This window comes from Panthera onca, chromosome B3, assembly GCF_046562875.1.
Source record: "Panthera onca isolate mPanOnc1 chromosome B3, mPanOnc1 haplotype 2, whole genome shotgun sequence".
In the NCBI taxonomy this organism is placed as follows: domain Eukaryota; kingdom Metazoa; phylum Chordata; class Mammalia; order Carnivora; family Felidae; genus Panthera; species Panthera onca.
The window spans coordinates 145364004-145496640 of NC_138344.1; the positions used below are offsets into that span (position 1 = coordinate 145364004).

The 132637-nt window shown below is 65.4% G+C and overlaps 5 protein-coding genes across 11 annotated transcripts; 4 read left to right on the forward strand and 1 right to left on the reverse strand.

The window, feature by feature from the left end:
* Positions 1–13734: 13734 nt before the first annotated feature.
* Positions 13735–40884, forward strand: INF2 (inverted formin 2). 5 transcript variants are annotated; one of them, XM_078447781.2, is made up of 23 exons: positions 13766–13881; positions 25269–25668; positions 27210–27325; positions 27394–27553; positions 27889–27922; positions 28509–28650; positions 29347–29488; positions 29696–30454; positions 30994–31139; positions 31217–31278; positions 31709–31811; positions 32042–32127; positions 32457–32557; positions 33160–33230; positions 33301–33408; positions 33498–33568; positions 34249–34369; positions 34724–34888; positions 34972–35074; positions 35257–35418; positions 35972–36580; positions 37018–37074; positions 39903–40884. In XM_078447781.2, the coding sequence occupies exons 2-22, from the start codon at positions 25278–25280 to the stop codon at positions 37071–37073; spliced, it is 3708 nt and encodes a 1235-aa protein (XP_078303907.1). In that variant the 5' UTR covers positions 13766–13881; positions 25269–25277; the 3' UTR covers position 37074; positions 39903–40884. The 5 variants fall into 5 exon arrangements, with proteins under 5 accessions (XP_060476930.1, XP_078303907.1, XP_078303904.1 ...); XM_078447778.2 differs by lacking the exon at positions 13766–13881 and adding an exon at positions 19759–19856; XM_078447780.2 differs by lacking the exon at positions 13766–13881 and adding an exon at positions 23420–23629.
* Positions 40885–43741: 2857 nt separating this feature from the next.
* ADSS1 (adenylosuccinate synthase 1) lies at positions 43742–61457 on the forward strand. Its single transcript, XM_060620942.3, has 13 exons — positions 43742–44004; positions 51174–51276; positions 53472–53534; positions 54261–54311; positions 54626–54692; positions 55446–55553; positions 55655–55736; positions 56496–56622; positions 57195–57349; positions 58708–58832; positions 59627–59724; positions 60829–60978; positions 61060–61457. Exons 1-13 carry the CDS (start codon positions 43810–43812, stop codon positions 61110–61112), a joined length of 1377 nt encoding a protein of 458 aa, XP_060476925.1. The 5' UTR covers positions 43742–43809; the 3' UTR covers positions 61113–61457.
* Positions 61458–66030: 4573 nt separating this feature from the next.
* On the forward strand, positions 66031–72408 carry SIVA1 (SIVA1 apoptosis inducing factor). 3 transcript variants are annotated; one of them, XM_078447784.1, is made up of 5 exons: positions 66036–66218; positions 68103–68297; positions 69023–69179; positions 69437–69499; positions 71099–71287. In XM_078447784.1, exons 1-5 carry the CDS (start codon positions 66101–66103, stop codon positions 71154–71156), a joined length of 591 nt encoding a protein of 196 aa, XP_078303910.1. In that variant the 5' UTR covers positions 66036–66100; the 3' UTR covers positions 71157–71287. The 3 variants fall into 3 exon arrangements, with proteins under 3 accessions (XP_078303909.1, XP_078303910.1, XP_078303911.1); XM_078447785.2 differs by lacking the exon at positions 69437–69499 and having other exon boundaries at positions 66039–66218; XM_078447783.2 differs by lacking the exons at positions 69023–69179; positions 69437–69499 and having other exon boundaries at positions 66031–66218; positions 71099–72408.
* A 3572-nt stretch (positions 72409–75980) lies between these two features.
* Positions 75981–97607, reverse strand: AKT1 (AKT serine/threonine kinase 1). The gene is made up of 14 exons (XM_078447782.2): positions 97329–97607; positions 94672–94811; positions 85019–85147; positions 82379–82490; positions 82101–82248; positions 81842–81973; positions 81707–81772; positions 80189–80257; positions 79869–79994; positions 79670–79798; positions 79370–79584; positions 78720–78807; positions 77129–77231; positions 75981–76881 (listed from the first exon to the last, which is right to left on the reverse strand). The coding sequence occupies exons 2-14, from the start codon at positions 94715–94717 to the stop codon at positions 76802–76804; spliced, it is 1443 nt and encodes a 480-aa protein (XP_078303908.1). The 5' UTR covers positions 94718–94811; positions 97329–97607; the 3' UTR covers positions 75981–76801.
* Positions 97608–103360: 5753 nt separating this feature from the next.
* On the forward strand, positions 103361–107087 carry ZBTB42 (zinc finger and BTB domain containing 42). Its single transcript, XM_060620950.3, has one exon. The coding sequence runs from the start codon at positions 103376–103378 to the stop codon at positions 104864–104866; it is 1491 nt and encodes a 496-aa protein (XP_060476933.2). The 5' UTR covers positions 103361–103375; the 3' UTR covers positions 104867–107087.
* The last annotated feature ends 25550 nt before the right edge of the window (positions 107088–132637 follow it).

Consider the following 132637-nt stretch of genomic DNA (forward strand, 5'->3'; position numbering starts at 1 on the left):
CCATACTCAACGGTGTTGCTGTGCCTTTGTTTACCTGGTTTAACAAGTGCCAAACTTGTGCTCAGCATATGGCAGGCTTCCAATAAACATCGGATGGATAGATGGATGGATGGATGGATGGATGGATGGATGGACGGATGGGTAGACAGGTGGATGGATGGATGGATGGATGGGTGGATGGATGGGTGGATGGATGGACAGATGGATGGATGGATGGATGGATGGATGGATGGATGGACGGACAGATGGATGGGTAGACGGGTGGATGGGTGGATAGATGGGTGGATGGATGGATGGATGGGTAGACGGGTGGATGGATGGATGGATTGGTGGTTGGATGGGTGGATGGATGGGTGGATGGATGGACGGATGGGTGGATGGATGGACGGATGGATGGGTAGACGGGTGGATGGGTGGATGGATGGGTGGATGGATGGACGGATGGGTAGACGGGTGGATGGGTGGATGGATGGGTGGATGGATGGGTGGATGGATGGGTGGATGGATGGACGGATGGGTGGATGGATGGACGGATGGATGGGTAGACGGGTGGATGGGTGGATGGATGGGTGGATGGATGGACGGATGGGTAGACGGGTGGATGGGTGGATGGATGGGTGGATGGATGGGTGGATGGATGGGTGGATGGATGGACGGATGGGTGGATGGATGGACGGATGGATGGGTAGACGGGTGGATGGGTGGATGGATGGATGGATGGATGGATGGATGGACGGATGGATGGACGGATGGACGGATGGATGGATGGACGGACGGATGGGTAGATGGGTGAATGGATGGATGGATGGGTGGATGGATGGGTGGATGGATGGATGGATGGACGGATGGGTAGACGGGTGGATGGATGGACGGATGGATGGATGGGTAGACGGGTGGATGGGTGGATGGATGGACGGATGGGTAGATGGGTGGATGGATGGATGGATGGGTGGATGGATGGATGGATGGATGGACGGATGGATGGACGGATGGGTAGACGGGTGGATGGATGGAAGGATAGGTGGATGGATGGGTGGATGGATGGACGGATGGATGGATGGATGGATGGACGGACAGATGGGTAGACGAGTGGATGGATGGATGGGTGGATGGATGGATGGACGGATGGGTAGACGGGTGGATGGATGGATGGATGGGTGGATGGATGGACGGATGGATGGACGGATGGATGGATGGATGGATGGATGGACGGACAGATGGGTAGATGAGTGGATGGATGGATGGATGGATGGATGGATGGATGGACAGATGGATGGACGGATGGGTAGACGGGTGGATGGATGGACAGATGGGTGGATGGATGGGTGGATGGATGGACGGATGGATGGACGGATGGGTGGATGGATGGACGGATGGATGGGTAGACGGGTGGATGGGTGGATGGATGGGTGGATGGATGGACGGATGGGTAGACGGGTGGATGGGTGGATGGATGGGTGGATGGATGGGTGGATGGATGGGTGGATGGATGGACGGATGGGTGGATGGATGGACGGATGGATGGGTAGAGGGGTGGATGGGTGGATGGATGGATGGATGGATGGATGGATGGATGGATGGACGGATGGGTAGACGGGTGGATGGGTGGATGGATGGGTGGATGGATGGGTGGATGGATGGATGGACGGATGGATGGACGGACGGATGGACGGATGGATGGATGGACGGACGGATGGGTAGATGGGTGAATGGATGGATGGATGGGTGGATGGATGGGTGGATGGATGGATGGATGGACGGATGGGTACACGGGTGGATGGATGGACGGATGGATGGACGGGTAGACGGGTGGATGGGTGGATGGATGGACGGATGGGTAGATGGATGGACGGACGGATGGGTAGATGGGTGGATGGATGGGTGGATGGGTGGATGGATGAGTGGGTGGATGGACAGATGGACATTGGATACTGTAATGGTTTTAACACTAAGCAGCCTCAAGTATCCCACGACAGAGCCAGGGTAGAAGCAAAGGAAGTGCCTGCTGATGGGAAGAACCTCGGCTCTGACACCCCTTACCACCTCTGGGCTCACTCTTCTCAGGCTCTGAATCTGTAACATGGAAATGCTCTGCTGTGCCCCAGGCTGCAGGAAGCCCAGTGTGCCGGGGCATGCCCCATGTGTCCTTGACGTAGGAAGGAGGGGACTTGCCTACAGGCTTCAAAGCCTGCCCACCCCCCCACCCCCGATTTCACATGAAAGGTGACCCAGCACCTTTCCCAGCACCAAGGGGTCGCTCCCAGACAGCTGACCATTCCCATGGCCACGGCCAAGCTCGCCAGCCTCTCCAGGCAGCCCTCCAGAGGCCTCTTCAGTGCTGGTGAACCTCAGATACACCCCTCCCACCTGGGGGTCCTGAGCCCTGGGAACCACATCTTTCCAGAGAGGTCCACCTCTGTCTGTAGGGAAGGGGCTCCCACCAGGCGGGCCCAGGGCACCTGTGGACGTCTTTCAAACCAGCCCCCCTCTTTTGGAGAGCTGCCCCCTTGTTGAACCAAGGCCTTGTGGGAAGCAGCCCACAGTCCTGGCCCCACCCTGTCCCCTGCCACAGAGGCTGCAGGAGGGTGGGAGTCCCCAGAACTCTCTCCGGGGTGGGGTGCCTCATTACCAACATCCCCTTCCTCCAAGGGCCCCAGGCCAGGAGTGCTACAGGCGCCAGCATGGGGGAGGGGTGGAGACAAGGCTGATGGGGCAGAGCTGAGACCAGCAGGGAGCAGGAGAGGGAAAGGGGCCTTCTCCTACTTCCTGGGACTTCGGTGGGGCAATCCCTCTCGGTCTCCTTTCCTCCACCAGGTCGGGTTTCTGGCTCTTGCACCTAAAATGCTCCTGACTACTTCTGTGCCCTGAACAAGAACCACACGGGGCCAGGTCGCAGGGTCAGGCCGAGCCCCATGGGCACCTACCTCCACCAGCGTTCAGGGGCCAGGGCGCCATCCTGCCAGCGGGGACCTTCCTGCTGGCTCTGACCCGTGTCAGGTGCACTGCACCATCACCCTGAATATCCTCTAGCAGCCTGAACCCAGAGAGGCAGATAACACATCTAGGGAGCCGGGCAATGGGCCCCCCACATTGCTCAAGGGGGGCATGTGGGCAGGGGGAGGGCAGGCTGCAGTCCGCCCTCACTGCTTCCTGCCCCCACCTATGCCTCCTATCCCATACCCTGGAACTCTCAGATCCAGCCTGCTCCCTGGTTTGCAGCTGAGGGGGAGGGGTCTTGGGGAGACTAGGGGTCTGGGATCCCCTTTCTCTCGGGCCTCAGTTGCCCATCTGCATGTGACATGACGGGGAAATATCATTCCAGAGGAGTGAGAAGGCAACAGCCTAGGGGCTTGCCCAGAGAGGACACCCCCTCCCAAGGGCCGGCAGGGTGACACAGGGGCAAGGGGAGGGGCTGGAGCCCCCTCAGAGCCGGCAAGAGTCCTCCTGGGGGCGGGTCTTCAGCGACACTTGGCCCAGCCCCTCCCACAGCTGCCGGAGGGGGAAGGGGCGAGGCGTGAGGGGGGTTCTCAGGGATTTGCTGAGCCAAGGTTCCCACAGCCGCAGGGGACAGGGGACGTCTGGGTCACCACTGCACTCGGGGCGAATGGTTGGTACTTGACTCCCCCCCCCACCCCCCCCACCCCCCCCCACCCTCACCCCCCCCCCCCCCGCCACCGCCTGCTAACCTCAGGACAGATGTGCAGGTTCTGAGGTTCCTAAGCTGGGGGCGGGGGAGCCCCCAAGTTGCCCCTTGGTCAGAGCCCCTGTGAGGCCGGCTTGCTGTGCGGAGCACCAGACAACACCCCCTCGGATTAGAGAGCCCCCCCCACCGAATTGGAGGGCCCCGTGGGGGCTGAGGTGAGAGCTGCTTTGGGAAAGACCCCCACCCCCACCCTCGTCAGGCCCAGGGACGGCGTGCCCCCTCCCCCGCCCTCTCCTCCTCCTCCTCTTCCCAAGGAGACAGATGGTGATGGAAACGGCCTCCCTCGTTTTCCGGAGCGTGACTCAGTCCGCAGCTGCTTCCTCAGCCCCACACAGCAGCCTGCCCTCCCCCGCCGCCCCCCCCCCCCACCACTCCCCCTGCAGAACTTGGACGAGGGGCTGGGAGGTCTCTGCCGGACCTCCCCTCCCCAGGCCCGGGGTGGTGGGGGCGGGGAGAGTTGCGGATCCAGGGCCAGGGCCTGGGATCTGCGCTCCCGGGCTGGGGGGACCCCAGCGAGGCCTCTGGCTTCCTGCCCACCTGATGTCACACCCCTGGGCGGCAGCGGGGACGACCCTGTGTTCTGGGTTCCTCAGGTGTCCCAGGGTGTGGAGAGATGTGGGGAGTAGGGCAGGGGAGGGGCACTGCCCGGGGGTGTGGGGGGGTGGGGGGCGCTGAGCCCTGGTTCTCAGGAACACTGACTTCCACCCGCCTGGGAGAGGGCTGAGTACAGGAGGGGGGAAGGGCTAGGAGGGAGCCCCGAGGGAGAAGAAGCAGAGAAATTTCCAGAAGCAAGTCCAGAGGTCAGTGTGGAATGCTGCAGGAACCGGACAGACCAGCCCTTCCCCGGGGCGGGGGGGGGGGGGGGGGGGGGGGGGAATGAGTCTGAGCCAGAGCCCAGCAGGGCGGATCCACCCAGGGATCGCCCCTGGGGAATCCCGGACCCCTCAACTCAGAACAGCTCTCCCCCGCACCTGCAAGCCCTCCTTCTGGAAGCCTCCCAAGGACAGTTTGCGGGACCCCCTCCAGTTCCTCCCCACCGTGTCTTTCTCTCTCTCCGCCGCCCGGCCAGGCCACAGAGCCGCCCCCCAGGACAGGGGCACGGGCGCAGACGCACACAGGCACGCACAGCCGTCTGACCTGCCAGGGCGCTGAGATCTGAAGGCTGTGGTTAGAGCCCCTCTTCCGTGCCCCTGCCAGAGAGAGCCTTGTTCACACACCCCGACACCCCTCTCATCCCACCCCGACCCCCAGCGCCCTGTGGGGAGGGGGGTGGGGGTTGCAGAAACTGAGCTCAAGGAACTTCAGTCCCTCTGCCCAGGGCCACAGACTGGGGGAGGTCCAGGACCCTAGACCTCAGGCCACAGCACGTGGCTCCCTCCACCTGTGGGGCTTGTGCAGGTGGCCAGGCCAGAAGGGGCCTCCTGCTGGCTGACCTGAGGGCCACCTTTCAGCCGGGGACCCCAGTGCTCCCAGTCAGTAGGTCCCTGGGTCCCCTGGGGCTCCCGCAGGGGGTCCCCAGACAGCCCTGCAGGCTCTCCCACCCTCGGGGTGCTCCTGCCTGCCTGTGAGCTGCTCCCACTCTGAATGTCAGGCTCCCTAAGTTGGGAACAACAGCCCCCTCGCCCCCTGACCAGGTCGGTGGGAGGAGGGGTGGGGTCGTGGGCGGGAAGGGCCAGTGTGCTGGTGGGAGGGGCGGGGTGGGAGGGGCCCGAGTACTGAACAGCTGTTTTTCTCCAGGTGGAGCCTGTGGAGACTTGTTCTGGTGGGGAGACTCCCCGATGTGAGCTGCCTGCCCTCCGTGCAGCCCTGAGTGAGCTCCTAGCCCCTTGGGCCCTGGGTACCCGTCTTTGACAGGTGGTGACACCTGCCGGGCCTGGCTGCATGACTTGGACTGGCTGAGCCTGGCGGGTGCCCCGGGTCACGTGCTGGGCGCCCACCGTGGGCATGTGCCACACTGGGTGGCCTTCCGGGCCAGGGCCTGAGGCTCCCTCCCACGCTCTGTCCCCACGGAGCTCCCCACGGCACGTTCCGGAGCCACGGGCACTGCCCCACATCCACATGATGAGGCGAAGCACAAGGCCGGGGCCTGGAGACACCGTGGGGTCATGGCTGAGCAGGACCGCAGCCCCAGAGGAAGTCAGCACACGCTGGTCAAGACAAGCTGCCGAGTGTCCCCAATCTTTGTAAATGGCCACCTGCCTCCGGAAGCCTAAGCTGAGCGCATCCTCAGCAAATACTGGGGGGGCCTGGCTGCCTTCGACTGCTCAGCACCCCTGTCTCCCAGGTCTTCCCGACAGACCAGGTTTCTGCCCTGCGGCAGAAACCAGAAGCTGACCTCTGACACACACACACGCACACACACGTGCACTCATGTCTTACCCCACCAGCTCCAGCCAGCTTGGCCCACACATCACAGCCAGCCTGGCCCTGCCCCCCTGCCTCCCTCCCTGCACCCAGGATCCTTCCTGATAGGTCAGCGTCTCTCTCCCCCATCGCTGCCCCGCCCTTTCTACCCCTTCCCCTGCTCTCCCTGCCCTGCTCCGAGGCTTGTCCAGAGAGCCTCCCCAGACTTCTCACCCCCCCAGCCCCTGGTCCACAGTGGCCGGCTGGTCCCCACCGGGTCACCCCTGGGCCTGGTCCCCTACGCCCACCTCCACAACATCGCTCTCCTTATCACAGAGAGAGGAGGGCGCTGCTCAGAGGGTTTCACGCAACTCACACCGTTGAACCCCCCAGAAGAGCTGGGTGGGACCGGTGTTTCCACCCTCCCTCCAAGGGGCCCCAGATCCAAGCAGCCGGGGTGCCTGGCAGCATATACGCACAGAACAAGCAACTGGGCCCCCGGGGCCAATGGCTACGGTGCTCCTGGGCTGGACCACCGGGCCACACTGCCCACTGTCCACAGGGTGTAACCAGCCTCCAGGGGGGCCCTCCCCAGGCAGGTCAGGCCCACCCAGGCCCACTTCTGGAATGCAGCCCATGCCGCTCGCTCCCTGACCGCTCAAGGCCACGCGGGTGGTAGTCAGACGGCACCTACCCCCGCCCCCCTTGCCCAGCCTGCCCAGCCCCCACCTCGCCACTGCCCCCACCAGCAGCCACTCCCGGGTGTCGGGAAGCAGGCCATGATTCAGGCCTGAGTCAGCAGCTTTGGGAGAAGGACTTGGCCGCTTCTGCCAGCACGGGGAGGCGGGGGGAGCGGGGAGAAGAGTCTAGGCTCTGTTGGCTGGGGTCCGCGGGGTCCCCTGGCCAGGGCACACCTGATGGAGCCCCGGAGCCCTCTTCTGGGGGAAGTTTACACACACACAGCCTGTCATCTGGGGGTCGGGTCTGGAGCAGTGGGAGCCAGTGGAGGAGAGACCGCGCGCAGTGAGGTGGGGTCTCGGCCAGAGGGGCTGCTCTCTGGGCTCGCTCAGGCTGCAGCCCACCCATGTGCCCCCTCCCAAGAGGAAACGGAGCTACAGGCTGACACAGTCACTCAGCAAACACCACTAGGCGCCTCCCCAGCCAGGCCCTGTGCCGGAAAAGCAAACACAGGGGTGGGGGGTGGGGGGGCGGGACACCCAGCGATGGGGCAATTCACTGACTGGAATGTGCAGAGAAACAGCTTTGGCTCCCGGGGGGTGGGGGTGGGGGGCGGGAGTGTGTCAAGGGCTCCTGAGAAGCTAAAGCAGGGAGGGGCCTCCCACTGTCCCCCTCCCGCAGGCTTTGAATCTGGATCTTGCGAATGCGTCTGTGCTCAGTGAGTACGTGGGACACGGTTAAAAATGGGAATAAGAGAAGTCATCCTCAGGACAGCCATCAGCAGAAAGCCTGGCGCCACACTTGTCCGTCGCCTTCAGGGACGAGACGCTGTGTTGGCTGAGCCCGGCTGGGGACACGTCCGGAAGGGCGCTCTCACCCTGTGAGCCGCCCCCAACTTGGCAAAGGGCGGGGCTGCACCCGCGGGGCCGAGAGACCAGGGGCCGAGCGACCAGGGGCCGAGCCCAGTCACCGCTCGTCAAATTGACAAATTAGCACCTGACTTCTGGTTAGTCTAAAAAATATGACCCAAGTAACCGGAGTCGACGGGTAGAGGAAACGGTGCCTGGGGCGGCCCCAAAGGGCTTTGCCCGGGAGCCGGGGAGAGCCTGGCGGGTCCTGAGCTGCCCACGTGGCGGGGACAGTCCAGGGTTCGTTCTGTGGCAGAGCGGGGAAGGTGGGGGGAACCACTCCGACCCCCACCCCGGCACCCCCTGCCACACCTGGTCTGGAAACAGGCTAATCAGGCAGACAAACGACACACAGGCCTGTGCGGAGAGAGGTCAAAGTTCGGTGGAGACAAGGGACAACAGGTGCCTGGTGCCCAGAGGCAGAGAGTCGCCGTGGAGGGAGGCATCACCCCTGCAGCGCCCGTGCAGAGGTGTGGGAGAGAGCCTTCGCGGCCAGTGTGGGCAGAAGAACCACCTTGGGGTCATAGCTTTTTGGTTATTTTTAACCCTTAAGCCTCCGGCTGCTGTTCGGGAGACAAGCCCACAAGCCGGGCCCTGAATGGCGCTCGGGAAGGTGGGCCGGCGGGTGTGGGAGCAGAGACCTGGCGGGGGGGGGGAGGGGGGTGTCGGGCAGGGAGCAGGCCAGCTGGGGCACCAGGGGCCCCTCCCCCACCTGCGACTGACTCTCCAGTCTAGTCCGGCCATGGGACAGCTCAGGTGCACTGAAGCTGACGACACTCAGCACCCAGTTCAGGGATGGCTGGGCAGACTGGGGGCCAGGCCTGAAGGTGGGGTGTGCTGGGACCACAGGGGGCTGCGGTGTTGGGGACCCCGGGGCAGGGCTGGAGGTCCAGGGGTGGGTCGGAGTGAGGCAGGCCCCTGGCCGGAAGGGTCACGGCCACCCGCAGGGATCCCATTCATAAATTCTTGGGTAACAGGCTCCTTCCCCAAAATGAAGTCTTCATGGACCTGCGATGCCCAGGCTGGGCACCGTGTCTCTAAGAAACACGGTCCAGGAGCCAAAACCACCGGCAAGCATTCCAGACTGGGTTCCATCTCTTCAAGAACACCGGGGAGAATCCGACTCACCAGCCTAAATGCCCCTGTTCCCCACCCCCCACCGCTTCGCTGCCCTAAGCCCCGATCCCCTTCTCCCCCTGCCCCCCAACTGCTTCCCTCTCTAGAGGGTAGAGAAGACCCACCGTTGAATCTGCAGCTTCAAGGCCAAGGGCAGGGTGAGGCAGAAAAGACCTGTGCAGGCACTGAGTTTGGGGCGCCGTGGGGCCCGGGGGCCCCCTCACCCTCGAAGTCCCCCAGGGACTCCCTCCCCCCAGTTCCCAGAAGCAAGGCCGCTGGTCCCAGCGGCTTCCACCTGGTTAACTGCAGGATCCTTTCTTTGGGCACAGGTGACGCAGCCCCCAGTATATAAACCAGTCAGAGCTCAGCTGCTCTCTGCCCCCATCACACTGAGTTATCTGTGCAGAACCCCACTTGTCCGTCTAGACCTTCCCTGGGCAGCTGTGGTCACCAGAGGAGGCCGGGGAGGGGAGGGGCAGCCTGTCTCACCCGGGGTCTGCAGGAGTCCCAGAGCCCCTCTCTGCTCTGCAGGCCGCATCTCCAGCCATGGCCCCGAGCACCCCCCAGGGAGTCAGGGACCACTGGCCACCCCCCAGCTCAGACAGGTGCCTGAGGGAAGCAGGCCGCAGACAGAGGGACTGCAGACCTGGAGACTGGCCACCCCTGCCAACACCCCAGCCTCTGTGCAGGCAGTGCCCCTGGCCTGGGGTGCGGAGGACAGTGAAGGAGCAGGTGCCCCTGTGCCCTGCACTTGGCGGTGGGGTCCTCACGGTCTCGGCAGCCCCGGGGGCCTGGCGGTTGTGGTCTAGGGTCACCACGAACGGCGAATTGGCGTCCAGGGGACACAGGGTTAGAGGCTGCTAGCCTCCGGCCAACGTTTCCCCGGCTGATCAACACATGACCTGGTTCTGTGCGTGTTTCTGTTTAGAAATGCTTTCTTTAGTGTAGACTTCATCCTTGAACCACAGCGAGGCTAAGAGCACTGACCGCCGCACCGTCGAACATCCACGTATGACTTTTAACTCCCCCAAGACTTTACTCATAGCCCACGGTTGACCAGAAGCCTTACTGGTAACGTAAGCCGTCGTTTGATACGTATTTGTATGTTATATGTATCCTATGCTGTACTCTTACAATGAAGTGAGCTAGAGAAAAGAGCGTTACCAAGAAAATCATAAGGAAGATACGTTTACAGCACCAGACTGTATTTATTGAGAAATGATCTCCGTCTAAGTGGACCCACGCAGTTCAGACCTGTGGTGTTCACGGCCAACTGCACACTACAGACTCACTCTCCCTGAGCTCAGGGCCAGCGGCTTTGTAACCAGCACCTGAAGGAAGTTTCCTGACCCAGGCGTGTCCTTCGGGAGGCATGTCCCGGCACAGGATAGCCATTTCAACAGGGAAATCTCCACCAAAGGGACAAAAATGTGGAAAACAGTCCTGAACAGGCAGGAGAAGGAAGCTTGTTTGTGGCGCAGAATGAAATCGGGAGGCAGGACACCCCCCTCCTCCGACCTCAGCGGGGGGCCTGATCATCGGGGGACTCCGTTTTTGCCACCCCGGGCACGTTCCCGAATGCCTGCGATTTTAGGGTCACGAACGCGAGTTGAACAGAAGGCGAGCTGGCAAATACAGAGTCCACAAGTGATGGCGGGCTCCTGTGAGTGTGTGTGGGTGTTCAGACGAAGGGGGTGGAGGTCGCTCCCGGACCCAAGCCTCTACTGACCGACCGGGCCACTGTGCTCGTGAAAGCAGCTGCTGGTTCTGGGGCCCGGGGGCAGCTCCTAGAGCAGGGCAGGCCCCTGCTGCCTGCAGCCGTGCACAGACAGGTTGGGGGGGGGGGGTTGGCACCCCCTCACTGACTTCATTCTGTATCAGCATCAGAAGTCATGTCAGGGCACCCCAGTAGGGAAACAGAAGGAAAGATGTTTCAAAATGAGAGCAATAAAAAGCATTCTGGGTGCCTGTCAGGGGAAACGAAACCTTGGTTTCATCTGGTGGCCTTAGAGCCCCCCTCTGGGCCCGCGAGTGCCCACCCACCACACTCAGGGTGTCCTGGCCTTCACCTCCGCCCCCCACGTCAGGCAGGGAGGCTGCTCTCTGAGAAGTGCCCACGCCAGCCTTCCCACGCCGGCAGGGCTCACGCGGGCAGAACCAAATCCCCATCTTCTGCTTCCTGATGAGAAGCGGTGGCCAGCTCTGTGCGGGTCGGTGCCGGAGGACGTGGTCCCCCAGTGCCGGTGCCGGGAGGCACGCCGTCTCCGGCTGGTGTGCTGGCCGCGGCTGGCCGTGTGTCCGAGCTGCAGCGGGTTTCTGGTGCTCAGGCATGAGGGCATGGGCACGGGCACACCCCCAGCTCTGAAAACAGACCCAGGCCCCGGGATGGGACCTGCCGGACGGACCCGGCTTCCAGAAAGAACATCCCTCATCAGACGGGCTGAGTGTGCTGGGGAGTGTTTGCAGAAGGTTTCTGAGGTCTCCCCCTCAGGGACGGGAAACCGTGTCGGAATGGGGCCTGGGTCGAGGGGGGCCTGGGGGTGTGGAGCAAGATGAGCCCACAAACTGAGGCCTGGCGGGGCAGAGCTCCAGGCTGGAGAGAAAGTCACTCCGAGACCAGTGTCCGCACCCACAGCCTGCCGCACCTCTGACCTCAGCCACGCACTGCACTGGACACGTGCTCACACGCTCCCCGCCTTCCTCCTCCCGCGTCACCGTCACCCGTTACCTGTTCCTGCGGTGAACTCGGCCCTCGGGGTGCAGCACAGAACTGCCTCCCCCCGGGTGCCTCACCACCACCAGGGCCTGGCCCGGGGACCCCGTCCTGGGTCCCACCCGCCCCAGGCAGGGACACAAGGGAGCCAGCCCTGGGGGTGCCAGCCCCCCGGCAGCCTCCCTTTCCTCCATCCGGGCAGGGGGCCTCACAGCCGAGGGGGCCACAGAGGGTCTGGCAAGCTGGATCCGGACCCCCGCCCATGCCAGGCCTCTGCTCCAGTCTCTGGGTGCCACTCAGGATCCTGCCCACTCCGCAAGGCCCGTGGGAGGGGTGAGAGAAGGTGTGGGGCGGGCACAGAGACCCTGCTCAGCACGGGGCTCCCAGCTGGACCTCCCCCACGCGCCCCCTCCCAGCCCAGTCCTTGGGCTAGAAGATCCTCCCACCTGTCTCCACCGCATTCTCGCATCCATGAGGTCAGCAAACACACCCACTAACACAGCCGGCAGCAGCCAGGCGCCAGCTCAGGACAGCAGAGTCAGCCAGGCCCACGTCTCCTACCCGCCTCCAGGGGCACCAGCTTCTGGAGTCAGGAGAGTGTGGAGAGGCCTGGAACCCAGCTCCAGGGAGGGCAGGAAGGCTTCCCGGAGGGGGCCCCGAAGCTCCGCGGGTCAAGGAGAGGGGAGGGGGTCGGGTGGGGGAGGGCTGGCCCCCCTTCCAGGCTGAGGGACACTTGCCCAGGCCGGGACTGGGTGCATTCCAGGAACTGTTGAGTCCCCGCCCAGGAGTGGCCGTCCGGCTCCGAGTCTCCAGGTTGGAGCACGTCCAAGAGTCGGCAAGCGCCTCTCCTGGCGGCTCTCATGGGTGCGCAGGGGCCCTCCTGCAGTACTGGCCGGCTGCCCTGGGGCGGACGCTCGAAGAACCTGCGGCTGCGGGGCCGGGGAGGGGCCGCACTCGCCCTGGGAGTGGCCATTGACAGGCCGGGAGCTCCGGGCCTTATCCCGACCTGACAGAGGGGCAGAGGGGCAGCACCATGAGCACCGAGAGGACGAAGGGCTGCCCCCAGGGCAGGAGCTGGATCAGGGCTGGGACACCAACAGGCCTGGCCCCCCCCCCCCACCCAGCACCTGCGTCCACCTGGCCCCGCCCACCTGGCCGCCTCCCCACCGATCGATCGGCCTTGTCAGACAAGTCTGTGGAGCGATGCTCCCGAGGTACACGCTTTAGAGGTTCCTGGCGTTCTTCTGCACGGGTGGGGAAACTGAGGCATGTGCAAGCCTGACTCACGGAGTGCTGGAGCAGGGCCCCAGGGCAGGGACTGTGTCTCCTGTCAGACTGGGGGCAGCACAGAGGCCTGCCTGCTTGCCTCCCCCCACCCCACCCCCCACCCCCATCCCCCGTGCACCCGTGGCCCCCCCGGGCCCTCAGGCCTGGTGCACTCCAAGCCCGGGGACCTCCAACTGAGGGTTAGATGTGGGAAGGGACTTCCAGAGCTGGGGGCCGCCTCTCCCTAGCCAGTCAGCCAGGCTTTCTGAGCCTGCTATGAACAGGCCACCCTGGCCAATGTGGGGGTCAGGGACCAGGTCCGGCAGTCTGGCAGGATTGATTGGGCCGGGCAAGAAGAGGGGGTGACAGAGGGCACGGGCACAGCAGTCCCGGATGCCGGGAGCCCGGCAGAGTGGGGGCAGCCTGGAGACCACTCAGACCCCATGTGGGAGCTGTTTCCGGAGGCCTGCCCGGAGGAGGCTGCAGGGGCCGGCCCGGAATGCTGGGGGCCCGGAATGCTGGGGGCATTCTCCATCGCAGAGCACCGGAAAGAGCAGTCTCCCACGGGGAACCCTGGGACTTGGAATCCAGCTGCCAGAGTAGGGGTCCCATGTAGAGGGCAGAGGCACTTGAGCGACACCAAGGAGGCGGCTCACCCGCCCCTGGGGCTGGACCTGGAGGAGGGGCCGGGGGTGACAAGATGCGGCGCGGTGCAGCCCGAGGAAGGGGCCCGCCCCGCAGCGAGGTCTGAGGTGGGGGGGAACGGCTTCCAGGCGTTTCCCAGGGCCACCCCCACCCGCTCCTCGTGTTCCGCACCCACCGCCACCCCCGGCCGCCAGGAGCGAGGCCGGCAGGGCGGGGAAGGGGCGACTTCGGGGAATTTCCAGGCGCGAGGAGATCCCCAGAAAGCGCGCGGGCCGCGGGCGGGGTGGGCGGGGCCTCCCGGCGACCCCTCCCCGACTCCGCCCCCGGGCGCGCCCGGTCCCCACGTGGCCGCATGCCGGCGGGGCGGGGCGGCACCTCCTCTTCCGCGCGCCCCGCGGAGCGGGAGCCCGAGCCCAGCCCAACCCGGCGCGAGCCGTGCGGAGCCCGCGGTGGGCGGCCTGGCGCGGCCCCTGGCCCGACCCGAGTGAGCGCCGCTGCACCCCAGCCCGGTAAGTCCGCGCCTCTGGGCCCCCCGCCCCAGGAGCCGCAGGGAAACTGAGTCCGAGCGAGGGGGCTCTTGGGGTTGGGGAGGGGGGCTGGGGCAGCGCGGCGTGCGCCCCGGGTGGCGGCACAAGGCGGCGGCCTCCCGGCTCCCTGCCCCCGGGCGGGGCCCCAGGAGTCCCCCCCCCCCCCCCCCCGCTGACCCCGGGGCTCATCCCACCCCTGACTGCCGACCCCCCGCGCGGAGACGCAGCTGGAACGCACTGGCCGCGGTGGTGGCCGGGGGTCAGCCGGGCCAGCGCCCCGCCCGGTGCCAGCAGAATTTCCCCTTCCCGCGGCTGCCACATCCTGACCATGAATCAGCCACAGTTGGGAAAATAAACTTCAACTTCGGGTCGGCAGTCCGGTGGCCCCACGAGGTGCGCACGGGCCGGGGGTCCCGCGAGTGCTGCTGTGTCTGTAGCTGCAGCGGAGCAGCTGGGCGCACCCGGGGCCTTGGCACCCCGCAGGCAGGCCTTGGGGGAGCGAGAGCCCCCATCACTGCGCTGGGTTCCTCCCGGTGGGAGGCCGGTTCTGTGTTCCCCCACTGTTCCTCCAGTCCCGGCCCTGGACCCCCTTCCTGGGGAGGGACCTGAGGCGCCATCAGCCTGCAGCCGCTCCCGTGGCGTTCAGGCTGGGGTCTGACTGCCTAGCCTCCTGAGGTTCTGTAACCCAGGGCCCCAGGCTGCATGGGGGCCGGAGCTGTGACCGCAGCGTTAGTGCCCCACTGTGACACACGGAGACCCCGACTGGCTGGCGAAGATGGCCACGACCCTGCCCGGGGTCAGGCACACCCACAGGGGAGCTGTACTGGGGAAACTCCTTTCCCACCAGCCTGCTCCCTCTGGCAGTGGGACCTGGCAGTGGGACCTGGGCAGGACGCTTGCCTTCTCTGGGCCTCAGTTTCTCCATCTGTACCCTGACGGTGGGGACGGTGGCTCAGGTGTGGACCTCTTCCCTGGACCCAGAGCAAATGCCCTAACCCCCTTCACCGTGCTGTCCAGGGCAGGGAGCGCTGGGGGAGAGGGTGCCGCCGTCCCAGCGTGTCCAGTATCGGCTCTTGGTTCCGGCTCTGGGGCCTCACACTGTCCCCATCCCTCACCAGGAGAGCATCGACTCTCAATTTAAAAAGCCAAGTTGGGGTAGCAGCCCCAAGCTGTCCCCTGTCCCCTGTCCCCCGTCCCGGCCCCACGCAGTGGCTCAGGGACGATGGACAGGTCATCGGGGCCAGCAGACAGGCAGAGGGGCCCTGCAGAGCAGAGGACCCAGAGGATCGAGTGATCAGGTGGGGCTGCCCTCCTGGGACCCAGCCATTTACAGCAAAGAGTTAACCATCAGGTGAGGGCCCCCCACTTTGTGGAGGTGCTGACGGCTGTCGGAGCTAATTGCGAACACCTCACCTTCCGGGACCGCGAGCTCCTCACCTTAAATAGACTCCGTTCGCCTTTCCTCAAAGCGCAGTTGATTCCAGGTTGGAAAAGTTAGCAGGTTCGGAAGGGCGGGGGAGGGGTGGATGGTAGCTGGATAACCTCGGGCGGGCACTGCCTGCGGGTGCAGGGCACGCCGCCGCCGGCCTGGCTCCGGCCTGGGGTGTGGGCACTCTCTGAGGCACCCAGAGGAGGAACCAGGAGGCAGAGTGCCCCCACAGTTGGAGGGGTGAGGCCTGACTCAGCTGCCTGGCCCCCTCCCCCCTGCACCCCAGCAGGGGTCTAGCAGTTGCTTGGCTCAAGGCCCAGTGGACACAGTGGCTTGGGAAAGGCAGTGGACAGAAGTGGGTCCAGGGGACCTGGGCCCGGCACGGAAGGTTGAGGCCAGGCAGGAGCCAGGCCTGGGGGACCCTGTGTGTCCAAGATGAGAAAGTGGCTTCAACCCATTATAAAGGAAGGAGTGCCTGTGCTGGGGCAAGCGCCTGGTCCCTGGACGTGTGAGAGAGGATCTGACCATGAGGCCCCACCCCCCCCCCCCAGCAGCCTCACCCCTAGCAAGGAGGGTCTTGCCGGGCCCACCTCTCAACACCAGACAGCCTGAGTCCTGAGCTGGCGTGGAGTCTCTTCACCAGCTGCCCACCTACCCAGTGCGCAGAGAAAGCTCCAGACCGAGGGAGGCTCTCGCTCCGGGACCGCCAGCCTCCTCCTCCTCCTGGGCCAGGCAGCAAGACAGGGGGCAGGGTGGGCCCGTCCCCCCAGCAGGGGCCACCGCTGCTTGTCCGCTGGACAGCACCTTCCCCAGGTGTGACTGAGGAAGCTGTGCGGCTGCTCGGGGCCTCCCCTCTGCCGGGTGCACTGCCAGAACCTCCTGAGAGCGAGTCCCGAGTCTGGCCTGTGCACTGCAGCAGTCCCAGGGTCCTGAGTGGAGTCTGTGTGCAGAACGGGTGAATGCACGAAGGAGTGAATGGACCCACCCCACGGCCTCCAAGTCTCACGCCTAACCAGTGAGGCACGGGTACTGTGATTATCATCTGTTTCACGGAAGAGGAAACTGAGGCACAGGGTTGTTGGCTTGTAGAATCTGTGGTGTCACTCTGGCAAGATGCATTTATAAAGCCCCTACTGTGTGCCCCGGGCTTCTGGGCTCACCTCACTGCTCCAGTGGGCCAGAGCAGGCGTACGGAAAGTGCTTTCCTGGGGTCAGGGTGAGGACTGGCTGGCCCCGGTGAGCACCTGGAGGCCAAGGCTATCCCCCGTCCCGCGTCACCACCACTCTGGGAATAGGAGAGCCTCGTGCTGGCCCAGCAGCACCCTCTGGCCTCCCAACAAGGGACGGGGCAGGCCCCGGGGCACCCACCTGGGTGACTCCCTAGCAGCGCACGTGGGCAGGCAGCTGCTGTGGGGCAGGAGGGGGGTGGTGACAGCACTGGGAGGACTAGGCCACCGAGCTACCTGAGGACAGCGTGCGCTCTCTGCCCGGCCAGGCCACCCTCCCCGCCGTGTGCTGCTGGGGCACCCTCCACCACGCCCCTGCCTGTGAGCTGGGCCCACGTGGGAAAGGAGACGCTGGAAGGTGGGAAGGTGGACCCAGGGCCACCTGCTCGCATGAGGCTGGCCTGGGCCGACCCCACAGGGAAGGCAGGGGCCGACGTGAGCAAGGAGTCGTGTGCAGTGCTGCTGAGGGCCATCATGTGGGGCCCTCCGTGGGTGAGAGACCAGCCAGGAGATACACTTGGGGAGGTGGAGGCAGGCCGTGCCTCCCATTTAGCAGATGGTGCCACTGAGGCCGAACCTCCAAGCCTAGCCTTGTGGCTAGCCCAGGGCGTGCTGGGTCAGGGAGGAGGAGGCCAGTTCCAGACACACATGCAGCCCCGGGTGGTGGCTTCCCTGCACTGCCCCAGTCCCCACCATGCCCGGGCCAGCCAGTGCCCACCCCTACGTGCACACACACGCACACACACAGCCCGTGGGGCAGGGCTTTCTGTCTCTGAGCTCGATCTTGGCCTTGCGGAGCACTGGTGGACGTGGGTGTGGACACCAGCAGGGGCCCTGGCCAGCTGTGTCAGAGGGCATCAGTCTCTCCACTGTGCCTGGCCCTGGGTGTGACCTCAGTGTGCGGCCTGCTTCTGCCGCCATCCGGGTCCCTGTGCCCGGGTGCCCGGTTCCGCTCCAAGTACAGCCTGACACCGCCGTCCTCGAACAGCCGCAGGGAGGTCAACTGTCCGCTCTTGGCCCGGCCGGCGGCGGGGAGGGGGCGCGGCCTGTCCCCCCTCCCACCCGCACTGACGGGAGTGCCGGGGCGGGACCCCGCCCTGCTGGAGGCCCCCACTGCCCCTGCCTGGTGCCAGCCGGCTGCCGTGGAGGTGGGGGCGGGGGAGTGGGGGGCCGCCCCCCGGAGGTGGCAGAGTGATAGGAGGGACGCCCAGAGGTGGGACCCGGGAGATCACCTGTAAGAGGAGGTGGGGGGTCCCGCCCAGGAGGGGCCTCGCAGGCCAGGCAGACAGTGCTGGCTCAGCCAAACCAGCATCCCCGGAGAAAATCCCGGCCCTTTTACAGATGAGGAAACCAAGCCCACGATGGGCCTGGCCCTGCGCAACTGGCAAGAAATACCTGGGGGGGGGGGGGGGGGGCGTCTTGTGGTGGACACTGGGTCTCGCTCACCGGCGCGGGCCAGGCTGCTGGCACTGGCTGCCTGAGCCAGGCGGCCCGGGGCTGCCGAGTGGGGGGCTGCATCTCAGCTCGTGTCGGCCGCTGGTAGCCTGGCTGAGGAGGAGCAGGCGGGGGGCGCAGTGGATGGGTGGGCAGCTGGGCACGGTGCTTTCCGGCGCATTCCCGGGACTTACGGATGGTGCCTGTTGATCTGTCAGCAGGCCCAGGGGTTGGCATTGACCCGCGCATCCCCATTCGAGGACTGCGGCCAGAGCTCTGGGAGGTCCTGTGGCTGGTCCAAGGGACACAGCCAGCCAGCGGCGGAGCCTGATCCCAGCCAGAGTCTGAGCCGTCCTCTGCCCTCAGGGCCCTGGTAGTGCCGGGCGGCCCCTCCCCCCCCCCTCCACCCGCTGCTGTGTCCTCCCTGCTCCTGGGCAGGAAGCCTCCAGCTGGGACTGGGGACCGGCCAGGGGCAGGGACTGCCGGGGCAGGCAGTGGGCAGTCTTGAGCCACACCCCAACACCCCGAGGCCTCGGCAAGGCCCGAAGCCTGAAGTCTCTGGCCAGCCCTTCTCCCTGGGCACCGAGTGTCCTCCCAGCCTGGGAGAGGCCTTTCCTGAGGACGGCGGGGAGACAGAGGAGGGACATGGGGTCTCCCGAAGGAGGCATCTCTGAGCTGCATCTGGTCTTGGGGGACAGAACCCAGGGAGGAGGGATTCTGGTGGCCTGAGGTCTTCCTGTGGCCCAGCAGAGCCCCTGCGGGCGGAGGCTGTGGCCAGGCGCGGGGCCTGCGGGCGGTCCAGCAGCCCCAGAGTCAAAGGCCACCCTGCCACGTGGGGGCCTCCGGTTCCTCACAGGCAACACAGGTCTGTACTTGTCACTGTCCTCCAGCGATCACTGTTGGAACTGGCTCAGCCACAGAAGGCAGCGGTGGCCGCCGCTGTCCTCCTCAGCCACCCATGCTGCCCTCCTGTGCTGAGGCAGGCGGGCGGCACCCGCCCCTCACGCCTCCGGCCACCAGGCGCTGGACCAGACCCTTGGGAGTGTCAGAGGGGACCAGCCCCCTCCAGGGACTCCCACTGGGCCTGCCCTTCAAGCAGCTGGGGGAGTGGAGGCCTGGTGACAGCAGGAGGTGAGGGCAGACCCAGTCCCTGCCAGCTCCCAGCACAGGTGGAAGCGAAAGCTCGGCTTCCTGGCGTGGGTGCCTCCACCCCTTCCTGTCCTTCCCCACCCAGCAAGCCATCCGCTGGGGTCAGGGGGACACCCAGACCACCCCAGCCCAGTCCCAGAACCTCCTCCCAGGGAACAGGGGCAGGGGAGGGATAGGGGAGGGGCAGGGGTGGGGCAGGGGCAGCATCAGCAGTACCCCCCCCTCCCGCCCCCGCACAGGCGTTTCCTGTTTGCCAAGTCCATCCCCCACACCAGGGCAGCCTTTTCTGTGGCTTCTTTCCTAACCCAGGAGGGTGGGACCCACGGAGGATGCAAACAGGCCCGGCCTGGGCTCTGTGTCTGACCTCACTCCCACCTGCCCCAGATCCTGGTGGCACAGTGCCTGGCCTCCCTGGTGACCTGAGCTGAGCCCTGTTCCCTCTGAGATTTGGGGCCTTTTCTGTCTTTCTAATTATGACAAAGACCACATTCACCCCAGATGCAACTTCTGTTAGCATTCAGGCGTGTGTCTTGTGTGATATGTTTTATGGTTGAAATCCTACACAGTACGGCTTGGTGTCCTACTTCCTGTCTCTGTTTTTAATTCAACACTGCTGTGAAGGTCTTGGCGCCCACCCGCCTGCAAGCCGCCCCTTCTGTCTTATTGCTGGATGCTCCGGCGGCCCGGCCGGCCTCCTCACACACAGCGGGGCATTCAAGGTGAGGGCTTGGGAGGCATGGATCTTGCACCCCGTGCTGGGACTGCAGGCAGCAGGGGGTTGGAGCATGAGACCATGGGGGGGGGGGATGGGGGGGCACGGGCAGTGGGAGGACTCTGCCCCTTGGCCAAGGTCCTCTGCACTCTGCCTGCGGGTGGGCAGGTGATGGGTCGGCACTCTGCTGTTCCTCCTTCCCCAAGGCCCACCGTGCACTGGACCCTCACCGGGGATGAGCCCGAGGGCAGGTGACCCACCCAAGCCCCTTGGGGGCTTGCAGCCTGGTGGGTAAGGTCGTATGTGCCCGAGGCTTAGAAGGAACTAAGGTCTTGGAGGGAGGAGAATGGGATCAGCCTCAGGGGCTTCCCCAACCCTGCAGGGCCCCGGCTGCCCCTGGGCTCCGGGGGAATTGCCGCTGGAAATACAATCCAAGGGTTACCAGGCAGTGGAAAAATTCGGAGCTAAAAATAAAGTGTGGCAGCCCCTGCCTCCAGTTCCGGAACCCCGCTCCTGCCGTTTTACCCGCCTTCCCCAAGGAAGGCAAGCTCGCTGTTTGCACCCCGCCCCCGCCCTCACTGGCTCTGGGCCCAGAAGCACCCCAGCCCTGGTGGGGATGTTGGCAGGGCCGCCCCTCTCACAGGTGCCCAAGTCCCCAGCCTGTGCCTTCCCTGGCCCTCACGGCCCGCCCAGGGCCCCCAGCCCCTCCTCCAGCCCTCGCAGGGATCAAGGAGCAGAAGGCCAAACCCCCTCCTCCAGGGCGCCGAACTCCGGCACTTAGTGCGGGCTTCCCCGCCGCCGCACGCTGCTGGAAGCCCCCTCCCGCCCCTGGGCCCATGCAGGGGCCTCCCGGCAGCCGTGCCCAGGACATGGCTTGGTGCCCGGTGCCCGCCTCAGGAGGCTCTCCCGCTCAGGCTCGGTTTCCCTATTTGCATAACAGGGGCTGGTCTCTGAGGTCGGGTGGGGGGGGGGGTGGGGGCAGCTCTGACCCTGCCCCCGCCCCCACGCACACAGCTTGACAGACAGGCAGGGGCGGTGGCTTGCCGTGAGTCAGCACAGCTGCCCGGGCCTGTGGGCGCCGGGATGTAGGTGCGGGCAGAAAGGCAGATGGGTGTGCGAGGAGGGGCCAGGAGGACCGGCGTCCAGTCTCCTCCAGGTCCTCGAGTCAGCAGCGCGGGCCGTGAACGCGCGTGAGCCGTGGGCTGACCCAGGAGAGCTCGGAGGGAGACCCTGCCTTCGGGAGTCAGAGTCTGCAGGGGGAGGCGTGGCCCCGCCCCAGTGGGAACCCCACGTTATTGGTAGAAAAACTCGAACGCTGGAGAATCTCGGGCGACATCACACTCCTGCGGGAGCCCCAGCGCCTTCCTCTGCGGAGTCCCTCTGGTGCAGGGCTGGGGGGGGGGCACCTCCCAGCTGCCCTAGGTCCAGGGTAAGGCCTCAGCCCCCTCCGGGGGCTCGGGCCCTGGAGACCCTCGTGCTCTACGGCGGGCGGTGCTGGCTGCAAAAATTCTGCGAATGCAAATTCCTGCGCTGGCCCCGCCCCCGCGCGAGTGGGGGCCCCGAGAGCGCATTCCTGAGCGTGTGGCCCCGCCCCCGGCAGGCTGGCTACGCCCCGCCCGGAGGGCCCGAGTCTGGGAAGGTCCCTGCGACCCCGCCCTGTCTCGGCGCCGGGCCTGGCTGGGGGCCCGCCGCTCAGCCCAAGAGTCGGGCAGGGCCGGACGCCCGGGGACGGCGTTACAACAGCCACAGCGCTCCCGGGCGCTCGCCCTGCCCACCAGGTCCAGCTTCTCCCCTGGCAGCCCCGCAGCAAGCGTCACTGTACAGATGGAGAACAGAGGGGCAGAGGGACTTCCCCGCGGCACACAGCCAGCGAGCAAGCCCAGGAGCCTGGCTTCTGGCTCCCAGCATGCTGCCTCCCACGCAGGTCCCCTCGCTGTCCTCCCGAATCCCTCTGGGGCTCGGGGCGGAAATGCTCAACCGCCATCCGGATGGGAAAGAGCTGTTTATTCTGAGCCGCTTCAGGCAGCGAGTTGGTCACCGCTCGCATTTGTCAGACTCGAGGCAGGCGGGAGGGTGGGAGCACTTCGTATTTTAGTTCCATGTATATATGTTCGCTGTTAGTGTGGACGTACGTGTATAATGTATGCGTGCGGTGCATATTTTTTAAGCATTCGTTTTTAAAAATTATTTTATTTAAAATTTTTATTGTATAATTATTTATTATTATGAAAATTATTTATTTAAGTAATTTCTACACACAATGTGGAGCTCGAACTCACCACCCTAACTGAAATCAAGAGTCAGAGGCTCCTCTGACTGAGCCAGCCAGGCGCCCCACATCTATACTTCTTATATATAATTGTTGCCATGTATGTGTAATATCATGTGCACACATATGAGGTATTCACGTAGTACATACACGTTACACGATATATGCTTACTGTGCATGTGTAATATTATGTGCATTAACGTACATGTGCAGCCTATGTACATAGTATAGAATACATGCGTTAATTATCACTATGTAGTACGTATATCTATGTGTATATGATGTATACGTGTAGTACATACATGGGCTCTGTAGCATGTATATGTTAATATGTGAAAGTGTTTTCTATGTATAGAAAGCTTCGTTGTAGGAAAAAGGGGGGCTCAGGGGCACCCGGGGGAGGGGCTGGGGGCCTGGGGAAGTGGGACAGCCCGCGTGATCGCTTGGGGAGTGCGCTCGGCTTTCTGGTTGGTCCTCAGGTGGGCGTGGCAACAAAAACTGTGGAAGCCGTCATCCAGCCCCGGCCATGTGGGACACTGTCCCAGGGTGGTTGTGCGTCAGAGATCGAGGTCCGACTTCCGGCAGGTCTGCTGTGGAGACAGCGGGCTTCCTCCTGGGCTGTGGCTGCAGTTTGTGGGTCGGGGTTCTGTCCTGGTGTCTGGCCGCCGTCCATCCGTGTATTCAGGAGCTGGTCCTGAAGGGCAGTTGAAACATTTCTAGGGAGTCATCCTCCACCCAGGACCTAAGCAGGTGGGCCCTGGATGAGGCCAGGCAGCCTGGTGGCATCACAGAGGGAGAAAAGTCATCCCTACCCACAGCTGAGCTCACTCTCCTAGTTGGACGCCCTCTCCATACTGGGCCACAGCCCGGTGCCTCGTGGGGCATGGCCAGCTTGTGAAACTCAGCTCCGGGGCACACAGCTCAGGATCCTTCGTGGACAGGCAGGTGGATGGGCCGGTCACCTGCTGCTGTGGTCCCACCCACCCCCCCCCCCCACAGGCCAAGGGAGCCCCCACAGGTGGGGTCCCTTGGGGTGGAGAGCCCGTGGCCGCCAGGAGCCCGGTGGGGCGCTCTGGGCCACGCAGGCTGGCTCTGAGAGGCTGTTTTCTGCATCTAGGGACCCCTGGGGCTCTTGGCCAGGGAAGATACTTAGGATGCTGGAGGCCTGGCCTGGGAGAGGTCATGTTCCAGCCACTCAGCCTGTGCCAGGGAAACAGGGACTTGGGCCAGTGGGGCGGGGGTGGGGGCGGGGAAGGCAGGGTCAGTCCCGGCTGCGTCTTTAGGCAGCAGCACCCGAGGTGCGTGGCAGCGTGTGCGAAGGCCCCTCTGCTGTGCTCTTCGTGGTGGTGGGAGCGGCCCCCTCCCCTGCCACCAGGAGGCCGCCCAGGAGGGACCAGAGCCACAGCCGGCAGCGGTCAGCAGGGATGAGAAGCCAGGAGAGTGTGAGGGGCGGCCCGCGGCAGGGCCTGGAATGGGTGGGCAGAGGCAGCCGGAAGGTCTTGCGCATCTGGGTGAGTGGACGGTGAGGGAGCGGGTAAGAGGGCCGGGCCTGAGGGAGCAGGTGGGCTGTGCGGTCACAGGGAGGGCTGTAAGGGCTCCTGGGGGACGGTGACCGCCACCCGGCCGCCCCCCTGCAAGGACACCGCACCCACTCCCTCTCAGGATGCCCCCAGTAGGCTGATGCAGAAATTCAGGCGAGGAAAGGAGGCTCAGACGGCTCGAGTGGCCGGTGGGCCCAGAGCCGTTCCTCACCCCCCCGGCCCCCCCGCTGGGGGACCCCAGGGGCCTGTCTGGCAGTCAGCCAGGCAGGAGGATAAGGGGCTCGGTGGGGGTCTGGACCCACTGCAAACAGGAGGGGCTGCTGAAAGGCCAGGCCAGCCATGCCAGTGGGGGGAGGGGGGGGCGCTCGGGAAGCACAAGGGACAATACCCAAGAGTCACCAAGGCAGAGGGGGCGGGAGGCCTCCAGCTGCACCACAGTGAGCACAGAGGGCCTGGAGCCAGGCCTGGGACAGGCCCCTGGGCTCTCGACCCCTCTCGGCCTGCATCTCCTACATATGACCTCAGATGGTCCGTGGGGTCTCCCCCCGACTTACCGGGTCCCGCAGCCCTGAGATCGAGGCCCGGCTGGACGGCCAGCCTCTCCCAGCCCCCCTCGGACCGGAGTCCAGTCTCACTCAGCCCTGCCCTTTCCAACGGGGGGGCGGTGGGCATGTGACCGCGCTTCTCTGGGTGCCTCCCCCGTTCCTGTCCCGTCAGGTGGGCGCGGTGGGGGGCTGGAGGGCTGTGGCATCCCCGGGCGCGAGGCGTGACGGTACTGCCGCGCTCTGGTCCTCGGGCTCCCTCTCGGCAGCCCCGTGCTGTCCTTCTCAGGCTCTAAATATAAAACCTGAGCCATACATGGTCGCGGAGAGCCTGGGCTGCCCCTGACTTTTGAGGCCGGTCCCCAGAGGCCGCGGTCCGGGACGGCGTCACCACCGAGGGGCCGGAGGAGGGGGGCTTGCCGGGGGTGGCGAGGGCGGAGGCACAGCCCGTCCTCTTTAGGGGAAAGGTGTGTGTGAGGGGACATCCGGTGCTCCGTCCACATTGGTTGGCAAACGCAGGGCCGCGGAAGCCAGGGCCTGGCAGGCTGCTTCCCCGCAGGGAGGGCCCGCGATTGGGGGAGCACCGGGCATGACCCTCCAGTCAGCCCCTTCCCCGGCACACGCCTGAGGCCTGGAATTGCCCCGCTGTCCCTATCTGACCCTGTCCACTGGGCAGGGGAAGTGCCCCGGGACAAGATAAGGGAGCCCCGGAGACGCCACTTTTGTTGCATCATCACCGCTGGGTCAGTGGTATTCCTGCCGGTGTAGCCGCCTCGACAGGGTGGGCGGGGCGGGGGGGGGGGGGGGCTGGCGCTGCTGTCAGCCCAGCCGCTGTGGCCAGGAGCGCCTGGCACGGAGGAAGCCCGGGGGTGGTGGCAGCTCAGACGGGACGAGGGTCTGCCCGCAGCATCCCCCCCCCCCGCCCCCGCAGGGCAAACCCGGCGGGCGGGTGGGGATACTGAGGCAGGGGACCCCCGCCCGCACCCGCCCTGGCCTCTCCCGCGGTGGGGCACCCGGGGGGCGGAGCTGGGCTCAGGACTCACGCCCCCCTCCCTCCGGCCCTGCAGTTCGGCAAGATGTCGGTGAGGGAGGGCGCGCAGCGCAAGTGGGCGGCGCTGAAAGAGAAGCTGGGGGCGCAGGACTCGGACCCCACGGAGGCCAACCTGGAGAGCGCCGACCCCGAGCTGTGCATCCGGCTGCTGCAGATGCCGTCCGTGGTCAACTACTCGGGGCTGCGCAAGCGTCTGGAGAGCAGCGACGGCGGCTGGATGGTGCAGTTCCTGGAGCAGAGCGGCCTGGACCTGCTGCTCGAGGCCCTGGCGCGCCTGTCCGGCCGCGGGGTGGCCCGCATCGCCGACGCCCTCCTGCAGCTCACCTGCATCAGCTGCGTGCGCGCCGTCCTGAACTCGCAGCGGGGCATCGAGTACATCCTCAGCAACCAGGCCTACGTGCGCCAGCTCTCCCTGGGTGAGCCGCGGGCTGCCGGGAGGCCAGGCCGGCACAGACGGCCAGCCCCTTGGTAACTCTGCGTGAGGCCCCAGGCCCTGGAGGGCGGCAGGAGGGCTGGGGTCGCAGGAGAGAGCTCGGCTGGGCAGGCAGGGAGGGCTTCCCGGAGGAGGAACCGGGTTCGCATCGGCCCCAGGTCCGGGACGTCCAGGTGACCTTGGAGCCCTGGTCCTCCACCACCGGCCGCACCTGGCTGCCCGGTCTGTTCTGTGACCCTGCCCGGCCTTTCCGCCCAACCCTGCGCTTGTTGGGGCCCCACCCTCTCCCCCCCGGGCTCTGCCTACACCACTCCCACCACCCGCCACCCAGGTCCGGGCCCTGGCGGCTGGAGTCCCGCTTGCCTTCCACCTGGCTCCGAGCCCTTTGAGCCCAGCCGGAACCCCGGCCCTTGCCGATGGCCTCTTCCTCCACCTTCCCCCACGCCCCTGCCCCTGCCCATTCTGTGCCGTCTCCCACCACGTGGGGCTTCACCTCCAGCTCAGGCTGCTCTCTGCCTTTGTGTGCCTGCTGATTCCTTAAGTTCTTTTTTTTATTTTTTTTTAATGTTTATTGATTTTTGACGGGGAGAGAGAGAGAGAGCACGAGAGCAAGCGATCATGGGTGGGGGAGGGGCAGAGACAGAGGGAGACACAGAATCTGAAGAAGGCTCCGGGCTCTGAGCTGTCAGCACAGAGCCGGACGTGGGGCTCGAACCCACGAACCGCGAGATCATGACCCGAGCTGAAGTCGGACGCTTCACCGACTGAGCCACCCAGGCGCCCCTGACTCCTTAAGTTCTGACTCCCGCTCCCCTCCTCCAGGAAGTCTCCCAAGGCTGCGCCCAGGGTTAGTCTTCCACCCTTGAGAGCAACCTCAGGTGGCCCTTAGTGAGCAGGGATCACTGTGTGTCCCTTGCCTGCCAGGCTGTGCTGCTCCGTGGCAGCACCCGGGCCCCACGATGCTTGGGGCTCCAGGAGGGCCAGTGACGGGTGAGTCGGCCCGTGGGGTGGGCGAGTGCCCGTGTGGGTGAACAAGCCACAGGCCACCTCGTTCCTGCCCTACCCAGCCTGGGCTTGGCTGTGCCCCCTGTGCCAGCTCGGGGGATAAGGTGGGAGGCAGGGGGCCACGAGGACGAGGGGGCATCCCAGGCTGTCAAGCACAGTCGGTACTGAGTTTGATGGAAGCATGGGCTCGGCCCAGGGCCATGTGCCAGCGTGGCCCTCGGCAGATCCAACATGGACCCCTCTCAGAACTGAGGCCCAGTCCAAGTGGACCCCCGCCTGTGAGCCCGTGCCTGCGGGGTCTGCCTCTCTGGTCCCGGAGGCGGGTCTGGGCACCTGGGGAGGCCAGCCCGGGAGGTGGCCAGTGTGCCGGTGCAGGGCGCCCTCTGGTGTCCACCTGCGGAAGTGTGAGTTCAGCTCAGGCCCAGGTGGGGACCAGCCGCCAGGAGGGGAGAGGGGGAGCCGGGCCTGGGGTCCTGGGCCCCCGCTGAGACTCCCCCACAATCTCCCGCCCCTCGGCAGCTCTGGACACATCCAACGTGATGGTCAAGAAGCAGGTGTTTGAGCTGCTGGCTGCCTTGTGCATCTACTCGCCCGAAGGCCACATGCTGACCCTGGACGCCCTGGACCACTACAAGGTGAGCCTCGGGGGACCCTGGGGCCTCGGTGGGCCCGGGACACGTGCTGACCCCTGCCCGCCCTGCAGACCGTGTGCAGCCAACAGTACCGCTTCAGCGTCATCATGAATGAGCTCTCAGACAGCGACAACGTGCCCTATGTCGTCACCCTGCTCAGTGTGATCAATGCCATCATCCTGGGCCCCGAGGACCTCCGCACCCGCACCCAGCTGCGCGGGGAGTTCACCGGTAACCGCCCGCAGCCCGCCCCAGGACCCCAGAGGAAGGCTCTGGGAAGCCGGCCCCCACCTGCCCCCCTCGGGGGACTCGGGGCCTCTCGGTGTTGACGCCCATCCCCAGCTCCGGTCCTACCAGTTGTGGGATGACCCCTTAGTGGGTGCGACCACGTGTCCCTCCAGAGTGTTCCTGGTGCCTTAGGAATGGCACCACCTTCCGGGGGGTGGGAATAAGCCCAGGGGGAGACCAGAGGAGAGGCATCAGAGGTGCAAGCGACCGGGGTCGGGGTGGGGGGGGCCGGTGGCAGCAGCCTCTGAGGCCTGCTGACTCCTCCTGTCCCTTCCCAGGGCTGCAGCTGCTGGACACTCTGACACGTCTGCGGTGAGTCCCCTGCACCGTCCCCCAAAGCCAGGCTCGCCTTCCCCTGGGCCCCACACAGCACCTCCAGAGGGGCTGGAGAGGGCTTCTGCCGCTGGACCCAGGCCGGTTGACAACGCAGTGTGCCACGCTGCGGGGTCTCCCTGCCTGGGGCCTTGGAGCTGCCCCTGGAGGCTAGGGTTGCCTCATGCAGTACAGGACCCCTAGCTGAATAGGAGGGCTCCTTCCGTGTAAGTATATCCCAGATGTCGTATAGGATATACTTATGCCAAAGGTCACTGGTCGTTTATCTGAAATTCAAACTTATTTGGGTGCCGGGGAATCCACGTAGCAGAGAACCCCCATCCTGGGCCTTCTCAGGACCACTCTCCTGGGTGGGACCCCAGCCCCGGGGATGCCAGCTGGGGAGTGGGGAGCCAGGGGGAGGAGCCTGGGCCTGTGGCTCTGCTGCTGAGCTGGCCCCAGGCTGAGGTTTGGCCACATGCGAAGCGTGGGCCACGCTGAGGGTCGTCCGTGCGTCTGTCCAGGGTCGGGGGAGGCTGGGGGGTGGGGGGCAGCGGCCTCAGCCCATCCGGCCCCCTCGCCCCAGGGATCTGGAGGACGCCGACCTGCTGATCCAGTTGGAGGCCTTCGAGGAGGCTAAGGCCGAGGATGCGGAGGAGCTTCTGCGTATCTGCGGCGGCGTCGACATGAACAACCATCAGGAAGTCTTCACTTCTGTGTTCCACAAGGTGACGACCCCCGGGACTGTGGCCTGGGCGCCGGGGCTCGGACACGGCTGCCTTCCCGGCCCTGGTAGGCCCCACCCCCAGCGGAGCCGTGGGCCAGATGTGGAGATGCGAGGGAGCAGTGAGGGGTCAGGGGGCTGGAGAGGGGAGAGCCTGGCGCCTGGCGGTAGGTCCGGGCTGTCATAGGCACAGAGCCAGGGCCCCAGGACCCAGGAGGACAGCATCACAAAGGCCTGGGCTGCCCAGAGGGAGCTGGACTGTCCTGGGCCCCAGCTGGCTGGCTACCGCCAAATGGCCCGAGGGGCCCCAGGACCAGCAAGAGGCCAGGAGGCTGATCTCTGGTCCAGCTCAGGCCCTCCCTGTCTGGGACCTTCTGTCCTTCAAAGAACCCGTGGCTCTCATCCAGGCGCGAGCGTCCCCAGGGGGCATCCAGAAACATCCAGAGACATGAGGTTTGCCACACTGGGGCAGAGGGCACTATCGGCTTCACGGGGGCCGGGACCAGCATCCCACAATGCACAAGGAAGCCCCCGCACGGAGAGCGGCCTCACCCCGAATGTCACCGGTGCGACGGTCAGGGAACCGTGAACCTAGCTCATCACCCGGGCCCTGCAAGCCGTAGAGTGCTGAGGGGGTGGACGTTCCCGGCAAGCTGAGGTGCTCCCGCTGACCCAGCCTCCGCCCCCCCCTGCCCCCCAGGTGAGCTGCTCCCCGGCGTCTGCCCAGCTGCTGTCCGTGCTGCAGGGCCTGCTGTACCTGGAGCCCACCCTGCCCTCCAGCCAGCTGCTCTGGGAGGCTCTGGAGAACCTGGTGAACCGGGCCGTGCTCCTGGCCAGTGACGGTGAGCAGGTGGGGCCCAGCGGGCACGGTGCCCACAGCCCTCACCCACCTCCCGCCCTGACCCCTCGCCCGATGCACGGCCAGCAGGGTCTCAGACCACTGCCGGAGGGTAGCCGCCCCCTGCCTGAGGGCAGTGGCCACGCCTGTCCCACCTCCCCCTACCCACCTCCTCTGGCCCTCGGCCCTGACCCCGGCACCCCCTCCCCAGTCCAGGAATGCACCCTGGAGGAGATGATGGAGCGGCTTCTGTCCGTCAAGGGGCGGCCACGCCCCAGCACCCTGACCAAGGCCCACAAGAGTGTCCAGGCTGACCTAGGCCAGGGTCGGAGGGGCAGCGTGCCCCAAAACAGCGGCGCCCCCAAGGCGGGGGTGGGAGGCCCGAGGCCCGAGGCGGACCTCAGCAGCCTGCACGCTGTCGAGGACCTGGTTGCTCCACAGCTGAAGGCCCCAGCCCCCCCACCTGCACCTCCACTCCCTGGTCCCACCACGGGGCCCCCTCCCCCGCCCCCCCCACCTCCTCCTCCCCCCCCTCCCCCACTGCCAGGCCTGGGAGCCCCAGCGCCCCCACCCGCACCCCCACTCCCTGGCTCCACCGCCGGGCCCCCTCCTCCTCCCCCCCCCCCTCCCCCACTGCCAGGCCTGGGGGCCCCACCCCCCCCACCCCCTCCACCACCCCCCCTGCCTGTCTCTGGCGGGGCCTTACCTCCTCCACCTCCACCGCTCCCGGGCACGGGGTGCCCGCCCCCACCCCCGCCGCCTGGCCTGGACGGGGGCCCCCCTCCACCCCCACCCCTGCCGGGTACCTCTGGCCCCTCTGCGGCGGGTGGCGTGGAGGAGGTCATCGTGGCCCACGTGGGCCCCAGCCTGGGCTCCTCCGCCTGGGTCCCAAGCCACCGGTGCGTGCACGCTCCCACTGTGCGCATGAAGAAACTCAACTGGCAGAAGCTGCCGTCCAATGTGGCCCAAGGTGAGCCCCCGCCCGGCTCTGATGCGGCGCGAGGTGAGGGCCCCCCAGGCTCCGTGAGTGGCTTCCTGCCCGAGCGGGGGTGCCGGGCCCTGCTGGCCTGCGATACCGACTGGTAGTATATGTGCTCACACCTGGGCCCCTGTGTCTCCCCCGCCCCCCCCCCCCCCCAAGTGTGGGCCAGGGCCATTTGATCTCTGCTCTGGACTCAGCTCCTGGGAGGTCTGGGCAGGGCGGGGCGGGAACGGGTCACAGGTCACCTGTGGAGGGCCTCTCTTCCCACGCGCACCCTCGCAAGCCGATGGGTGGCTCCGATGCCACAGCCCCACAGCGCCCAGGCCCCTGGGTGCCAATGCCCAGAGAAGGTCAAGGCCGGGGCCTCCTGCCAGCCGGGTCACGGGCACGTATGCGTCCGCATGCATACGGTGTGACAGCAACGGGGCGGCGGGGTGGGGGGGCCTCCCCTCCCCGCCCCTCCCCCTCCATCCGTCAAGCCGCTGGGTGGGTGGGCGCGAACCCGACCGGGGGCCCCTCGTCCACAGAGCACAGTTCCATGTGGGCCTCGCTGAGCAGCCTGGGGGCCGAGGTCGTGGAGCCGGACTTCTCCAGCATCGAGCGGCTCTTCTGCTTCCCCGAGGCCAAGCCCAAGGAGCAAGTGGCAGCCCCGGCCAGGAAGGAGCCCAAGGAGGTGGGGCCGGGCTGGGGCTCAGCCAGGGGCCTCTGCTGCTCCCCGGGCACCAACACCAGGGCGGGGGTGTTTTCCAGATCACTTTCCTGGACTCCAAGAAGAGCCTGAACCTCAACATCTTCCTGAAGCAGTTTCGATGGTGAGCGGCACGGGCGTCACGGCCTCGCCCCTGCCCCGCCCCCTCGCCCGCACCTCCCGCTGGGCTCTGCGGCGCCCTCTGCAGGCCGCTCTGGGAACTGCACGTTCCGTCCTCGAGACCCAGACATCCGCGGGGAACCCCTCTGGTGGCTCTGGCTACGGAGCTCCCTGGGGTGCCTGAGCCAGACGGCCCGTGTCGCGAGCAGCCCCCTGGAAGGGGGAGGCGGAGGGTGCTCTGGCAGACAAGGAGTGTGGTAGTCGGCCCCAGGCCTCCTTACTGTTCAGCTGAGGCAGGTGGTTTGCCTTCTCTGTGCCCCGGGTGTGACCAGCGGAGATGTCACAGGCCGAGGGCAGTCCCCGACTGGCAGGGTCCCCAGGAACCCACATGAGGCCCCTCTCCTCCCATCCCAACCACCCCCTCTCACCTGCAGCTCCAACGAGGACGTCACTGCGATGATCCGGGCTGGGGACACCACGAAATTTGACGTGGAGGTCCTCAAGCAACTCCTCAAGCTCCTCCCTGAGAAGCACGAGGTGAGTCAGGGAAAGAGACTTGCTAGTCCTGCCGGGGGCGGGGGGGGGGCAGCATGGGGCGGGGGGGGGGGGGGGGGGGGGGAGGGCTCCCGGCTCGCGGAGTGTGCCGGATGGGGGGGGCGCCGGCGTGAGCGGGCCCCGGTGAGCCGGTCCACACAGGTGCAGGCAGGGCAGGGGGCTTCCTGGGAGGGCCGGGATCCGGAACCCCAGGAGTGGTCTCCTGTCTGCAGGTTGAAAACCTGCGCGCATTCTCGGAGGATCGGACCAAGCTGGCCAACGCCGACCAGTTCTACCTCCTCCTGCTGGGCATTCCCTGGTGAGCGAGTGGGGGAGGGGTAGAGGGGAGGGGAGAGGGGCTGTGCAGGCCGTTCCCTCAGGACTCCGTGAGGAGCGCCACACGGGTCACTCGTGCAGCCGCCCGCTCTGAGAGCCAGGGGTGCCCCGCAGGGAGGCGGCCGCCCTCCGGTGCAGCAGAGCTGGTCCAAAGTGCCATCCCTGGGCCCTGCCCCAGTCCTGCTGAGGCCCAGGAGCGCGTGTTGGAGCGCCAGGCCGTGGGACCCCTCCCCGAGCTCTGTGCCTCAGCCCCCGGCCGCTGCCCACCCGCAGGTGGGGGGCCCCGTCCCTGATCTCCCGCTCTGTCCCCAGCTACCAGCTGCGGGTGGAGTGCATGTTGCTGTGTGAGGGCACGGCCGTCGTGCTGGACGTGGTGCAGCCCAAGGCCCAGCTGGTGCTGGCCGCCTGCGACAGTGAGTGGGGGCGGGGCGCTCGGCACCAGGAGAGGGAGCGGTCGCCCGCCAGAGACGCACGCAGTCGTGCGCACAGACACAGGCACGCGTGCGTTTGCGGGTACACACGTATGTGTTTATGTATACACGCACGCACACGTGCAGAGGCACACACGTGTGCAGAGACTCGCCGCGTTCTCCAGATGAGGGATCAGCGGGAATACACCACAGCCACAGGGCAGAGACACGCGCGGTGGCCCCCCACTCCCTTCTTGGCCACGGGGCCAGAAGGGCCACCCTCCCCGACGCCCCAAGGGACAGTTAGCCGAGAACCAGGGAGGTCACAGCTACAACCTTCTAGAAGGTTCCTCTAGAACCTCATCCACAGAAGGGGGCCTCATCCACAGAAGGGGGCAGGGGTCATCTGCCCCAGGGTCGTGAGGCTTCAGTGAGTGTCAACGCTGGCAGACCTGCTCCCCGAGCCCCGGAGGCCATCCGCGCTGGGACTGCATGCAGCCCGGGAGGGAGCGTGGGGGAGGGGACCGAGGGGTGCTGCCCCCACGCCGCAGCCTCAGACGCCTCGCAGCACCCGCCCCTCCCTCTGCCCTGGCGCCCTCCCGCAGGCCTGCTCACCAGCCACCAGCTGCCCGTCTTCTGCCAGCTGATCCTGAAGATAGGAAACTTCCTCAACTATGTAAGTGCGCCGCGCCCCCGGCCGCACCCCCAGCCCCAGGAGGCAGGACGCTCACTCCCCACCCCCGTAGGGCAGCCACACGGGGGACGCCGACGGCTTCAAGATCAGCACGCTGCTGAAGCTCACGGAGACCAAGTCCCAGCAGAGCCGCGTGACGCTGCTGCACCACGTGCTGGAGGTGTGCCCGCGGGGCGGCCCCTGGGGCCCGGGCATCCCCGGGGCCCGGGCGGGGCCACGGCGGCGCTCACCGGACACGTTCTGTTGCAGGAGGTGGAGAAAAACCACCCAGACCTCCTGCAGCTTCCGAGGGACCTGGAGCGGCCCTCCCAGGCAGCGGGGTACGTGCCCCCCACCCGCCTCGCCCACGCCGGGACCCCCACCCCTGGTCCTGACCAGTAAGGCGGCCGGACCAGGCCGGGCCCCCAGATGCCCGTGGGACCCTCGCTTTCGGCCTGGGATAGGACCTCGGGTCCATCATGGCCTGATGGCCTGTCCCCAGATGATTTACGGGAGGAAGCTGAGGCCACGAAAGGGAGGGAGTGACCTGGTCGTGGGCATACCAGGGGCTAGTGCGACACCACCCTTCATAAGGTTGACCCTCACAGCAGCCCGTGAGCAAGGCCCATTGCACAGATGGCAAAAACCGAGGCCCGGGGAAGTGGGGCTGCATCCACGTGGGTCACTCGGCCCAGAGGGGCAGCCCTGGGGAGCGTGGCCCGGGCCTTCCAACACCAGGCACACGCTGCTATGGGAGGTCGTCAGGTCCCAGAGCTGCAGAACCTTTCTCGGAGGGTCAGACTAGGAGGATGGGCCGAGGCTTTGGGGTCGCTGTCCTGACACATCCCCCCAGCACCGCTTGGCCCTTCCCAGAGCCCTGACGTGCTTCCAGAAGCCTGTGGGCGTACGCGGTGAGGGCCCCCAGTGACCCCGCGGGCGTGCAGGGTGAGGCCCCCACCGACTCCATGAGACTGGACCTCAGCTGTCACCTGACCCCAGCGCACTCTCGGGTACTTTTCAGGATCAACCTTGAGCTCATCCGCTCGGAGTCCAGCACCAACCTGAAGAAGCTTCTGGAAATGGAGAGGAAGGTGTCCTCCTGCATCCCTGAGGTGCAGGAGCAGTACGCCCAGCGCCTCCAGGCGAGCGGGGCTGGGCTCGGGGAGCAGTGGCCCGGTGGTGTCCAGGGGCGGGCCCCTCCAGCCAGTGGGCCAGTCAGTCCGGGAGGGTGGAACGGGCAGGGCCGGGTGAGTGTGGGGGAGGACGGGGCCAGGGCGAGGGGCCCCGCGGCAGGGCGGCGCTGCTGTCCCTGGTCCCGAGGCAGCTCCTTTCCCCGGGGGCCGCGGTACCCAGTTGTCTGGTCCCACTGAGAAACCACTGCCCGTGGGGGCCCGTGCCGGCGGCCATCACCCTCCCGGGCTGTGTCCCTGTGACGGCAGGTGCCCCCCCCCGCAAGGTGTCCTCCCAGGGCCGTGACCGTGCGCCCACGCCCCCAGGCCAGCATCGAGGCCTCCCGGGCGCTGGACGAGGTGTTCCAGGCCATCGAGCAGAAGAAGCTGCAGCTGGCCAGCTACCTGTGTGAGGACGCTCAGCAGCTCTCCCTGGAAGACACGTTCAGCACCATGAAGACCTTCCGGAACCTCTTCCTCCGCGCCCTGAAGGTGGGCCCGCAGCCCCTTGCGGACCTCAGGCGGGACGGCTGCCGAGGGCTGGGGTCACGGGGCTCCGTGTCGGTCCCGCGCAGGACAACAAGGACCGGAAGGAGCAGGCGGCCAAGGCGGAGAGGAGGAAGCAGCAGCTGGCCGAGGAGGAGGCGTGCAGGCCGCGGGGCGAGGATGGGAAGCCCGGTGAGGCCAGGCGCCGGCCGGGGGCCTGGGGAGCCCCCGCGGGGCCGCGCCTGCATCTGGCCCACGCTCCTCCCTGCCCTGGAGACCCGGCGGCACCTCCCACGCCTCCAGGCTCCAGGTCCCCTGGGCGGGCTCGGGGGGCCCCACAAGCCGCGTCTCTGAGGGTCCGTGGGGCTTCTCAGTCAGGAGGGGAGTCGGGAAGCAGGAGGACGTGTGTGTCATCGATGCCCTGCTGGCCGACATCAGGAAGGGTTTCCAGCTGCGCAAGACGGCCCGTGGCCGAGGGGACGCGGAGGGGGGCAGCAAGGCGGCTGCCGGAGACCCCCTGAGGGACAAGGCGCCTGGTGAGACCCTCTCCCACCTCCTCATCGCCATTTCCCGCCCTCCTCGCTGCCCGGAGCCTCCCCTCCTGCAGGAAGCCCTCATCTCCCTTGCCGTGGGAGGTGGGGCCAGAGGAGCGGCTCACCCTTCTGGTGCTGGGGTGTCTCTGCCACGACAGAGAGCTCCCCGCGGGTGTGACAGCCCCCAGGCGGGCGGGAGAGATGGGCCAGCGGGCCTTTGACATCCGTCCCTGGGGCTCAGGGGTGCTGAGGGGGGCGGGGCGGGGCGGGGTGCTGCACTCCATTCTGCGTGGCTGCCACAGGGGCTGAGGGACAGGGGTGAAGTAGGTCCACACCCCGGGGCAGACAGTGGATGCCGAGGGCTGTTCTCCGGGAACCCCCACCTGGAGGCCGCCAGGGACGCCTCCTGGGGCAGCGGGTGCTGCGGAACGCGGACGTTCCGGTAGAAGCAGATACGGAGGGAGGCCCCCCGCTCCAGCACACCCTAAGTGGGGGCGCCGTCGGGCTGGCCTGGGAGTTGGGCCCCACCCTCAGCTGCCCTGTCCTGTGTCCACAGTGGCCACCAGAGACCCTGCAGGAGACACCAGCCACCCCACCTCTGAGCCCCACGGCAGGGACCGCGTGGATGCCACGGCCCCCGGCCCGCAGCCCACTGCTGACCCATCGGAGGAGGAGGGGCCCGGGCCCCTGGAGAGGCGTTCTTCCTGGTACACCGACGCCAGCGATTTCCTGGCCGCAGAGGACCCCCAGGCCCCCCAGCCCTCTGCGGGGGCCTGGCCGGTGGTGCTGGGAGGGGCTCAGGCCCTAAAGCCTCTCAGGCTCTCTGGTGACAAGCCCCCTGGGGCCACGGGGTCGAGCCAAGATGCTGAAGACCCCGCAGGCCCTCGGGACGCCTGCCTGGCCGAGGCCAACAGCACCGTCCGCAGGCCGGAGGCTACAGGCACGCGTGGCCACGGTGCCACAGGCCCCGGCGTGGCTGGGGACGGGGACGGGGACCAGGAGGACACAGCCCCGGATTCTGCACTGGACACGTCCTTGGACAGATCCTTCTCGGAGGACGCAGCGATGGATTCCTCAGGGTCTGGCACCCTCCCCAGGACCCGGGAGCGAGCCTCGAAGGGGACGGGCAAGCGAAGGAAGAAGCGCCCCTCGAGGAACCAGGAAGGTAACTTGGGGCTCCCCTCCCATCATCCTTTGTGCCCCGGAAGCAGGGCACCTGGGAGGGCAGGTCACACAGGGCCTGGGGGCACTGGCACGGGGTCAGAGCTCATCTGTCCCACGCCAGAGCCCTGAGTCTCTCTCTGCAGCGGGCGAGTGGCCCTCTTCCCCCCCCCCCCTCCCCAGAGCGTCCCCACGGCCTGGGGGAAGGAGGCCACGGCCCCACCTTCCGCGGGCGGGAAGGGCGACTGTGGGGCCGCTGCCAAGTGGCCGTGCCCCTGGCCCACTGGCAACCACTTCTCGCGACCTCAGGCAGGGAGTGGCAGGTGGGGCCGTCAGCCAGGGGCCGCCTGAGGCCCGGCCGTGTTTGGCTCGGCGTCCAGCTCCCAGCTCAGGGTGGGTCAGGAATAAGCCGTTGAGTGCGTTTCTCTTATTTGGAAGCAGAGGTTGCCCCTGACTCTGACGATAATAAAACAAAAAGACTCTGTGTGATTCAGTGAGGTACGTACCCCGCCTGGTGCCTGCACTAACGGTGAGCAGAGGCGGGGCCTGGGCCCTGCCGCTCCTGGACGCTAACCCGCTCCCTGCAGCCCCCCCGCCCCCCCCCCCCCGGGCCTGACAGCAAGCCCCCCTGCCTCCTCTGCCGCTGGTGGTGGGACCTGCCAGCCCTCCGCCTCGCCCCCCCTCTCGGGAAGGGCGGGAGCCATGCCTCGCTTAGCTGGTGTCCCCGCTGCGGCCGGGTGCGACCTCAGAGCTGTGCGCCCAGCAGAGGGGCCTCAAGAGGGCGGGGTGGACGAGACCAAGTCGGGTGCCCTCTGGGGAGCAGGGCCGCTGGGTCCCTGTCCCGACCAGCCTAGCTGACCATGGGGTTTACTGACTCCCAGCCTCCGGGTGAGACCCTCCACAGGGCACACCCCAGCCCTCCTCCGGCCCTGGTCCGGCCACACGTCCTCCTGGGGGGCAGTGAGTGACGGGCCCTCTCCAGGGAGCGGGCGGGCCTCCCCTCCCTGGCCAGGTCCTGGAAGCCATGAATGGGTCGATAGGCACCTCCTGGGTCGACAGCACCAGGACCCCCGGGTACGGGCAGGACCGTCCGTGTCTCTGATGTGGCCCAGCAGGCTCACAGACGCAGACGGACAGGCCTGGGGTCCCCGCTGCGCTCTGGACTGTGTCAGTGGGTGCCGGTCTTGTGTGCCACGATGGGGGGGGCCGTCTGGTTCTCCCCACACCTGTAGCCTTGCTGGGGCCGGCTCGGCTCCCAGCTCCGGGGCTTAGGCCTCAGCTGGCGCCCAGAGGAAGCAAGGGCAGGAGTGAAGTCAGGGGCTCCCATCTTTACGGTTTATCCTCACTGTCGGGGACAGCCTTCCGCCTGTCTCCTCCCAGGGTTACTTTCTGAGCTGGGCTGGCGTGTCCTTTACGAGCCGGGTCCGCCCCCGCTGCCGGCCCCAGGTGTAGGGGACAAGTGGGCCGTGTGGTCCGTGGGTTGGGGGCCTGCGGCCACATGTGCCCACTGCCCAGTGAAAGGCCAGGGTGCTCCCTCTGCTGCCACACAGCCCTCCACAGGTCCCCCCGTCCCCGGGGAGGGGGGGGGGGCAGGGACAGGAGGCAGGAATCCCAGCCTCCTCATCTCCTCGAGATTTTATTTGCAAAAACGTCAACCCGACAGGAAGTTTGCAAGATCATAATGAACACCGCCCACCCTTCACCCCGAAATGGCAAAATCTTGCAAAAAATAGCAAAGTTATCAGCATTTGCTGCCAACTTTGAGCATTGCTCTCAACTTTATGAAACAATTTGAAAGTTCTAGACTTTCAAACGCTTGGCCCCTGAACCTGACCTCAGGGGTCTCCTGAGAGCAAGGCTCTTCTCCCCACCCCCCCACCCCCCCCAGGACGAGTCAGGGTCTGTCCTGTGCAGCCCCAGGCAGGTGTCCCCAGGCAGGCCTGTCACACTGTTCACAGTTATTTGGACTTTTTGGAAATGAGGTCCTACCCAGGACCAGGCATCCAGCCTCGGTCTGTCTTGTGTGGCTCTGGGATTGTGGTTGTGGAAGACACCTTCACTCCAGGTGTTTCCCCTTGCCCCCAGCCCACCTGGTTCCCGATGGTGTTTGGGCAGGAATTCTGCACACGGGACGTGGGTCCCCACGCCGACCCCCAGCACCCCAGGAGAGCTCGGGGCCATTTGCCCTGTGGTCAGTGACCTTCACATCAATTATCTGGTTAAGGTGGTGATTTTGAGAGACCCCTGCTGTGCGGTGCCCTGGGCGCCCCCCGCCCCTGGCCCTGTGTCCTGGCACCCCACAGTGGGGCTGGGATAGAAACCATGCTCTGAATGACTTTTTTCTTAAGATTTTTTTTTTAACTTTTTAATGTTTATTTTTGAGAGAGAGAGAGAGAGCGTGAGCGACTGGGGGAGGGGCAGAGAGAGAGGGAGACCCAGAATCCGAAGCAGGCGCCCGGCTCCGAGCTGTCGGCACAGAGCCCGGTGTGGGGCTCGAACCCACGAGCTGTCAGAGCGTGACCTGAGCTGAAGTCGGGCCCTTAACCGGCTGAGCCGCCCGGGCGCCCCTTTCTTGAGATTATTTTTTTAATGTTTATTATTGAGCCAGAGAGAGAGAAAGCGCTCACGTGCGTGCATGGGAGAGGAGCAGAGGGAGAGAGGGAGAGAGGATCCCAAGCAGGCTCTGAGCTGTCATAACAGATCATGACCTGAGCCCAAATCAACAGTCGGACTCCTGAGCCGCCCAGGCGCTCCACTTTGAATGACTTCCGACCTTTCTGCCCCGTCTTTCTCCAGCATGCTCCCCAAACCCAAGTCTGCTGCAGACGCTCGGGGGCCTGGGACGGGCCTGGCTCTGGTGTGGCCGGGGTGGGGGGAGGGGAGTCGGGCAGGGTGCCACGAGAGGGCCCCTGGACCAGAGGGCTTTAGTGGGCCGGGGACCTTGCAGGGCCAGTTGGGGGGGCATGCAGGTGGCAGGAACTGTCCAGGTGGGGACAGCGTAAGGGAGCAGGAGGGACACCCCTGGGGAAGCGCCGGGAGAGACAGCGGTGCCGGGGATCGGTGAGGGCCGACCGTGTGCTACGGGCCCAGATCCGGCCTGGACGGGTGGGCAGGAGCCAGCTGGCTGGGGGGCATCCCAGCATCTTGCACCCGGAAGAGTCCTGCTGTGCAGGGGCGAGGGCCCAGGGTCAGAGCGGACCCAGAGACAGTAGGCCCACCGGGCAGTGGTGATGGGACAGCAGGAGCCTGGGGACCCCGACGCAGGTGCCTCGGCGCTGTCCCCGGCAGGTCTGCTCCTAATGATGCTTTCCTCTCGCCCCCCACAGGCCTCGGCCGTAAGCCCAAAGCCAAGTGAGCGTGCCCGCTGCCGGCCTCCACACAGCCGTGGGCCGCCAGACGTGCGGTTGAGCGGGGCTCCTCCGGGGCCAGGCTGGGACTGGGCCCCTGGGAAACCAAAACTCTGTGCCTTACCCTCCGGGGCCGTGGGCCTCCCGGAGCTTCCTGGGGCTGTTCTGGCCGAGACCCCAGCAGGCACCAGAGCCCAGCCCCCCGCACGCCCCAGCTCCCTCGTGGTCTGCTTGCCGAATGCCGATGCCCACGCCGGCGCCCGCATGCTCCCCAGCACCCGCCCGCAGGGGTGAGGGGCAGTGGCTGTGTCCCCAGGGCACCTTGAAGCTTGCGCCCTGCCCTCTGGCCACCTGGTGCCCAGATGCTTCTGGAGACAGGCCCTGGCGGACCTCTCCCTGCAGAGCCGTGGGAGCCCCCGCCCCCGCCCGCTGCCTCCTTACCGAGCCTCAGTCCCCCGCTCCCCGCTCTGCCCCCCAACCTGCTTCGCCAGGCCGGAGCAGAGAGTGTTTCTTCACTGAAATAGGGTTGTTCATGCATTCCTGCTGTCCTGCGGTAGCTGAGTTGGGTACAGGTGGGTGGGAGGACCCTGGGGCCTCGGGTAGGGGCAGGCTGGCCAGCATTGCCACAGATACGCCATGGTGCCCCTACTCGGCAGACAGGATCCGCACCGGGCACACCCAGCCCTGGGGGCGGGAGGGCATCTGTTCTCGCCGCCCCCGCCAAGCCCTCGCCACCCTGTCGACAGAGTGACCCAGCCTGCAGCCGCTGCTGCCTCCGGCGGGGTCGAGCACGCCCTCCAGCGGGGTCAGGCACGCCCCCGCCGGCCGAGAGGAGACCAGGGCCCACCCCGGGAGGGCCAGCCTGCCCGCGCCCCCACACCCGTCCCAGGTGTGCCCTGCCACCCAGGCTGGCATCTGGAGAGCCTCAGACCAATAAACAATAAAGAGCAGAGCCAGCCCATCGAGGGCCACGTGGTTTCAAGAAGCTGCGGGCGAACGTGCAGGGGCTGGACGGTGCCCGGAGGGGTCTGCCCTCCAGCAGCTGTGATGCGCTGGGGGGAGGGGGGGGGGTGGGCGGGCCGGCGTCCACAGGGCACCCAGAGTGGCCCGAGCAGATGGTAAACACCACTGAGGGCGGGTGAGGCGAGCAGGGCTCTTGGGGGCAGAATTCATGTACACATGGCTCACCCGCTGTGGGTGTGTAATTCAGTGACTTTTCAGCAGATGCACGAGACGTTCAAGCACCAAGATCCTATTCTAGAATATTCCACCATCCCCCAAAAGTTCTCTTAGCGCTCACTCCGCATCCCCCCTCTCCCAGCCCCCAAATCTGCTTTCTGTCTCGTGGATTTGCTTTCTGTGGACCATTCGTATGAACGGAATCCCAATACGTGGCCTTCTGTGACTGCTACGCTCCACATGGCGTGCTCTCGAGACTTCTCCGTGTCGTAGCGTGTGTTGGGACAACACCCCTTTTTCTGTCTGAGTAACACCCCGCCGTCTGGGGGGGCCTCGCCCTGCTCCCCCTTCGTGTGCACGACCCCGCGTTCCGGCGCGAAGCGTTTGCGCGTATCCGCACGCCTGTGTTTGCGCCTACGCGTGCGCTCGTTAGGCTGGGGCTACGTGTCCGACGTCTTAGGAAACTGCGGCCCGCCCTCTTCGCCCCTGCCGCATACTGTCTTCACCCCTGCCGTGCAGTCTTGCGCTCAAGGGTACAAGCGTCCTGCAGGCATCTGTGCTGTCTGCGTCCTGGGCCACTGTGTATGATGTGGTTCCAGGGTGCCGTGTGGCCCCCGGATGGTGGAAACCCCATGTGGCTGAGCCCGAGGTCACACGGTGAGGCCCCCGAGCTTGCTGACTTGTTCCTCCACCACCCTGGTGACAGGCCCACTGTGCACAGGCCACGGCAGAGGGGATGTGTTCTAATTCAGGCAGGGCCGTGTGACCGGCAGGGCCCCAGCTGTTGGGCCAGGACAGGGCTGTTTATAGAAAAGCCCAACCCCGCCCCCTCCCACCAGGCCCTCTGGCTATTTATAGACCGGGCTTGGGGGAGTCGGTGCCCCTGCCGGACAGGGTTCGGCCCTGCAGACCCCGTGTGAGCCCCCACGCTGTCCCCACTGAGCCCCAGTCTCCCCCAGGAAGGGCTCCAAGCTAGCACCCCTCTTCAGCAGAGAGAAACAACCCCATCTGATGAGACAAGCACATCCCCCTCCCCTCCGTGGCTCCTGTGGCCGTTGGGAAGGCTGGGCTCCTTCTGCAAATGCAAACAACCCTTCCCGCCTTCTCCGTCCCTTCTGTTACAACCATGCCTTTCCGACTTTTCCGTGTCTACACAGCCAGTTCCCCTCCCAGCCCCCACTCCCAGAAACACCCAAGCCCCCTGCCACAGCCCCTCCAGGCTGCCCGAGGCCTTGGGCCCCACCCTCAGCCTGCTCTGCCTGGCCTTCCAGAAGGCAGCCCGCCTGCCCCTGCGCTGCCAGCCGGGGCAGAGGGGGGCTGTCGCCCAGGGGGGCCAAGGACGGGAGGCCTGCCCCTCACACCCCACTTGTACCTGCACCCTGGTGTTTGCCCCACAGCAACTCCGGGAGGAGGAACCGCCGGTGTCCCCGTGTGAGAGAAGAGGGTCTGGGCCGCGGAGGGATCCCAGCCAGGACCCCAGCAGGGGGTGGGCCGAGGAGGGGACAAACGAGGGGCAGGTTGGCAGTGCAGTCGTGAGCTGGGACTCTCTGTGAGTGACTGTGTGGCAGCCAGAGTCTGCTCTCTCTCTTCCTCCATGGGAGCTCTGGTCCCCCCGCCAGAATCCACGGAGCCCGGCGCTCCCTGAGCCCTGGCCACTGGTTAGTTGCTGGGCTCTGGGGGCCTCTGTACTGAGACTGCCCCCCCCCCCCCCCGCCGCCCCCAGAGGGAACAGGGTGAGAGGCTAACAGCGTGCTCCTGCCCCCCCTCCCGGGGTGCATCCCTGGCCCCATCTCCCACTGGGGTGAGCCATGCCCAAACCCAAGTCCACTCAGGATGTGGCGCATTCCCGGGAGGCCACGTAGGGCACCCAGCTGGGAGCACGGGAGCCCAGCAATGGGATGCAAATCCCGTCTGGAAACCCAGTCCCTGCACAGGCTGGGCCAGGAAAGGTGTCTCGAGTGGAGCCTCTCGGAGACCCTGGCCGTGTGGGGGTTGGCCAGCATCCCTGGCTGTTTCTCGGCTGGCCAGGTGACCCTACCATCGCGGGTCCTGTGTCCCTGGACTCTCGGGCCCTGCGGACCAGAGGCAGCACAGCCCGAGTGGGGCCTGTCTGCCCCGTGCTGGACGCCAAGCCCCTGAGAGCATGCGTGGGTGTGCTGGGGGAGGGGACAGCCGCGCGCTCTCTCTTTGGCCACCAGAGTGCGCGCTTGGGTCCAGGGACCCAGGTTCACCTCAGGGCAGGTGCGCTGCAAGCCCCCAAGATGCAGCCCCCCCCCCCCAGGTGCGGTGTGAGGACACGGCTCCCCTTTTACAAGCCGCACCCCCACCCTGGAGAGGGCCCCCCAGAGTCGCTAAAGCCCTGAGGTCGGAGGCTGGTGGGGAGCCGGTGGAGGGCTCCCCAGGCCCCGCTCGGAGCCGGGAGCGCAGACGTCCCCATCCGCCTTCCCGAGGGAGAAACCCGGACCGCGCAGCGCTCTCGCGGTCGTTGTGCCCCCACCTCCATGAGTAAGCGTCCGCGGCCCAACTCGGCTCCCCGGTGGTGGCTGGGCGGGCGGGGGGCGGGACCCGGCGGCCTGGAGGTCACCGAGAGGCGCCGCCGCCCCGGCCAGGCCCGCCCCCGGCCCGCCCCCTGCCCCGGGCCGGCTCCTTTTAATGGTGCGGCGGCCGGGCCCTCCCGTGGCCCAGCGCAGCCGAGGACCGCACCAGCATGTCGGGAACCCGAGCCTCCTCCAATGACCGGCCCCCCGGCTCGGGCGGCGTCAAGCGGGGGCGGCTGCAGCAGGAGGCTGCGGCCACCGGCTCCCGGGTGACCGTGGTGCTGGGCGCGCAGTGGGGGGACGAGGGCAAAGGCAAGGTGGTGGACCTGCTGGCCACGGACGCCGACATCATCAGCCGCTGCCAGGTGCGGGCCCCCCCCCCCACGCCCGGGGACCCTCTCCTCCCGCGCCCTGACCTGGCCACGCCTCCTAGATACCTTCCCTTCCTGGACACCCCGACCCTCGCACACGCACACACTCCCCCCCCCCCCCGCCCCCTCCCCCAGGGACCGCCTCCCCCGCCCAGCCCCACCCCTTAAGGCCGGGGCCAGGGCAGAGCTATAAATATAAGTGCTGAGTTGGGGACACACGATCCTCATGGGGTGGGGTGGGGTGGCGCCCCCAGCTTCTGTCTGGTTTGAGACACCCTCCCTTCTCATCCTGTCTGGGTCTGGCACAGGGCCGGCCAGCGGGGTGGCCCTGGGGCATCAGCCAAGAGGAGGCAGAGGCAAGGGCGGGACAGGGGGCCAGGACCCGGAGGAAGAGGGACCAGGGGCAAGGAGGGTCCCGGCCAGACTCAGGGGGAAAGGGAGGGGCCACGGACGGCTGGCCAGGGTGACCCAGGGGCTGGCGGCGCCACCGGGGAGCCAGACACGGGCTCTGTCCCCAAGGGCCCCGGGTGGCCACTGCCAGCTATGGGCTCCCTCCGGGCCGCTCCCTCGGAGCCACTGCCCCTGTACCAGAGCGAGAGCCACGCTGCTGGCCGGATAACTTAGAGCTCAGGGCACAGACGGGTGGGCTTTACGCTTCGTGCTTTGGCTCTGCTGCGGTTTGGAGCCATGCCCAGAAATGCTGCTCCATGTGGGGAGGGGACACCCCTGAGCTCCTCTGCCTGGTCCGTAGCCTTATCCCCTGACCCCTGCCGGGAGGGCTCAGGCTGGGGCATGCCCCCGGGGAAAGGGTGAGCCCGACGCTTGGCTCTCGGCACACGCCAGCCGCTCTCTGTGCCCACTCCTGTGCCCTCCGGGCAGTGGGTTCCCGGAAGGTGCTTCCTGGGATCGTGAGAGGCCCCCACCCTCCGTGCCCTGAGCCTGGCCAGCGAACCCATTCCTGTCCCCCTGCTCCTGGGCACATGGCGCCACGGCCCTCCGTGTAACCTGCCGGCCCCAGTGAGCCTCACGCGTCTGTCTGTGGCCCGTCTCCCTCCTGAGGAGACTGGGGGCCTTTGTGGGCTCTCCTCGTCCTGGAAATGGTTCTGGAGTGGGGCCTCCCTGCTCTGCCACCTGGGTCAGCAGGCCAGGCCCTGCCCTCTCCCATCCATCACTAGTAAGAGTCCCGGACGGGACCAGCCACGGGCAGAGCAGGCTGGCCCCCATCTGACTTCTCACACAGAGATCACCCGCGTCTCTGCCTGTAGGAGCCCCAGCGCCCCCACCCCACCCCCCTCCAGCCTCCTGACAAGCTGGGAAAGTGAGGCCTGGAGAAGTTGAGGAACGGGAATAAGCAGCACGCGTGGGCCCCCGCGTGTGCCACACACCCGTGGAGACGGCCCTGGCGTCCGGCTGCATGCTGACGCACCAGCCTCTGCCCTGGGGAAGGCTGCCTCTCACTCAGGGTGCGAACGCATGAAGCCCAAAGTCACGGCCACCGGGTGCACAGAGCCACACGGAGCCGTGACCCCGGGAGCCAGGCAGCACGTGGGAGCAAGGGGCCCGGGGAAGCGGGCGGCGGGCACGTGCAGCGGGCAGAGCGGGCCGGGCCAGGAGTCCCGTCTGGGTGGCTGCCTGGAAGGGCTGAAGCCGGCCAGCCCCAGTGACCAGAAGGGTCACCTGGCCTGTCACTTGGGCCCGGGGCCGTCTTGCGGGGGGGCTGCTGACTGGCGCCACCCTGCCTCTGCTCGGCCGGGAAGCCCTCTGCGGCCCTCGTGGTCTGAGGCCGCCTGCACCCCCACCGCTGTCCTGTTTCTCTCCCACCCGTCGTGTGGGGCCCGTGGTCGGCGCCCCAGGACTCCCCCACGACCTGCCTTACTGTCCGGGGTCTCAGGCTTGGCGTCCTCCCGCTGCTGTTTTCCGTGCCACTTGAACGCTGAACAGACGCCTCGCGCCCGCCTCTGTGCCCTCCCAGCCTTCACGCCCTGGCCCCCGCAGTGCCTGGTCCGCGCCCAGCGTTCTGGGCTGGGGGTGCTGCTTTGGGTCCCCCGGGGCCTCCCTTTGCTCTTGGCGGGGCGGGCTCCCTCTGGACCGAGTGACAACAGCCCCGGGGGCCTCTGCTCTCTGTAGCAAGTTCACGTGTTCCCCCTGTGAGCTCTGCTGGCCCCTCCTACGAGCCCCCACACCTCCTCGAGACCTCCTCCGGGGTCCCTCTTTCAGCGTCCATCCTGCTGCTTGATCCCACCCCCAGCCTGGACTCGGCCCCAGGCCCACAGAGCCAGGGGCTCCCGCTCAACCCTCCCTCCACCTCCCAAGTTACTTTGGTCAGAAGGCTGTGGGGCCCCCTGCCCAGGACCGCCAAGGTCAGGATTTAAAATTCCCTCCTTCCAGCTTCGGTGTAAACGGGGCTCCGTGTGTGACGTGCTCAGTACGAGCGAGGGTGCTGTGCTGGGTCTCTCGGTTTCCACTGGTCCAGCCAGTCACTTCCTGGGAAGGGCCGGGGGCCTCGAGCGGTGGTGGAAGGTCTGGTGTTGCACACGGTGGCCTCAGTGGTTGAGGGGCCACGCCCTGCGGCTTGTTGGTGCTCGGGGACCCCTCTCCCCGGGGGGGTATCAGGAGACACCTCACCTCGAACCCCAGGCGGGCCAGGGCCCTCCACAGGGACGGGGGCCGGGAGCGCCCAGGGTTGCTTCCAGAAGCGGGCCTCCCCTGCAAGTCTGCATCCTCTGACGGCACTGACCACCCAGCGGCGGCTCTGGAGGGCCACCCCCCCAGGTTACACAGCCCCCTCTGGCCCCGGCAGGTGAGGCCTGCCTACCCACCTCGAGCCCAGGACCTCCCTCCTCCCAGGCCCCACCCGGAGCCTCACTGAGCAGAGGGCAACTCTTTGTTTGGGTTGAATGAGTGAACGAGTGAAGGAGCTTGCCTGCGGCAGGCAGACAGAGACGGGGTGAAGCTGCGCACAGGAGGGTGAACCGGGTTTCTCCCCCACGGGCGGGGCTGCGGCCGCCAGCGTCTCCCCCTGAGGGCCGGCCCCTTGCCGTGTGTCATGCAGGAGCCTGATAAAACCTGGCTCTGCAGCCCAGGACCCAGACCCACACCCAAGCGGACCCCAAGCACTCTGGGGGCAGGCCGGGAGGGGCCCCGCAGCCTCTGAGGAGCTGCCCCCACCCCCACCCGCCCCTGCTCACCTCCCTGCTCACTCCCTCCCTTTGTCCACTTGTCGGGCACTTGGACCAGGGCTGGGGACCGACAGGGGCGGTGCCCGTCCAGAGTGAGCCGGACTGGGAGGCAGGCTCTGGCTGCAGGGATGGGGGCGAGGCTGTGTGAGAAACACAATGAGGGACGTCGGCAGGGAGAAGAGGCCTGGGGCCCTCAATGCTGATGATGGCGGGGGCCGGGAGGAGGGGGCTGCATCGCAGGGCAGATGGCCAGGCTGGTGCCTCCCCAGGAACCGGGGCTGAGGGCTCACTGTGGCCAAATGAGCCGTCCAGAGCAGCGTGGGGACCCGGGTAGCTGGGGGTTCAGAGAGAACGGGAGGAGTGGTGGCTGAGCAGGTCGTAGGGGTCGGGCCCTGGCAGGTCAGAGGTCAGCGGGGTGCTGGGGCCAAGGGCTGGCGAAAGGGGGCAGGGATGGGGACGGATGCTGGACGGCAGCGGTACATGTGTGGGTGACAAGTCCCCCTCCATAGGGCGGCCACGCGGAGCCCTGTGGGTGTGGACTGTCGCGGCCAGGAGGGGTGCGGAGAGGCACCGGCAGCCGGGCAGGGGTGGTGTGGGAGAAGGAGCAGCCACAGCGCCGGGGGTGGGGGTGACGTCCCAGGAGCATCCTCTCCCCTTCACACTGCCCCCCTCTACGCTCCCAGCCCCCCCCCCCCCCCGTTGCCTCCGAGGAGGTGACATCCCTGAACAGCAGATGGTCCCTCTGATCCGGCAGAGCCCGCCCCTCAGCGTTCCCAAGGCCCGCGGGCGCCAGACCAGACTTGGGCACCGGGGCCTGCTCTTCAAAGGGCACGGCTGCCCGCCCAGGGGAGCTGCAGAGGCAAGTCCGTCAGGCCGGAAATGGCCCCCAGGGGTGCTCAGGGGGTCAGCGGGGGCCTCCTGGAGGGAGGGGCCGAGGGCGCCAGGAAAATGGCTCCCACGGGCTCTCTGTCCCCCAGGTTCGGGGGCCTGGTGGGGACCCGGCGCGGGCTCTCAGGGCTGCACAGCCTTGAGATGCCAAGGAGGGTGGCGGAGGGCACACGGGGTGGGGCCTGCTCTCTAGATGGGGCAGGAGAGGGGTCTGCGCTGTACGGCCCACGGCCGCCACTCGCACTCTAAGCCCAGGCGGCCCCGTGGAGAGGCTCCCTGCGGGGCCTGGGCCCCGCCTTTGCTGGGCTCCTGCAGAGATGGGAAGGTCAGATCTGGCCAGACTCCCTAGCGGGCCAGCCGTGGCCTTGGTTCTGCTCCTGTGTCCAGGAGTGAGAAAGCCCCCCTTTCTTAGATCTCTTCCTCCAGGGAGGCAGCTGGCAGGGGTGTCCAGGAGTGACCAGACAGGCTGGGCGGGGGCAGTGGGACTGGAGCTCTGCCCGACCTGAGGCTCGAGCACAGAGGGAGGACCCGGAGGCAGGCAGAGCCCCCTAAGGCCGCCCCGAGCCCTGCCTCTGTGCCCAGCTCCCACCTGACTGGCCAGCCCCCCAGGGGCACAAGGAAGGGTGAGGCCAGCTTCAGGCAGTGGAGTCGAGGTCTGGGAATCCCACCCCCCACCCCGGCCACCCTGAGGTTCGGAGTGGTCCTCGCTCACCCCCCCAGGGCAGAACCTGCCCCCTGGGACAGGGAGGCCGAGAGGGGCCGCCCAAGAGGCAGTCCCCACGGAGGCGGCCAGGCCGGCCACGTGTCCTCACCAGTCTCGCTGGACCCTAGACAAGCTCCTCCCTCCAAGCGGTTTTCCAAACCCGGCCATAGTGTGTGGGGCTGCACCCTCAGCCCGACGGCCCCCTGGCCCACCCGTCCTGGGGCCTGCGGACTACAGACGGCGCCTGGGCCACCACCTGAGGAGGGCGGGTGGGGTGTTCCTGCCCCGACCTCACCAGCGGCCTGCGTGTGACCTGGGGGAGGACAGACCGGGGCGGCTCTGGGACAGTCCCCCTGGAGCTCTCAGAAACAGGCCCCGGGCGCGGCCTCCTGGGGCTAGCTTCTGCCCCCGGGAGAGGACTATGGCCTGACGCCTGGGCCCTGCAGCTGGCAGCAGTCACCTGACGCCCACTGGCCCACGACGGCCTGTGCCTGTTCCTAGGTACCCGTGTTTACCGCAAACAAAGGTGGGGGTGTGCGTGAGGAGCTTCTGTGTGTGTGTGTGTGTGTGTGTGTGTGTGTGTGTGTCCTGGGGCCAGCTGACCCTGGTGCTGGGCACGGGGAGAGTGGGGAGGGAGGGGGGGTGTCTGGGCCCAGCTGGGGCAGGCAGGAAGCGGCCACGGGGGGGCAGGCATCTGCAGAGAGGCAGTGGGGCCTGCGTCCAGCCCAGCCTGGATCCTGCTGCGGTCACTTCTCTGGGGACCTCAGTGGCCCCATCTGCCAGTGGAGACCACACCCCCGGGCGCCCCTCCTGTGGCGGCAGTTGTGACGGGGCATGAACGTCCAGTGCGCGTAGACGTGTGCAGGGGCCTGTGTGAGGGGTCGGTGCCGAGGCCGGGGCAGAGCAAGGACGGCGTGTGCCTCTGGGGCCGAGCCCTCCGCCCCCGCGCCCCTCCCCCCCCACCGGCCCGCCAGCATCTGCTGTCTTCATGCCCCTTCCCTGTCTCCTCTGGAGCAGCCCACCCGGGTCACCTCCCAGCACCGTGTCTGTCCTGAGCCCCCTGCGGCCTGGTGTTGTCCTCCTGCCCTTGCGCGTGGGACACCCCCCTGGGCTCCCAGGCCCCCACCGCCCCTTCACCCTTCCTGTCTGCTCCCCACAGGGCAGCCCATCCCTTTCCACCATCATTTGCCGGGAGCCTGCGGTCCGTTCCCACAGCCACCGGCCTTCAAGTCCCAGGGCAGCTCGGCCCCTGCCGGCCTCAGAGCACCTGGGGACACGGCCCGGTCCTGGGTCGTGGTGACCCCAGGGGTCTGTTAGAGAGGGTCCTCCACACCGTGTCCGGGCAGCAGCAGACCCAGAAAGACCGTCCACATGCACTAAATAAGCGGGGTGCTGGGGAGTCGGGGGGGCCCCACGTGGAACTGCTTTCTCGCAGGGCCGTGTGGGACAGTCGGTACAGCTCACAGGGGTGAGTGGGGGTGGAGGGCGCGTGGGAGTCCGGGAGATGCGCTAGGGCACTGATGCATGATGGGAGGCGCAGGAGGGAAAGCTTCTGGCCTGGGGGGTCTCCAGTGTCTGCCCCTCGCTGCCCCCAGGCTCCCGGCCATGCCCCCCACTCCCCACCCTGGGCTGTGTGTGGAGGGACTGGAAGGAGCAGGTACTCTTGGTAGGCAGGTGGGGGGAGGGGGCTGCTGGCATCCAGACCCGCCTGGGGCGGGCAAGACCATGGCCCCCGCCCCCCCCTCTTCGCAAGGCTGGAGCACAGCGGGCCGGCAGGGAGAGGCCCGATGGATAAGCCTGTGTTTCTGCGGAGATTAGGGCAGGAAGGCGGGTGAGGCGGGGCACCGGCCAGCAGGCTTCCCGCCCCAGGGGCCGCCGGGGTGCCCACAGTGCCCTCTGCTGGTGGGAACAGGAGGCTGGGCCTCCCTCCTGAGGCTTGGCCTCCCCTGGTTTGGCCACCCACCCCAGCCAGTCCGAGCCCACCGTCACCTGGGTGTCCCCAGAACGGGGCTGGCCTCGGAATTGTTTTTTCCTTTTCATTGTTCGATGGGAGGCACAGGCCGAAAGGGCGGGAAGGGAGGGGCCCCTGCTAAGGGGGTGGGAGCAGTGGCCCCGCTGACCAATGACTGCACCTGTGCCTCACCCAGCCCCGGAGGTGGGCACCAGGGTCCGCCACCGCAGAGCTCGAGCTGTGGGGGCCTGTCTGGGTTTGCGCTTCCTGGGAGGGTTGGCCCCTCATTCCCGCATCAGAGGAGGGACCCCCAGAGAGGGTCACAGGTGGGGCGGAGTTATAAGCACCTCTGGGCGACCTCTGCCAAGCCAGCTGGCAGGCCCTCCCAGGGAAGGGCCAAGCCCTGAGGCTCCCGCACATTCAGCCGGGTCTCTGTTCCCAGGGCGGAAACAACGCGGGCCACACGGTGGTGGTGGACGGCAGGGAGTACGACTTCCACCTGCTGCCCAGCGGCATCATCAACACCAAGGCCGTGTCCTTCATCGGTGAGTGTCCGCCGTGCCCAGCCGCCAGCCTGGGGTCCCGAGAGTGCCGGCAAGATGGGCCCGGGGTGCCACGTGGGGCTGGGCCAGACGGAGAGGGGGCGGCGGGAGGCCCGTCCGGGCCGCAGGGACCAGCACGTTTGCGACTGTGGGCGTGAACGTGAGCGTCTGCACGCCTGCACGTGTGTGAGTGTGAGAGCAAGTGTGCCGTGTGGATGGGGACGTGCACGTGTGCAGGCAAGCGTGTGTGCGCGTTCGTGGAGGCCCAGCCTCCTCACCACCCGCTGCCCACAGCACGGCTCGCCCTCAGGGCCGGGGCCTTCGCGGCCCTTCCAGGACTGTGGGGTCTCCTGCTCTGTGTCTCTTTGTCTCTGTCTGCCTCTCTTTCTCTCCCCACCCTCCCGGCCACTGGGCTGGACTGCCTGTCCTGCCCTCAGCTCTTAGCCTGAGACCCCTGCCCCGGCCAGGCCCCCGGGACGCCCTCCCACGGTGTCCAGGACTTTTCCTCCGGCTCCTTCCACGACTTAGCAGGACCTCACTGGTGACGTATCCGCCCCTCCCCGGATGGGAAGTGAAGTCTGCAGCTGCGTGTGAGCCCAGTGAGGGCACAGTGTCGGGGAAAAGAAGGAACGTGTGGGCTGAGGGGCTGTGTGTGGTCAGGCGAGGCTGGGCAGAGGAGAGGGCTGCAGGACTGCCGACTCGGGTGCCCTGCAGGGGCCGAGGACAGCCCGGGGACAACCCGCAGGCTGAGGCCCTGCTGCAGCCAGGCCCCGGGCCCCACTTGGCGGGAAGCAAGGCCAAGGAGGCACTGCTTCATCGGAGGAGCTCTGCCTGCCGCAGAGGAGCTGGGGCGGGCGGGGGCCAGCAGCCGGAGCCCAGGCTGGGTGGTCACCGGGCAGCACGGCAGGGCTCAGCCCAGCCACCGGCGTGCTTCGGCAGGGGCAGAACGTGCCAGAGCTCACACAGCTGCCCCTCAGCTTGCGACATTGCCTGGGCCCCTGCCACGCGGTCATCTCAGGATGCCGTGGCATTTAGGTGACCTTTTGTACCGGGCACGGACCGCATAGTCTCGGAGCCACTCCCATCTGGACCTGTGTCCCGTCTCCCTTGGCCGAGCCCGTGCCACCGCCAGCCCTGGCGGGGACCGGGCCAGGAGGGGTTCCTCATGGGAAGGCAGCAGGTGCCCCAGCCCCACTGCCTCTGGTCTAAGAGGAAAGGGCTTGCGTTTCACGTCGGACCCCACACCAACGCGCCATGTGACCTGGGGCCAGCCACCTTCCTACTCTGGGCCTCGGTCCCTGCCCGTGTAAAGCATGTATGTGGATCCCACTCCAGCGTCGTATGGCTAGGGAAGGCTCGGCTCCCCGGAGGCCCCGGTCGGGTCCGGGCACGGTTGGGGCTGCATTTCTCCCGCTTTTCCGCTGCTCAAATCAACCCTGGCAGCTTTACTGAAGTGTAATCTACGTGCTGTGAAATTCGCCACAGTCGCGCAGCCGCCACCACAACTCAGCCCTAGGACGCTGTCATCACTCCAAGAGGCTCCCTCACGCCCCTGGCTGGAGCCCTGCCCCCGCCGCAGCGACCACTAAACGCTGTCCGGCCCTGTAAACGCTCCGTGCTGGCTTTTGTCTTGCTCGGGCCCTGTCGTCTCTACCGTGATAAGCACGTAGAACGTAAGCTTCCCCTCTTGGCCACCTTCAGGCACAGGGCTCAGCGCACGAAGCACGTGTACACTGTAGCGCACCCACCGCCATGGTCCGTTTCCAGAACTTTCCATCTTCCCAGCCTGAGGCTCTGTCCCCATTAAACATTCACCCCCAGCCCCTGGCACCCCCTTTTACTTTCTGTCTCTGCGAATCTGACTCCTCTGGGGACCTCGTGTGAGTGGCCACACTGTGTGGGTCCTTTGGGGACTGGGCTGTTGCACTCGGCGTCGTGTCCCCGCGGTCCGCGTGCGTAGCAGGTCCGAACGTCCTCCCTTCGTACGGCTGCGCAGGCTCCCAGCGCGGCCAGAGCCCAGTCTGCTTCCCGCTCACCGCGTCCGGGGCCCGGCTTCGCGAACACGGCCGCTGGGAGCGTGAGCGCGCACACTTGATGACGCTCTCACCCCACTTGCCGTGAGCGCGCACGCTTGATGACGCTCTCACCGAATTCGCCAGGGTCTGCCATTCAATCCAGTCTCCTGTCGTGTGTTGCAGGCAATGGGGTGGTCGTCCACTTACCCGGCTTGTTTGAAGAAGCAGAAAAGAATGAGAAGAAAGGTGGGTCCGCGTCCCCACGCGCTCACCCTGGCCCGGCTCTGGGGTGGGGGGCTCCCCGACTCGGCCGGGCCCCCACCCGCCTCCTGCTGGCCTTGCACCTGCAGAAAGCCGGACTTCGCTCCAGGACGCACAGAGCAGGGCGGCCTAAGGCCCCAAATTGGCTGTGGGCCCCAGTGTTTGTAAGGTGCTTTCACGACACGGGGGACAGGTGGCCCTGGAGCGTCACATCCAGGAAGTCAGGGAAGGGCCCTGGGACCTGGAGTTTGCTGGAGCCCCCCAGCCAGGACTGGGGACCGCTGGGCCCGCCACGCCTGCAGGCAAGGATGTGGTTTCCGGAGGCAGGAGGCAGAGAGGGGCTAGAGCCAGGCCACCGGCCAGGTGTCTGGGCAACTGCGCCCCGTGACGGTTGTCTAGAGGCCGCAGCCCTGAGACCCTGATGGGGTCCGAGGAGGAAGCGTGCCTCGGCCTCAGGGCTCGAGTTCAGGGCAGGAGCCAGAAGAGTCAACGGGAACCTGACCCTGGGCCGTGAGCAGCAAGAAGTGACAGGACGGAGGCCCCGCAGGGAGATGTGGGGGGCGTCCCGGGTGGGGCGGGAGATTCCGGGGCCCTCGGCGGGGAGAGAGGCCAGGAGGGGAGGGCACACCCTTGGTGACCTCTGTGGACTCGCCCTGGGAGGGAGCTGGGCCAGCTGCCCCTGAGGGCTGACCGCCTGCCCGGTGGCCGCAGGTCTGAAGGACTGGGAGAAAAGGCTCATCATCTCTGACCGCGCCCACCTGGGTAAGCTCCACCCACCTGCCACGTGAGCGATGACGCGGCCGCGGCCCTCCTCCCCGGGACGCTGGGCCCCGTAGCTCCACGGGGCCTTCTCGAAAACTTGAAGGTGGGCAGTGGGTGGGGGTCACTGTTCCCATTGACAGATGGGGAAGCTGAGGCCCGAGGGACTCACGGTGACGCGTGAGTCTGGGCGGCGGCCAGATCCTAGTATGTCCCCTTTCAAACTGGACCACCTGTCCCGGGCGGCTGGGCTTGCGCAGGCGAGGCCCTTAACCCTGTGTCTGTCTCCCCCTGGGGACCCTGGCCTGGCCGGGCAGTGTTTGACTTTCACCAGGCGGTGGACGGGCTGCAGGAAGTACAGCGACAGGCGCAGGAGGGGAAGAAGTGAGTGTCTCCGGGGGGCTTTCGAGTCTGGGGGCCCTGGGGTGTGCGGAGAGGGGGCCGAGGTCCACTGGAAGCCACCGGGACCGCTGGTGCCCCGGCCCCGCCACACACACACACACACACACACACACACACACACACACACGGGCCACCACTTCACCGCGGCACCCAAACCCTCGCCCCACCAGCACCAACGGCTGTCTCCCTGGCCTCCAAAGATCCTCACGAGAGTGTGCCAGCGGCTGGCTCTCAAAGTCAGGACGGGGTGAGGCAGTGGCCGTCCTGCCTCGTCACGTGGCATGCTCACTTGCCGCACGTGTGCACGCAGGTACGCGCACGCCTACCGCGCGCGCTCACACGCAGGTACAGCAGGTGGCAGTGCTGAGCGTCCCGTCGGCCGAGCCGGGGGCAGACACGCAGGGCAGCAGCCTCAGTGCCCCGCAAGAGGGAAGCCGGGGCCGAACGCAGACAGGATGTCTTAGAGCCAAGGCCTGGGACGAGGGGAGGGTTAGGGCTGGCCCAGGACCACCTCCCAGGGCCCCAGCCCCTCCCCACACCCCCATCCTGGAGAGGCGGCCCCAGACTCCAGGTGCTACTGCTGGGAAGCGCCCCTGCCAGCTCTACCCTTTTTGTAGGGGTGCAAACCGGGGTCTAGGGGTGCCGGCCCGGGGCCCTGAGCGTCCGGGCTTCTCCGGGGCCCCCAGCAGCCTGTGGGGCCGGGCTCCCTGTGTTCACGGCCGCCCCATCTTCCAGTATCGGCACCACCAGGAAGGGGATCGGACCTGCCTACTCCTCCAAAGCGGCCCGCACGGGCCTCCGCATCTGTGACCTCCTGTCGGACTTTGATGAATTTTCCGCCAGGTACCCAGCCGTCCGCAGCCCAAGGGGGGGACCGTGGCTAGTGAGGAGGGGCGCGGACACCCAGGCGGGGCGAGGGGTCGCAGTCACTGTCACCCCTGCAGATTCAAGAACCTGGCTCACCAGCACCGGTCCATGTTCCCCACCCTGGAAGTGGATGTTGAAGGTCAACTCAAAAGGCTCAAGGTAGAGCAGGGACCCCTGGCACGGCGGGCAGCCTGCCAGAGGCGCGACGCCCTGTCTGACGTTCACGGAACGCTCGCAGGGCACGCCGTCACAGGGCATTCTTATGGGGCGGCTGGCCTTCTTAGGGACCTCGGGCCAGCCAGGTCAGGAGGGTCCCCTCAGGAGGCCGGGGGATGCTTGGGCCCCTCGCTTTCCCACAGGGCAAGTTTCCCAGGATGCACTGGAGAAAGAGGCTGTCCCCGTCCTATTTGGGGCATGAGGTATAGGGGGCCTTGCTGACTCACAGAGGGGCAGCATGGGGTCAGGGACAGGATGAGGAGAGCACAGAGCCCTTCCAGAAGTTTCCAAGGCTGGGATCTTGGCTCCTTCCAGTCCTTGCTGGAGGCTGTGAATGAGGACAGGGACAAACCGATGAGGATGCCAGTCACGTTGGATTAGGGCCCACCACAGTGACCTCAACGTAATCTCCTCTTTAGAGGCCTGTTTCCAAACGCAGTCACATTCCGAGGGGCCGGGGGCCAGGACTCGGACAGATTAACTGGGGGGACACAGTTCAGCCCATGACAGCAGGAAGAGGCTCGTGAGAGTCGCAGATAAGACTCAGGTGGGGCCAGGGGCTGTTCCAGGTCTGGGGACAGGTTAGCAGGTCGGGACCCTCGCGGGAAAGGAATGTACTGGAAGGATCGGGCTGTCAGACGGGGCTGGAGCTGGACGGACGTGGCCTGGTCCCCCGCAGCCTCCCTCTGCCTCCCCCCACAGGGCTTTGCTGAGCGGATCCGACCCATGGTCCGAGACGGCGTCTACTTTATGTACGAGGCACTCCACGGCACCCCCAAAAAGATCCTCGTGGAAGGTGCCAACGCAGCCCTCCTTGACATTGATTTCGGTAGGTCCCCAGCCCAGCTGCTCCCAGCGGACCTCCTTTCGTGCCTGCTGGGGACCAGGCTGGCCACTGACGGGACGGGGCGGGGCTCCCCTTGAGGATGATCACGCTGCACCCCCCGCCCCAGTCTTCCTGCTTCAGCTGGGAGGGGGGAAGAGGGAGAGATGATCTAGAAGGAAGGGAGAGTGTCCGGAGCTGGGCCCAGGGCTCCCCGCAAGGCTGGGTACAGCCGGTGCTTCCGGCCGTGTGGGCCCTTGTACATCCTGTCCCGACCCCGTGGCCGCACCCGAGCCGAGGCCGCCTGGTACAGCAGGGGAGGCCCCCCACCATCCAAGCTGGGAGCAGCCTTCTTCCTCTGTTCACCCCCAGACTCCTACTTGAGCCACAGCGGCCTGACTCACAGTGCCCTTGCAGGCAGCTCCCCCAGGTTGGTCCCTGAGACCACTGGCCCTGGAGACCCCGCCAAGGGGACTTAGGGGAGGCCGAACCGCCCGCTGTCCTCTGCCAAGAGGCAGCCCCGGGCCGGGGTGATCTGCAGGGGCGGTGGCCACCCCCCGTCCGGTTCTGTCTTGCAGGGACCTACCCTTTTGTGACATCATCCAACTGCACCGTGGGCGGCGTGTGCACGGGCCTGGGCATCCCGCCACAGAACATAGGCGAGGTCTACGGCGTGGTGAAGGCCTACACCACACGCGTGGGCATCGGCGCCTTCCCCACCGAGCAGATCAACGTGAGTCCCCAGCCCCCGCGGGGCCTCAGCAGGGGGACACAGAGGCGGTGCGGGGCGCTCCGCGGCGGGGCGGGCAGGGATGTGCAGGGCAAGGGCAGAGGCAGGCAGAGACGAGCGCACAGAAGGTTGCACGCTATAGCGGCCTCGCACCGCGGAAGCTCGTGTCCCCGGGACACACTGCAAGCGCGCGGGGGGCCTCAGCCCCCTCAGGGCGCCCCGTGTGGTGCAGCTCAGGGACCGTCAGGAAAACACTGGCCTTTTCTCAGCATGGCCCTGTGCCCTTGGCAGCGAGGGCACAGGCTCTTGTCCCGAGCAGGTGCGTGTGAAGACCGGCGTGGGGAGGGAAGGGTGCCACGTCCAGGAGCAGCCAGGGCTCTCACGGGGCAGGGGGAGCAGGGACAGGGATGGGGATCTTGCCCAGAAATAAACCTTGCCCCTGGCGCAAAGCTATAGGGCCAGCTCCCCCTCTGTCCTCGCGGGCCATCGGGGGGGACAAGAGGCTGCCATGCTCCCCACCCGTGTGTTCAGGAGGCATTGAGAACACAACCCCACTGGTCGGCAAGGCCCGATCGGGGAGCCTTAGCTGCAGACACACCTGCCGGGGATGTGAGAACGTGGGAACAACGGGAGAAGCCAGGTGTGAGGAAGGGTTTGTCAGGGGGTGTAATTTCAAGCATTCCCCTGAGGGAAGAGGGAGGGGAGGAGGGAGAGAGGAGGAGGGAGAAAGGGGAGGAAGAAGAGGAGGGAGAGAGATGGGAGAGGAGGAGGGAGAGGAGGGGAGAGAGGAGGGAGAGGAAGGAGGGGGGAGGAGGGAGGAGAAGGGAAAGAGAAGGAGGGAGAGGGAAGAGAGAGAGAGGAAGAGGGAGAGGAGAGGGAGAGGAGGGAGAAAGGAGAGGGAGAGGAGGGAGAAAGGAGAGGGAGAGGAGGGAGAGGAAGGAGGGGAAGGAGGAGGGAAAGAGAAGGAGGGAGAGGGAGGAGGGAGAGAGGAAGAGGGAGAGGAGAGGGAGAGGAGAGAAGGAGGGAGAAGAGGGGGAGGAGGAGGGAGAGAGGAGGAGAGAGGAAGAAGAGGAGGGAGAGAGATGGGAGAGGAGGAGGGAGAGAGGAGGGGAGAGAGAAGGGAGAGAGGAGGGAGAGGAAGGAGGGGAAGGAGGAGGGAAAGAGAAGGAGGGAGAGGGAGGAGAGAGAGAAAGAGGGAGAGAAGAGGGAGAGGAGGGAGAAGAGGGAGAGGAGGAGGGAGAAGGAAGAAGAGGAGGGGAGAAGAGGGGAGGAGGCGGCAGCAGAGAGAGGTGTTGAGCACAGAGGCAGCCAAGTGCGGGCTCCCTTTAGTAGCGCCATGGACCCGCTCTGTTCTCACGCAGGAAATCGGGGACCTGCTACAGAGCCGTGGCCACGAGTGGGGGGTGACCACGGGCAGGAAGAGGCGCTGTGGCTGGTTGGACCTGATGATTCTGCGATACGCGCACATGGTCAACGGCTTTACCGCGTGAGCAGCCCTTCCCGCCTGTTTGTTGCCACAGGGTCTCCCCTTCCCCACGGTGAGGCCGCAGTGGGGGTGACAGGGAGGTCCCCCTGGGAGGCCCCCCTCCCCGAGCACGTCAGAGCCGGCTGAGCACGTGCGCAGCAGGTTACGCCGGCGCACAGGGGCGCACGCGGCCGTCCTCACGGGCACAGTAGGGGCCGGCCTGGGCCTGGCTGGACCCGAGTCAGCGCCTCCGCTAGGTCTGTAGGTTTGGGTCGGGCCGTGGGAGGGGGCCACCGTCCCCAAGTAGGACCTAGTGCCAAAGCGGCTGCGCTCTGCGCGCCGAGGGCTGAGACACAGAAGCGTGGAAGACGGGGTGTCCGCGCCGGGCACAGAGGCCACCACGGACTCACAAGCACGGGGAGACCCACTGCGAGCCTTCTCGGCCCGGTCCGTGAGGGAGGGAGGAGGGAAACACGGAGGAAACAGGATGGAGCCCGGGGCCCGGGGCCCAGGGCCCGTGCCGGAAAGAGCTGGCACCCGGGGAGGCTGCCAGTCCCTGGGGTCATGGGGCAGCTGCCTGCAGAGGAGCACTTAGGCGGAGCCATGACGGAGGGCAAATAGGGCAAGAGCCGCCAGGACGGGGTCCCGGTGGGGGGGCCCTCGAGGTGAGCAGAGCGAGGAGGGGCACAAGCCCCACTCCCTAGCCTGTCTGCACCGCGTTTTCCTGGGACCCCCTCATCTTTGTAGAGAAGCAAGGGGCACGGACGAACGGAACAGCTTCTCCAGCGTGCCTCGGTCTGTTGGCTTTTGGACAGGCTGGCCTTAACAAAGCTGGACATCCTGGATGCCCTGGACGAGGTCAAAGTCGGTGTGTCGTACAAGCTGAACGGGAAGAGGATCCCCTATTTCCCAGGTACCGGAAAGACCCGAGGTGGGAAGAGGCTGGAGCAGGGGAGGGTCTGCACGTCAAACGTGCAGAGCGAGCGCCTGTCTCCGGAGCCGGCCAGTCCTGGGCGGGCAGCTGCCAGTCACAGGTTCTCACCCCTGGGGAGGCCTGGCCCCAGGAGAGGGTTGACAGGTGGGAGCCAACCCCGCTGGCCCCAGCCCCCGGGGACACTGAGGCACTGGCTGCCGAGGCCCAGCTCCCGGGAGCACCGGAAGCTCCCGAGCAGCCCGTGTGGCCGACTCTGTGCAAACACGAAGCGGACTATTCTACCCAGGAAAACACGGTTTTCAGTCAGACCGTTTAACACCTGATGGGTTTCTGCTTCCGTGCATCCGTTCTTTTAAAAATCTTTTAAAAAGTACAAAGGCTCATGTTTTCTTGGATCTGTCACTTACGCACCTGGCCGCGCCCCTGCCAGCGACTTCCCGCCTTCAGCTGGGGGTGGGGGGAGTGGCCCTCCCTCGCCTGTGCGCGCGCGCAGACCCGCCACCCACCAGTGCCGCTTGGCTGCGGGGGCTGCGGGTGTCCTCTCGGCCTGTGTGCCCTGGCCCTACTGGTCTCCGACCTTTGAGAGGGCACAGCAGGAGTGTGGTGTGAGTCCAGGGATCCAGGGCCCAGGGGAGCATGTGAAGGAGGACCCTTGCAGTAGACGGCTTGTTCCAGCACCTTCCGTCAATAAGGGGTGGTCGGCATCTACTGTGAGCCACGTGCCAGGAACCACACAGCTAGAGCGGGGCCCTCGCCCCGGGAACGGGACCCAAGAGTTTTTCAGGAACCCTTCATGCCTCAGGACCCCTAGAATTTCCGAGTGGGGTCCGTGAAGTTCCTTAGCTGAGTCACCAGTGTACGTTCTATCAGAGCACTTAGCAAACCCACGTCTGGGTGGATGTGTCCCCCCTGGTCTGGAAGGGTTACAGCCAGTGTCCTAAAACCACCCTGCAACTCTGAGAACAAACAGGGCTGCCTGCCTTCCTCGCTGCTCAGCCCCACGGCAAGCAGACCCCTGAATGGGCAGCCTGAGACACCAGCATCTTCGGGACATGGGTCAGCCCCTACCCTTTGTTTCCCCAGCTAACCAGGAGATACTGCAGAAGGTCGAGGTCGAATATGAAACACTGCCTGGGTGGAAGGCGGACACCACGGGTGCCAGGAAGTGGGAGGACCTCCCCCCGCAGGCCCAGAACTACATCCGGTTCGTGGAGAATCACGTCGGAGTGGCAGGTGGGTGCCCGAGCCCCGGCCACCACCCCGCCCTCTCCCTGCCCCAAAACCCTGGGGCTGAGCGACCCTTTTCCCTTTCAGTGAAATGGGTTGGTGTCGGCAAATCAAGAGATTCCATGATCCAGCTGTTTTAGACAAGCAGAGCTGACCCCGGCAGGCCGCAGCGTCCCATCCGGCATCATCAGCCACAAAATCAGCGCCGTAAACTAAGAGTTAGGGAAACCATTTTCTGTACTTTTATATTTCTCTCCAAGCCTTCAGCTCAACCACTGATGTCTACAGTGACTCAAACATCTGACAGCCAGGGCTGTGGACAGTTGTTGTTTTTTTGTTTTTTTTTTTAAATCCTGCTATTTAAAATGAGCCCAAGTACTCAAAACAGAGAACTTTTATGGCACGTTAATTGTCACATGGCTGTATGGCCGGTTGGAGCTCAGCAATAAACAAATCTAGTAGCCACTGAATGGTAGTGGTCGGTACATGTCTTGTTCTGTCTCTTCGTTTTGACTTTTAAACTCTAAAAGGTGCTGCTAATGCTTTGCTGTGACGACAGTCTGGGGGGGGCGGGGCGCAGGTCTCCGATATCATGAAGCCAAGCTGTTTGCTTGCTTAGACGGCAAACTGGAGGGAGCCCGTGTAGGAGAGCCTGCAGCCATTCGATGTTTCGCTAACGGGGGCAGTTAAAGGAGCATCCCCTTGGTCTGGGAGCCCTCCCTGCCCGGGCGGAGGGAGGCTACCAGCAGGCCCCTCTTCATGTCACTTGCAACCACCTGCCCCCATCCCTCGAAACGTCAGTGGAATAAGTCGCTTTTTAAGTTGATTTGTTTTGAGACAGCGCGAGTGACCAGGGGAGGGGCAGAGAAAGAGAGAGAATCCCAGGCAGGTTCCGCACTGTCAGCACAGAGCCCGACATGGGGCTCGATTCCACAGACCGTGAGATCGTGACCTGAGCCGAAATCACGAGTCAGACGCTTAACTGACTGCGTTGCCCAGGCGCCCCGAGTAAGTCACTTCCTCACGGGCCAGAGCGGGAACCAGCTCACTGTGGTCTCCGTTGGAGGCTGAGTAGCGTCCTCAAACAACTCTCCAGAATTGGGGGTAAATTCAGGAAAATAACCGCCCTTTCAATATCACTTTGGAGAGAAGGAATTCAGTGGGGAGACCCATCATCGGTCAGGGTCAAATCCTGGCTCTGCCACACTGGCACTGTCATCTGGGCTCACCGAAATGGGCCAAGTGCCCATGGTGCTTGCTTCCCAGGGACCACACTGGTCCAGGAAGGGGCCGCGGGCTGCAGTGTGGCTGGCTCGCCCCTCAGAGATGCTAACCGTGTGGCGGCATCTTCAGTGCGCCCGTTCTGAGACTCCTGCGGTTTCAGGCACGCTCGCAGACCGCTCCACACGGTGTCCAGAGCAGTGTCCAGTGATCTGAAAGAAAGCCAGGAAAACGGGTTCCGACCAGCTTCCCTGGGCCTCCAGTCCCCAAGCAGCACAGCCGCTTGAAGGCAGAGGTGAGGAACACAGCAGAAACTGCTCTTTGAGTTTCCTGAGAATCATCTCCTTCCATGATGCAGCAAGAAGGACCAAAGAAGAGCCCGGAGGCAGGGGTGGGTTCTTCGGGGAAGTGGAGCCACCCTCTCAGCCACGCTGGACCCCGCACTCCTCCCTGCCCCCTGGGAGCAAGCTTCTCCATGTGAGGTGACCGTCCGGCAGCATTTTGCCGCAACAGAGAAATGCATGCCCTTGTCAGTCAAGCGGAGTAGACATTTTTCAGAAGAGAAATCATTTCATTCTACACGAAAAGCTCCAAGCCTGGCTTCGGAAGGTTAACCAGCAATTTATAATAGCTGCAAAAATGTTTTCAAATCTCCGTCTTGTAGTGGCTGCTAAATCCTTCGCTTGGACACAAACCGTTGTTGGTTTTCTTCCATCTCTGGCCAAAATCTCAAAGAGGCAGCCTCAGGCAACGTCCTCGGGTGTCTGTGGAGTTTTACAGGCTGAAAAGACCAACTTCCAGGGGCAGTGGTCCTTTCCTGGCACTGACTTCCTCACTCTCACGGCCCAGGGGCAGGAGGCTCTGAGGGATGGGTTGGTACTCACAGCCCCCTTTTTCCAGCATCAGGTGTTTTGAGGGCCTGAGTAATTATAAGGTGCTCTACTTTGCACCAATGACACAGCCCCAGAGTGGAGGAGGGGGCTCACAGTGGCCTCAGCTCGATACGGGAGTAAAAGACAAATCGGTAACTGATCGTGACTGATGTGCTCTTCCAAGCACTTTGAAAAGCTGCCGACTCTCTAACCTGCCACCCAGCCATTCCATGCCTGCTGACCACAATAAATGAAGAATGTTCAGAAAAAGCCTTACAGAAGGATATCCAGAGAAGCCACCTTTGTCACAGCCCAGACCTGGCATCAGCCCAGGTGGCCGTGGACGGGTAAACAGACTGGCCCGTCCACACACGGGATACAACAGTAACAAAGACGGTCTCAAAGGCAGCGTGCTGAGGAGCCCGACACAAACGCACCCATGCACCGGCATCTGCAGAACGAGTCTGCACGTGTCAGGTTCTAGGACTGCAACACTACCCACGGGGACAGAAAGCGGGGCCGTGGTCTCTCCAGGTCCCCCGGGCACTCGGGTTTGTTGTGACGGGTGGAACTGGGCATCTATCATCTGGGTGTTCCATGCAACTTCGCCCTAAGTAAATAAATTAGCCTCCAACCTAAGTTACTGAGAGTAATACAACCACACTACCCAGCTTCGGACAGCTGAGATGACAACTCACAATCTTGAGGCCCTGAGGCAGCCCTGATTAGACACTTGAATGAGTACAATTCCTGCCCGCCTGTCCTCTCTGGCAGGTATGCTGCCCTCCTCATGGGAAAACAGAAAGCGTGTTCCTTCCTCAACGCAATTCTGGAACATCCATTTCCAGAACGTCAACTAAAGTCCTAAAGGTGGGGTGGTGAGAGAATTGGAAAGCAGGGAGCTAAGACTCTCCAGGAGCCGAAGCATCGGTCCTCTGGCTCAAGCCTCTTTTATTTTTGCCAATTGTCTGGTAACAGCAGGCACGTCCAACATAGTACTTGGCATCTTGACAGGTCCGGCACCTGCAGTGTGTTCCACACTGGGTCCTGAGTACATCTGGCGCCAGAGAAAATGTTCTTATCCCAGGCCTGGCGCCCGTATGATGTCCTCTGGAGAGAACGAGCAGTCCCGGCGGCCTTCCGTGCTGGGGATGAAACGGCTCTCGGTTTCTTGCTGCTCCGTCCCTTTCCTTCGGGACATGCTCACAGTGCTTCCGGCTTCTCGTTCTCCAACATCCAACTTTAAGCTTATGCCATTCAGCAAAGGCTTCACATGAGCCCTGCTCCTGGCCAGCTGGGTTTCCTGGGGCATTCTGACCTGGGCAGGGCAGGTGTGCTTACCTTTGCCTCCACGGCCCCCCATGCTTCCCCTGTCGTGACATCTGCCCCACCGGGGAGGGACCCGGCTGGTTGTACTCAACGGCACTCCAAGAGCCTAGTGCAGAGCGTGGCATGTGTTATAAGCTGGGCTGCATCGCCCCAAAATTCCTATGTCCGATTCCCGGTCCCTCGAAAGGTGACTGTGTTGGAGACGAGGTCTTCAGGGAAGTAATTTTTCCCCAGCATTGAGATATAACTGACACATGACACATTCTTCACCCCACGTGGCCGTTGCCGTTGCTCCGGTGAGAACACTGAAGATGGACATCACAGTACCGTTGGCTCGTCACCACGCTGCAGGGCAGACCCACCTCTGACCCACAGCTTCCGCCCCCCACCCCCAAGCATGGCAACCACCATCGCTCTGTTTCTGGTAGTTTGAGGACTTTAGGCTCCTCGTATTAGTGAGATCATAGGGTATGTGTCTTTCCCTGTGCGCAGTACCCTCCGGGCCATGCGCGGTACTGCAGGTGTCCTTCTCATCTTCTTCATCCACTCGTCTGTGAGGTCGCACAGGCTGCAGCCAGGTCGCGGAAGTAGCGAACAGGGGTGCGCGCGTCTCGCCCCCGCAGTGACCACAGGTCCTCACGGACTCAGGAGTGGGGGCTGCTGGACCTCCAGGTGCTGGAGGCAGCGGTGGCAGTGCCGGCCCCGCGACGGGAGCCAGGACGCGGTAGCCCACCCAGGGCGGAGGCCACCCCGCCTCGCGGACCCGCAGCCTTGCCGGTGGCAGCGCGTCACCCCGTCAGGGGGTGCCGCCGGCAGGTGCACACGCGGCCTCCTGGGCCTCCGCGACACGCCTTTAGCCACGCTAGACAGCTCCTGTGTCTTCAGAGGACCCGAAGCAGCTTTAAACCCGAACACAAAGACTCTAGAAAACGGTCCAACGCCCGCAAGATTAAAGCCAGCGCCCCGGAGTTCCCGCGTTTCAAGCACCACAGTCCCAGCGGCTCACACTACCCCTCTTCCGCGCTCGCGTGCCAACGGCCGGAAGTGACGTCAGCTGCTCCGGGAACGCGGCGGGCGGCGATTTCCTTGCGTCCAGGGAGTCCGTACGCCACTGGCCACTTCCGTGAGGACTAGGCATTGCTCCCACTTAAAAGTTAGGACGACGTGAATCGTCCTCCAACTTTGATGACTTCAACAAGGAAATATAACCACTCTCAACAGTTGTGTTGGGACGACCACCCAGAAGACACCCGAGACACGCCACCCCTTCCGCGCGGCCACGCCGAGGCCGGACCCCAGAGCACCCTCCGCCTATCCTGCGGCGCGCCTCACACAAGACCCGCCCCTGCCCCAGTACCGACCACAACCTACGCTCGACCTATCACGCGCTGTGTCCACTCTAGCCCCGCCCCCGCCCTCTCCCCCGGCCTATCCCGCGCCACGCTCGAGCCCCGCCCCCGACCTCGCCCCCGACCTATCCTGCGGCGGGCTCGAGCCCCGCCCCCGCCCTCACCCCCGGCATTTCGCGCGCAGCCGGGTCCCGCCCCCGCCCTCGCCCCGAGCCTATCCCGCGCCGTCCCGCTTTCGAGCCCCGCCCCGCCCATGCCTCTATCCTATCCCGCGCCGCGCTGCGTTGGCGCGCGGCTGTGACGACACGGGTCGCGGCTAGGCGCGCGGCTGAGCTGCGCAGCCCCGGGCCCGCGGCCATGCCCAAGCGGGGCTGTACTTTCGCGGACGCGGCCCCGCTGCAGCTGAAGGTCCGCGTTGGCCAGAGGGAGCTGAGCCGCGGCGTATGCGCCGAGCGGTACTCGCGGGAGATCTTCGGTGAGTGCCGGGTGGGCTTCCCGCACGCGGGAGCCTGGGAGGTGGTCTCTGCAGGCCGCGCCCCCCGGGAGCTGCGAGACTGCGGGACCAGCAGTCCAGCCGGGCTTTGGGAGCGCTGAGCGGGGCATGAAGGGTCGCACGCTCACCTGCGCCGACCCCAGGCCGCAGGAGGCGTGCCTCCCCTAACGGGCGGCCTGCGGGCGGTGCTGCCTCGGGGCTCTGTCCTCCCGGGAGACCCCGGGTTGGGCCAGTAACTAACCCCGGCCGGATTAACCCCCGCGTCTCTCGGGCCCAGCGGGAGGTGGGGAGGTGCCCTGACCCGGGTGGGGTAAGCAGGCGTGAGTGCGCATCCTAACCCGAGAGCTGTCTGTGGAGCGCGCCGCCCCTGTCCTCGGCCGCGCGGGAGACCCCGCGGAGCTTCCCGGCCCAGTGTGGGGAGGACTCTCCGGGGGTGATTTGGGCGGGCACCGGTCGCTGCAGGACCAGCTGCAGGGGTGTCCGAGGGCTCGTGCGGGGTGGGTGGGAGCTAGGTAGGCGGAGAGGAAGGGGAAAGGAATTCCAGGCAGAGGGACACACGTGCAAAGGCCAGGAAGCAGGAGCGTGCTGGAATCCAGGTCCCGGTGAGGTGTGAGGGCGGCGAGCTGTAGGCCTTCTTATCTGGCTTCCTCGTGCATGGTTCTTGGTGCATTGACACGATGGCTCTTCAGTTTGGGGCGGTTAATACCCTGAGGCCGCTCCAGAGTGGAGCTCACCTCACCTAGTGGTGGGGGCCCAGAGATTATACCCTTAGAGCAGTGAGGGTTTGCAACCAAGCGGAGCCGCTGTGCCTGAGGGATGTGGGGGAGAGCCCACCTGGGAGACGTGGTTCCTGTCCTCCTACCACCACCCCAGCCACCACCCTGCTGTCAGCAGTCGTTCTGCCCTTTCCTTTGTGCACACTCGGGTGGCGAACGAAACTGCTTTCTGAGGCCAAGTCAGTCTGGCTTACTCTCTCCCTCGACCCCCCGGGGCCTTCCATAATTAAGGACCAGGCGCCCAGTTTGAATTCATGTGCAGCAAATTCCAGCCGAGACTGTCGCCCTGACCTCTACCTTGAATGAGCCACAAGCCTTGGAAAACCGGTCACCTCCTGACACTCCCCCTTTCCCCAGGATAAGGCGAGGCAGGGGCTGTAGGAGGAGGAGCTGGGTGTGGCAGGGGTCATCTGAGTTACCCGGCAATTGTCCTCCCATCAGTACCACGTAGAGCCAACAGCTTCCAGCATCTCCACCCTGGCTCTGTTGGGACAAGGCAGAAAACCTCAGATAAGGCGTTTTGGGGGCTGGAGGTGGGCGTCTGCTCTCGTGCAAGCCCCTGGATGACCGATGTGCGGCCTGAGGCAAAGCCACTGCTGCGGAGCTGACCACCTACTTTGGCTCCAGGGGCGGGGTTTCCAGGGCCCACGGAGGTCTGGGAAGTCCTGGGGCGCCTGTGTCAGAGCTGCCGGCGGCTCCACGGTAGGTGGAGGGGGGCACACTGGCCAGGGCTGTGAATTAGTGACCTGAGGGGCAGGGCTTCCTCTGTGCCATATACCGCCGGCTCGCGGGGTGCTTGCGGGGTCTGGAGGGGAGAAACCGCGGTGATGCGAGGCCACACGTCAGGAGAGCCATGTGGAAGATCAGGAGAGGGAGCCTGGGTAGGGCTGCATGGTCCAGGACCTTCCTGGAGGAGGTGGCCCCGGAGCTCGGGTAAGGAAGGGCCAGCAGCGAGCAGCATGGGCCGGGGGCGACCGGATGACAGGACACAGAAGAGGCCTGGCCACAGCCGGCTCGGAGGACAGGGTGGCCGGGCCAGGGTTTCCACGCCACAGGGGTGTGGACACTGGGACTGATTTGTCTTCCCCAGAGAAAACCAAGCAGCTCCTTTTTCGAGGGGCCCAGGCCTATATGGACCACTTGTGGGAGGAAGGCTGTGCCATCGTTGACCTGCCAGAGTCCCCGAAGCCTGGCCCCACAGAGGCCCTTGGGACCCCCCGTGGGCAGATGCTGATCGGACCGGATGGCCGACTGACCAGGAGCCGAGCCCAGGCCTCCGAAGCTGGTGAGTGAGGCCAGCAGCTGGCACTTCCGGCCCCGCGCGGAGGATGGATGTGGAGGTGTGTTGTCCTTCATTCCTGATGCCGTCTGCCGGGGAGCTCTTCCGTTCCTGGGCAGGCGGGAGCTGGGGAGCCCAGAAGGCTCCTGACATCAGGAGGCTCTGCCCTCCCCCAACCCCTGACATCCAAGCCCTGGGTTTTGAAGCAGCCCCTGGCTGGGGGGTCAGGAGAGGAGTGGAAACCCTCTTGGCGTCCTGCCTGCTTTCCGTCTGGGCGGGAGCAGCTCAGACCACCACCCTCATTGCGGGGCAGATACCACAGTCCTTGTCCCGCCCCCCCGCCCCCAGGCCCGGAGCACAGCCTTTGCTAAGCAGTGGTGCACGGGCCACGCTTTGGGACACCGGGGCTAGTATCACGAGACGAAGGCCACGAGAGTTCTGATACGAGCCACCAGGGGGAGAACTGCTCCTTCCCGCTCTGACTTGGAGATGGCAGAACGGACGGGGACGGGGACGGGGTCGCGGAAGCCGGCCTCTCACGTGCCCCTGGGCTCCTGGGGTCTTCCGAGTGAGCGAGGGTCCGTGGGCCGTGCTTTCTTGTAGGTGGTCAGGAGGACCCCTGGTAGGGGGCAGGTCAGGTGCAGGGAGTCAGGTCAGCCCTCTGTCCACGGGTCGGGGAGGCGGGGCCCCGCAGCCGCTGCAGGGCTGACGGCGGCGTCTCTTCCTCACAGACCCGTCCGGGGCAGCGACCAGGGCCTGCTCCTCGTGCGTGCGAGCCGTGGACGGGAAGGCGGCGTGTGGCCAGTGTGAGCGCGCCCTGTGTGGGCGGTGCGTGCGAATCTGCTGCAGCTGCGGGGCTGTGGCCTGCGCGCTGTGCACCCTTGTGGAGTAAGTGACCGACCGCGGGGGGGCCGAGCAGGTGCCAGGGGCCGGAGCGTCCCGGTCCAGCTGGGGGGGCGGGCAGCGGGAGGGGCCCCGCGTGGCCTTGCTTCTCGGGATGCCGCAGTGCCCACGGATGCCTCACCACTTTCACCTTTTTCTGAAGACTGATCTTTTCCCGAGGAAACCCAGGTCACGTCGGCCGCCAGTCCCGCCCTTTGCTCTGGGTCTGCTGTCTCAGTCACTTCATGATTTGATCTTTCGAGGTCTGGTGTCGGGACTGTCGGCGTGGTTTTTCCCGGCAGGGTGCTCGCCGTCGGTGGAGGCGGGTGGGGGCGGGCGCAGGTCCGTTCGCGGGTCTGCGCGTGGCTGGTTGCGGGCTGCCGGAGCCCCAGCGGAGCGTTTGCTCCGTGCGCTACTTGAGCGTGCGTCTGCCTCCTCTCGCTGGATCCCGTGCGGGCTTGGGCAGCGCTGGGTCCCAGTCCCACCCCCGCGCCACTGTTGGCTGGCCGGGCGGGGGTGAACGGGGCCCTGTAAGACAGACGAGGCCCCCGCGCAGACCCGGAGCCGGTCGTATCTTCCTCCAACCAGCTTAGTCCCGACAGTCTTTAGAACCAACCACGGGAAGCAGACACCCAGCTCTGGTGGGCCCGCCGGCGAGCCCTGGCGAGCCCCGGAGAGCGGGGGCAGGGGTGCGGCCCGGAGTGAGGGTGGGGGACTGGGAGCTCTGTGCCGTCCAGTTTGGGCACATTGTGCACGTGGTATGTCTTTGCTTTGTTTTTGCCGGTTTCTTCTCTTCGTATTCACGGGCAGACCGAGGGGGGCCAGGCCCTTCCGGTGTCCCCCCCCCCCCCCCCCCCTTACCTCCTCACCTGCGGGGGGGGCTGAGCACAGAAGGGCAGGAGAGGGAGAGAGAGAGTTGCCGGGAGCCCTCCTCCCTGCAGCCCCCTGTGCAGGAACCTTCTTCCTGCCCGACAGCATCATCCTGGCCTTTACTTCCTGCTCTTCCCCCCACCCCCACCCCGCCCCTTACCTACAGAAGTCACCTGTGATGGGGGTGGCCACACGCCCATCTCTGAGCCCGAACGGGGTGGGTTCCTGCCCCATTGTACAAGTGACTTGCTCCAGGTCACAAGGCCAAAGCTGCATCCCCAGGTTTAGAAGCCAGGCCGTGGCCTCGTAGCCCCTCCCCTTCAGGTGCCCCCCCTCCCCTGCAGGTGCCCTGCTCCCCTGAAGGTGCCCCCCCCCCCCCACAGGTGTCCCCTCCCCCCAAGGTGGGTTCTGTGCCAAGGCTCTGCTCTCACTAAAATGCAGCCCGGTGGGCCACGCATGGCCACCTTGGGGCCCACGGCTCCTGGCTCTCCCGTGGGCCACGGGCTCACCGTCCTCCCTGCCAGCGGCTGGGCAGCTCCGACTTCCTGCATCTCCGTCGAAAACGGGTTTCCTTGGGCGTTCTGTAACGTGCTGCCAATTCCTTGTCCTTTTGGCGTCTCTCCTGATGACTTTCCCCTGCGATTCGTTGAGCCACTGTGGTCCAGTAAACCCTGCCTGGAGACTGGGAGATCTCTGGGGTGGGGCGGGGGCCGCAGATGGGCCCGTCAGCAGTTCTCACGCCCCGTTGGCCGGAGGTCCGAGGTCGGGCGTCGGCGGAACTGCCTCTTCCTGAGGCTCAGGAAGGCCGGTTCCAGGCCCCCTCTGGACCCCCCCCCCCCCGGTGGCTGTGGGCGCACTTCGGGGTTCCCCTGTGGCCTCACGTGGTCTTCCTCCGGGGATGCCGGCCGTGCGGGGTGAGGGACCTCGTGTTAAGTACTTCTGTAGGCGGCTCACGGCCCTGTGTCCAGATGAGGTCGAGGGACTCGGGGGGGTCAGCCTGGGGACTCAGCTCGGCCCCTCAAAACGGTTCTCCTCTCTTCCCCGTGATGCTGCAGCTGTGGTGACGTTCAGGAGACGGTGCTCTGTGGCAGCTGTGCCACGTTCGAGGCCTGAGGGCCGGGAGCGGACGACAGCCTTCCTGGACGGCCGCGCCGGTGGCGACGCCGAGGGACCCTGGGGGGCGGGGGTGTCTATTTTATATTTTGTACTGAGAGCGGAAGCGAATAAACCCCTTTGTATTTGGACCAGAGGCCTCGCTGAACAGTTCTGGGGTGTGGCCTTCTGGAGACCTCTGTGCCTGCTCCCCCATCTTGTACGTGGGAAACGGGCGTCCAGGGTCTGCGGTTTCCAGCCCTTGCAGCCAGCAGTGGTGAGAGAGGACAGACTCTACAGTTCGTGGCCACGGTGCCAGAGTGGCTCAGCGTTGGTGTCCCAGACTGTCCCTCACGTGTCCCCATCTGGGTGCCCGCGTGGTCGCGGCTCCCGGTGACCTGACAGTCCCTGCTGTCTGGGAGTGACGGCCGGGCAGTCCTCACGTCGGGGGCAGCCGATAGGAGCGGCGGGGCGGCTGGACCGGCAGGCCGTGGGTCTCCGTCACCTGGAGCCTCCGCCCTGGTCCCCACACGCGAGGCTCCCCTGCCGTCAGACTCCGCATCCTAGACGGAGTCGAGGGGGTGGACGGGGGTGGGGAGGGTGGGCAGGGGACGGCGGGGTGGCGGGCTGGAGCCGGGCCCGGGGTGTGGTTCGCTGTGTCGGGGCATCATAGAAGCCGCTGAAGCGGAGACAGGGAGGCCGCCTGGAGGGGGGTTGCGGGCGCCCGGGGCCTTCCCGAACCCATACTCTTCCAAGGCCTTCCGGCTCAGGGGCCTGGGGCTCTGGCTAACCGGCAGGCTGCGCCCTGAGCAGCAGACGCGGCCATCCTCGCTCCACCTGGGACCTCCTCGCGTCCAGCTTCCTGCTGGGGCTGCAGGCCGTGACCCCAGTAAGCAGGACATCGCGCTGGTCATTTGGGGAATGCAGATCAAAACCACCTCACGCCTGTCGGGACGGCCGTTATCAAGACAAAAAGCAAGTGTTGGCGAGGATGTGGAGACAATGGGTCCCCGTGCACCGTACGGGAGCGTAAGGTGGCGTGGCCGTTGCGGAAACGGCCCGCGGCCCCTCGGAAAGTCAGAGTCAGCCGCCGTGTGGTGAGCAGCCCCACTGCTGGGTGACAGCAAAAGAAGTGAAGGAAGGAACCTGCAGGCGCCGGCACGTCCCCCTGCTCCCCACGGCACGGCCCACGGGATCCAGAGGGAGGCCACCCGCGTGCTCCCCGACCGTTGGGCGGATGGACACTGCAGCCCCTCCGCGTGACAGGGTCCTTGGAAGGGGGGGGGGGGGTGTCCTGCCCCTGCCGCGGCGTGGACGGACCGTGAGGACACGGTGCTCAGTGACGTCAGCCGGCCCTGAGAGGGCAGATCGCTTACGACCCCTCTCGTGCCGTCCGTACACACAGTGGGATGGGGGCCCCAGGGGCCGTCGGGGGGGAAGGGGTGTCCGTGTTTCATGGGGACGGAGTTTCAGTTGTGAAGATGGGTGGGGGGTGGTGGGTGCACGACGCCGTGGGCCCACATGGTGCCATTGACGGCGCTCCAGAGTGGTGACAAGTGTGTGTGCTACCACTAGGAAGACCATAAAGCCTTGGTTGGCGAGCATAATTCGTTCTGGAAACATGCTTGTTATCCAAAGCACTTGCATCGCAAAGCGAATTTCCCCAAAAGAAATACCGGAAACTCAGATGACTCGTCGTACAACCCAAATATATTCATATAAAAATGGTTACGGTGCTGTAATACGACATAAGAAAACGCAGATTACAAAGCTAAATTAACCTGCCCTTTGAAAACCCTCCTGGCTGGTGTGAGGGGCACAAGAGAGGAGGGTTGCTGTGTAGGATGACTTTTATCACTGACGGAATCACTGCTCTCTGTTGGCTCCATGGAATCTTTCCTTTCGCGCAACTTCAACAAGGAACCTGTCCGATGACCTAGAATGAAGCAAAGCATTCCCGAGCTCCCTCTTGGATGGAAAAGCAAAGGCCGGTCCAGAGGCGCTTCGAAGTCACAAAAATACACAAGTGCCAGTTGTGGGCACCTTCCAACGTCCTGAAAAATCACTGATTTCTTCCAAACACCGCGGCCTGAGACCGAGCGTCTGAGCATGGGAGATGATCACCCACAGTCCCACAGCGAGTGAGCGAGAGAGAGAGAGAACTATTGGCTAGTTGTGATCATGTGACATCGGGCGGCACGTACGGCTCATATCGCAGGACGCCGCTCGTGTGTCAAGTTAAAATTTATCACAGGGACGCCTGCGTGGCTCAGGTGGTTGAGTGTCCGACTTTGGCTCAGGTCATGATCTCACGGCTCGTGAGTTTGGGCCCCGCGTCGGGCTCTGTGCTGACAGCTCGGAGCCTGGAGCCTGGTTGGGGTTCTGCGTCTCCCCCTCTCTCTCTCTCTGCCCCTCCCCTGCTTGTGCTCTCTGTCTCAAAAGTAAATAAACATTAAATTTTTTTTTTTTTTAATTTATCAGAAATGTTTGCTCGTCTTGTGTTAGACACCGAATGAGCTTCTCGCAGTCCAAGGTGTTTCTGTGTTTAGAATGTCCAAGCCCTCGACTGCCGAAAGCAGAAGTCACAGCAGGTTTGTGGACGTGGCACGGGACGGCCGCACAGGGCTGGGAGACACCGCCCTGTCCCCATGCCAGGGGTGCTCTGGCAGCACTGAAGGCGGACCGGCAAGTTGTCGGTGTGCGCGGCCCATGTGCACGTCGGTCCTTGAGCAGCCGGGCCGTGGCACGACGTGCCACTTGGTATCGTGGGCTGGATCCGCGGCGGAAAGGGAACGTTAAAGAAAACTGGAAAAACAAGCCACTGACGGAGATAAAATGGATGTTAACACGAGTCCTTTAATCCAAAATAAGGTGGAGAAAGACGGAGGAGGGAACACAGGAAAAGGGCAAGAGGGTTTGTAAGCCCAGCCCGCTGACAGCGGTCTGTGTGTGAGCACTGGGAAGGCCTCAGTCAAGGCCAGACGTGGTCAGGTTGTCCAGCACGCGACCGGGCAGCAAGACGCCGGCCTGCCGCCTGCTGACACTCCCTCTGAGCGTAAAGACCGGGAAGCGAAAGGAGCAAGAGAGATGCCGTGTCTGAGCACGCATCCCTGCTGGCAGCTCCTGGAGGCCCCCCCCGCCCCCCGCCCCGCCCAAGTCTGCAGGGCAGGCTGTGGAGGCAGACCCCAGGTCGCCAGCCGCTGCCAGCCAGGCCTGCGGCCGACTTAGCTCGTTCCACACGGTGGCCAGGACGTGGGCCATCGAGGTACGGGGCACTGGTTTCCATCCCGTCCCTCGCCAGCCACCCAGCAGTGGCAAGAGCAGCTGTGGGGACACGGGACACGAGAGGGCATCGTGCCTCCTGCCCTCCGTCCTAGGTGTCCGTCCCCGCGTGTCCCCCACTCTCCCCCCTGCCCCCGCAAGTTCAGGATGTCCGTTCATCCCTCGGCCCCACCCACCCAGGATGCTATGTCCGTGCCCGTGACCTTGAAGCCCCTCCTGGGACCAGAGGCACCCACAGCGCCCGTGGGGAGGGCGGGCCCGCCTGATGACCACGCTGTACTGATTCCAGGCGCTTCCTGCGCTCCCCACCACGGCCGTCACCTGCGGTCATGCGGTCACTGCACCGCTGGCTCAGGGTTTGAGGAGAACAGAAGGGCGTCCCTGTATTTTCTGGTTTCTACGACGGAGAGTTTTCTCCTTGTGTTAAGATCTATGTAAAATTTAACCATCTTAAGCATTAAGTGTGCAGTTCAGTGGTAGGAAATACGCTCGCGTTGTTGTGGGCCCTCACCACCACCTGTCCTGTAAATCTCCCCCCGCCCGCAGCCCCGGGCACCCCCTTCTACTTTGTCTCTGTGAATCTGACTCCTCTGGGGACCTCGTGTGAGTGGCCACACTGTGTGGGTCCTTTCGGGGACTGGGCTGTTGTGCTCGGCGACACGTCCTCGAGGCCCGTCCGTGCTGTGGCAGGAGCCAAGATGCCCTTAAGGCTGAGTAATACTCCTGTGCACGGACAGACCACGCTTCGCTTCCCCGTGTCCACAGACGGACACTCGGGTTCCGTGACGGTCTGGCTACTGCACATGATGCAGTGAACACGGGTGAAAGTACCTGTGTTCGGTCCTTTCGGGGACGGACCCGGAGGCGGGGTTGCCGGGCCCGATCTCTTGAGCCGCCGTGCTGTTCTCAGCAGCCCCGTCCTCGTACATCCCCACCAGCAGCGCCCCGGGCTCTGGTCTGACGCACGTGTCCATACGCACACCAGCTGCATGTCTCTTACCGCTTAGGACGTGATGTCTGGTGTGTGTGTGGGTCCCCAGACAAGCCGTTGCGTTGTGCCCCGCGGCCTGCGCAGACGGAGGTGGTGAGGCATTACTGGGGGCTGCTCCAGACGTGCCCCCGGCAGAAGGGGACGGCCGCCCCGCCGGGGTCACCGTGGACTCCGGACAGGGAGGTGCTCTCTCCCCCTTCGCCAGGCCCACGCACCAGGACCTACACGTGTCCCGGCGGCCCCGCCACACCCGCAGGCTTGAATCCACGGGAGATGAGGCCGAGGACCCCAGGCGCCCGGCAGCCCTGCCCTGTTCCGTTCCTTGCCAGGCAGCCGGCTCCTCGGCTGGGAGCTGGCGGCCACCGGGGGCCGCCCGCGCCCCTCGACCCGGGGATCCCAGGTGTGCTGTGAGGGGGTGAAGCGGCTGGGGATGTGGATTCCCTGCCCCGGAGGTCCCGCAGGGAGGGGGAGCCGGGGCGGGGGCGGCGGGGAGGAGGCTGGGTGCTCCCCACGCACACGTGGGCCGGCCCACACGCTCTGCCGCCCGCCACCCACCAGAACAAGCCACAAAGTTGAAAAGCAGTGTTTATTGAAGAATTTGGAGGGAAAGTCTCATAATAGTAAAAATAGTAAAGTTGAATGTAAAAAGCGCCCCCGTGCAGCGCGGAGTCCGGCCCGGAGGCACAGAGGGCGCGCTGAAGGCCCCTCCAGAGGGCGTGGGGCGTGTGGCGGGACAGTGAAGCTTCTCGACAGAAGAGTGCTACCTGGGGACACCGTTGAGGTGCCCCAGAGGGAAAAGAGGGCGGGAGGGAGGGGCTCTCTTGTCACTAAGATGAAAAAACCCCAAATGCATGTGATAGCGTATTACACAGCAACAGATCGCAACCTCGTTCTCAGCCTCCGGCTGAGCCCTGCCTGCCCCTGCCCCTGCCCCTGCCCCTGCCCCCACCCCGGCCCCACTCAAGAGCAGCTCCCCGCCAGGACGCCGAGGGAACCGGGCCAGCGCGTCACCGCCGGGCGCTTCTGGGGTCCCGGGGGCTAGGCCGAGACAGGTGGCAGCCAGGGACCGCTGGCTGGAGGGATGGAGGGGCCGGGGACAGAGCCCTCCCGGGCCCCCAATTGCACGTGGCTGCAGAAGTCCTCGACCATTTCCTACGTGAGTCTAATTGTTCTGAAGGCCAAGGCCACGTCTGGAGAGCTAGACGAAATAAATTAGAAAGACCCGCAGGACCCCTTCCCTCCCAGGCGGGCCGCCCCTCCCGCAGCACGAAGGCCTTCCCACCGCGCTCCGAGGCGGCTCCCCTCGGACACAACACGAACTAGGGATCGGATTGTCCGCGAGGCTTCCTCCCCGTCCCCTGAAGCCGGCGTCGGGAGTCCGCTGCTGGCCTCCTCAGGCCGTGCCGCTGGCGGAGTAGGAGAACTGTGGGAAGTGGGGCCTCCGCTCGCTGTCCTCGCCCTCCACGCTGTCGCCTGTGGGCGGGTGGGCGGCACGCTCAGACCCCAGGGCCGGGATCGCGGCCACCATGCGCTGGGGAAAAGGACCCTCTTGATGCCAGGAACAGGGACGGTGCCCTCCCGCCCCCATCGCCACCCTCCAGAGGGACCTGTCCGGTGAACCCTGTGGGCCTCTCTGCCAGGGGCAGCCGCTAACTTCTTCGGTTTGAAGAGAAGGGAGAAAACAGACTTGGGGGTTGGCGGGGGGTGGGGCATCCCTCACCTTGGTCGGGGGGCGTGATGGTGATCATCTGGGCCGTGAACTCCTCATCAAAATACCTGGTGTCCGTCTCTGAGGTGACCTGGGGCTTGAAGGGCGGACTGAGCTGCGGGGGGGGCAAGGGGAGGGGAGGCAAGTTACAGACCCCGTTCTGCACTGCCCCCCAGGGGCCGCCCCCAGGAAGGGTTTCGTGTCTCCAGGCAGCGCGAGACCGAGGACGGGGCTGCGGCAAGGAGCCACGGGGGAGGGCGGTGGCCCGGGCCCTGCGGACCTGCCTCCCCCACAAGGGCAGGCCGGGCCCTGTTCACAGCAGGCCCCGGCAGGTGACCAGTTCTGCGGGACCCTAGTACCCCCAGGTGGAAGGAGACAAGTCCGGTTTTCTTCTCTTTTTGTAGCTTTCTTCGGACGCGGGAAGGGGGTGAACGAGGACACCATGGAACACCGGTGGGCTCCCAGCCCCAGAGCCCCATCCCCAGGGGCCACACGCACCCCTTCCTGACCATGGCCATGGGGCCCGGCCGCCCGCGGCCCCACTCTGATCGTTCCTGATAGAGGGACAATCCCGGCCCCCCCCATCCCTGGAGCCCCCTGGGCCAGCGGGTAGTATTCCCGCGCAGTGGTCCAAAGAGCCCACCGCGGCCCTGGGAGGGAACCCAGGGCGCAGCCAGGCAGCGCCATGTGCCCGTGCCAGCCCCAGCCAGGTGCCCCGGGGCACGAAGTGAACTTGACCCGCCCCCGAACCCAGAGGGCTCCCAGGACCCTCCCTGCCCAACTTCCCACCAGGAGTTGAGGCCAGGCCTTCCTGCGCACGTCCCTGCTGGGGCCTCGCCCTCCAGGCTTCCCACCCGAGCGCGGGGCCTGGCTGGCCTCACGTGCACTCCAGGCCACGGTGCAGCTGGCCGAGTCAGGCTGCAGAGGCCCCCCCGCGACAGAGGACGCACAGGTAGCTGTAGGGGGTGTGCATGTGGGAGGAGGGCCCTGCAGGCCAGCACCCACCCCCCCCCCGGGACACCAGGGCTGGCCCTCATGAGCTAGCAGGGTCCCTGCTCGAGGCAGGGCGTGTGGCCTGTGACGGGCCTACAGGGGAGGGTGCGATGGAAACCAGCGGGAAGTGTGTTCGGAGACAGGGCGCCCAGCATGCCCTAGCATGGCCTTCTTGAGCCTGCCGGGCCACCCCGCCGGCCTGGGCCAGGGCCCGGTGCTCCCAAGTCCCCGGGGGCGGGGGACAGAGGGATGCGTGCAGGAAGCAGTTGCCTGGCTCCCGGGAGACCTCCCATGTGCCACACAGGCCTGTGTTTCCCCCCAGTTTGCATGCTCAGAGGGTGGGTAGGGCTCTCCCTGCAGCAGGAGAGTCTGAGGTCAGATAACTGGGGGCACTGGGAGAGCAAAGGCCAGCCTTTAGCGGCGGGGCTGGAAAAGGCCCGGTGCCCCCACCTGACGGGGCACCGTGTTCCAGGAGTCCGTGCACACGGCTCCTTCCAGGGGGCCAGGAGGGGGACCCGAACAGCGTTCAGGAGGAAATCCCGCGGCGCAGACCCTGCGAGCCTGGGGAGGGGGCGCGGGGATGGGGGCCGTGCGCCAGGCCCCCACACACCTTCTTCTCGTACACGTCCTGCCACACGATGCTGGCGAAAAAGCGGTGCTGCATGATCTCCTTGGCGTCCTCGGCGCCCCCTCCCAGCCTGCGGAGGAGACCGGTCAGTGCCTCACGCTGCCCGCTGGCACGGGGCCCCTCCTCCTGCTGGGTGAGGCTGGGATACCTGACTGTACTGGACACTGGGGTCCCTGGGGGTCGGGGGACAGTACAGGAGGGTCGGCGTGATCCTGGGAGGGGTGGGGTGGGGGGGGGGGGCACAGCGAGTGGGACGGCCTGGTCCCGGGTGGTGGGGGATGGTGGGGGATGGTGGGGGGTGGGGCAGCACGGTCTCAAGGGAGCAGGGAGATCGTGTGAGGGGGACAGCTCGATCCCGGGGGTGGGCTGGGGGGACAGTGCCAGCTGACTGGCGCAGCCCCGGGGCGGTGGGGCCGGAGGAAGAGGGAGGTGCAGCACACCGGGTGGGGTCTTCCTGAGCACGTGTGGAGGCTGCGCGGTCCGGGCGCAGGTGCCCGTCCGGCCCCGGCCAGCCCCGGTGGAGGACGCTGCAGGTCAGCCACGTGGCCCGGGGGGCGCCCAGCTGCTCCTAGGGGAAGCAGGGGGATGGGGCGGCTCGCCGGCACCCTGCCGGCCCGGGGCCGGGGGCTCACCTCTGCTTAGGGTCCTTCTTGAGCAGCCCCGACAGCAGGGACTTGGCCTCGGGGCTGAGCGTGCGCGGGAAGCGGAGCTCCTCCATGAGGATGAGCTCGAAGAGCTTCTCGTGGTCCTGGTTGTAGAAGGGCAGGCGGCCGCACAGCATCTCGTACATGACCACGCCCAGCCCCCACCAGTCGACCGCGCGGCCGTAGTCGTTGTCCTCCAGCACCTGGGGGGCGCAGGGCACAGGGTCACGGGCCGCCCAGGGGTCCTGGGTCACCGGGGCGCGGGGGGCGGGCGCGGCGGGTGCGCACCTCGGGGGCCAGGTACTCGGGCGTCCCACAGAAGGTCTTCATGGTGGCACCGTCCTTGATGCCCTCCTTGCACAGGCCGAAGTCGGTGATCTTGATGTGCCCGTCCTTGTCCAGCATGAGGTTCTCCAGCTGCGGGGCGGCCTCCGGGTCAGCGCCAGCCCTGCCCCCACCGCGGCCCCGCCTGCTCACACCCACCCACCTTGAGGTCACGGTAGACCACGTTCTTCTCGGAGTGCAGGTAGTCCAGGGCGGACACGATCTCGGCGCCGTAGAAGCGCGCACGGTCCTCGGGGAAGACCCGCTCCCGGGACAAGTGGAAGAAGAGCTGGGGGACGAGGGCCGCAGTCAGGGTCCCAGAGCGAGACCGCAGTGCTCGGGGCCGGGGGCGGGGGGCACCGTCCACGGGGCAAGACCCCGACACACGGAGGGGGGTGGGGGGGGGTGCTGGGACTGGGGGGAGGCAGGGCACCGTCCCTGTGCCGGGGAAGGTGGCCCAAGGCTCACGGAAGGCCGGCCTACCTCGCCCCCGTTGGCATACTCCATGACGAAGCAGAGACGGTCGTGGGTCTGGAAGGAGTACTTCAGGGCCTACGGGGAAGGCAGAGCTGGTACCGTGGCCCTGCGGGACCCCTGACGCCCACCAGCCGTGCTTGAAGAAGGCGCGGGCTCCGGGTCGGATCTCGGGCAGGGTAGGGGCCAGCAGGTTCCGGTGCACATGTGGAGGCCTCCCTACAGGGCCGTGGGGCTCCAGGCCACGAACATGGGAAGCAGGACGGTGGTGGAGAGGCTCCTCCCCACCACCCTGGCACCCCCTTCCTGCCTTGCTTATTTTTTTTTTAATTTTTTTAATGCTTTTTAATTTATTTTTGAGACAGAGAGAGACAGAGCATGAGCAGGGGAGGGGCAGAGAGAGGGAGACACAGAAGCCGAAACAGGCTCCAGGCTCCGAGCCATCAGCACAGAGCCCTATGTAGGGCTCGAACCCACAAACCATGATATCATGACCTGAGCCAAAGTCAGACGCCAAACTGAGCCACCCAGGCGCCCCTCCTGCCTTGCTTTAAAAGGAAAGGCCTGGAGGACCAAGTCTTCCCCACGAGGGACAGACCCTGGGTCTCACCCGGCGGCCAGGGATGAGCCCCGTTCACAGGAAACACAGGCCAGGAGACCAGCTCCAGACCTTGTGCCACGAGGCCACTGTCCCCAACTCTCCAGGTCCCAAGCCCTATCCCGTGGGGAGCCCGCAGGAGGGGAGCCAGTGTGCGTGGCCTGAGTTCCGTCACCTGTGACAAGGGGCATGCAGAGTAGGGGGAGGGCAGTGCACAAAGCCTGGGGAAGAGGAAGAGCGGCGAGCGAGACGAGGTAAGACCCCCACAGGGGCCGGCCGGTCACGCCTCACAAGGAAACGTTTGAAGGAGCACGAACTGGAGGGAAGGGGCTTCTCTGCTTTGCCGCCGCTTTGGGTCAGGCAGCGCCTGGGCTGGGGACGCCGTGCTGGGCGGAGGGTGACCGGGCCTGGGGGGGTCCCCAGAAGAGCCCGAGTGGTGCCTGGCCCGGTCCCGACCCCCCAGGCGAACGGCAGCCTGTCCGTCCACTGCACTGCTGACCAGCTCGCCCACACCTTCCTGGGTGGCTCGGCCAGGAAACAACTTCTAGTTCATTCTCGATGCTCTCTAAGAGCTTCCATACACCCTTCCTGGGCCAAGAACCTCCCCGGGGACAGAGACCCTCCTGACCGGAGCCTCAAAGGGGAACAGCTAGAAGGTTGTGTGCAGGAGTGTCAGCATGCGGCGGGGGGGGGGGGGGGGGGGGGGGGGGGGGGTTGGGGCCTCCCGGGGCCTCAGGCAGAGCAGAGGGAAGACAGGGTCACCCACCCTGTTGTGCACAGCAGGGGCAGCAAACAGCACCTCCCCCCCGCCCCCACGGGCCTGAATCCTGAAGCACAGAAGCCCGGGGTCTGTGGGGAGAAAGGTGCGAGGGTCCCTCAGGCCGGGGGCGGGGGACTCCACGCAGACAGCTCGCGCCTCCGGGGCTCACCGTCAGGAAAGGGTGCCGAGAGTTCTGGAGAACGCGGTTCTCTGTGAGCGTGTGGGCCACCTCATCCTGGAAGACAGGGCCAGGTGAGCCGCCCGCCCGCCGCCCGCCCCCAGGCCACCCGGCCCTGTGCCCTACCTTGGCCACGATGACCTCCTTCTTGAGGATCTTCATGGCGTAGTAGCGACCCGTGGCCTTCTCCTTCACCAGGATCACCTTCCCGAACGTGCCTTTCCCCAGCAGCTTCAGGTACTCAAACTCGTTCATGGTCTGCGGGGCGGCGGGCCGGTGCCCGGGGTCAGGGGCCGCACGGGGGCCCGGCCCTCCGGGGGTCCTGCGTCCCTGCCCCTCACCGCCCCCCGCCGTGCTGCCCGTGGGGGGGGGGGGGGTGCCTCACCACGCGGTGCTTGGGCTTGGCCAGGGACACCTCCATCTCCTCGGCCCCCGAGTTGTCGCTGGGCGAGCCCGACCTGAAGTCCATCATCTCCTCCTCCTGCCTCTTGAGCCCGTCGGCCACCGTCTGGATGGCGGTGGTCCACTCCTCCCTGCAGGGCGGCCGGGTGAGGCCCCGTGCTCCAGGCCCAGATGCTGGGGGACACCGAGGCCTGGCCCCCCGCAGGCTGGCGCATCCACCCCACCAGGGGCCCCCCCCGCCCCCGCGTGTCCGTCCCGCACCGCTCCTCAGGGGTCTCCACGTGGAAGGTACGCTCGATGACCGTGGTCCACTGCAGGCAGCGGATGATGAAGGTGTTGGGCCTGGGCCGCTCCGTCTTCATCAGCTGACACTCTGGGGGCGGGGCTGGCACGTGAGTGTCCCTCTGCACAACCCCGCCCCACACAGCCCCCCTGCCCCCCCCCCCCCCCCCCCCCCCCCCCGCACCGGGTCCTGGGAAGTCCCGTCCCATCCCCGCTCCATGCTCTGGCTTCCCCGACCGCAAAACGGAGCCGGGACCCCTGTCCCAGCCCAGACGCCGCGCTCCCGCCGGGAGACGCGCCCCTGCGGGGCGGGCTGAGGCTGGGTCTCCTCAGCCCCCGGCCGTCTCCCCTGGCCGTTTGGTCGCCGAGCCCGTGTGGTGCGCCAGGACACCACTCGACTGGACAGAGGGTGGGGAGTATGTCCCCGGGAGGGCAGGCAGCTGGCCTCGGAGCAGGAACCTCCCGCCATTTCCCAGCCGTGACTGCCGGCCCCCTGCCCCTCCAAGCGGGGCCAACCCCAGGGCAGAGGCCGGTGCCCACTCACCCTTCAGGGGCCGCCTGTCCCGGCGGATGACCCTCCCTGGAGGCTGCTCGGACCGTACCCAGCCACCCGACAGTGGCGACACCCCACCACCACCCCCCGGAGGGATCCCGGACGCACACCGGGAGCACCCACACACCGGGAGCACCCAGACCTACACCTGGGGCACGCGCACACCGGGAGCAGAGGGGCTGTGGGGATGCACCAAGCCCCCAGAGGGGTGGGAACCAGTAGGGGGTGCTCAGAAATCCCAGGCCATGCCAGCTCCGTCTGTGGGAGTGGAGACGGGTTTCGGGGCCCGTGAAGGGGCTTCCGACATGCCGGTGCCTGTGCCCCGGCGGCCTCGAGGGCCCCTGGTTGGGCTCAGCAGAGTGTAAGCAAGAGGTGAACCAGGGCCGGGTGCCAGGAGGGGCTTGGGGCCAGCCTCGTGGGGACGGTGGCCTGTGTTGACACAGGGGTGGGGGCTGGAAAATCCTGTGGCGGTCTCCTCGGTGCTGACGCCCACCCCCCCCACTCGCCCCTCGGAGACCACCGGTCTCCCCAGCCCCGGAACCCCTCCCCAAGGATGAGCCCCTGTCCCGTGCGGCTCTGCTCCTTGGCTGGCGCTCCAGCTGGACCGCGGCCCGGTTTCAAGGCCGCAGTACCTCCCGCTCTGCTCAGGCAGCCCTCTGGAGGGTGCCCACCTCCCGTGCGCCTCTGCAGAGTCCCCCTCAATCCCCCCACGCTCCGCCTGTACAGAACATTCCTTGGGGCCCCTCATGCCCCTGCCAGCACGGTGGCACCCGGCCCCACCCCAGCCAGGCCTCCTTCCTGAAGCCCCACCTGGCCCCAAACAAGGAGGCGCTGGGGGCAGCCCAGAGGCACTGCAGTAAGGTCCCCTGCATGGCCACCAGGCCGCAGGGGACAGCGGCGCCTGCCTCCCTGGTCTCCCTTCACCCCAGGGCTCCTACTCTCACAGCCGCTTTGTGGAGCCTGAGGATGGAGAGGCGGGACTCACCGGACCCAGGTCGTGGTAAAGCCCCCCTGGGAGACCCCCAGGCTGGAGGACGGAAAGGCAGCGACACGCCCTGGGGGTGGGGTGTGCTGGCCATGCCCCTTGTCCCTGCAGCACAGGGCCGGGCACCCCGGAAGGTGGGCAGGACAGCCAAGGTGCCAGGACACCCCCTCCCCGCCGCCATACCCACAGGCACGGAAGCCACGAGTCCCTCCCCATCAGCCTGTGCTTCCTCCTCCTGAGACCCCAGACCGGAACCTGCACCAGGCGACGTGGGGCAGCCCCAGGCTCCCAGGCTGAATGAAGACAGAGCCGGCCAGAGACGGGGTGTATGAAGAAGCCCGGGGGAGGGGGGCAGACCCCTCGGTGGGCACTGCACTCAGTACCCCTGATGGCGTCCCAAGAGGAACCCAGGAGGTCGGCCGGTTGATGAGCCCATCCCTCATTTCCCAGCCCCCCACCCGGCCTGGGTCCTGGGTTGGCCCCAAGGCAGAGCCACGTTCCAGGGTGGAAACAGAGACCCCACAGGAAGGCCGGCCTGGCTCAGCAGCCCCTCTCCAGGCCCGGGTCTCCCCCTCACAGGTGCGGGATGAGGCCGCGGCCACACGGTTCGAAGAGGTCCCAGTTCGTCCAGCTCTGCCAGACGCCGCGGCCGGCTGTGCTGTGCCTGCCGGCCCCACCCCTGCTGAGGGTGGAAGGAAACCACTGCGGGGCCCAGGCCTCTGAGGGCTCTTTCTAGGGGTGACAGAGGCTCCCGGAAGCTAAGGGTCCCCACCCAGAGGCTTTGTGGAGAGACCCTGGTGAGCGCCAGCCGGCTGTCCCGGGCGGGGCTCTGTCCCCCAGAGCCAGAGTGCCCCAAACAGGTCTGGGGTCTCCAGCCTTGGGCCGCCGCACGAAGACCTCCCGGCAGCCGGAGGCATCCACTAACCAGTTCCCAAGGTGATGCAAAGCCAGCACCGCCCAGCCTGGCCCCTGGCAGCTGCTGGCCCCAAACGCAGAGGCCCAGGGGACCCGAGCCTGGGGGCTGCTGGGCACTGTCCCGCCCTCCCCGGTTCCACCCCAGGGTGGCCGCGGGCACACTCACGCGCCACAGAGAAGTTGTTGAGCGGGGACTCTCTCTGCTCCACGTCCTGTGGCCGCTCCTTGTAGCCGATGAAGGTGCCGTCGTTCTTGAGGAGGAAGTACCGGGGCCGCCAGGTCTTGATGTATTCCCCTGCGGACGTGTGCTCGGTGAGGGCCGAGGCCTCCGGGCCCCGTCCCCAGGCCCCCCCGGAGCCCCGTCCCTGTGGCAGGCTCGCAGCTGGTTGTGCCAGAACAGGTGCACCCGGGACGCCGTGACTCGGGGACATGACCGAGAGCCGGCCCCCATGTCGGAAAGGGGACCTGGACGTGGGGGAAGGGGCACAGCTAACGAGAGGCCGGCCCGATCCGGGGGGCCTTTCTGGAGGAGGCGCCGCCAGGCCAGGAGGTCCCCAGCACACACAGCTACAGCCACCCACCAGCGCTTCAGGGCTAAGAGCTCCCCCCACCCGCTCGGTCCCGCCAGGTGTCGGCCACGCTGTTCCTGCCATCACAACGGCAAGTGGACCGCCCGCCAGAGCCGGCCCCTCCCTGGCCCACGGGAAGGAGCCTGGCACCCAGCATTCAGGGGACAGCAAGTGGGACCAAGGGCCCTTATGCAGCACGGCCCCCCGCAGCCCCTCACCGCCCACGTGACCACGTGCCCTGCCCAGGGGCCCAGAGCACAGTCTTGGGCACCACGGGGAAGCCGGACCCAGGAGGCGTCCGTGCGGTCCGCAGGCTGAGACCCGCCACCCTCGACCGCGTCCCACCCGTGGGCCACCCAGGTGCTCGGGGAAGTTTCCCCCCAAGCTTTGCCACATCAGCCATAAGCAGGCAACCGCACTTAAGAGCCAAAGCAGATGTCCTCTGTGCCATTCTAGCGACTGTCATTTTTCATTCTGACACCCAGAAAAAAGAGCGTTTCATTTACATTTTGCCGAGCAAGGAGTTTGAACGACGATAGAAAACTTACTAATTAGACAATGGCTTTGTCAGAAGGGCCACTAGGCAGCAGGTGGGGGGGGGGGGCTGGGGTCCCCAAGCTCTGGGCCCCAGGGGAGGGGGACGGGCAAAGGCCCCACCCAGGACCCGGCAGCTCCCAGTGTGCTCCTCCCCCATCCCCGCTGCCCAGCCGCCTCCGCAGGCCTGGGGGCCTCCGGGTGTGACCCAGCCCTCACTCCGCTGCACACGACGGGGAGGGGGGGCGGGGGGGGGGTGTCACCTCCAGGCCCGCCCCCACCGTCAGGGCGAGGACCCCCGTGAGGGCCAGCGGCCCGCCCTCTGCCCCAACCGCATCCGGTTCTGCGGAGCCCCCGCCTGGGGCCGTGGAAGGCTGGGGTCGGCCCCCTTCGGACCCGCTGCGTCCGACCCACCGGCCGCCGGGGACCCCGCCCGCCCACGCGGCTCCGCCGGGCCTCCCGCCGGGGCAGCGGGTGGGCACGAGCAGACGGGGCGCCGGGGGCTGTGCGCAGCCCCCCACCCGCGCCGTCCCGGGCCGCTCGCTCCCACCCGCCTGCGCGCCAGGCTGGAGCTGTCGGCCCCTGATGGAGTGTCACTCATCCCGCCAGCTGCCGCTCCCCGGGACGCTAACTGAGCGGGGAGAGTGATGAGCGCCTCGCCCGCGCAGCCCCGAAAATCCATCTTGATTCACCGACTGCTGCCGGCCCCCACCGCGCCCGGCCCCGCACCCTGTGCACGCGGTCGGCACGTGCACACCTGCTCGGCAGCGCCCACACGCCAGGCTGGGCCTCAGTTTCCCCACCGGGCCGCAGGATTCCCGGAACAGGGGGTGCCACCGGGACTCACCCCGGCCACCTGACCCTGCACCTGGTCCACTCCGGGCCCAGGAAGGTTCTACAATCCAGCACTGGGGCGCGGGGCGGGGGGGTGGGGGGGGGCGGCAAGGGAGCGGCCCTGGCGGGGAAGAGGCTGAGGGACAGGCCCCCAGTCTGCATGAGCCCTGGGCGGGGGCCCAGGACAACAGGCAGTGGTTCCACCGGACCCTCCAGCAGCCCCCTGACCCAGGGCGCTGAAGGGGGGGGGCCACGGTCGGCCCCCAGCTGCTCCCCTGCCGCACCCCACGTGGCTGAGCCCTAGAGCCACAGGACACACGGGTGGGACGGGAGGGCCAGGGAAGGCGGCTTCGCTTGGCCCCTCGCCTGGGCAGCCCTGCCCACAGAGCCCTTGGGGAGGCAGGGGAGGCTGGGGCCAAGGCTCTGAGGCACACGGACCCTTCTCTGCCCGGCCGCGTGCAGCCAGGCGGTCACCTGGGGGCCGAGGCAGTGCTGACTTCGTCCTGGGCTGTGGCCTGCATCCGGGTGAGTTCAGCCCACACAGGATTCGGGCCAGACGACCGGCCCAGGCGGATGGGGGGCCGGAGCCCTGCTCACTCCCGAGGAGGCTGGGGTGACACAGGATGTAACGAAGGGGGAACACAGCCACCCCCGTCCTCAGCCACAGGACTAGGGCCACGGGGGCTGGGGTGGGGACAGACACTCGCCGGCTGCTGCTGGCGGTGGGAACCTAGGAGCCTTCACTCCAGGCACAGACACGGGCGGGTGACGAACAGGGAGGCCTGAGTCTGCCCTTCAGGTCACTGCTCCCTAAATGGGGGTCCCCACCACTGCCCCGGGGACAAATGCCTGCCCACAGCCAGGGTGACCTCCGGGAAGCCGTGCGGCGCACCGCTGGTCCCCGCCACTCACGGCCACAGCCCGGGTGTCCCGGAGGGGCTCCCCACCCACCCACCCCACTGCAGGCAGACACGTGACCAAGGCCCACGTGGGGCGTCCTCACAGTCCCGGGGGCCAGCCTCAGGGTCCCTCCGCACAGCTGGGCAGCCTGGCCATGAGGGCCCCCACCCCTGCAGCCAGGAAACAGGAGCCATGGCAAAATTGGGAGGCAGGTGGGACGGGCAGGGTTCTCTCAGAAGCCCAGCTCTGGGCTGGGGTGGGGGAGAGACCCACACTGGCCCTCAGAGACCCCGCCCCGCCTGCCACCAGAGAAGGGGACTCATGCTCCCCCCAGCCCTTCACTCGCGGCCGGTCCACCCCCAGGGAGGGCCCTAGGCGTCCTGGCTGGGGTGGTGGGGGGAGGGGGACACGCAGTCTCAGCCAGGCTCCCCCACCTCCTCCTGCGCCTCTAAGGGACCCTCAGCTCCTGGCACCGGCCGCCGTGGTTGTCCCCGTGCGTCCTCCACTAGGAGGGCCCTTCTAATAGCCCTGCTCATCTTGGGGCCGGCTCATCTCCAGGAAGATGCCGGAAGATCCTGACCTCCTGTAGCCCAAGTCACCCCACCGGGGCCATACCGCCAGGAGCTGGAGACGAGGTGGGTAGAGGCTGAGGGCCTGTCCCCTCCGTGCTTCCCAGCCGTGGGTCCTGAGCCACGTCACGATCGGGGCGCCCCAGGCAGCGGACCTGGGGGCTGGGACCCACGCTGTGGGCACGCGGGGAGTCACGGCGCAGCCCGGGCCTGGCGCCCCAGAGCTCCCCTGCCCCACCATGCTGCCAGGCCCCGGCCCGCTCAGCCACCACGCCCGAGCCCCGCGAACCTTCCCTCCAAGCCTCCGGTTCTCGGGGAAACTGCCGGATAAACACTTTGCTGCGGGGGCGGCGGCGGCTGGCAGGGCGCCAGGCGGCACCGGGCTGCTTCTCCACAGCAAAGCGAGCCCCAGCAGGCCCGGGGAGCGGGCGCCAGCTGACAGCGGCGACCGTGCGGTCCCCTGCCGCCAGCACATCCATCGCAGGCCGACAGCTGCCGGGCGTCCATTTACCTTCTCCAGCACAGTGAGCAAACAGCCCTGCTGACGGCAGCCCATCCGTCGCCGCCCACCGGGAAGGGGGCAGGGAGCGGGCGGGCACCCGGCGTGGGTCATCTGGCGGGGGGGGCGGGGGGGGCGGGGGGGGGGCCGGCCTGCCAGGCCTCTGCCTGTGCACAAGCTGCGGTCCCCGCGTCCCTGTCCCACCAGCAGGATGCTAGGCCACAGGCTGACCCTGAGGGTCCGGGAGCCCCCAGGAAGGAGCGCCAGGGCCGGGCAGTGTCACACCCTCGCTCAGGCGGGGCCGCGGGGCACCGACCTGCTTCCTGAGACTGAGCCTTGCCCAGCATTCACGGGGTCCGGCCAGGGGCACGGCTGAATGAGAGGAGGCATCCGCCCCCCGCCCAGCAGAGGGGTGACACGTGGAGGGCAGACACTCCCCCCCCCCCCCCATGGCCCCTGAGCCTCGCCGGGCCCTCCCCCACGATCCCACCCAGCCCTCCCAGAAGGCCCACCTGGCAGGCAGGGAGGGCAGGGAGTGATGTGCCCGCTAGCTCCCAGGGCACCCGAGGCCCGAGGAAGGTCACAGACAGTGAACGGAGACCCCGGTCCTGCGGCCCAGGCTAGGCTCGCTGCATGACACCTGCCGACCTCCCCACAGGTCTCTGGTTCTGCCATCAAGCAGGCAGGTCCCAAAGTCACGGCCCAGTGCACACAGGTCGACGCAGAACACGGGGGACGGTGCCGGGGGCTGCTCGGGCCCTGCCTGCCGCGTCAATACAGCGCCCGGGACGGCGCCCCTCACCGACCAGCACATCCCACCCCACCCCAGGTGCAGCCGCCTGCCGACCATCTCAGCCCAGACGTCATCGTCCTTGCAAACCCCACCTCCTCCTTGGGCACCGAGCACCCACCCCCACGCAGGCCAGAGGGGCCGCCCCTTAGTCCCAGCTTGCCCGCCACACGTCCCAGCTCCCCCTGGGACGTCTCCACGTGGCTTAGTCCCCACGACCCCTGCCCTGGTCCGGGGGCCCCCTGCCCACACCCACTGTCTCGCTTCTGGTCTCCTGTCCCAGGCAGCCCAGAGACCCTGGCCCAGAGACCCCTGGGTGCTTATTCAGCGCCCCCAGATAAGGCCACAGCCCCACTGCCCAGGCGCCATCTGCCATGGCCCTGCTCACTCCCGGCTCCAGCCTGGGGCTGCGTGGGCCTCCCCACCGCCTATTCTCAGTCTCCCTCCACGAGCCGGCGGCTGGTCACCTGCCTCACCTGCCCGCTCCGTCCGACGTGCGCCTGGCCTCACCACAGTGGGGTTCGGGGAGGCTGGGCTTCAGAGACCTGGTTGGGTGAGGGTGAGGGGGCAGCCACAGCCCCGCCTCCACGAACAAGCATCCCAGGGGGCTGGACGGTCCAGGGGGCAGCCCCCCACCCATCAGTCCACCAGCTTCACTCCTATCTGCTGGCACCTTGGGTCGCAGGCCTGGGGAGAGAGGCCTGCGGTCTTGGGGCCCACCTGGGGATCTGTGGACCCGAATCCAGAGCCCGGAGATCTAGGTCAAGCACCGGGGGTTATCAGAAGGAACCCCTCCCAAACCCGGCCGTCGACTGCAACACCCCCGAAATACGGGTCTAGTATTTCTTATGGTTAAAGAAACACACCTGAAGGCAGGAGAGAGGAGGCGAGGGCTCGGCCAGGCAGGGCTCCCGGGTCTGGCCCGTGGCTCACCCGACCGGCCCACCCCAGCCTGGAACCCCAGGAACCTCTGCCGGCCTGTCCGGGGCCAGATCTGGCTGGGGGGCCTGCCCGGGGGGCCGCCAAGCAGGGACCGGGCACGTCGAGTGGGCAGGAACAGTGGGCATGTGCCCACCGTGGGGTGGCCCTGGGGAGCAGGCACGGAGCCACAGCCACAGGCTCCAGTTACAGGAGGGCCCGCGGGGAGGGCGCTGGCCCCGAGCCCGGCTGGGTGTGCCTGGGCAGGAGGGACGCCAGCGGTGGCCGGGCCAGCTCCCACCCCGCGCCAGCCCACAGCACTTCTAGGAACCCGGCCTGATGCAACCGAGCCTGGCCTCTGCGGAGAGCCACTGGCCGGTGGGGGTCTGAGCAGGGGGTTCGGGACCCTCTCCCCTGCACAACGTGCTACCCAGGGCCGGCTGGAGGGAGCAGAGCCTACCCTGTGGCCCCTCACCCCTCCCTGGCTCGTGACTCCCACGTCCTCCGCCCCTGCCCGGCGCCTGGCTCACCATGGGACAGCCATCCGCTGGGGCCACCAGCAAGGGCCAAGGGACCCAGGGCCAGGAGGGCAGTGACCCCTCACCCCCCACGCATCGCCCCAGCTTCCTCTTCTGCTGTTTGTTCTACAGGGAGAACCCAACACGCTCACAAAACAGGAAACAGCCCCACCGATGGCGGCCACGGCCACGGCCACACGCCAGGCCCAGCGGCCCTGGAGCACACCTCGGGGCCCTCCCTCCTAGGCACCTGCCCTCGCCCCCAGGCCCGGCCACCCTGCCCTGACCTGTCCCAGGGGCAGTTCCAGACCCTCACAGACACAAGGCATTGCGCGGTCGGCCTCGCGGACCAAGGGGCTGCTGGGACGGAAGCCATAGCCACATCGGTGTGACCTGTACAGGAACTGGGGCCGCCCTTCACCTGACGGCCAGGGAAACTGAGGCCCAGGAGGCCCAGGGCAGCCCTGCCCTCTAGCCCGAGGCACAGGGTAAGGGGAGCGACACCCACCGTTGGCGGTCCTGCTGAGCCCCTTGCCCTGGTGGCACCCGTGCGCAGGCAACAGTACGGGGCCTTCACAGGAAACCTGAGGTCTGCGCTCAGAAGTGCGTTCAGCAGGCCCACAGGCCGGTCCCCTGGTGTCTGCCTAGCAAAGCCGCTGCCTCCTTCAAAGGGGAGCCCCCCAGGGGCACCCCAGGACCAGCGATGGGCTAGGGGACTGTGTCAGCAAGGGGAAACCATGGTCTCCTCATCAGAGCCACACGTGAGACACGGGGAACGGCCATGGCCACGGTGGGAGACAGGACCTAGTTGCCACCGAGGGAGAGGAGGTGGGAGAAACCACCGGCCCAGGAGCCCACCTCCACCAGGACGCCTCGGACCACCTCGGCCTGGAAACAGGGCCGGATCCCTGCTGGGAAAGGGCTCAGGGCTGGGGCACAGCAGGGCGGGAGACGGGCAGGGACCAGACCTGCTAAGCTCCGCGAACTCGGGGCCCCGGCCGGCACCATCCCTGGGGGCGAGAGGGCAGGGAGACACGACCGCACCCCGTGCGCTGGGCACATGTGCTCGCAGACCTCAGGGCCGGCTCTCCTCATCCCACCCCTCCACCCCCGGGGGCCAGGCTGTGCTCCGCTGAGGACTGCCGAGCACGCTTCTGGGCCAGACCCTCCTGGCCAGGAGCCGGCCTGCGTGAGCAGAAGGGTCCCCAGGGCCGCCCACCCCGGCCCAGAGCCCCCTCCTGCCTCCGTGGCCCAGCTCCTCACTGCCTTCCTCCCCTCTCCTGGTCCAGCTGGCCTGCCTGTGGGTCAGGGACACCCAGGAAAACAACCACAAGCCTGGCCGGGTAGACAGAGCCCACAGCTTGGGCTCCAAGAGTGAGGCCACCGGGCAGGGATGTCCCAAAACAGCTGCACAGACAGGCCGTGGCCTCAGCACAGAGCGGTCTGAAGACAAAACCAGAGGCCACAGGCCAAGCTCAGCCAGACCTACATCCTGGAGCAGGCCTCGTTTTCAAAAACCGTCAGCCTTTAAGAATCAAGAGAGTGCACAAGTTTTTGAGCAGTGCTGAGCCCAGCTCCAGCCATCAGCGCTGGGGGCTCGTGGGCTCAGCTGCCCACTGCTTGGGGGCTCCACCTAGAGCTGGGGTGTCTGCTTATCTCTCGGGCTGTCCGCACGTCCAGATGTCCAGCTCTCGGTCGGGAAGCCACCCGTTTCTGGGGCCGCCCGTCTGCCCACCATCCCTGCCGGCCCAGCCTGCCTCCCAGCCACCCTCTGAGCCGTCAGCAGCTTGAGCTCAGTCTCCCGGGGACGGGCTCCCCACTGGACACACTGGGACCCTGAGGCCTGGAGGGCTCGCCTGGACCCCAGAACAGGTCAGTGCAGGGCTGGAACTCAAACCCGGGCATCCCCACGCAGGCTGGACTCCCCACTGTCCTCTGTGGCTTCTCTGCCCAGAGTACACAGTATGAGGACACCCAGGAAACAGCCCAGAGGTCACTCCCCACAGCAGGATGCCCACCTCCCGGAGGGAGCACGGACCCTCTCTCCCAGTGAGGCTGCTGAGGCTGGCTGTGCCCAGACTGGGGGCCCCCTAGAGTCCACCAGGCCGTTCCCTGCCACCGTTCCCGTCACATACGTGAGAAACCGAGGGCCGAAGAGCTCAACAGATCTGCCCTTGGAGAGGGACACAGCGACAAAGCAGCCGGGTCAGATCCAAACCCAGCCTTCTGGACGGCCACCCCCCCCCCCCCACCCCGGCCCGATACCGCAGCCTCCTGCCCCTTCAGAAGGCACGTGCCCTGAGGGGCAACCTGAAATTCACCCAGGGGTCAGAGAGGCGCCCCTGCTCCAGCCCGGCTGGGGGACGTCCCAGCAACAGGGCCAGGAGCATCTTAACCTAACAGTCAGTCAACAACTGTTCGCTGCTGGTTCAGGTAGGGGACCGTGTTCCCGTGCTGCGGCCAGGCGCGGAGGACAGAAAGGCCCGGGGCCGGTGAAGGGTGAAGGACGGGGCTGTCAGGTGAGGCAGACGGAGCCCGGCCTGGTGACGGGGCTCCAGGCACAGGACACAGGGAGCAGGCCGGGGATGGCAGCAGGTGAGCACTGGGGGCGGGGACGGAGAAGGCAGGCGCGTGCGGGGGGTTCTTGGGAGAAGCCAGGCGGAAGGGCTCCCCACGGACCACGGGGCCCGGGGGCCTCCTCGCCTCCGTCTCGAGGCCCAGGGTGCCGTCCTCCCCGCAGCCACCGAAGCCAGCCCTGACAGCACACGGCTGACCACATCCTGGACCCTGTGCTTCGAGCCCCTCCGCGGCCCCTGACCCCCTTCTCTGCTGCTCCAGACCCCACTGCTTCCCAGCCTGCTCTCCTGGGGGCTCCCGCGCGTCCCACGAAACCCAGCCTGCGGCCGGGCGCCTTAGCATACCTCCCCGTCTGCTCCCCGTGACCGAGGCTCCCCCTGCCAACAGCCTGTGGGATCCTGGGGTGGGGAGGGGGAACCCTCACGCCATCGGCCGGAGGGCACCCGTGAGGGGAGGCTAACCAGCTAGCGGGGATCACCAAAGCCTTGGGAGGGAACAAGTCTAGAGGAAGAGGAAGGGGGCGGCTGCTAATCCCCGCCCTGGGGCAGGAGGGAGTGACTCCCCGGGGGACACCTAAACATGAAGCCTGTCCACGCCCCACGCCCCACCCCCGAGTCACAGAGGGCTGCCGGGCAGGGGGCTGCGGGGCGAGGGGCCAAGGCCACACGTCCCGTCACACCGGGACCCGCCAAGCCCCTCCCTGGGCGCAGGGCCCTGAGCACGCGGACAGCAGAGGCTGGACGGGCGCTGGGCTCGGACGGCTCACAGGTCCAGCCCAAACACACCGGGGCCGGGCCCCTGGTTGGTGCGGAGCCCCCCATCCCCCACCCCCACCCCACCCCACAGCCCAGGCCTGAGGCGGGCACTGGGCCAGGCCAAGTAACACTGCCCTGCCCTCAGGAGCCCTCGGGCAGCGCCCCGGGCCGCCAGCGAGCCAGGCCTTGGACGGGCCCCAGTGTCCTCACTGCCTTCCAGGAAAGCAGGGAGGGAGGCGGCGGTGCCTCTCCCGCCTGAGGGACCCAGCCAGGCAGCCACCGTGCTGGCCGGCCCACACGGGCTCCACGCCACCCGAGGGACCCCTGCCCCAGGCCCAGCCCCCGAGGGCACTGACCTCTCTTGTGCAGCCAACCCTCCTTCACGATGGCCACGTCGTTCATGGTGCCCTGATCCGGTAGGGCCGGGCCAGCCGGGGCGCCGCTCACCGTCCCCTCTCAGCAGGGTCTCCCCGAGCCCAGCCAGTGCACCCAGCCTCTGGAAGAGTCAAAGGGAAGTGTGTGAGGTTGTGTCCGGCCCGGGCCCACTCCTCCAACCCCACAGTGAGGCCAGGGAGCCCGCCGCACCTAGGGTCCCAGTCGGGGCCCACCCTCCCATGTGGCCTGCCCCCCGTCATGGCCTTCTGAGCCACTGCCGCATCCCCCCCCCACCCCCCCGGCGCATGGTTCTGCCACGACACCAGACAGGCGCCCAGTCCCCTGGGGCCGGGCCTCCCCTCCGCCTGGGCTGCAATCCCCCTGGTACCTGAGCCCAGGCCCTCGGAGCTTGATGCCCCGGCCTCACCCCGGCCCCCAAAAGGCACTCCTGGCATATTCCAGCCTCCCTAAGCTGCCAACACAGCAGAGGCCGCCTCCTCCAGGCAGGCCCTCTGACTGCTCTGCTCTAAGCTGCTTGGCCTCCCCAAGCCCCTGGCGAGGGCGCCCCTGTTCCCACCCATAGGGCCCCCCGGGCTCCTCCTTCTTGCCCCAGCCTAGGAGAGAAAAGAAATTCAAGTGTGAAGAAAGTAGGGCCAGGAGACCAGGCGGCTGGCGCAAATGAGAACCCAGAGCCCTCCGAGGCGACATAAGAAAAACCTCCCCTCAAGAAACCCCAGGCCCTCCTAAACCACAGCACCCCTGCTGGTCTGAATCTGGTTCATTCATTCGGCCAACATGTACTAGGCATCCCTGGTTTTGCCAGGCTCGGCGCTGGGGACAAAGAGAGGTTCAGATGGGTCCTGTCTGTGAGAAGCACCCAGTCCAGGGTGGTTACAGACCCATAATTACAGCATTCAGGAGGTAACAGACGGGGGTGCCTGCACAAACGCAGAGGCCCTGGCGCCCGCAGTGGCCACCAGCAGCCTTCTCTTGGACATACTTCGGCCACTGAACCGGAGCGACCATCCCCATCACTCCCGGCTGGACGAGCTCCTAGGCATCCCTCAAAACCCAGCTCACACATCAATCTGAGCATCCTGGGAAAGAGCAGTCTTCCCATGAGCAGTCCTGGGCTAGCCCTCCAGAGGGCAGGCCCAGAGACACTCCTCTCTGGGACCCCCAGGCCAGGAAGACCCCTGAGGACCTCTGGAATGGAGCCCAGCATGGGTTCACCTACAGCTGCATAGACATTCTCCCTCGACCTTACTGGCCTCCTGAGGCAGGGGACTGGGACCCAGAGAAGGTTGCCTGGCACTGACAGTCTCAGGCTAAATTTAGAAGAACTGGAAGACCCCCCTGCCTGCGTCTAATGCCAGGCCAGGGAAGACACACGGTGCCCAACGTGCGCAACAGGGCACCGGCAGCGACAGGAAGCAAGACTGAAGATACCCCCAAGGACAGGGTTCTGAGCCCCTGCACAGCACTCCTGATGGTGGGGGGGGGGGGGGGGGGCGGGGACCCCTCTGGTGACACAAGTGGGTGTGGCCTGGAGGCAGAGGGCTGGACCCAAAGACCTCTGGATGTCCCCCGCCCCCACCCTGGCCTAATCAGGGCCTGCTGCTGACAGAGTCAGACAGCTGTCGAGCCCCGTGTGTAAAAATATATCTGTGCACACACAGGGGCTGTGCATCTGCACGGAAACGTACACACCAAGCAGGCGCCTGGGCTGTCTCCGGGTGCAGGGCTGTTTCCCACCGGGCCGTGAGCGCCTTTACCGTAAAAGTGTGTCACTGCTGGTATTATTTAAGTCACAACTAACCAAAACATTGCCGTGCTCTTAAAGGGCCCCCTCACTCTCTCTCCAAACACCGGTCTATGAACTGCACGTTCAGTTGGGGGAGGCAGAACCAAGCCCCACGGGTGCACCCCGCCCTGCACTCGGGCCAGGGGCTCAGAGCAGTCAAGGCTAGCGGGGAGCCGGGCTGCGGGGCCCTGTGGTGACCTGCCCACCAAGTCGGTCCTCAGGAACCCGGCCTGCTCACCGACCACTTCACCAGCTACCCCACCTTCCCCCAATCTGGGGGCCCAGCCCCAGGCTCCCACCGGGGCCCCGGCCAGGGAGGGTGGGCAGCACCTCCAAAGCCCACCCAGGTCAGAAAGCAGTTGCGGGGCCCAGGAGGGCCGGCCCGGGCACCTCGCCATCGCGTACAACTTTTCGTCTCGGGGCAAACGAGGTCTCCTTCCCAAGGCCCACCCACAAACTTGAACGAGGGCTGGAGCGAGCCTTTCCGAGCGGCCCCTGAGGACCTCCTGGGCACCGCGGCCGGCCGGCCGGCCTCGCCTCCCCTCCCCGCGCGCCGGCCCCGGCCCCGGCCCCGGCCGCTTCCCCAAGGTCATGAGGGAGGCCGGGGCCGCGGCCCGCACCCCCGCCGCCGCCGCCGCCGCCGCCGCCGGCCGGGCCCGCGCCCTCCCCGCCCAGGCCGCGCTCGGCCACTTCCTGCTCCGCTCCTCCACCCCGGCCGCGCGCGGCCCGCGCCCCGGGCCCCGCCGGCCGGGAACAAAGCGCCGGGCCGCGGGAGGAAATCCGGGCCCCGGCGGCGGGCGGCGCGCGCGCGGGGCGGGGGGCGGGGGGACTCACCGGGCGCCGCGTCCGGGCCGAGCGCGGGCCTAGCCGGGCCGGGGCCTCCGGCGCCCGCCGCTCGGCATCCCCGCGCGCGCGCCGGGCGGGGCCGGGCTGGAGGCGGCGGCGGGCGGGCGCTGCTGGGCGGGCCTCGTGCGCCGCCGGGCCCGGAGCTCGTGGCGGCCGCCGGCTCGCGTCCTCCGGCTGCGCTGCTGCGCTGGCTGCGCTGGGCCGGCCGCCCGCCCGCCGCGCTCGGTCCCGCCGCCGCCGCCGCCGCCGCCGCCGGCCCGCCCTCTCCCCGCCCCGCGCCGCCCCGCCCGGCCGCCCGCCCACATCCGCCTCCGCCGCCCGGGGCGCCCCCGGCGCGGCCGGGGCGAGGGCGCGGCGCCGGGAGCGCGCGGCGCGGGGCGGGCCGCCCGCCGTCCCCCGGCCGCGTGCTCCCCGGCCTCGGTTTCCCGGCGAGTCCGGCGCGCCCTCGCTTCCCGGCCCGGTTCCACCCCGAGCGCGCGGGGAGGGCCGGTCCGGGACGAACCCCGCGCTTCTGCCTCCGTGGCGTGGGGGCGGGGCAGGTTAGTGTCCCTTTCAAAACGTGCCCCCAGCCCCCCCCACCCCCACCCCTGGTGGGCAGCTCCGAGCTGGGGGCCGGGGAGGGAGCATCCCGGGTGACCCTAAAAGGCGTGATCCGAGGAGCCTGGCAAGCTAGCGGTCCCCTGCAGGTGGGGGCGGGGCGCTGCTTGCGGGAGGCTGGTGGGGGTCAGCTTTGAGGGGTCCTGGAGGGCAGGCTGGAAGGCAGACAGGAGAAGGAAGGCTAGGGAGACAGGGGTCATCGATCCCTGTGCCGAAGGACTCCCTTGGCCCCGGGCAGGGCCCTCCATTTCTGGAGAGGGGGCTCACTAGGGCCTTGACCGGAATGCAGACAGACACTGACGGCTTGGCTACAGAAGCAGGCGGGAGACTTCTCAGGGCCACAGAGGGAGACCACGGCGCCAGGGACCTGTGGAGGGGCATCCACCTGGCGGGAGCCGCCTGCCCTGAGCCGGACACAGACACCCAGAGTGGGGGGCTGGGTGGGGGTCAGACTCCAGAGAAGGGCTGTCACAGCAGAGCGGCCCCGGGCCCTCCCTGCTGTCCCAATCAATGGGTCCTAGGCTCCCACAGTCCACTGGGGACTCCCCCCACCCCCGACCCCGCCCACCTGCAGATTCCTGGGATACTGCAGAGGACTTCCAACCCCTGACCCCTCCCTGGGCCCTGTGCTCAGCTAGAGCCACAAGTTTCTCCAACAGCTGCCCCTCCCCCCATCCCGAGGTCTCCAAGTTGATAGGAATCCTTTGGCAAAAGGGAGACTCTAGTGAGCTACCCTCCTGGAGTTGGTATGTATTTTGTGGGGGAGGGGGGCATTTTTGTTCTTCATCCAGGGTCAGGGTTCAGCCTGGGAGGTTTTACCTGGGTCAGAGGCAGGTGCAGCCCAGCCGAACGTCCAGCAAAGCGTCTACACCCAAAACGGGGGGCTCCTGCCGGACTTCTTGGGGCTGAGGCAGAGACTTATACTCCTCAGGGAAGGACTGTCCCTGATCAGGGGATACTCGAACCTCGGGGAGATGACTGCCGGACCCTGGCCTCTCCCCGCTGCCCCTGTGCCCCTCTCCCCAACCCAGCCCAGCACTCCGGCTCTCACTGAAAACCCCCAGGTGGGGCCTTGCCTCCAGGGGGCCGAGTGAGAGGCCTGGACCAGTCTTCCATGCTTCTGGGACCCTGGGACCCGACAGCTGTCCTGAGGGTCACCCCCGGATGTCCCCCGTCTGTCCATCCCGTACCTTGCAAACCTTCCCTCTGGGCCCCTGGGCCCCTCTGGGACTGTGCCACCTGCCCACTGCTCTCCCAGGAAGGGGGTCCGCGCCCACCCCCATCTTGGGCTGGCAGTGCTACGGAGAAGGCCGAGGACAAGAAGAGAGCGGGGTGGGTGGGGTCAGGCAGCCCCTGGGGGTCTGGGAGGGCGCCCTCTCGTGGAAGATGTGGTGGCTCCCCAAGCCTGTCTGGAGCCCGATGGCCATTTGAGTAAAGGCGTCTCGGCCGGGAGGCTGCGTCCCGGTGGTCCAAAACCCGCTGCCGTATTGGCCCCCCGCCCATCTCCAGGAGGCCTCCCTCCCTGCTCTGCACGGAGCTCTGGGGCCCGCCGAGGGCCCGAGACCTGTGTGAGCCCCAAGCAAGCCCCACTCAGGCAGCACCCAGTCCCGGCTGCAGGCGGGGCCCTCCCCCGGAGGAAGGCGGAGCTGCTGCCCCCAAGAAGCCCCCTGTGCGGCCCAGTTAGATGAAGACCCAGTCCTGTCAGCCAGCCCTGGCCCGTGCTGGGGCCCCTGGGGAGCCCCTCGCCAGATGTTCCCCACAAAAACTGCTGTGGCAGCCCCGAGGACGAGGACGGTGGCGGCCTGCCGCCTTTGGAGCTCAGGGGCCTCGGGCCCCGTCACCTTCTGCTGCCGCCAGCCATCCGGCAGGACTCGCGCCCCGGCTGCCCAGTCTCAGCAGCAGCTGTAGGGCGGGGCCTGAGGGTGGCTCCCAGGCCAGGTGGCCCCCCGGCCAGCTGCATCCAGGGGTCTCCGCCTGCCGTGGCCTCCTGTCATCCCTGTGCACGAGACCTCGCCAGGCCGGAGAGGGGATCCGAGGGCTGGGGTGGCCAGCCGGGGCAGCCTCTCCTGGGAGTCGGGGGTGGGACAGGAGGACCTGAGTCAGACCTTCCCACCCAAGAGGTACGGGGGAGGGGGCCTGCGCTCCCTCACAGAGGGGACACCCCGTCTTCCGTGGCTCATCCCTACCTGGGCTGGCCTCCCCGGCTCCCATAGGCAGTGTCCCAACCTGCTTCGGCCTCTCTCTACACCCACAGCCTCTGTCAGGGCCCCAAGGAGCGCTTTGTCCCCACAGCCTGGCAGGGCAGGGCAGGGCACCCTGCCGGCCCCGGGGCCTCCCTCGGGCCTGGCTGGGGAGCTGTCCGCAGCAGGACGGCCAGCCCTGCCTCCGTGGCCTCAGGGGCCAGACCTGGGGAAGCAACGCGGGACAGGTAGGCGCCACGGAGCACTCAGGATTCGGTTGGACATTCCTCAAAGCCACCGCGTGCATTCAAGAGACATTTACTGAACCCCCTGTGTCGGGCCCAGCCAACTTCCTGGCCTCGTGAGGTAGTGTGGTCACATGACATGGGGAGCACTCTGGAGAAGGCTAAGGCCCAGAAAGGAGAAGATGGCCTGGGCGAGCTCTTAGCCGGGGTGCTCAGGGGAGACCACTCTCGGGGGGGGGGGGGGGGGCGGGGGTTAGGCAGAGACAAGTGGGGGAGGAGCCGGGGAAGAAGGGCTCTGGGAGGGGAGGTCTTGCTGTGGGCCTGGCGGTTAGGTGAGACTCCACACTGCAGATGACAGTGTTAAGGCTCAAGGAGGTGAATGGCTGTGCCCGAGGTTGGCGGGGGGCAGGCGGTAGGCTGTAAGCCCAAGACCCCAGGGGCAGTCCTGTCCGGGTTCTCTCTGACCTGCCTTGAATTCCCTTCCTCCTGGGGGGGCCTGGGCTGGGGGTGCCAGGAGGAGGGGGGCGTGCTTGAGGAGGGGCCCCCAGAGTGGATGGAGCTTGGGAGCCAGGGGCAGTCTCCGTGGCTGAGTACAGGGTGAGCTCAGGGTTCCAAGGTTTCCAAGGGTTCCAAAGGGTTGCAAGGGTTCCAAACCTTGCCCGGTTTGGGGAATAAAAATAAAAATCCAGTCAGATTTGAGTTGCAAATGAATAAGGAATAAGTTTTTAGTATAGAAATGTGGCTCCTGGGTGGCTCAGTCGGTTGAGCGTCCGACTTCGGCTCAGGTCATGATCTCACGGTTCGTGGGTTTGAGCCCCACATCATCGGGCTCTGTGCTGACAGCTCGGGGCCCGAAGCCTGCTGTGGATTCTGTGTCTCCCTCTGTCAAGGCCGCTTCCCCGCTCATGCTCTCTCTCTGTCTCAAAAATAAATAACACATTAAATTTTTTTAAAAATAAATAAAAATGTGGCTTTCCTGGGGCGCCTGGGTAGGTTAAGCGTCTGACTCTTGATCTCAGCTCAGGTCATGATCTCACAGTTTGTGAGTTCCAGCCCCGAGTTGGGCTCAGCACTGATGGCACACAGCCTGCTTGGGTTCTCTCTCTCCTTCTCTCTGCCCCTCCCCTGCTTGCGTGTCTCTCTCAACTTAAAAATAAATAAACTTGAAAAAAAAATGTGGCCTTCCTTCCCACAGGCTTTAGATACCAGCTGTGCTGGCCTAGTCCTCAGGTCTCCAACATAAGGACTTGAATAGGACCCCCCTGGGGGCTACTCACTCGCATCTCACAGGCCTCTGGCGACTGGTGCTGGAGGTCCCTTCCTTTGTAGTCCAGCCCCTCCCCAGCAGCCCCCCCCCCCCCCATCAGGCCCCTGGTTGAGACTCCTCCTCCCCAGCCCCACCTCCACTCCTGGGCAGCCGGCAGTGCCGGTGGGAATTCAGGAGACTGTTCGGTTCGAATCCTGGTTCAGGGACTTAATGCCTGCTGTGTGGCCCTGGGCCCCTTACCTAAAAACCTCCCCCATCAAGCGGGTGTAATAATATGAGTGCCCAAGTAACGGGTTCCTGTGAAGGTGAGCCAAGCAGTGGTCAGTGCCTCAACCCTGCTCAGTTAAGGGCAGCCCCTTTAGACCATTGCCCCAGGGAGACTCCCAGCCAACAGTACCCCCACCCCCGCCCCTGGGGCCCCAACGGCTCCAAAATCATCGCTTTCTATTTCTTTTTAACTTATTTTTAATTTGTATTTATTTTTGAGACAGAGACAGCGCGTGCATGGGGGAGGAGGAGGGGCAGAGAGCGAGGGAGACACAGAATCCCAAGCAGGCTCCAGGCTCCTAGCAGACAGCTCTAACGCGGGGCTCGAACTCACAAGTTGTGAGATCATGACCTGAGCCAAAGTCGGAGGCTTTAACCCACCAAGCCTCCCAGGCGCCCGCATCGCTCTGTTGCACTCAGGCTACTTCCGTCTCCCAGCAGCCCCTCCGGCTCTTGCACCGGGCCCCCAGGATGCCAACTCCTCCCCTCCACAGGGTCTCCCCGTCCCTAAACACTTTTCCTCTGGACTCTGGGGCGCCTGGGCCTCCCTCCCTCCGACGAGGCGTTTGTGGCCCTATCCACCGTGTCTGCGGAGGCGCGCCCTGTCCGTGAGGCTCTGGGACACCCAGCTCGGGACTCCGGGCCCCCAGCACGGGTTGTACCGAGCTCCGCTGAGCGGGTGGGACCCCCCCCGCCTCCCCCCGCCCACCCCCCCCCCCCCCCCGTCCCAGACTCCGCGGTCAACAAGGTTCTGCTTGAGTGTTTGGAAGAGGGTACCAGCCAAATTCACTGCAACCTCAGAAAGAGGCTTTCCACGAAGAAGGGGTGTCATCTTTTCAAAATTTACGACCCCCTCCGTGTGTCCCCTGCTTCGTCCCAGGGCCAGCGCCCCGCGAGGTGCGCCCTCGGGTGACAGCCCCACGCGGGGCCGGAGGGGATCCGGTCTTCGGAAGGGGTTCCTCAGCCGAGGGGCGCAGTGGGGACCCCACCGTGGGGGGGGGGGGGAGAGGATTGGGGACACGGAGGCGTAGGCGGCAAATATCGCGAGAGAGCCCCCTCCCCCGCCGCGCCCCTCATCCCCTCCCACCCCGGTGCCCCAGCTGGCGGCGCGCCGGGGGCCCGGCTGGGCGAGGCGGGGCGGGCGGGGAAGGGGCGGCGAGGGTGACCTCAGCGGTTCCGCCGCTCCGGGAAGTCGCCTCGGCCCGCCCCCTCCAGCCCCCGCCCCGAGTTTCGCTCTCTCCGGGGCGGGGCGACGGCGGCCGCTGCCTGGCCGGCCAAGTTGGAGCGCGCCCCGCCCGGCGCCCTCCCCGCCGGGGCACGCCGCCCGGAGCCCCGCGCACCGGGGCCGCACCGGGGAGGGCGCGCGGCGCGGGCGGCGGCCGGAGAGCGGCGCGGGGCGGCGGAGGTGAGCGCGGGGGGCGGGCGCCGGCTCCGCCCGCCCCGCCCGCCGGCCCGCTCCCCACGGCCGCGCTGCCATAAATGGGGCCCGCGGCGGCGGCGGCGGCGGCGGCGGCGGCGGCGGCGGAGGGCCGGGCGGCGGGCGGGGACGCGGGCGTCGGGGGACGCGGCGCCCCGCGGAGAAGTTCGGGGGCGGCCCGGCCGGGACGCGCGCAGGTTCGCGCCCCGAGACCCGCCCCGCGGCCGGCGGCTTCTGTTTTACTCGCGGGCGAGCCGGTCCCGCCCGGGGCAGGTGCGGGGGCGCGCGGGGGCGCCCCGTCTGCGCCCACGGAGGCCGGCGGCCGCATGGAGTTCCCGGAGCACGGCGCGCGGCTGCTGGGCCGCCTGCGGCAGCAGCGGGAGCAGGGCTTCCTGTGCGACTGCACCGTGCTGGTGGGCGCCGCGCGCTTCCCGGCCCACCGCGCCGTGCTGGCCGCCTGCAGCGTCTACTTCCATCTCTTCTACAGGGACCGGCCCGCGGGCGGCCGCGACGCCGTGCGGCTCAACGGCGACGTGGTCACGGCGCCCGCCTTCGGCCGCCTGCTGGACTTCATGTACGGGGGCCGCCTGGACCTGCGCAGCCTGCCGGTGGAGGACGTGCTGGCCGCCGCCAGCTACCTGCACATGTACGACGTCGTCAAGGTCTGCAAGGGCAGGCTGAGGGACAGGGGCCGCGCGCTGCCCCGGGGGCCCCCCGCCGCCCGGGCAGAGCCGCTCGGCCCGCCGCCGCGCACCCAGCCCGCCCGGGCCCCGGAGAAGGCCGGGCCGCCCCGCTCCGGGCTCCGCGCGCTCCCCCCGCGAGCCCCGGGGCCCCCTCCCTGGCAGGCCCCAGGAGACGCCGAGCGGGCCCTGGACCTGTCGCTGAAGCCGGGCCGCAGGCGGGAGCCAGCGCACGCACCGCGTGTCCTTCACACAGCCCCCCGCGTCCAGACGCAACAAGGCGCGCAGCCACCAGTGCGGGACTCGCGGGACTCGCCGTCGGAACGGGACGGCGGCGCCCACGGCCCCCCGCAGCCACCCTGCGCCCCTGCAGCCGAGCCGTCGGCGGGAGGCCGGGAGCCGGAGCCGGAGCCGGAGCCGGAGCCGGAGCCGGACGCGGAGCTGGGGGCCCGCGGGGACGAGCTGGGCCCCGGCGCGCGCCCGTGCGTGTGCCCGCTGTGCGGCAAGCTGTTCCCCGGGGCCCACGTGCTGCAGCTGCACCTGAGCGCCCACTTCCGGGAGCGGGACGGAGGCCGGGCGCGCCTCTCGCCCGACGGCACGGTGCCCACCTGCCCGCTCTGCGGGAAGACCTTCTCGTGCACGTACACGCTGAAGAGGCACGAGCGGACCCACTCGGGCGAGAAGCCCTACACGTGCGCGCAGTGCGGCAAGAGCTTCCAGTACTCGCACAACCTGAGCCGCCACGCGGTGGTGCACACGCGCGAGAAGCCGCACGCCTGCCGCTGGTGCGAGCGCCGCTTCACGCAGTCGGGGGACCTCTACCGCCACGTCCGAAAATTCCACTGTGGGCTGGTCAAGTCCCTGCTGGTGTGACTCGTGTTTGTGCGGCGCGAGGGGGTGGGGGTGGGCTGGAAAAGGGAGGGGAGGGACCTCCCGGCTGGGACACTGGGATGGAGCTGCGACGGGGTTGGGGGGAGCCCCGGGGGTCAGAGCTCCCCGCGGTGGAAGACCACTGCTGCCCCTGGCGGGGACCTCAGACTGGGGGTGACTCAGGGTGGCTTGGGCAGCCCTCTTCCACGCCCGGCCCCTGCTCCCTTCCTCCGACTCCCGTCTGCCCCCAGCCCGTGCCCTGATCTTAAACACTGTCTTGCCCTCCTTTCCCCTCCAGCCAGTGTCTCCTTTGCCCCGACCTCCGGCCCAGGCTCCTTGGCTCCAGGAGGCACGTGTGTCCCCCTCCAAGGGCTCTCCTGAGCACCCGCGCTGGCGCGCTGGCAGAGCGTGTCCCAAAAAGGGACTGTCAGCGTGTCCCAAAGCGCGTCAGAAGCTGTCAGCGTGTCCCAAAAAGGGCACTTGGACGGAACAGGCCGCCCCGGCGGGTGGCAGTAGGAGCTTCTTCGGGAGGCCCCGGGCACAGGGAGCGCGGGCAGGGGAAATCAGGGTTCTGCAGAACCTGCCAGAAGCTGAGTGGCTCCGGGGTTCCAGGTGCCGGGGTGGGAGGTGGGTCCCCCAGAGCTCGTGATCCCGACCACACGGGAACTCCGGCGGAGGGAGGGAATCGGAACTTGGAAAGGATTCTCTTTAGACGCAGAAGGAGCCTCCCTGAGGCTGCCAGCTGTCTTCCCGTGGGCGATGGGCCGTGCTCTTCCCTGCCTGAGCACAGGGTCCAGGGTGCCTCTGCGCATCCCTCGGGTGGGGCCGGGAAGGGCCTGGGAAGGGAGCCGCCCACCGGCGTGGCCGCAGGTTGCCCCTGGGCTGCTGTGGGCCTCGCCCTGAGGTCACTGCCTGCTCAGGGTCTCCCTGGAGCTGCCGGTCATTTCCAGAGCCGTGATCTGGGGGCCCGAAGCTGCTCTCTCTGATCGGGGGCAATGTTTGCAGGCCTTCCCTTCCCTCCAGTGGGGCCTGGGCGAAAGTTCCATCGGACAGAGAGGGCACGGGGTGGGGGGGCAAGCCCCTGATGGGCTGGGGTCACAGCCCCCACTGTCGTCCACAGCTCCTAGAATGGGCAGACCTCTGAGTGTGCGTTTGGAGGGGTCACCACCCCGCCTAGCCCGCCTACTCACTCAGCAAATCTTGCTGCCGGAATGTCCTCGCTGACGGCAAGGAGAGAGGCCAGAGGGAGGCCTGCCACAGCTCCCGGGGGCCCTGCAGGTGGCAGACCCCCGGGACTCCAGGTTCCCACTGACTGGAGGCACTGAGGACAGAGTCCAGCCAAGTTTAAGTTATTCTCCCGTCTCCTGGCAACACTTGATGTCCTATTTATTCATCTGTCTGGTCTGGAGTGACATGACCGGTGACCTTCGCAGCAGGTGGACCGAAGGGGCCGTCTCCCCCCACAGGCTCCCGGCTCTCCTGGTGTGTGTGCCGCCCACCGTGCAGTGCGGGGGGGCCCCCTCCCCATTGGTGCTTGGGGTTCAGAGGCCCTGGACTGGCTGCAGACTGAGAGAGAGCTGGGGGAAGGGGAAGGGGACCCCCTGCTTGTGGGTATCCCGGAAGGGCTGGTGGTACCTCACACTCAATGTCCTGTACCGAGTCAGGGTTCCGTGTGTGTGTGTGTGTGTGTGTGTGTGTGTGTGTGTGTGTGTCTGTGTCCCCAAGCCACGCCCACAGCCCAGTGGGCAGCAGGGAGAATGGGTTCTCCCCAGGGGTTTCCACGGGGAAGAAACTGACTTTCCTCCCCTGAGTTCTCAACACTGGATTCATCGTCTTCTGCAAACAGTTACTGTGAAGTTAATGTAAAGAGAGGTGGTGAGTTTATTTGTTAACCAACGCGGTTCCGACGAAATCTCTATATATTTAATGCCCTGATTGTGTGGGAACGTGTATTAGAGGCGCGAGCAGGTGCACTTCGAGGGGAGCCTGCCGGGTGGGGTCCTCGCAGGCTGGTCCAGCCTCCTCCTCACGGCCTCGTGCTGCTCTGCCCCTGGGGTGACGGCTCCCGGTGACCCAGAGGACAGTTGTTTGTGCTTAGCGTCTGGCGGGAGGTTTCCTTTGCAGGCACGCGCCTGCCACGACAGTCTGGAAACCGGCGCTGTCTTCCTGTGTTCACATGATCGTCTTGATGATGACCGTGGTAATAAAGTCCGCCCCAGGTGGAGATGGGCAGGATTATTCCTGGGGACCGGGGTGTGTGCGTCTCCGGGTGTGTGTGTGAGGTGTGGGCGCTGCTGGTCTGGGTGGGGGGGGGTAGGGAGGGCCCCGGTGGGCAGCGGCCACTCTGGGGGGCCCTGTCTCAGGTGGCATCACCTGCTGTGCCCCGTTGGGGGCGTGGGCCAGGGCAGGGCTGTGGATGGGTCGCCTCCACTGCTCTGAGTGAGGGGAACAGGATGCAGCCTGGGACCCGGTCAGAGGCCTCAAACTTCTTCGGGGGGAGGGGGTGTCAAAGGGGGCCCCTGCTGGGCAGCCACAGGCCCTGGAGCTTGGGTCTGAAGCTCCTCCCGACGCTCTGGTCTTGGGTCTTCCCGTCCACCCGCCTTTCAGAGGCCACCCCAACTCCCGTGTGCCCCCCCACATGCCCTTTGCCCTCTGTCCTCCCACTGTAACTCGGGTGCCTCCCACCTCCCTCAGGGTGGGGCTGGGCCCTCAGAGGCCTGGATCTGGGCAGTGCTGGTGGGCCTGGCCCCAGGGGTGGAGGGGGCTGGGGGAGCTCTGGAGCCCTGAGCCAGATCAGAGCTGGCAGGTGGGCTCGGGTGGGTGCCCCAGCCCTTGCCCGGCCCTCGCGTGGGAGCAGGAAGCTGGAGGCTCTCAGCACGTCCCTGGGCCCGGGGCAGAGGAGCACACGGCCTCACGTGCGGGCCAAGCCTCGCTCTGGCCAAAGTGTCCTTCAGGAAGAGCGGAAGCAGACAGACCCAGGGGCGGGGCAGGGACCAAGGGGTCCCCAGAGGTGGTGCTCAGCTGAGCTGGTGCTGAAAAGCCTGCTGTGTTTGTGGCTAGACTTTGAGGCCCGGCCTGCCCCGGTCCCAACCGCAGCTGGTCGCCTCTCGGAGGTGGTGCCTGGTGCCTCCCCTCCCCCACGCAGCCTGCCTCCCACTGAGCCTTCCTCCTGGACCGGAGCCACTGTTCTGCAGGGGGACCCTGTCATGTTCCCAGTTGGGCCCGTGACTCAGCGGCCCTCTCAGCACCAGGGAGGAGGCTGTTGCCATGCTAACCAGGCAGGGGAGGAGGGTGGGGGAGGGGCCGACCAGGGCCCGGGCTTCCAGGGTCCTTCCCGCCGGCCCAGCGCTGCCAAGCTGTGTCCACACCCAGCCCGCTGCCCGGTCTGTCACCCAGGCTGCCAGCTCCGTTCCTCGCAGGCTGGAGCCACCCGGCCTGACCCACTGGCTGGATGGTAAACCGAGGCACGTGGAAGGGGCTGGCGCCTCCACCTCCAGCTCCTCCTCCATCGTCACCTCCAGCAGATCCCCACAGAAACGGACCCCTGAAGTCTGGACCAACTTCCAAGCGGAGGGCGCAGTGCTGGCCATCTGCACGCTGGCGACCTGTAGCAGACGGGGGGCGAGCTCCGGTCCCTGTCCCTCCTTTCCCTGCAGCCCTCACTTCCAGGCTGTTCCCCGGGTCCCGCCGCACCCCCTCTGTCCGTACTCGGGGCAGAACGGGTCTGTGCATCTCGCGACCACCCCACCTGACCTCCCCCACGGCAGCAGGGAAGGCAGCCCTCTGCCTGTCAGAGTCCTTCCGGGCAGGGCCACCGGCCCTCATCCTTGTCCCCAGGGCTCTTCTGCCCGGCTGCTCAGTGCACAATGGGAACAAGGGCGGGGCGCACAGCTTTGGAGGGGAAAAGGGGGTCAGGCCCGGCAGGCGCACGGGCAGTGGCCACCAAGTGCGGGCCGCCTCCCCGGGGCGGTGCCCAGGTCAGAAGGCACCCAGGACAGAGGGCACCGCAGAGCCGGCCGAGCTGTGCCGGGTTGCAGGTGACAGCAGTTTGCAGTTTGGGGACCGGCGCTGTGGGCCCCGAGCCTTGTCACGGAGCCACCCGCCCCCGGCCCTCACCCTCCCTGCTGCGTGCCCCTGCAGCTGTCCCTGGCGGAGCCCCCAGGCCGTGGGAGGAGGATGGGGACAGCCGTCTGGGGCCTGGGGCGGCTCCAGGCTGCGGGCCTGGGAGCTGATCTGCTCTGGGCCCGAGGCGGGCAGGCGGGCAGGCGGGCAGGAGGCAGCTCCGGGAGCAGACCAGCCGGGCTCACGGCGCCCAGGCGCCCACCCAGCCCAGCCCCAGCCTCGCTGGCAGCTGGCCCTGCAGAGACGTCAGTGGATCTGGGGCATCCCCGGAAATCTCGGGGGGGGGGGGGCAGGGACTCACCTCCCTGATCGGGACCAGATGACGTTTCCAGCAATTTGAACAAAAGCCTGTGTGCAGAGACCCAGCCATGCCTTCCTGTCGCTGGCTTGTCCGCCGCTGCATGGCGAGCTCAGGCCACCCGGACACAGCAGTGCGCACCGGGCGGCTCCGAGGGCACTCGTTTATCTCCTCGGAGTTCTGGGGGCTGGAAGTGTGAGATCAGCTGTCACAGGGCCGGTGGCTCTCGAGGCCTCTGCCCTGGGCGTGTAGATGCGTCCTCTCCCTGTGCCCTCACGAGGCCACCCCTCTGTGCGTGCCTGTGTCCTGATGGCCTCCTCTTCGAAGGGCATCGGTACAATTGCTCTGGGGTCACCCCGGGAACCTCGTTGTAACCTGAACGCCTTTGTAAAGAGCCCATTTCCAAATACCGTCACCTTCTGAGGGGCCAGGCGTTCGGGTTTTTGGAGAGGCATTTTGGAGCGACGCGATTCAACCCCTAGCCAGCGGTGTTCCAGAAGAGTGCGGAGGCCCCGTCTGAGCGAGCCGCCGCCGTGCTCCCGTAGGTTTGCCGAGGTCCCGTTCTGTCCTCCGATGTGCCGGGCACCCCATGGGCTCTGACCCCACCCTGCCCACGGGCCGTGGGGCACAGCTGCCTGCCTCTGCTCGGCGTTCAGGGCCTCAGCTCGGGGAGGACCCCGCCCTGCCCACAGCCTCCACACCTGAGCCTCACCCCGCGCCGGCTGCGGCCCAGGGCTCGGCCCCTCGGCCCAGCCGGCTGTCCTCCAGACTCTGTCCCCTGCAGAGTGTCGGGTACACCCAGTTTCTTCCATCTGCCCCCCAGCCGGGGCCAGGAAGGGAGGCGGGGGCGTCTGTGCCCCCCGCCCCGCCTCTCCCGAGACCCCACCCTCTCTCTGCTGGGCTCCGCACCCGAGGTCCCTGTGTTCACAGGGGGCTCTAGCTCCACACGCCGCTCTGTCTCCGCGGCCCGTCTCCGAGGCCAAGGCTTTCGGCGTCCAACGGCCTGCGGCCAAACGCATCCAGCACCCTTCGCTGCGCTCGGCGGCCTCTTCCCCTGCCCCCGCGCCCCCACTTGCCCAACAGCAGCGCCCCCTCTGGAACCTTGAGTCCAGATCCCCCAGCACAGCACCAGCCGCGTCCCCGTCCGACCAAGCAGCTTCTGTGACACGGAACACTGCCGTGGCCACCTCCTCACCGTCTGCCCCCCACCCCCGCCCTTCCTTCAGCTTCCCGGTCCTCACCGGGAGTCTCTGCCTGTCTCCTTCTGTCCTGGTCCTTGGCAGGCCCAGATGCACGCAGCCCTCCCCTCACTGCACAGCCCGCAGAGGGGAGGCTCAGGAGGGCTGCTGACCCCGTTCCGACAGCGTCCTGAAAGGGCTGCAGGGGGGCCTGGGGGGCTCAGTCGGTTGAGCGTCCGACTCTTCAACTCGGCTCAGGTCATGATCTCACGGGTCGTGGGGTCGAGCCCCACGTGGGGCTCTGTGCTGACAGCCCAGAGCCTGCTTGGGATTCTGTCTCTCACTCTCTGCCCCTCCGCCACCCATGTTCTCTCTCTCTCCCTCTCTCAAAATAAATAAATTAACATCAAAAAAAAAAAAGGGACTGCAGAACCAGTGGCTCCCAGGGGCCAGTGAGGCCCGGCTTGGCTGGGCCACGCCCCCACCACAGAGGACGAGACATTGTGGACAAGAGCATCCGCGTTTCAGAAGACGACTTGAAGGCGCCAGGGGGCGAGGCAGGCGGCAGCGCGCGGACAGGTGTCCACACGAGAAGCGCCCAGTGCGGCCGGGAGGTGTGTGCGGCGGCGGGCCGGGCGGACATTTCTCGAAAGAACTTAGCACGTTCGCGGAAGGGTGCTCAGCGCCACTCATCACGGGGCGGGGGTGTCGATGGAAACCACGGCGAGATCCCAGAACGCCTGTCTGCAGCCCGAAGGCGACACCAGCCCCGGGGAGGCGGGGGGCGGGGGGACAGCCGGCCCCTCGGCAGGGGAGGGCCAGCCCCTCAGGAGGTCAGCCGTGCACCTGCCACTTGACCCGGCACTTCTGCCGTGGGGACCATCCAGCGGGAATGAAACACGTGTTCCCCAGAGGGACCTTCCTCAAGTGTTCGCAGCACCAAAGGCCAGAAGCCACCCGAAAGCCCATCCCCCACAGACCGGGCAGACCACTTGCACGGTCCTCTCCCCGAGGGACAGCACGTAGCAATGAGGAGGGGTGGCTGGCAGGCCACCACGGCGTGGGCCAGTGTCCCTGTTCTGAGGGAGAGAAGGCGGGCAGGAAGGGCGCCTGCCGTACAGTCTCCTTGGCGTGAGTTTCTAGAGCGAAGTCACGTCCAGCAGAGCAGTCAGACTTTAGCCTCCGTGGGGGGGACGAGCATCGGCCGGGGGCACCTGCGAGCTTTTCTGGGGTGATGGGCCGTTCTTGAGTTTTATAGGGCGGAGTGCTGTGTAGCTGTCAGAGTGGGGAAGATTTACAGTGAAGACTGGCGCATTCTGAAGCGTGCACGTTTAAAAAAATGATAAAAATAGTTGCGAAAGGGCAAGAACAGAGGCGTAGAAGCAGCTAGAAAGCGGGAAGAGGGCAGCTGTTGAGACCGATGACACAGGCAGGGGGATTACTGTACCTCAAACACTTGCATGCGCGAGGCGCCCCGGGGGCTCGGCCCCTTAAGGCTCCGACTTCAGCTCAAGTCACGATCTCAGGGTTCGTGGGTTCAAGCCCTGCATCGGTCTGTGTGCTGACAGCTCAGAGCCCGGAGCCTGCTTCGGATTCTGTGTGTGTGTGTGTGTCTCTCTCTCTCTGCCCCCTCCCTGCTCACGCTCTGTCTCTGTCTCTGTCTCTCAAAAAATAAATACTCTCTTAAAAAACTTGCCTTAACAAAATGCTTAGAAACACTAGGGGCGCCTGGGTGGCCCAGTCGGTTAAGTGCCCGACTTCAGCTCAGGTCATGATCGCATGGTTCCCGGGTTCAAGCCCCCCCGTGGGGCTCTGTGCCGACGGCTCGGAGTCTGGAGCCTGCCTCGGATTCTGTGCCTCCCTCTCTCCGTCCCTCCCCAACTCACGCCCTTGTCCTTCTCTCAAAAATAAACATTTAAAAAAGTTCAAACCAAACCAAATGCTTAGAGACACCGTTTGGCATCAGACTGGCGATGACGACGGCTCGGTCACCTCGGTCCCTGGTGGGGCCGCGGGGCAGGGGCGCTGTGACAGACGCCTGGCAGGCGCGAAGTCGGCTAACACCTGATTCCGGGCCGAGTTCGGAGCTGCTGCCCACATCACGGCGACGCGAGCGCTTCGACCCCGGAGTTCTGGGGATCTGTCTTCAGATAAGCTCGGACGTGTGCAGAACGGCGTGCGAGGCCGGGTGGCGGAGCCCTGTTCCACCCGGCCGGGCATCGCTGAAGGCTGGAGCACCGTCGGCAGGGGACCCGCCAAGCCGCGGTATTAAACGGGACACCACGGCCGCAAAGGTGCCTGCGTGGCACCGCACGGCCTCCAGAAGCCCCCACCGAGTGGGAGTCACAGAGCACACGGGTGGCAGCGTGCCACCCTCCCGCCACGGAGAGCGGAACTTGTAAGCACGTGAACATGCGTTTGCACAGTTAACAAGATATTCTTGGAAAGATGTTGAAGAGAATAATCGGTAACTCGGGAATTCTGGTCCCTCATGGGGAGGGGACTTGGTCCCTGCAGGACGGGGAGAAGTGGGGAGACCTGGCTTTATTTTGGATCGGGTTACTGGGCATTAGTTGCCAACCTACGTGAATTAGGTTCCACCTGAAACCCCGCCCTTTACCCCTCACCCCTCCCTCCTCTGCTCCTGCTCAGGGACGGCTTAATTCTGTGTGCGGGTTCCTTCCTTCCTTCCCTAAGTGTTGCGTTTTCATCTTCATTCTGGCATTAAAACGGACACTGCTCCCTCTGGACCTGCTCCCTCTGGCTCGGGCCCCCTCCCACCCCGTTTGTCCCTGCCTTTGGTCTCCCACTAGGACTCGTTTCTTGGGGATTCTCCAATGTTCCCGTAAATGCGGATATTCTTTGTCCCCAGTGTCACCCAAAAAGGCTGCTGCACCATTCTGCAGCAGGGTAGCTGCTCATTCCTGCCTTTTCGGTTTGGGTTTTTTTCCTTTACTATTTTTGCTTATTCGTGTTTCAGGTGAACTCTAGAACCGGTTCCTCTAGTTCAGAGGGAAAAGCTGTTTACTCCGCAATCCCCGCCAATACAGCCCCTTCCCCACGACTCCCCGCACACCGCTCACGAAACCAGCCACCTCCACGCTGCCTTCCCGTCACGTGGCCTCCGTCTCAACAGCATCTTGCTCCACTAACCACTCCCCGCTTCACTCGCTGCTCTCCCAGGTCCTTTCTACCCCACTGGCTTCGTCCGCCTCCGTCTCCGCACACGCCGGCACTCGACTCCCCGCCGGGCTTCTCCACCAGCGCCCGTTCCTTAGGGAGCCTCGCCCTTTCCGTTTCGACAGATGCCATCTCCTGTTGGTGCCCCCTGAGCGGGCATTGCCTGCCGCCAGCTCCCCTCTGCGTCCAGTCACAGATGCGACGCCTACACACGCCTCCTGAGTGCCTTCCAGGAGCGCGGGATGAAGCCCGGATCCCCCCACAAACCGGTTCTCTCCCAGCTGCCCCCCTTCCAGCAAATGAGAGCCCCGATGAGCTCGTCCTTCAAGCTGGGAGCCTGGGAGCTCCTTCTTCTTACTCCCCAGGTTACACAGAAAGTTCTGGGCTCCTGTCTGCACAACCTATCTTGGGCCTGTCCGCCCCCACTGGCAACACCCTAGTCCAAATCACAATCGTGGTCCACGGATACCGCGGCGGTCTTCCGAGGCACCCCCGAGATCAGGTGCGGGTGTGGAATCCCCGCGGGTGTGCGCTCCTCGTCCCGCCCGCAAGGAGATCCTGCCCCTTCTTTCCCTCCGACCTCGCCTCCCAGCACCCTGTCCTGGGCCTTTTCTAAGGTTTGGGGTCACCAGCCGCGGACCCCGTCCCACAGCGCGCTGTGTGCTTTCCTGCCCAGCCTGGTGAGGGGCGGCCGGAGGTCTGGGGCCCCCGCCAGAGGCCCGGGGGCACCGGGGGGTCCGGGGAGTCTGGCGGCCGAGGGTCCGGGGTCCGAGAGGCCGGGACTCCAGCTCCTCGCCCCTCCGGTCCCAGGTTACACGCCTCCTCCTCACTCTATTCCCACCGGCCGCCGGTCTTTGATGCCGCCCGGGGAGGTTCTCGAGGGGACAATCGTCACGCCCCGCCCTCCCCGAGCTGGCGGGTGGCGAGGAGAGCGGCCGAGGGGCGCGGGGCGCAGAGCCACCGACACGGACGGCTCGACCCTCGACCCGCAGCCCCCAGCCCGCCCGGAAGTGGCGGCCGGACCGCGCATGCTCGCCCCGCCTCCCGCGCGCTCCCCCGTCACGTGGGACGGCGCGCCGGCGCTCCCGGAAGGCCCCCGGGAAACGCGAGCCGCGGGGCCTCGGGTTCCGCCCGGCGGCGCCGCGCGGGGCTGAGTCCGCCGACGGGTGCGCTCGCGGAGGACGGGGCGCGCGGGGACGACGCCGGACGCGTGGGCAGGGGGACGGGGACCCCGCGTCGTCCTCGCTGCGCCGGCGGGACCTGGCCGAGGGGCCCCGGGCGCCTGGGGAGAGACGCAGAGCGCGCACCCGCGCGCGGCTACCGGCTGGCTGTGTTCGGGCCTCAGCCCCTGCCGAGCCCTCCGGCTTCTCCCGTGCGGCCGCAGCCCTGCAGACGGGTGGCCGCCGCGGGGCCTGGGCCTTGCTGGCGCTGGGTGGGAGGGCCAGGGGTGCTCAGGGTCCGATCCTCCGCGCTGCCCAAGGCAGCCTGCCTTTCCTGCCGAGCGCCTGCAAACCTCTCGGTGGGGACTCTCCGCGGCCCGGCTGGGCCCGGCTTTGGGAGGACGATCCTGGTCTTGCCCCTGGCCGGGCCCCGGCCGGGCGGGACGACGCGCACGCAGCCGGGTGGCGTGCAGATCAGGTGGAGGAAAGGTTTGGAGCCAGCCGTGGAATGGAGAATTCCCACCCCGTGTGCAGAGGCCGAGATCCGGAGCTCTGCTACCCTGGAGGGCGCTAGTGCAGGTGCCGTCCTCGCCGGACAGCTGGTTTGCTGCAAATCTGGGAGTCCTGAGAGGCTTTCCCCAAGCCTACCTCCGACAGTGCGCCACCTTCCACAGATGACTTCGGAATAAACTCCATCCCCACCCCCGCCTCTGCCTCCAGGCGGTCTGTGTGCCTCTCTTTTCTCCCAGCCTTTGTAAAAGCAAGCTTAATTTACTGCGGAAACTTCCTGAAGTAAGTTTAAATGGACGCCAACTCATTTGCTTAAAAGCTTTGTTAACCTGGGGCGCCTGAGTGGCCTAGTGGGTTAAACATCCGACTTCGGCTCAGGTCGTGACCTCACAGTTTGTGGGTTCAAGCCCCACGTCAGGACCCTGCTTTAGATTCCGTGTCTCCCTCTCTCTCTCTCTCTCTCTCTCTCTGCCCTCCCCCCGCTTGTTCTCTTCTCTCTCTCTCTCAAAAATAAATTGGGGGAAAAAAAAAAAAGCTTTCTTAACCTTAGCTTGGATGGAGGGATGGTCGGATGAATGGATCACTGCTGTATGAATTGATGCATTTTTGGCTTCAAGTAACAGAAATACTGACAACTGCAGTCATTTGAACCATTGGGGCTTTGTTTTTCTCCCATAACGGGAAGCCTGGAGGCAGGAAGGTTTCTGTGAGTTCAGCAGCCCACAGGTGAACTATCTCTGTAATCCTGTTGGCTTTTTCCTCATGGTCACAGAGGGTTGCCATAGCTCCATGTTCCGGGCTGGAGGAAGGTGGAAAAGGATAGCGACAGAGATGTCTGTCTCTTTTATCATGGAAACAGTTCCCAGATGCTCCCCGGTAGGCTTCTGGCTACGGCACTGGCCAGAACTGTGTCACATGACAATACTCCTGCAGCACAGTTGGGGACTGTTCATAGTAAAAGAGAAGAGAGTGGGGATAGTGGCTGGGGGGGGGGGGGGACATCTGTCACCGTGGCTGTCCAGTGTCTTTGATGGCTCCCACATTGTGAGTCCCGTCTTCCTTCCCGCTCAGAATTCGGAGCTCCCCCTTCCCCTTGTCCCCTTGCCACTAGGGGCAGATGCATCCCCTTGTCCCCTTGCCACTAGGGGCAGATGTCCGACTTGGCGTTTGTGGGTGGCGGGGCTGCTTCCTGCTGCTGCTGGACCCCGCAGTTCTGGCAGTTCTGGGCTCGGTGGAGGCGGCAGATCCCTTACGCAGACCGGCTCTGGCGGTGGGTCCGTGTTCTGTTCTTGGAAGCTTAGCCTGATCCTCAAGCCACCTTACGGCTCCTTCTAAATCCGTACCTGCTTAACAAGTGGGTTCTGGGGCCTGCACCCGTGTCCCCTCAAACGTGATGTTGAAGTCCTAATCCCCAGGACCTGTGAATGTGACTTCATTTGGAAACGGTCTTCACAGACGTAAGCAGCTGAGAAGAGGTGATCAGGGTGGGCCTTAATCCAACATGACCCGTGTGTCTGCAGGAAGAGGGACACTTGGATGCAGACACAGGAGGGGAGAGGCGGACTCGAGTGGTGCAGCTGTGAGCCCCGGAGGGCCAGGACTGACGGCCACACCAGCAGCTAGGAGGGTGGCGGGGAGGCTCCGGAGGGAGCACCGTCCTGCCGACTCCTGGATTCCGGACCCGGCCTCCAGAAAGTGAGAGGGGAAACTTCTGCTGTTCTAGGCCCCCCAGTGTGTGGTCTCTAGTTCCCGCAGCCCAGCGAACTCCCGCAGCAACCAAGAACCCAGCGGCTCCTCGAACCACAGTGTCACGGGCAGGAGGGGGGGAAGGGAAAGGTGGGGCGGGTGGACGGGTAACCAAGTGCCAGGGGGTGGAGTTTGCTTAGTGATGAGGCTCCCGCACCCTTAACTCCCAGTGATTGGCCCAGAGTTTTCTGCCTGTGCTTTCAAAGGAGCAACAGAACTCCCCTACCTGGCAGCTGCCCTCAGGCACCCTCCCCCCACTGTCCTGCCTACCTGTGCAAAGGGGCGGGGAGGAGGGGAGGCCCGGGGGAGTCCTTGGCCTCACGGGAGCACCGTGTTCACAGCGGGATGGGTGGATTCCACCGCCCAGCCCCCTGGGAGCCAGGTGAGGGAGGGCTCCACTCCAAGAAAGAGGGTCTGAAACACCTGTGGGCTGGGAATCCCACCCCCCCAGCCTTCCTGGAGGGACCCTCGTCCTTGGTCCCCGGGGGCTGGATTCACCCTCCCTGAGTTGGGCTGCACACTCTCCCCGGGGGGGCTTCCCTGTGGGAGGCACGGGTGCTGAGAGGTGCCCAGTGTCGTGGCTTGGAGGGGGAGGGCCTCTCAGAGGAAGACCCGGGTGAGGGGTCGTTTAGGGTGTTTACAGAGGGGCGGGGAGGGCATGGGGCTCCCGCCGTCAGGTCAGGGGCAGGGATGCTGATGCTGGCTGAGCGGCAGCTTAGGGGCCTACCCCCATCAGCCCTTCCCGGGCCCTGGGCGGTGGGGGGACCCCAGAAGTGCCTGCACATAGTCACGTGTTTTTGAAAATGTGTAACAGTTGTACAGAAGATAAAACATAAAATATGAGCACATGAAGGTATAGAAATATATGAAAGTGTGATGTGCGTGCACATGTGCATATATGTACACATGTATATACACATACACACGCACATACACACGCGTCGGCCGCCAAAACAGCGCTATAGACTGTGTCTCTGTGCGTGTCTGCGTCCCAATCTCCTTTTCTTTTAAGGACACCAGTCACACTGGGTCAGGGCCCACCCTGATGACCTCATCTCAACTTGATCACCTTTGTGAAGACCCTATGAGTTTCTGTATCTATTTTGAGAGAGAGAGAGAGAGAGAGAATGCAAGCGTGGGGGGGGGGGGGGCAGAGAGGGAGGGACCCAGAGAGGGGGAGGGGCAGAGAGACGGAGAGAATCCCAAGCAGCTTCTGCGCCGTCAGCACAGAGCCCGACCTGGGGCTGGATTCCACGAGCGGCAAGATCGGGACCTGAGCCGAAATCAGGAGTCAGACGCTTACGGGACTGAGCCACCCAGGTGCCCTCCCAACAGTAAATTTTTAAACTCCAGGAGCACACGATTCAGCTCATGCCTATAACTATGTGTACACTAGGTATATGTGTGACTGTCTGTGAATAGATATGTAAATACAGATCCGTATGTGTGTAAGCTTTTCATTTATTTTCTCCTTGAAGAGGAGGAGCTCCCAAGTGTGTATTTCAGGCCTGACGAACCTGCAGTTGCCCGTGTCTGGACCCCAGGGGGCGCTAAACCCTGGAGCGCTGCAGGTGTGGGGATTTGGCTGTGGGGGGCGCGCCAGGGCAGGGATGGGGGTGGGGGGCAAGGACTGCCCCAAACGTCTTCCCGCCCCCTCCCAGGCTCCTGCCAGTGGCTCCCACTCCCTGTGGGAACCCAGCTGGCCAGGGAGCCAGAGGATGTGTCGTTCTGAGCCGGTGGCCTGGGGGCGGGGGTTGGGGGAGAACAGACCAGTACAGCTCACACCTTGCGGCTCGGCGTCCACACCTGTCCTTCACTTGCGTGTAACCCTCATACCCAAGAAGAAAGAAATGAAGTCACAGAGGAAAGTCAGCGTGGCCATACTTCCAACCCAGCTCTGTCCTGTGGTGGCAGCCACTACTAATCCTCTTTGTAGGAAGCAGAGGGAAGGAGAGGATCCGAACAAACCAAAAAAGGCCGGGTTCAGTGAACCTTAGAAACGCGTGGCCGCTACCACACTCACCCTAGCATTGGCTGAGCGCTGGACTAGGGCACGAATGGAAGTGCCCACACTGCCCGGCCCATGCTGGACCCTCCTGCACCCTGAGCCAAGAGGGCACAAGACCCGGGAGAAGGAGGTAAAGGCTCATCCCAGAGGCAGCCCCCACCAAGCTCCTTCCCAGTCCCAGGTGCTGAGCGAATGAGCGGACCGCACCCCTGCCACAACTTAGGTCCCTTGAGTCACAGGTATGGCCAGCGACGAGGGATTAGCGGAGGATGATGGTGCTTACACCGGCTATGAGACAGGTATTTTTAACGAACCAGGTTATTCTGAGGCCTGACCGTGTGGACTCTGCCTGAGCCTGAGAGATAATCACAGGGGGGACAGGTGGGGCTGGACAGAGCACCAGGGGTTTACCCCTGAATGAGCCGAGATGCTTCCAAATGACAGGTACCGGTGGATGGCGGGATGGCTTGAGAACGGATGGCGGATGGGTGGTGGGTGACTGGATGGGTCAAGATCGGATGGACAGATGGGCGGACAAGGAAAGGACGGATCCGTGGATAGACGTTTGGGGCTGGACGCACAGACAGGTGACCAGCGGTGGCGCGTGGACAGCGGCTGGGGGGTGGATGCATAGAAGATGATTGGACGGACGGGGGATCAGCAGGGATGTGGCCTGAGAACTGCAGATGGTTTGGAAACGGATCACGTCCTCCAGTGGATTGCTTTGCCATGACGTCTGCCCTGCCGACCCTGTGCCTGTGGCAGCGACAACCTGACCCAGTGCCCCGTTGTGTGTGCTCAGAATGCAGGAGTGGGGAAGCATTTTTCCTGGCCGAGGTCGGGGGCAGTGGCCGATGTGGGGCAGAGGTGTGGAGGCACAGGTGGGAACGGGGTGCAGGTATGCTCTGGGGCATGGTCTGGGGGCTGCTGGAGAAGCTCACCTGGGGACTCCAGATGATGCTAGAAGGCCCCAGGGCCCTTCTGGGTGTGATTAACAGCAGGCAGCAGATTCCTGTGGCCCCACATGCAAATGGGAAAGTAAATACTGGGGACGCCAGATGCTGACGGGGGTGAGGCGGTGGCAGTGATGGCCTGGCTGGCTGGGGCAGAGGCTGGAGAGGATCCAGACAGGGCTCACTGGCGCCCGGGAGGGCAGCCAGTCTGGAGCTGAAGGAGGGAGGGTAGAGGGGACAGGGGAGAGCACAGGTCTGTGGCCATTGTAGAGACTTTGACTTTCTTTCACCTTGAGTGAGTGGGAACCCCTGGGGGGTTGGATCCCCCGAGCGACGGGGTCAGACTTGGATTCCGACGGCATCTTCCTGGCTGCCGCGTGTCGAGCACACACGCAAAAGCGGAAGGATCCGGAAGGTCGGGCGGTGCCGCAATGTGCAAGATAGTAGTGCAGGGGGAGGGCTGGGGGGAGGCTGGGAGGACTGGGGTCCCGCTGAGGCGGGGGGACCTTGGTCCTTATGCTCAGGCTGGGGGGGGGGGGGGCACTGCCCCTGGGACGGTGGACCACAGCTCGCTCAGCCGGGCCCCCGGGGGAAATCGAGCACTTTAAAGTTCCCAGATGAGGGCTCGCGGGGGAAAGGTTTGGTCCATCTGGGAAGCTCTGCGGGCTGGGACGTGGGGGAGGGGTGGGGGACAGGGGTCCCACAGAGGCGAGCCCCGGACTCTTGCTCTGCAGCAGCTTGAAACCAGGTGTCTGCATGGAAAGGCCCTCTTCCTCCTGGAGTTCAGGGGTGCTGGGCCTCCCGGATGTTCTTAGCAAACTGGGGCACCCAGCCCTGGGGGCTCTTTGCATGAGGAGAAAGGGGGCTCTGGGCATCGAGGGGCGCTCGGTATCCCGAGGGACCCTCTCAGCATCCCAAGGGTCCTCAGCATAGGGGGTCTCCGCACGGGGCGGGGGCTCTCAGCATCCGCTCAGCATGGGGGGGGGGGAGCGCTCAGCACCCTGGGGACCTCTCTGGAGGCCTCGTCCCCGCGATCAGCGCGCCACCTGGCGGCCCTGCGCCGCCAAGCACCCCGCGCAGGACCCTCCTCTCTTGTGGCCGCGCCGGGGGCTCCTCGGGGCAGACCCCCCGCGCACCCCGAGCGCGGGGCTGCGGGAAGGTGCCGCCCCTGAGTGCAGCCGGAGCGGGTGGAATCTGGGGTCCCGCCGGGGGGTGGGGAGCGAAGACCTGGGAGACCCTCCCGGAGCGCGCGGGCCAGGGGGTGTGTGCGGGGCGGGGTCGCGGCGGCGGCCCTGGGGGACCCGGGGGAGCGGCGGAGGGGAGCGAGGGCTGGTCGCGGGGGCTCCCAGGAGAAGGGGGGACGCACGGGGGCCGCGTGCGGAGAGGAGGGGGCGAGGACCAGGTAAGCGGGAAAGGCCTCGCTGGCGGCCGGGTGTGGAGGGAGGGGCGGCGAGGCAGGTGCCCAGGGCCGGGATCTGCCGGACGGGGAGGGCTGGGGGGCGCCGGGAGGGGGACCCCAGGTCTGGTACCGGGGTCGGAGAACACGGGGGTGGGGGTGGGGGGCTGGAGAGGTAGCCGCGGTCCCTGCGAAGGCGGGGCGGAGGGCAGGCAGCGTTCAGGTGGGGACCCAGCAGGGGTCTCTGGGCAGTTTGGGGCCAGCATGGTGGGGGGAAGGGCTGGAGGCGCTCCTGTACCCCCAGGACTGCCGGGGGGGGGGTCCCTCAAGGAAGACGCCGGTGCCCACACTCAGCCTGCCCTCTGCCCCTTCCTCCGCTCCATCTGCTGGATTCTCTCCCAAACAGTCCCTGCAGCCTCTCCCCAAAAGCGGCTCCATCTGGGGTCTCCGGAGGGTGTTCTCTGTGGCCACCCAGCCTACGTGCCCCAGGCACTGTCCAGGGTGCCCTCAGGTGCTGTCAGAGTCGTCCTGGGGAAAATGGCCTGCATCTTCCCTGGGGGACCCCCACGAGGTGGCCGGCCGCAGAGGGGCAGCCGGTAACACGGCTCACTGGTCCCCAGAGGTTTGGGGCCCCGGGGCCTCTGTGAGTGGGGGACGTGGCTGGTTTGGCGGGGGAGGGCAGGCAAGCGGAGAGCCTCCCCATGGCCTCACCCGGACTGTCTCCGGGTCCTTCCTGGCCTTGGCTGGATAACGTGTTTGTGTTTGTTTGAAAGATTATTTAAGCTTACTTCACGTGTGTGTTTTAAACTTACAAGAATGACAATGTGTTAAAAATCATGGTGGGTCTTTACGGAACAGGTTTTCCTTGAGGTGTGCGGGAGCCCAAATCTTAAGTGTGCGGTGAGATGACGTCGCAGGTGTGGAGCTCCCCCCCCCCCCCCCCCCCCCCCCCCAGCCTCTGACCTTCACTCACACGTCAGCTCTGCCTGGCTTTCGGCTTCAGCTTTCTCTCAATGGGTAATGTGTCCCTGGGGTTCGTCCCGTGTCCTACGGACAGGCCACCGCCCACCCTCCTGGCCGTGGGCATGTGGGCCGTTTCCGGTTTGGGGTGGTTAGCAGTAAAGCCACTCTGTTTTGTCTATTTCTGGTGGATATAAGCAGGCCCTGATTGTGTTTCTCCTTCACTTTTTTCGAAGTATAATTTGCATCTAATGAAGGCGCAGATCGTTTCCTGCCAGATATTTGTAAGATATTGTTTATATGCAAAGCCTCTTACCTGCTTTTTGTTCTTTTTAAAAACTTAAAAAATTGAGATATAACTCACATACCATAGGGGCGCCTGGGTGGCTCAGTCAGTTAAGCATCCGACTGCGGCTCAGGTCATGATCTCACACTTGGTGAGTTCGAGCCCCGCGTCAGGCTCTGTGCTGGCAGCTCGGAGCCTGGAGCCTGTTTCGGATTCCGCGTCTCCGTCTCTCGCTGCCCCTTCCCTGCTCGTGCTCTGTCTCTCTCTCTCAAAAAAAAACTAAACATTAAAAAATTAAAAAAAAATTTTTTTTAACGTTTATTTATTTTTGAGACAGAGAGAGACAGAGCATGAACGGGGGAGGGGCAGAGAGAGAGGGAGACACAGAATCGGAAGCAGGCTCCAGGCTCTGAGCCATCAGCCCAGAGCCCGACGCGGGGCTCGAACTCACGGACCGCGAGATCGTGACCTGAGCTGAAGTCAGACGCTTAACCGACTGAGCCACCCAGGCACCCCAACATTAAAAAATTTTAATAGTAATTCACAGACCGTAAGACTCACCCCTTTAAAATCTACAGTTCGGTGGCTTTTAGTATTATTCCCAGAGCTGTGCAGACGCCGTCCGTCACTGGGACCCAGTCGTGGCCCACACCCCTCAAAGACCCCCGTCCCCGTGAGCAGTGCCTCCCCTCTCCACACTGGCCACCGCCGCTCAGCTTTCTGTCCCCATGGATTCGCCTGTTCCGGAAGCTCCACGGAAACGAGTCACTCAACGTACGGCCTTTTGTGACCGGCTGCTTCCGCCTGGCGGAACGATTCGGGGTCACCCGCGTGGCGGCCCGTGGCGCTACCGCACTCCTTATTCGGACGGAGGGTTTCCCGCGGGACGGACAGACCGCACTTCGTGTTTCCGGTCGTCTGCGGATGGACATTTGGGCCGTTTCTCTTACGAACAGCGCTGCCGGGGGGACGCGCGTCCACGTTTTGCGTGGACGTGCGTTTTTCATTCTCTCGATGAATCATCCGGAAGCCGGATTTCTGGCTCACGTGGTGGCTCCGTTTAAACTGCTGGAGAAGAGTCGGGCTGTAGCCGGAATGCCTACGTCATTTCCGCTCCCAGCGGTAGGGCGCGAGGGTCCCGGTCTCTCCGTGTCCTCGCCAACACTTGTTAGTGGGCGTCTCTTGGCTGATAGCCGTTCTGGTAGGAGGGGAGTGGTATCTTCTTTCTTATTTTTTAAGGTTTTTTTTTTTTTTTATTTTGACAGAGAGAGAGAGAGAGAGAGAGAGGGAGTGTGGAAGGGGCAGAGAGAGGGAGAGAGAGAATCCCGAGCAGGCTCCGCACCGTCAGCCCGGAGCCCGATGCAGGGGCGGGAGCCCACGAGCCCTGAGATCATGACCTGAGCCGAGATCGAGCCAGATGCCCACCGCCCGAGCCCGCCGGGCGCCCCCCCCCCCCCCCCACACCGCTGAAAGACCCCTGAGGCGCTAACTGACCGCTTCCCTCGCTCAGCTCTCGCTCAGCCCTGTTCTGTAAGGCTGCATGGCTTTCTTCGTTTCGGTCCCGGCCTTCCTTGGGGGCCCCTTCAAGTGTTTTCTATTTCTGCGTCACTGTGGCGAAGGGAGCAGAGCGGGTGCGGAGGGGGCCTTCCCTAGCGCCTGGAGTCTGGGTAGGAAGACGAGACCATGGCCGGGCCACCTGCAGGCCAGGCCCGGGTGCCTCAGGGTTTCCTTCAGCTGCCCGCCGGCCGTCGCCTCCACACGCGGCCACGCACACGGGCTGGGAAGGTGAAGTGGGACAAATGCGTGCCGGCGGGCCACAGTGGAGGGGCTGCAGGGACAAACAGCAGGGCAGAGAGAGGGTGGGGCCGGCAGGTGCTCCTGGGGGAAGAGACCGTCAAGCCGGACAAACGGGAGGGGGCAGCAGCCGATAGCGTGTGCAAAAGCCCGAGTCCCGGAGGGGGTGGCCCCCAGCTTGAGGCTGGTGATGGGGTCGGAGGGGAGAGGCTGGGTCAGCGGGCCTCCTGCAGGCACAGGCTGGCCGCTGGGCCCTGGGGGCCCCAGGGAGCCCGCTTGTGCTGGGCGGGGACAGGAGCCACATCACAGGTCAGGAAAAAGGGGTGAAGGAGGCCAGGCCCCACTGCCATGTGCCGGCCTGGGTCCCGAGACCCGAGGGAATGGCTGCTGTCCTCTGGACTGGTCTCCGGAGAGGTGGCTCTGACCCCGGAGAAGGGGAGGCCGCGGGCCTCCGGAGAAGGCGGGTTTCCCCTCCTCCGCCCCAGCGACTCCCCCTCTTCCCAAAGCGGCCTCCACTCCCACAAGCGGGGCCTGTCCAGACCCTGGTGTTCCCACTGTACCTGCAGCCTTCAGCCCACCCTACCCGGAGCGGGGACTCCCCGACCTGTGGGCACTCCTGGTCAGCGGACCCTGAGACGAGGAGAAAGTGAACGGTGAGAAGGGAGTGGATGAGTGAGAGGCGGTGGGTGGCAGCCACGGTGTGCACAGGAGGCCTCTCCACCAGCAGGCTGTGGGACAGAGCTAGGAGCCAGCCCCCCCAGGCGCAGGGGCCACGGGGCGCCAGCTTCTCCTCACCCCGTCTTCCAGGGCTCATCAGCTATGAGACTTCCATCCACCAAGTTCTTAATTTCAGTTATTTTATTTTTAATTCTAGAATTTCCATCTCATTTTTTTCAGAGCTTCCAGGCCTCTGGTAGAATTCTCCATCCTGTCATTTATTTCTTGAATGTTTTAATCACAGCTATTTAAAAATCCGTGTCTGATAGCACCAATATCTGGTCACCTGTGAATCTGTTTCTTGCATTCTCTCTCTCTCTCTCTCTCTCTCTCTCTTTCTTTTTTATTTGTCTTTTGTTCCGGTTCCCTGGCATGCCTGGTCATTTCTGAGTGAATGTTAGACATTGTGTAGGAAAGCTGTCCGAGGTGGAGACAACGTTTTTAAAATTTTTTTAATGTTTATTTATTTACTTTTGAGAGAGAGAGAGAGAGAGAGAGAGAGAGATGAGCAGGGGAGGGGCAGAGAGAGAGGGAGACACAGAATCTGAAGCAGGTTCCAGGCTCTGAGCTCTTAGCACAGAGCCCGACCCGGGGCTCCAACCCACAAACGTGAGATCATGACCTGAGCCGAAGTCGGACGCTCAACCGACTGAACCCCCCGGGCGCCCCTGGGGACAATGTTTGTTCCTAGTTGGCTACAGCCTCGCGTCCGGAGGCCTCGTCCGGAAGGCCAGCGCTCCAGCCTCCGTCTGCAGGGTCAGCAGACCGCTAGCCATCCTGCCTGGCATTTAGCTGGCGCTCTCTCGCCTCGCTTCCTAGCCCCCCACCCCAACTAGCCTAGAAACGATCACATACCTTGAGGGGAAAGGAGGAGCAGCAGGCTGGGTGTAGTTCGGTCTCCCCAGGCCTGTGGGAACACTGGAAGCCTTGAGCTGCATCCTGCGTGGCCTCCAGGCCCATTAGCAGCCACAAACGAGCACATTTCCCCAGCGGGAAGGGGCTGATGGTGAGGGCTCCCCTCAGTGTGAATCCCTCTGGAAGGACCTCCACCCCTCAGGTCCTGGCTTCCTCAGGGCTCACTGCTAGCTGCGATCTGCTATGTGCTTTTCAGTCGAACGTTCAGAGTTGTTTTTGGTGCAGGGTTTTGTCCGATATTTGCTATCCTTCATAGCTCGAAGCAGAGGTTTTTGCTTTGTGCTGAGACTTTACTTTTGGGTGCACGGAGTCTTGTGAATGTGATTAAAAATTAAGTGGTCTAATAAACCATAGCGAGTGCTGTAGATTTGGTGGGTACATGATAAGATTCATCTACCGGATGCTGTGATGTAAGTGTTAGAGTTATATACCTTTGTGTGCATTTTAATTGTATAACAGAATAATGAAAGAAAGAAGGTTGCATTTATTTTAGTAAGAAACATACATTAAGAAAGAAAACAGGGACGCCTGGGTGGCTCAGTCGGTTAAGCGTCCGACTTCGGCTCAGGTCATGATCTCACCGTCCGTGAGTTCGAGCCCCGCGTCAGGCTCTGTGCTGACAGCTGGGAGCCCGGAGCCTGTTTCAGATCCTGTGTCTCCCTCTCTCTCTGCCCCTCCCCCGCTCACGCTGTCTCTGTCTCTCTTAAAAATAAACATTTAAAAAATTAAGAAAGAAAACATACCAAGATAGAGCATTTTCTTTTCTTTTCCTCCTCATAAAATTTGACCTGAGAGAAAAACCTTGAATCAAGACCGTCTGATTTTCCTGGCACGTGGCTTCTGGTGGGAACCTTACGCTCAGCTCGGCGCTAGTGCAATTCCGGAACAGTCTGCGAGCCGCAGTGTATCGACCACAAAGGAAGCAGCGAGCACATGCACGCCTTGTTCCCACGCTTGGGAGCTGGCTCTTTGGGTTCTGTCCTCCTCTGGGAGGCTGCAACCACTTATCTGTATTGGAAGAACTCGGATTTCTGCCTCATTTGAATTGGGTCCAGCTTGAGGCCACAAAACCTTGCTACATTTTCAGCACTCCCCTCTTTGAGCCACGGAACCAGGAGAAACAGTCGGTGCAGCGTACGAGTCTGGTATGCCACGAACACGGAAGGGCCGTGTGACACGTGTTGAAGTTGTAAAGCAAGGTCCCTGATTTGGGGCAATGGACAGGGGTCAGAGTGGGTGCCGGGCTCCAGGCCCTGGCTGCGGGGTGGGACTCACAGGTAGGTCACGCCTAAAATAATATCTGTAAATGCTGTGGTAACACATTTTAAAAATATGTTGACTTTCAGTAAAATTTTAAAACTGTACAAAGAGCCTATGTGCATGAGTCAAAATACACAAAGGACGTGAATGTAGAGTGTCAAAATAAATAGAAATATATAAAAATAAAATACAAATCTGAGACATAAAACAAAAAATTCCATCATGCGACTCAAAACAAAAAGCATCTTGGTTAATAAAAAGTGATATTTCAATATCTCAAGAAGTCTTTGATTAGAGCTATAGCAGAAGGCTTTTCTGCCACCCTTCAGTGAAAGGCCAGGTTCAGTCTTACTGACTGTAGATGGGATGTACTTTAGGCCATCAGCCTCCACCCCCACCTACACCCGCCCCCCCCCCCCCCCCCGTGCACCTGCCCCCCCATGCACCTGCACCTGGCCCCCCCACGCACCTGCTCCCCCACGCACCTGCCCCCCCATGCACCTGCTCCCCCTGCGCACCTGCCCCCCCATGCGCCTGCGCCCCCCACCCACCTGCCCGCCCCCTGTGCACCTGACCCTCCCCCAACCCCCATGCACCAGCACCTGCCACAGCCGGGAGAGACTGAGGCCGTGAGCTGTGGAAGGTGAGCAAAACACCCCCTCCTGTCTGAGGGCCACCCTGAGAGAAGACCCCGTGGGTGGGGGGATAACTCCCACAGCCCTTCATCACCTGCCTTGTCCACCAGGGGGGCCGCAGGGGTGTGGGCAGGTGTGATGAGCCTGGCACTCAGCAGAGATGGGTTCTGTGTTCTGGCTGAGTGTGCAAGAGACCTTCTGGCTCCTCACCGTCCTTCTCTGCCCCATAGCGGTGGGGACGTGGATGTGGGGGGACGGGGCACAGGGGGCAAGAGAGTAGGAGGAGGGCCAGTATGGGTGGGGGAGGGGCTTGGATATGTGGGGGAAGCACGGGGCGGGGGCGGAAACGTGGAGGGCAGTGGGGTGCTGTCTTCCCTGCTCGTGGGCCCTTGTGCAGGGATCACTTCCAGGAGGGTGCAGGCAGACGCTAACTCCCTGAGGAGGGAGGCTCAGAGAGGACCTGAGGGGGCGCGGGCTCGCAGCCACTCCCCCCCCCCCCCCCCCATGCCTTAGCCCTCAGGTTCACCCGTCCTGGGGCTCATGCCAGGTCTGCCCCAGCCCAGTGTCCTGCTGCTCCCAAGCCAGGCCCTGGAAGGACGGATGCCCCGGTCCCAGAGACGACGGCATCCCCCTCCTGCGCCTGGGTCTCAGCTGGAGCGAATAACTGAGCGCAGACTCAGTGCTGCTTGGGGGGGGTGGTGTTTGTGGGCTCTGCCCTCCTGCTGCCTGCAGATAATGACCCTGGCCATCAGGCTGAGTCTCGGGGACGGGTCTCCAGGAAGCCAGCGAGCCTGGGAGAGCGGCCGGGGGCTCTCCATGCCTCTGAAGGGGAGGGAGGCCACCGTCTCCAGTCCCTGAGCACGGCCCCTGCCCCAGCTGCCCGGACAAGCCCCACAGAGGGCTCCCGAGCTGCAGGCTGGCGGGATTAGGGCCCGCAGACAAACAACGGTTCCTCTCCGGGGCTGGACAGGCCCACGCAGACACAACAGATGTCACCTGGCCTGGCCTCCAGGAAGGCCTGGCGCCTGGCTGCAGCTGGTCCCTGGCTTCTGGTCACCAGCAGGGCTGTGCGAGGCCCAGACTGACCGCTGGGAAGGGAAGGACGTGTGCGGTCCCTTCGCCGGCTGTGTGAGGGACGCCCCGGCGTCACAAGTTGCGTGCCAGCCCCGAAGGTGCCTTCTGCTCGCTGCACTATGCCCAGTGCTCAGACTCGAAGCTTTTAATGCCGTGACACCAGCGACTGAATGCAAAAGTCCCAAGGCAAGGGGACAGTAAGAGTTCCCCGCGGAAGGCGAGGCGGCTGGGCTCCACCAGAGATTCTGGGCCCGAACTCTGGAGAGTGGGCTGTGAGGCCCAGGAGGAGGCCGGGCCCAGCCCCGACCCCGCCTGGAGGCTGCTGAGTCCAATGGCTTCAAAGGGCCACAGGACCCTGGGGCTGGGGACAGACAACCCCCGTTTTCTCTCTCTGACTGGTCCCCTGTCTCCACTCCACCCCTGGAGGGGTCTGCAAACTCCATCGAAAGCGGTAGGCACCAAATCAGGCCCTGCCTGGCCCTGAAGCCGTGTGTCCCTGGCCCAAGCCCACCCGACCCGCTGGACGCTCCCTAGACCTGACACATTCCTCAGGGGGGCTCTCGCCCCGTTCCTCTCCCCTCCCTAAGAGATACAGCAAATTTTGTCATCCTTAATACGGCTTCCTGGTTTAAAACATTTCAAGCAGAGCCAAGGGCAGATGGTGGGATCAAGGTCTCCCCGCCCCCAGTTCCCATATGCAGAGGCCACCATGGAGACCGCACAGTGTGGGGGAGTCGGAGGGGCTGTGAGTTCACTTTGAATATCACGGAGATGTCCCTGCGCCAGCCCAGGACGCTGCCACATTGTGCCTGAGGCTGCAGACGGTCCAGCTTCACTCCGGGGCGCCCTTGCGTGGACCCACGTTCAGGCTGTTTCTAGCTTTGCCCTTAGGAGCAGGGCAGCGATGGAAATCAGGCCGTGCACGGTCACCCATGTGGACGTTCCCACAGGACGGATCCCAGGAAGGACACGGGCTGGCGGGACACAAGCCTTTATAAGGCTGACAGGCACTCCCCACCCCAAACTGCAAACTCCCATTCTGGGGTAAGCGGGTGCCTGTCTCTCTGCCCGTCCCCTCCTGACCCTTTTCCAAACTGCCTAGCTTCCCCAGGGGGAAAGTACTATCTCTGGGCGGCGTGTACCCTCACTTCTCTGATTACGGGTGGACATCAGCATCTTTCCGCAGACAGCCATTCCTGCTTCCTTTGGCAAACGCCCAGACCGCCTGACCCGCTTCTAGGAGGTTGCGGCCTGGGCCTTACTAACTCATGAGAGTGCTTCCTTGGCGGGGAGGGGGTCAGCCCAGTGGTGGGCATGTGAGTTACAAAGTCGTCCCCAGTTTGTCACACATCCTTGACTTAAAAGGCTATTTCGGGGCACCTGAGTGGCTCAGTCGGTTAAGCGTCCTACTTCAGCTCAGGTCATGATCTCACAGCTCATGGGTTCGAGCCCCGCGCTGGGCTCTGTGCTGACAGCCCAGAGCCTGGAGCCTGCTTCGGATTCTCTCTCTCTCTGTCCCTTTAAAATGAATAAATATCAAAAAAAATTTTTTAAAGGCTATTTCTATGCAAAATGTCACAATTTGTAATTTAATTAGAGTGATAAACTCTTTTCTTAACTGGTTTCTGCTTTTGTATCACGTTGAGAAAAGCCTTCCTCATCTTGAGACTATTGAAGTCTCCTGTTTTCTTGGAATGCTTTTGTGGTTGTGATTTTTTTGCAGTCATGATTCTGGGCCAGAAGAAATTTATTGTGGAGGTAGGAGTCCGATATTTTGTTTTGTTTTGGTTGTTTGCAGATGGCTGCCAGTTGTCCCAAACCCTTAATTAAATAATGCCCTTTTCCTCGTGGCTTTTGAATGCCAAATAATCGCATGCTGAATGATGACAGAAACCTCTGATCTGTGTGTGTGGTGAACTGCCCATAACAAAACGTTCCGGTTGGTTCTCTGATGGTCTGCCCTCCGGGAGGACTATAGCCTTCTGTTCCAGAACTTTCCAGAACCTTCTGCTTAGTCATCTTTCTTTCTTTTTTATTGTGGTGAAGTACATATAACATAAAATTTACCGTTTTAACCATTTTTAAGGCTACCTTCCGGGGGCATCAGTACATTCGCGTCTTTGTGAAGCTATCACCACCACCTATTTCCTGAACCGTTTTCATTTTCCCAAACTGAAATTCTGCACCCCTTAAACACCCCTCCCCCTCCCCAGCACCCACAATCCTGCTTTCCTTCCCTGTGGTCTGAGCCCTCCAGGGACCTCATGGACGTGGACTCCCAGTGTTTGTCCTTTTGTGACTGGCTTATGTCGCTCAGTGTCCTCTTGAAGCTGGAGCCAGGCCTTCCTTTTTAAGGCCAAGTAATACTCCGCGGGCTCAGCCATTCGGCCATCAGAGGACGTTTGAGTGCTGCCACCTTTTGGCTACTGTGAGTAACGCTGCTGTGAGTGGAGACTTAACACGGCTGTTCGGGTGTTTGCTCAGAAGGGGAAATCCTGGATCATACAAACATTCTGGATTTAAGGTTTCGAGGCCATAATGTTTCCCACAGCAGCTACACCATTTCACATTCCCCCCAAGAGTGCACAGGGTTCCAATTCCTTCACGTCCTGGTCAGCACTCATTTTATCTGTCTGCCGATCTTTTCCGATAGTAGCTTCAACCAGAGGTGGCGTCTCGTGAGTTGTGACGTGCCCTGCCCTGCCCTGTGACTAACGACGCTGAGCACCTTCTTTGGGGACACGTCTGTTCAGCACTTCCAGGCTATTATTCTTGCATCTTTATTCCCTACCTGGACTTTAGAACTGGTTGATGTAGCTTTAAAACAACATCTTGTGGCTGCTTTTGCTGAGTTGTATTCGATGTACAGATCAGTTTGGGTGGGACTGTGGCCCCGCTCACCCTGCTTTCTTTCTCCGCTCTCCTCTGGGTTCCTGGCTCCGTGTACCTCATTCTTTCCACCCCCTCCTTGTGGCTCCAAGTACTCCCATACCTGATGGTGCCTAAAACCACCCTCTAGCTCAGTCCTCAACTCCCAAATGCTGCCGCACAGCTCACCTGCTTGTCCTCTAGGCTCTGCACCCCTGTGTCACTCTCTCAAGGGCTGACCCCTGCACGTCTGGTCCCAGGCTGGCCAGGTGACTGCTGGGAACCACCCTTGCCTCCCCCCTCCCTCACCTTGGAGGAAGTCAGGATCCTGGGAGGAGACAGACACAAAGAGAGAAAAGGACTTTTATGAAGGGCCATTTCCCAAGGTGTGTACAAGGGGCAGGTGAAGCTCTGGGTAGGGGCTCCTCCCAGAGCCCTGAGAGGGAAGGAAAAGCGACCCTGGGCAGGGGCTGGGGCCTCAGGGAGAGAGCAGGTCTGTGCCCAGCAAGGAGCTGGGGAAATTCCCCAACCTCTGGGCCGGGGGCCAAACTCACCCGGAAGCCAGAGGGCGTGGGGGATGGGGCCACTGATGTAGTCCGGAGCCCAGGGCGGGGAGCGGCGGGAGGACGGCAGGTCTGGGGGGCAAACCGGAATACCCTGTCCAACCTCTTTCCTCTCCTCCTTCCCCATCTTCTCCAGCCCAGGGCCTCTGGT

Bases quoted from the DNA above. Each gene is read 5' to 3' on its own strand.
- ZBTB42 (XM_060620950.3), top strand. From the start codon at position 103,376: ATGGGGCCCGCGGCGGCGGCGGCGGCGGCGGCGGCGGCGGCGGCGGAG.
- AKT1 (XM_078447782.2), bottom strand. From the start codon at position 94,717: ATGAACGACGTGGCCATCGTGAAGGAGGGTTGGCTGCACAAGAGAG. The intron at 80,258-81,706 runs GTGAGCCCCGGA...CCTTCCCCGTAG, and splicing joins CTCGGCACCCTTTCCTGACG to GCCCTGAAGTACTCCTTCCA. The intron at 76,882-77,128 runs GTGAGGGATGCC...ACCCGCCCACAG, and splicing joins CATCACGCCCCCCGACCAAG to GCGACAGCGTGGAGGGCGAG.
- ADSS1 (XM_060620942.3), top strand. From the start codon at position 43,810: ATGTCGGGAACCCGAGCCTCCTCCAATGACCGGCCCCCCGGCTCGGGC. The intron at 54,693-55,445 runs GTGAGTGTCTCC...CCCATCTTCCAG, and splicing joins CAGGCGCAGGAGGGGAAGAA to TATCGGCACCACCAGGAAGG. The intron at 56,623-57,194 runs GTAGGTCCCCAG...TCTGTCTTGCAG, and splicing joins CCTCCTTGACATTGATTTCG to GGACCTACCCTTTTGTGACA.
- SIVA1 (XM_078447783.2), top strand. From the start codon at position 66,101: ATGCCCAAGCGGGGCTGTACTTTCGCGGACGCGGCCCCGCTGCAGCTG. The intron at 66,219-68,102 runs GTGAGTGCCGGG...TGTCTTCCCCAG, and splicing joins GTACTCGCGGGAGATCTTCG to AGAAAACCAAGCAGCTCCTT. The intron at 68,298-71,098 runs GTGAGTGAGGCC...GTGATGCTGCAG, and splicing joins AGCCCAGGCCTCCGAAGCTG to CTGTGGTGACGTTCAGGAGA.
- INF2 (XM_078447780.2), top strand. From the start codon at position 23,543: ATGAGAAGCCAGGAGAGTGTGAGGGGCGGCCCGCGGCAGGGCCTGGAA. The intron at 32,128-32,456 runs GTGAGCGAGTGG...CTCTGTCCCCAG, and splicing joins CTCCTGCTGGGCATTCCCTG to CTACCAGCTGCGGGTGGAGT. The intron at 33,231-33,300 runs GTAAGTGCGCCG...CCACCCCCGTAG, and splicing joins TAGGAAACTTCCTCAACTAT to GGCAGCCACACGGGGGACGC.